The sequence below is a fragment of the Melospiza melodia genome, chromosome 1, assembly GCF_035770615.1.
Source record: "Melospiza melodia melodia isolate bMelMel2 chromosome 1, bMelMel2.pri, whole genome shotgun sequence".
Classification (NCBI taxonomy): domain Eukaryota; kingdom Metazoa; phylum Chordata; class Aves; order Passeriformes; family Passerellidae; genus Melospiza; species Melospiza melodia.
In genome coordinates, this window is record NC_086194.1 from 14,653,536 (window position 1) to 14,797,714 (window position 144,179).

The window sequence follows — 144,179 nt, forward strand, 5'->3', positions numbered from 1 at the left end:
TCCCACAAGATGAGTGCTGCCTTGTGCCACCCTCTGCCCAGGTGTGCTCACCAGCAGGGCAGGCCCTGCCCCAAAGAGTTTATTGCCAATGCCATTAACACAGAAGTTTCTTATTGACATGTTTTTGTATCATAAGGTTCATTGCTGTCTTAAGACAGCAATAAACCTATGATCCCCGTACTATTTATGGATTGGTTCATTACATTTCTTTTAAAATGCACTATAAATGTCTTAACTGCTATAAATACATCAGCATTGCTGCTTATCTTTCTTGTTAAACTGGCAGCTTTGTAACCTCAAGACACTGCAGCTGTGTAATCTTTCACATCTATCTGGCACAAGAACCATGTTTTTTTTCTCTCCCTGTTCCCATGTATGAAAAAGGTGCTTTGATATGCTGATTGTAAACAAACTACAATTGCTACTGATTGCAAATATGTTGCCTTATCCATAGAAATTCTGGGCTATGAGGATAAGGCAAGAGAGGAATTTCTATAGCCATTTGGTATTCTGATATTCAATCTAAACTAGCTGTGTAACAAAAAAAGAAGAAAAAAAGAAAAAAAGGGGAAAAAAATCTGTTTTCAGCCAGGAATCAAAATCTCAGTCATGCTGAAACTCCATTGGCAAATCTTAGTCAATGAGATGGTTCGTAAATATTCTGTTTTTAAACACTGGTGTTTCCAAAGACAAAAAGTCTAATCTACAAATCCTGTGATAATGCTGCATTTGTCATATCCAGAAAGAGAGAGAAGATAGTGGGCAACATACCCTGAATGAAGATATCTATAGTTTCTGTTACCTTTCTCAGGGATATGCTCGTGTTCTATGCTGGATTTAGGCTGCATGGCCGTGGTTATGAACAGCTGCAGTGAGACTGGTTGCAGAAGTAATAGGAGTCCATTTTTACAGCTCAGTAGCTGTTTATTTTTTCTCTTCAGAAGTTTAGTTTTCACTTAAAACAACAAAAGCAAACCTCAAATCCTTTTAGTTATAAGGAATTTTATGAGTCAGAAAAGAGCCGTTGTAACTGGGCTGAGTGAGTGAGGAGTCACTCCAAACTCCCACTGCCGTGACAGCAGCACACCCAACACTGAGTCTGGCTGCAGGACACCCACCAAGCTGGCCTGAAAAACTGCCCCTCAGAATAACCTGTGCTGCTGGCTCTGAGCTACTAATGATGCCTCAAAACCTTGAGAAGCTGCAGCCCTCTGTATCAGGCCAGCTTTCTGTCCAAGCCTAATCCCACCAGGACAGACATCAGCTGCACTGATTTTGAAGAGCAGCAGGGATGGTTACAGGGATTTGTTCCTTCAATATAATGAGGAAATATCTGGTTGGAACTGAGCATCAATACCTAGTAATTTTTATGAAGATTACCTCACTGTTTAACATTTAACTTGCATTTTAAAAAGAGAAATGTTTAAAATCCAAAGATGTGCACTTATATGATAAATACAGCTTGCACAGAGAAAGAACTAGGGATGGTTACTGACAACTGACCTCCTGAGAACTGAAGGCAGTGCTGCTTTAGGTGTGCAGAAATCCTGTCCCAGTGTGCAAGTCAAGCCTTGTGGGTGCCTTTTGAGGGGCAGTGAGGCAAAAGAGAGAAAATGGTAAAGAAAGAAGAATTTAATTCTGCAACATATTCCAGAGTTGACACTGGCTCTCACTGTCTGCTGTGTTTTGTGACTTTTCTGACTTTTCTTCTGATATGTTTTATTTTCACCACCAAAGTCAATTCTGTAGGCCACAGTGCACTTTGACACCTTTGCTGTTTTAGGAGTCCAAGCAATATGTTCTTCTTTTGTATGCTTTTAGCAAAAAAAAAAAAAAAAAAAAAAAAAAAACAAAAAAACAAAAAACAAAACAAAACAAAAACCCAAAACACCAACCAAACAAAAAACCTTTTCTACAAAATCTGTACTTCATAAGCAACAAACAATGTTGGTTTTGCTATGCTAAACTCAGGAGTTTGACTCTTTGAAGCCCCATTTTTTTCCCCCTGTAAATTGAGTAAATAGCCTCATCTTCTTGCCTTATGTTAAAAAAATTACATCCACTGATGATTTCATCCTGCTCCCTACCTTGCAGGGAGCTGGAAGAAAGCTTTGAAATGTGTCATGTGTTCATTCCGTAAGGAAGAATGTACAGGACACCTGGCTGTTTGTGGACCAAGCAGAAAAAGGGTCACTGGGCTGGGGAACACTGTGTTGATCTCCAGGAGTCAGAGGCCACCCCTGGCCCTGGCTTTTCTCCTTCACACAGGGTGGAAGAGGGAGGGAGAATGTGAGAGGGAGTAGATGATGCCTGGATCTTGTCTGGGTATGGGATTATACTGCAGACAGAATGTGACCCTGAGCTTAGGAGTGCACCTGGACACTCAAATTTGATAATAACTCCAGGGTTAATGCCCTTTCCTCTTCACACTGTGGTTTGGGTTTTATTCTTTTGGTGAAATAACCTGCCTGTGATTGCTTCAAGTTGGACCCCTGTCCCTGAGAAGGCTAATCCATATATCGATGACTCTCCACATAAAGAGTCTCTCTTGAAAAAAGAAAAAGGAGAAGTTTATTGTGGCTAACTTGGATCTTGGAATAGCAGGAGGCAATTTAATTGGAAGATGTAAGCTGCTAACTACTAATTTGCATGATTATAAGATTTTGTAATTGCCCTGCAAAAGTTAATTTGGCATAGGGTTCAGTGAAACTCAACAATGTTAGCATGATATTGATGTGTGTATGAGATTTGCTGTAGCTGTTTGATATGCTCCCCACTGAAAGACCAAAGGAGAGATTTGAGGGGGTTATTTTTAAATATATACATGCACACACACAGAGGTGAATCTCGTTGTAATGACCCCCATGGGGCCTGGATAAATGCATGTTGTATCAAGGAGTTCATTGCAGTAGGAGCTGCTAATTTGTTCTTTCAATATAATGAGGAAATATCTGGTTGGAACTGAACATCGATACCTAGTAATTTTTATGAAGATTACCTCACTGATTAACATTTAACTTGCATTTTAAAAAGAGAAATATCTAAAATCCAAAAATGTGCACTTATATGATAAATACATCTTGCACAGAGGAAAGTGAGAAAAACCACCCAATTTTTTATTTAGGTCAACCTTGTATTAGGGTTTGCTCTAATACAGCTAATTGGGGGGGAGAAGTATTTTGTTATTGGACATGCATGAAGGGGAATCTGAAGGAGGGCTTCCAAATGGCAATCCTAGTGCCATTTGACTTTGTGTGTGTGTGTGTACTATCTGCAATAATGTCTTGCAGGCTGCAGTCTATGAAAGATTTCCTGTGTGGGGTGTGGGTCCCCACCAGAGGTTCCAGGACAAGGCTGCACGAGTGAGGAGCTGGGCTGTGGAGAGGGATTAGCTCCATGCTCTGGTGCTGCAGGGTCTGGGGCTGGCGGGCAAGGTGAGTTTGTGTCACAGTCCCTGCCAGCCTCTGTGTCCCTGTGTCAGGACACAGCCAAGGCAGAACAAGGTGCTCCTGAAAAACTGAGAGAAATTCCAGATTTGCCACTTTCTTCCTTTTCCCTTCCCTGTAAGCTGGCAGCTCACAGTGGGTCACTTCACTGCCTCAGAGGACTGTCAAGGGCAGAAATAAGATGAGAGAGGAAAGGTGTAGCAGGAGTTGTGCAAAACCACCAGATTCCTTTTTTATATCTACACCAGAAGAGAACAACCTATGCTTGACTGAGTTGGTAAAGGTACACAAGCACATATCTCACTAAAAGCACAATAACGGAATTGCTGATCTTATATATTTAAGTTAGTAACATGTTGATGTGATTCAGTGGGCTGGGACCCAGTGTTACTGAAAACAAACACACATCCATATTGGTCTTAGAGGGTAAAAACTGAATTCTGAATTAGTAATTTTTTTCTCCCTCCCTTCTTGTTTTCCATCATATCTGGGGGAGAGAAATAAGGGGAAGGTTGCACGTGACGTTTGTAAATAGGATATCCAAGTTAGTTTCTGTGATGGTGGCACAGATGGGTGCTGCTCTGCAGGGCATGAAGGAGGCACTAAAGACAAAAGGACCTGGAGCACTCTGTCTGCTGTGTAGCAGCAGTGGAAGGCCCTGCCAAAAGGGTGGGTGGATCAGGATGACTGACCTGGAGAGTTACCCTTGCAACAGTTACGTATGTGTTAACAGAAAGAAGACTGGAAGGTTCAGAATAAATTACTCCTGAGAGTGAAAGCTGAGGGAAATGTATGACAAATATTTAAATATTGTATTATAGTCTCTAGACAAACTCTTTTAAGTTGAGAGCGTGGGACTGATTTTCTAATGGGATGCTGAAAGATGTGTAGATAAAGAAACAATTAGGAAGGAAATTGGAAATCTGGAGATCTGAACGTATCTCTTACTCAAATGCTTTAAAGTCATTCAGGTGTTCACAACTATTTAAATACTTCACTTGTTTTTCGTCTCTCAAACAAAGCAAAGCAGCAGTACTGTCATAAAGAGCCCAGCCCTGCTCCAGCTGAAATATGTCTGACATAGACAAAACAAATAAACCCCCCAGAAGCCCAACAATGCCATTTTGTGTGCAACATTATACCAACTGAATGAGAGGAAATGTAGGCATGCATTAGAGTGAAGTACTCTTAAAAGCTCATTTGGATGGTATGGTTTTTACCTAGAGGGGAAACTACTGTATATGCAAAACTCGGATGAATATTTACAATATCCAGGAATAGGTACTGGGAAGGGGAGGGGAGGTGGGGGGGAACATGCTGCAAATGTAATCATCTTCTGAATGGTCCAAAACCAAATTGTTCTCGCCGCTGTTGCTGAGCAACAGTCCCACTATGGGATTCAGCCTGTGCTAATGTACAGTGGGAGAGCCCAACCTGCCCAGAGAGAGAGCCTGGAGCACCAGGAGAGGCAGCAGAGGGGTCTGGCATGGCTGAGCTCCACTTTCCAGCAGCAGTGATCCCCCAAGTACATATTTTCCCCATTCTCCTGGCCTTTTTTTGGGTAATTTGCTCTCATAACAGGCTTTAAATAAATAGGGAAGCAAGACCAGTAGCAGAGTGCAGTGGTACTCTGGCTGTTGTTGTAGCAGGCTGATTTGTAGCTAGGACATTTTCTGTGAAGCAAAGTATTAGCACTTCTTCTAGGGTGTTCAAAGGTGCTGAAACTCTGGGGAAGGAAAGAGAAAAGCAAATAACAAGTCTACCAGAAAATTAATGGGATTTAAAAGCAGTGTCCCCCTGTGACTTGAGTTCTGAAGACCACATGTGCTCTCATTAGGTGGTAGCGCAGTTAAAATCCACTGCCTAAAGTACAATAATCCGCTGTATTTTGAAATTAAAATTCTCGAATACCTAATCATCTGACACAATATGACATCAGTTTTCATTTGCTTCCTTCAGAGGGTTAGTCTTTAAACAATCAATTTAGGGACAGAGAAAGGAAAAGGAAACCACAAAAAATGCATGTTCAAATAATGGTAGAGGATTTTCTGAAGTAAAAGTAAACAAAAGCCAAACCAAATCAACCAATGAAAACAAACCATAAAAGCCAACCCAAAAAGTGGTTTGTGGCTGATGAGGTGACCTGAGAGAGCTTACTGTATCAAGGTGTACAGGAAAAAGGTACACTGGAATAGAGATATTTCAAATGTGTATAGGACACACCCTGTAATATATTTCTTGGTTGATTTTCTTCTGTTGTTTATAATGCAGTGTAAAGCTGATAGTCCTCTGGATGGAGGAGTAAATCTGAGCTTGCCTTATTTTTCATAATCAAAATGTTTTTTAACACTCTATTTTAGCTATTTTTAAAGAAAACTGAATCTTTATTTTTCTAAGTAACTTTGCCACCAATTTGGTATTTGTAGTATGAAACTACCTACCTTTCAGTCTGTATCCCTAAAATTATTTCTCTATATGAAACTCTAATTGAAAATATGGTCATTTAGACTGAGTTATCAATGGACAGATTGACCCTTTACAGAAATAGGATTATGGGGAAGGAAAGAAGCAAAAGAGTAAAATGAACAGCTGCAGCCACAAAATGCCTTATTCTATATACATTTACAGTATGCATTCCATATACTGCCAGGTGGTACCTGGTAGATGTTCCTAGTGATAAACCAGCACTCTGGTTGTATCCCAGTTCCCAAACTGCCAGGGTTGTCCTGACCGTCTGTGTGGACACTTCAAAATCATCACAGCTGGATCTCACCTTAATATAGGACCAAACTGAGGGCTAAGTGTAAACAAGTATAACCTTTTACATGCTCCAGATCAAGATCTCATTCCTACTGGGAGGCAGGAAAAAAAATACAAGCCAAAATGTGTAACCTTCTATGATTCCACTTCCTTAGTCCAAGAGGAAAACTTCCTTTTACAAAATTGGAGAATAAAGTTTTCCTGCTTGTTAGACTGGCTGCCAAGCTGCTGATTTTGGGGTAGCAGTTTAATAGAGTTCTTTGCACTCATGACAGCCTAGGTGGGAAATCACAGAAGAGCACAGAGGAAATTCTCACAATATACTTCCCCCCTATTATTTCTCAGCTTATTTTGAAATTAGGAAATCATATGGAAACAGCAGGAGGATTCCCAGCCTTGCGCTATTTCCTTCCCCTGTGATCATGAAGTTTTATTGCTGCATGAGCCCTGCTGCCTACCATGTCAGAGGAGCTCAGCAAGAGGTAAGGTTTTTCTAAGTGTGGGTGGTCATGTCCATGTATTCAGCAGAAGCAATAGGGTTATTCAGCTTGAAAAAAGGCAGCTCGAGATGAAGTGTAGAAGAATAATTTTCAAAGAGAAAATAATGAAAAACTAACAAAAGCACCCAGGGAATTCATTCTTTTTCCTTTTTTTCCCCTTTTGGTAATTGCCACTGAAGAGCCTGGCACTGAAATGACATCATTAATTCAAGGTATCTCACTCATACACTTGTGGGGAAAATTGTATGAAATGAAAGGAAATTTCCCCAGGACTCAGCCTATTGCATTGGAAAGCTTTTCTGCTGGTGAAAAACAGTTACATATGGAAAGATGACCTGCTTGTTGATGCAGGAGAAGTACAAACATTTTTCAATAATTTGGGATTTAAAATTTCTAGTATTTGACTATTATTTGTAGGTGCAGATACTCACAGTCATATCCAACTTTATGAGTGTATTAACATCATTTATGTCAGAGCTCCTTTTTCAGAAGGCATGTACAAATAAGTTTCCTGGAAGACAATTTTGTCAAACCCTTAACTCTGCTTTTAAGCAAGCAGTGCATAGGGAAAAATGTTGACTATTGAATATTAGCAATGTACTGCTTGTAAATAAGCAGCAAAGGAATATTGGCACATACTGTGCAGTGGATAATGTTGAACCATAAGAAAAAATCTTTCAAGAGTTCATATAATTGGAGAAATATGATTTTTTTTCAGGGCAAATTGGTGATAACTAGCTGTTCCAGTCAGCACAGCTAATAGTCCCCATTCTTTTCAATAGGTATATCATAGAAAGTCATAATGGCAGAACCGTGTTTTTCCTTCTTTTAAATATTTGATATCCCCACAAGCAGTTCAGGTATACATGTTACAGCAGGCTATAGCACAGGAGAATGTTAGGATATAATCTCCATTCTGCACCTGCAAGTAACCTCTCTCAAGGTCATGAAGAAAGGAGCAACTCCAAATATTACAGTATACTTAACCATTTTTTTTCCTGAGACTAGTTAAGTAAAATTCAACTAGTAAAAAAGAAAACACTCCTATTTTCACACATTTATTTATTTCATTTACTTGCTCATAGTCTTGGAAAGTCGCTACAAGGAGAGACATACTTTAAAGCAGACAGCTACTATCTAGTCTAACTTCTGATCATTGACACCCTAGGTTCAGAACACATGAAAAATAGTTAATGAAAAAACAGATCTTTCAGTTTCTTCATGGAATTAAGGACAAATCTGGAAAATACTGGCATGGAAACCTACCCTATTTTTTGACAGAGCAGCATTTCTGTCACAAAACTTATACCACCAACTTAATAATTAAAGAGAAATTTCTCTCCCTTGAGCATCTGGGTACTACAAGCTTTTGTTTCAGTTTTGGTCCTCATTTCCTCCCCTCATGCTGGTTTTCAGCCTGCTGTGGAAGATGAGGGGTATTGCAGTGTTCTTGAAAGCAGAAAATATCTGCTCCTCTGATTTGAATTTACAAAGCAAAATGCTCTCCTCTTCAAGCTCTGCTCTGTGCTTTGTGTACTTTCATATGGTTAGAACAGGATTAATTTATTTTCTACACTTTCTGTTATCTCTTCTCACTCTGGGGCTGTCACATCTCTTGTTCAGACAGCCATGGGAAGGGAGAACTTATCATTACGTTTAGATGGAATTTGAGGAAATATTTTGTCAAATCAGTTGCTCTGCATCATAATTATCTTCATGATTCATGAGCTTCACATTGCTATTCCTCCATGGCCAGGTAGGGAGGGAACTCAAGAATTGTACCTATGATTTGCCCTGTTAGTCAGAAAAATTGGCTGCTAACAGAAAAGCCTAAATTGCTTCCTTTTGTAAGTGAAACATCTCACACACATCTCTGCTCCCCCTCTGAGCCCTCCAAAGCAGGATAGTGTTGTTGTTCACTACCACACCGCAAGTTTTCTCCTCCTTTAAACCAAGTTTTAGGTTAAGAATTCCCCTTTTGAGCGTTAAGACACAGGGGATGTCAGATCAGGAAAGCAGAAAGCCAGAGGAGCCACTACTCCCAGTGGCTTTTGGATGGTGGAAAATATTTGTGTGCCTCTTTTTTGGAGGCTGGGCCTGGAGCACAGGGCACCCTCTGTCCTGGTTCCAGCTTTTCAGGAGTGGCTGCAGGGCACAGCCACAGTTGTGCCTTTCTCTCCTGCAGCAGTGTCTTCACCCAGCGGAGCAGTGAGCCCACGTACATGGGATGCATACAAACTGCTTATTGTCTTTCTGTCAGGAGCATCACCAAACAGTCTCACTTTCCACAAATAAAAGCAGATCTGGATTGCAGAGCTGGCAAGAAAAACAAACAGCAACCCTGTTTTAAGTGAAAACACTGCCAGATGCCATGAGTAACACAGAGAACTAGCGGGAGACAGATACTGGGGAAGAGTAGCTTAATAGTTTTAATAGCAGTTTTCTTACCTCTGGCTGTTTATGAAAGCAGATAAGCAAAAAAGCTTTTCTCTCTCTCTTTTTTTAGAATGCCTGGTGTAATGCTTCTTTTCCTCCTATCAGCTTGATGTAGAAATCTAAATATCACTGAGCAGGCTGGGGTTTGGGCCAGTTTTAATGAGATAATACCTCATAAGGGATTGATCCCAGATACATTTAAGGGGCCTCACGGCTACTGCTGTGCAATACATTGCAGATTCTGCAGCCTAGGAAAAGAACAGAGAATTAGTGAGATGTATGAAGAAATGCAGAATAAAAACTTAGTCCCCAAGACATTTCATGCCCTGTGGACTGCAGACTCTTGTACCAGGCTTATGCAGTTGTTTATTTTTTTTTGTCTGCCAAGCATGGGTGACAAAATTTGACAGGCAGTATGCTTACTTATCTGTTTTTTGTGAAGTAATGCTTTTGCACATTTTTCTTCATTATAAGCTCTGAACAAGTGAAGTGCAACGTTCCACTTAAATAGTTTCTGCATGCAGACAGCAACATCACAAAACCAGGTTGTAGGAGAAAATAGAATGGGAAATAGAATTTTAAAAACAATATGGCAAAATCAGGGAAAAACATATTTCCTTAAGTATTATTTATCCTTTTCTAATAGTTCACTTTGTACCATGACAGCAATGGAATATATTCCATGGTATACAATTTCTTCCTGGGAATGAAAAAGTGATTGACACCTAAGTTTGAATTATTGTGAATATGTGGAAAAAATGGGATTTTACACATGGACAAAGTAAATAAGAGGTTTGAAAAGCATGTTTATATTGGGAGAATTTTAGTACAGTCCAGCTTTTAAAAGAAAAATGGTCTTCATGCAACAGGCTCTAGTTGGGAGCAAAGTGCCATTCAACAAGAAGGAACTGCTTTAACAGCTCAGTTATTGATGATGCTGAGTCAGGAGCCTGTGGATATAAAGTCTGCATTTGCTTTGTCACTGGAAGTAGGGAATCAGCCATAATAGACAACCCAAAGATTTCTGATATGCCTACACTGGAAACTATGCATTTCTGATTCTGATGAAATTTCTGTTAGCCAAGTACTGAAACCCTTCCTCACTGATAATTCCTTTCCTAGCCATGCCAGTACTGGTTGAATCCAGCTGAGCTTTTACTGACAAAAGAAGAACTGTTTTCTGCCTCACACTCTCCTTAGTCCTGGCACCTCTGGGAGGTCTGTGTCCATCCCTGCTGTGGCTGGGCACTCCAGAGCTGTTCACACACCCAAGTCTTTGTCTAACACCTCTGCAGTGGAAGCAGCATGTGGTAAGTGCATAGCAGAGAGTGCTGCCTCTAGTTTTCTGAAATTTCTGAAAATTAAAACTACTTTGTGTAAAGGATGAAAGAAACTCTGTTCTCCATGAGAAACATCTGAAGAAGAATCAAGATGTCATATTGGCAGAGGATTCTTTGGGCAGAATGGCCTTTCACGTTCATAGCACTTGGGCTGGATTATCATTATGCATTCCCACTGCCTGCCTCTATTTTCTACACACTATGACACCAGTTATTCCATTCCATTCCACCTCTATGCAGAAAAAGTTAGGCTTAGGCCTTTGTAGCCTGAAAGAAAATATTTGTATTGGGCCATTCCTGATAAATATTTTTACACAATTACCTTACCTTCCAGCTGTCAAAGTACTGTAAAATTTTCAAGAATAAAGTGACCATTAGGAGGTATTAGCCAAGAAGTAAGAACCCTAATTACTTCTTCACATAAGTAATAAATGAAAGCAGCTGAGTTTCTGAAGGCTTGTCACCTTTGCAGTCATTTCAATAGACCTTTTCCATCCTTACCTATACCAGATGAAGTGGAACAGTAATTGTAATGCACTTAGTCACATTAGTTCTATTGTTGTATTTTCTTTAAAGAAAAACTTGTTTGATCTCTCTGCAGCCTCACTCAGTGAAGAAGCACTGAGAGTGTAAGTTGTTACTGTAAAATATCCTTTGCATGTGCAATAAAAACCTGGATGTCCATATGGCCTCCAAATGGTCTATGCCCAACCAAGAAACAATTGGGTTCTGTTGTTCCTTAGATAAAAGAGTATCAAAACCAGTCTGACTTGAAGAGATAGGTCTGGTTTCTTTTACACTTAAGTGTATGCAGTTTTATGACTCAGTAGGAGAAGAGCTAGATGCCTTTTTTTTTTCTAGAGGGTGAATAATGTCCCCCCCTACTTTGGTATGACTTGATTTGTTGTATCCCTGTCTGTTATGTGTCAGTTCTGGAGAGGAAGACAGAATTCCCCCAAGCAGAGGCACTGCTGTCCTCCCAACAGACCTGCCAGAACCAGAGGGGCATTCAGAGCACGAGCTCTCACATACAGCACACGCTGCACCTTGGCTGCTTCACTGCCAATATATAAATTTTTTTTCTATGATCTGCTTCATCTGTTATCTATCAATTGCTTGCCTTGGTAAATCAGTTTTTAAAAACCATCTATATTCATGCACAATGTGTGGGTGATGTTTTTCCTTTCTTCTTTGTGTAAGTGTGGTCTATCCCCATTACAGCAAGCCTTTGGGGAATATTATAGTATTAGAATCTCCTGAAAACTGATAGTTAAGTACTTATCATCAGGAATAAGTGAATCAAACCAATTTTCTTTCATTTTTACTTTCAGAAAGATGATTTTGTAGGACAAGGCTCTTTAATTGGATGTCTCAGCCCTGTGAGATAAACACAGATTTCCTTTCTCTGCATAAAGAGAATATATCACAGAAAAGATGAGAGTACAGTAATACTGTCCATTTTATAGATATATCTTTCTAGCTCACACTGATTCTCTGCATCAGTCATGGATTTTAACACAAATGAAAGCATATTAGCCTCAGAGGGTACCAGTTAGAAGTACATGTTCCCTAATTAGCACTTTGATGTAGTTATGTCCAGGTAACATACATAGCTTTAATCATAGCAAGCATTGCCTGTGATGGTCAGCAAATCCCTAGGTCATCTTTTCATCTTACAGCAGGATGTCTCACAGATAAATGCCTAGAAAGACTTCCTTTTAATACCTGCTTACTGGCAGGTGCATTATGGGAGGCTCACCTTGATCCCTAAGATGCAGAAATTGCTTGGAACAAAGACCCAATAATAATGTAAAATCTTCTCCCAAATGCATCTATTTCTCTGATCTCTTCTGGCTTATCAGCAAGTTTTCTGACAGAAAAAGTAAAAGTGCAATTTTATTTGGAAAGTGTGATAGCAGAACAGGTCTCAATTTCTTCTGAAAGTCTGTCAAAAGCAAAAGTATTATAAATTCATCATACATTAATCATATATACCCACTGGGCAATTTGTTGCCTCTGGCTTTATCTGTCATAGGGAAAGTCACACAACCCAAATGATTCCATTTATTTCAGTATTACAACTAATCAAATACAGTCTGTGACTCCAAGGTTCGTGATACACTCAGACTGACTCAGGAGATGCTGGAAGGGAGCAAGCTGGGTCTGTACCTGAGCTGGGCAAAGGACCAGGACTCCCCATCTGTTTCCTTTTGCATTGCATAGGACACTGTAGGGTTTCTGAGTCCTTTCTGCAAGCTGTGTGAAGGCTTGATTTCATGGACTGGTCATAGTGAGGGCTGTGGATGGGCATTTGTACTGCAGGACAGATCTGGAATTATTAGCTCAGAATTGTTATCAAGTCTTGGGAAAGCAAAATTGATCACGGAGTATGAGCTAAAGGATTTGAATCCAAAATGTTTTGAAGCAAAGAAGAAACACAGGGGATACTGCAAGGCTGAATATTGTTAGCACAAATATGTTCTGACAAACAGGGTCAATAGTTTGCTTTTCACAATTCAGTTAACATTTATTTCAAGGCTGAGAGGAAGACACCACTGAAATTTCTAGCCCACTCAGACATTTGGCTCAGAAAATTCTTCTAGGACCAAAAAATAATGAAATCTGTGTAGTGGGGTCTTTTTCTTTAGCAGCAGCAGGTGAGGCAGTGGGCACGCACTGACCCTCTTTGCCCTGGGCCAGCAGTGGAGCCGAGGGAGCAGCAGCTCTGCACGCAGCTGGCAACACATGTCCAGAGTCGCCCAAATGTGATGTGTGCCAGAGGGGCCCAGAAGGTCTCGTCCAGCGACAGCAATCACCCAGAGGGGACAGTGAGGCCGGAGACTTGCCCGCGGCCGGGCACTGCGGCACTGCGGGCCGGGGCTGCGCTCGGGCACCGGCCGGGGAGGCGAGGCGGACACGGGGGCCCGGGAGGGCAACAACACCGGCAGCAGGGGCAGGAAGCGGGGACACGACTTAATGGCTGTGACAGATGAGCAGCAAGAGCACATCACACTGAGAGGAAAGGAGAAGGGGAGGGCCGGGGGCGGCCGGGACAGCGGGAGCTTCCCACAGAGCCGCGGGCAGGCCCAGCGCCGGCCCCGCGCTGCAGCGGCACCGGGCACAGCCGGAGCTCAGCAGCGGCTGCTGGGAGGAACATCACAGCCACAGGGAGGCCGCTCTCCACCTGGGACCACATCCAGCCCTCGCACAGAGATCCCTGGCCGTCCCTGTGGGCTGCCGATAGGGCGTGGACACCGTGGGGAAGAGCAGCCGCGCCAGGCTGGGACCGATCCCTGCGGGGGCTGGACCGCACACGCCAAAGCACTTCTCAAAGTGTCTGTGCTCCTGGTGCCCGTGCTGCCCCTGCTCCGGCACTGAATCCATTCCCTGGCAGACACGTCCTGCCTGCCCCCACACTGCACTGATGCCCGCGCTGCCCCTGCAGTGAATCCATTCCCTGAGCAGACACGGCCTGCCTGGCCCCACCTGCCCTGATGCCCGTGACGCCCTGCCCAGACAGTGCCACAGCTCCTTGAGCCTCCCGTCCTTTCTCCTCTCTTTCCCTTTTAGGATTGTGGGTACTGCACCAAGGACTCCTTTAATCTATCCTCAGCCATATGAACCTGGATTTCATCTCCAGTCCCTGGGTAATCAAGATATTTCAACAGCTGTCAGTTTCTGGCAGAGGCCTGTTCTACCACTTTTTTTCCCACAACATATTTTTCATAGCTAGTCAGAAATATGCAATATTTTGTCATAAAACTAGTCTCATTTACAGCATTTGAATATTTTCCCTGCTTTACAGTTACCTTTCTCTAGCTTACAGTTTTGAGATTTTTTTCCAGTTTCTCCTGTTGAGCACTTTTGCTTCTGCTGTTAGAGCTTTCTCTGCCACTAACCCCATCCACTGCACTTCTGTAATGTTTTGTAATGTGTGCCTGTTGAGTGGATATTCTCTCCTTCTGTTTATTACCAGACTCCTTGTCTTACATACTTCAAAAATTAGAAGATACACAGCTGTCTCCAAATCCTAAACTACACATTCTGAATTTTCTTGCCCCCCTTCTTTGTTTTGTCTGCCCCTTCACTTTATATCATCAGCAAGTGTAATCCACTTACTGCATCTTCTTTCTTCCAGGTCATTGATATATAAAGTGAAGAAAATTGATCCTCACACTAATCCTTGCGACTCTCTTCTAGTCACATCCTTACACATTAAACCGTTAGCATACATGGTACCTCTTGAAAAAAATATTTGAGCTAGTTTATGGCTTATTGAAATTAGATATCCCAAGAATGCTGACATTGCCAATTCAAAGAATCAGATTAGTAAGAAAGGGGGTGTATCTGAAAGCCATTGGTCTTCCCCCATGGGGCAGGAGTTGGCCAGGGGTCTCCGAACCTCCTGTGGCTGCAAGCAGCTCCTCACCAAACTCCCTGTGAGGGGAAGGGGCTGATGAAGGATATGTTCTGGGGCTGCCAGCAGCCACTGACAGACTTGCATCAGTTTGGTGAGTCCCAATGTGAGTGGCCCCATGGGCAATTTCCTCTTTAGAATGTTCTTGATCTTGTTTCGAAGCTCCCAGAGGTTTAAAGCTGTCTCCTCATCCCCGTCTCTGTGATGTGAGAGAGAAGTCTTTGTAGTTTCTAATGGAAAGCTGTCATAGGCAGAAGTTAAAAGGGGATTTCTTTTGCATCCCTTTGCTTCCCAAAGTCAGACATTTAACACAAAGAACCTGACTTTTCTACAGAAAAATCTAGTTAAACAGAATGTATGGATTCCTGTTATCTGATATTTTTATTATCCACCCAGAAAAAATCCCATCAGCAGAGTCATAAGCACAGGCTTGCTTTCATGAATTCATGCTGACTTTTCATAATTAAATCAGAATTTCCCCAAGCCTGACTCTGAGTATTATTTAAATTTTTTTCCTACTGCTGCAGTTGGACAAGCACTGCACATTTCTTGTTTCAGAGCCTTTCCAGTCACCTTTCCAGAGGAGGAAGATAGCCTGCCTAGTGCACTGGGCTGGGACTCAGGAGACCTGGATTTAAACCTAGCTAAGATGCAGGTTGCCTGTGTGAATTTAGGCAACAGACCTAACCTACTACATGCACTAATACCATGTTCTGAGCAGAGACAATAACTTCCTATCATTCAGGAGGCCACATAGGTAAATGTGAGGTGCTGAGATGCATGAAAGAAAAAAACCTATTACATTATTTTCCTGACAAGTATAGCATTTCTTTATCGAATGACCTTGGCTGAAGATGTGATTCCTCAAAGCTGGTGGATGTCTAACTGCAACAGGAATTAGACACCTGAGCAAATACTTCTGAGGCACCAGGCCCGGGTTTCCATCACCAGACTGCCTGTAGCAGTGAGTCCAGCCTTTTTAAACAGAGCTGGCTGAGGAAGAGTCACTGCTGTAGCTCCATTATATCTTTGGTGTCTTTGCAGAGATGTGCCTGTGGCTGCAGCATCTGAGCTGAGCAGGGGCCACCACACTCTGTTGGGTACATTTCTACAGCCCTTGGAGCTGGCTCCTGCTCACCAGCTTCTGGAGAAGGATGAAGCAAATGCCTTTTCCTTCCAAGCTGGAGATCCTCACTACCTTCCTGGCTGGTTTTCAGAAAGCTGCACAATGCTGTGGTAACAAAAGGACTCTGGCTGCAGAAGAAGAAAAGAAAAGAAACAAAAAAAAACCTTGTGCCTTCTCTTGTATCACATTCACTCATGCGCTCACTCCAGAGCTAGCATTCCTCTGGCAGGACATCCTGTCTCCAGTTCCTTACTACAAAAAAAAAAAAAAGCAACAAAACCACACACACACCAAAAAATCCTAGAAAAAATTAGATTCCTTCACTAGCAATTCATAACATTATTATGCTATTTTGCAGATGGGCTGGTTGAATTGAGGTTAAATTTTGACTTTTTCAGATGACACCTGAAAGTCCTCTATTCTTAGAATCATGGATTCTGTCTTGATTCTCAAACTCAAATTTTCAACATGTACAACCAGGAGAGAGTTTGCCAGACATGGGCAAGGGATTAGCATTGCTAGCACAGAATGTAATTCTGATCCTATAATGGGGAAGCAGCTGCAAACTCTGCATCCTCATCTCATATCTCAGATGCATTCAACCCTGCATGCATTGTACAGTACACAAGAAGTGTCTTTTGTTTTATTCCATTTTGATTTTAATAACACAATTTTAAACCTGCTGCAGAAAACCCAGTTTTTTTACTGAAACACATGAAGGTGTTGTTCATCAAACAAATGGGTTGAGGAATTGTTTGGGTGCTTCAGAACAAAGAATTACTCTGGCTATCATCGCAGACATTCTGAATGGAAACAATTTACCATGGAGGCCTGTGGCTTCAGGAGGAGGATAATGGTAAGTGTTAGTTTTGTTCATTTTCTGTACCAATGAAAAAATAAAGAGGCTGTAAGTGGATTCATTTGCTGTTCAATCGTGAAGTGGCAGTCAGAACAAAAGACGAGGGCAACAAAGTTCAGACTGAAACGATGAAGAGCCAGAGAAAGAAAAGCAACTTCAAAATAATCCAAATAATATTTTTTTTTTGTCTAGAAATAAAAGTAAAAGAAAAGTAAATTTATTATGCACTCAGAAGTCATAAGTGATGAAATTAATTTGTACAGTGCACTTGCATACACAGGTGCTACTGTTATGGATATACATTATAAATCTGCAGGGCACTAAAGTGATTACTCTTTCCCCCGTGTCCCTGAATGCCATATTTTTCCAGCATGCTGGATCCCATCTGGTCTCAAAGTTTTGTCATTCTTCAGACATTTCAATTTCTTGATTACCTGTCAGGTTATGACCCTCAATTGTTTTTCTTTTTTAATATCTCTAGCTGTTCACTTGGGAGATGTCCATGTGTTTCTGACATCTGCCACCCAACCCCCTCCAGGAGCCCCATGACACAGCATTAATTATTGTGTTTATTTCAACAGTATTCTCACCTCCTTTAAAGAAAAGACCCAGGCTTTCTCCCACAGCACCCATGGTGATCATAGTTCTTATATTTGTGCTCTTCCATAGTTTACCAAAACTGTCTCCAGGTTTTTCATTGTGAAAGAATGTCCTTTGAATCCAGAAGGATTGCTCTTCAAGGTCACAACTGAAGGTGTTATGTAGCAACTATGTCCATTGTACTCCTTAAATGAGTAAGCTTATTTTCAGTTCCACTGCCGACCAGGACTATATCCTGTCCCTTGATCTTCCTATGAGGAGGAATTCTTCAATTTCCATTCATTCTAAAAACAAAACCATTATTGATTGTTTTAAAAAAAATAAATGCTTTTGTTACTTGAATAATCAAATTTTAAATCTACATCCTCGTTTCCACCTTTCTTCCAATGTTCTTCTCATTTTAATGACTTCATAACATGAGAAACATGAGGAATTTCTTGCCCTGAGTAAATATGTAGCAGGTGTGAACTTTTGATCTGGACTTGTAAGCTAGTCTTTGGTCCCTTGTGATGACAAAGCATCATTCAGAATCCAGGGTTTAACCAGTTTTGTGTTGTTTTCTGTGACCAAAACCATCATAAGTACTTAGTCCTTTGTGTGGAGCCAAAGATCAAGCTGAACTTCTGTTGCTGCTGGAGCAAGGGTGGGAACCCTTCAGTGGAATTCAAACCAGGCAGAGCAAATGGAAAGGGCAAAGAAATGACTGCAGCACTCTCTTGTGTGGCAGCCAAGTCCCAGTTTCTCAACTAAATGAACCTTCCTCTCATCAAAGAGAGGATTTTTTGCCCTGCTCTGGCCTAGCTGGGTCTTAAATTCATCTTATCTTAATCTTAACAGATGGCATCATTAGCCAGTGCCTGTGTGTTATGTGGAGAACATGGTTTTTCCAGACCATGATCAGTACATGGTGATGGGATCTCTCCCTTTTAGAATCTTGTTGGGGAATGCTTAATGTTAGACTTTGAACAAGTTCCAGCAGGGCCGAAGTGACAGACTGCTTATGGTAGCCAAGGTGGAAGGGACTGTGAACACCTGCAAAACCTTTGTCTCTTAGGGAACTTTATTGGCACCAACTCAAATAAACATTACCATAATCACTTTTTTGTACTTAGATGCCCAAGTTCAGCTGAAATCACCTTTTAGATATTTAAATAATTTGGCAGGATTTGGGATGAATAGTTGTTTTATTTGTACAGCTGAAGAGTAGTGTTGCCTAACACTATGAAGATTATAATGTAAAAATACATGAGCCATAAAGCTCACTTTCACTGTGCTTGTTTCTACTTCTTTCACTGCGGTGATATTTCTCTTCTTATCCTTCACTTATGCCATTAATACATAAAATTTTATTTTCTAGTAAAATAATTTGAATCTATTCATAATCAAGGGCTTTAAAGCAGCAGATGAAAGTGAGAGATAGCAGTCAGCTTTTTAGGAAATTAAAGAATTTGCTTCATTTGCAAATGACCATGGTGCTTATAGAAGTAACCCCTGCATTAAAGGATTAGCATTACAAGCATGAGCAGGCCACAGTGCCCTGGAAGTGAACTTGGATTGCAGTAGGGTCATGTCTGAATGAGAATTAGTTTTTGCCAAAATTGTGCCCTCAGAGGATTACATGTTACCCTCAAGAGGCCAAGCCAGACAAAGATTAAATCCACACATTGGAAAAATGGTGCAGTTTGTATTGTTCAGGACATTGTGGGTTCTGGAAAAGATACAACCATTTGCGTTATTCAATCTACATTTTATTTGATAGTGTGATTGTCAGGCAGTAGTTACAAGAGTTACAGGCCTGATGAGCATTTGCTTGATGAGCAGTAGGCTTCAGACTGCATACTTTAAGTGGGGATAATTTGGAAATACTGATATTTCTTTTGACTGAAGCTTATAATAATGAAATATACAGGATACTGCTTTAGTTATCTCATTATCTTACAACCCCAAGCAACTTTTTGACATATTATATTGATTAAAGCAAGAGAAAGTTGGGCATTTCAGCATAATTTATGCAAGCTCAAACCAATAATTAGAACAGCTAATTAGCTATTGGTATCTGATTTTATATTAATCAGGAACTAAGATAACAGAAACAATACACTCAAGTCTTGTTTGGTAATAAGGAGTTTGGTTTCTCTAGCCTAGCAGTGATCATTAATTTTGCTGTGTTTTGATTTAGTGTTTGTGTTAATATATTCCAGTATGTCTGAGGATATGAAAGTAACACCTGGTGTGCTCTGTGCAAATGCTTCTCTGCTTCAGGAGAAAAGCCAAAGGGGAAATGCAGCTAAACCTAGAGCATCATTATAAACAGTCTGGTGGGGATAAATGCCTATACTTTCCAATGCTAAAAGAAAGCAAATGAAAATATGTGGTTCTGTTTGTATGTTTTGTATGTATGTAGAAAGAATGCAGGAGGTAGTGCAGAAAGAGCATTTATGCTGAGAAGGTTTGTGATGTCTATTTGTACAGTGCAAGGGGTTCTACATGCAGGTTTTTGTTTACATCTATGCTCAGTGTATGTTTGCAATTTGTTAGTGGAGGCAGTAAGCCCAATTAAAAGAAAAACCCTCTGTGCTCAGAGTTTTAATTTTGCTGATATCCCAAGACTGTCAAAGGTAGATATTCCACATAGATTTGAGCTTGCCAGCAGTGAGCTTTGCTAGACTGGAATGAAAATAAAGACATTTCACTGCCTTTTATTTCCTCAGCTTCAAAACAGTCTCTTCTTTCCCTGGGAACAATGCTCTTCTCCTTATGCAGAACTTAATCTGGTAACTCACAAGTTAGCTTATTACATGTAAAAAAGAAAAAGGCTTCAGGAATAACAGGCAGGGTCACTGATTGAGAGACACAAAAACCAGAGGTGTGTTCACACCAAGCTGAGGTGCTGGATTGCTGAATGAATGTGGAATATATTCAGTCAACTTTAGCAAAGACAGAAGCATCTACTTTTTAATTTCAGAACATAAATACATCAATGTCCTTTGAAGATAGCTTTTATTCTGTTATGCCTTTTCAAGAAAGGTTGGTAGCTGAATCAGACCCTTTATCAGATGGCATTTCCCACTGGTATAATACCTAGAGATGAAAACAAAATTAATCCAGCTCTATCGTTCACGTTATTAAACTCATCTTTAAAATGGGAAACTGGAGCCTACCTTTATGTGACAGAAAGCCAGAGAGATTTGTTCAGACCTCCCATATATCTTACATTTAATAGCATAAGATAGGCAAAACCATCTTCTTTCTTACATCCATCCACCCCGGGTGCATTTGCTTCCCACTCTTTTGTAATTTTTTATATTATTAAGCACCCTTACAAGCACTCTAGAATTATTAGCACATGGAAACTGGAGCTTATTATAGGCAGAGCATCTTATCATTAGCATAGCATCTCTGGTTCAAGGAGATGGCGTGAAGCTTCAGGAGGAATTTTCCAGCCTGTGAGGTGAGTGTAGTGGTCAGTGGAGCTGAAGGGCTAGCTACATCAGCTAATTTACACACTGCCAAATGCATTTTTGTAGCCTACTGGAACAAAATGAAAATCCTACTCTCTAACAAGCCTTCCTGAAGGCAATATGAGAAAATGATTACATGCATAATAAGCCCATGAAATCTCAAATCTCAGCTTTGGACTCTTCAGACCTGGGATTTTGACTCATGCACACTTCTGGATAAAACCTGAAAATCTAAGAAGAGTTTAGCCTATAGCAGGAATTTCTTCTACTCCTTTAGATGCTTTGTCTGCTCCCCACCTTCCTCTCATTCCCCTCCACCCCCAGTCCCTGCCTGGAAAAAAAAACTACACACACAGACACACACACACAGAGCAAAGCAGAGAAAAGCAAAGCAAAGCAAAGAAATTCAAAAGAGAAAGAATGTAGCAGTGTCTACAAAGAGCCAGGTTAAATATCTGCCTTGCCTAGTTAGCATTTCAGCAAGGGGTGGCCAATGGCTGATGGTCAGGAGAGATGAAAATGTTAGACAAAGGTGAGCAATCACCTTTTTCTTCACAGAAAGTGTGATTGGACATTGGAATGGGCTGTACAGGGAGGTGCTGGAATCACTGTCCCTGCAGGTGTTTAATGAAATACTGGACCTGGCAATCAGTGCCATGGTCTGGTTGACAAGGTGCTGTTGGGTCATAGGTTGGGCTTGGTGATCTCAGAGGTATTTTCCAACCTGATTCTCTGATTCTGTGATACAGTGACCCTTCCCTAGTACATTTCTCAACTCCCCAGCAATCTGTAGGTCAGGGCAGCCCTGAACCAAAAATTTCTTTCTTCTTGATAGGCCTTGATGTTGCCCAGTAAGCACTTTTCTAAAAACTTTTCTAAGCCCAGAAATACCTGTCACCTCTAACAGCCTGCAGCTCTGCATTCCATAGCTTAGCCATGTGCTATAAGAAGGATCCCATCTCTCTGCGCTGGTGCACTGTCAAGCTGCTTTGCACACACACTCAAAGTCAGACCCTTGATCTCCTGGGGATGTCAAGAACGCAGAGAGCCCCACTCATTCTGAAGACATCCTGTCCAAAGGACTGGGTTGGTGTGGAATTCATTGCCATCGTTGCTGCAAAAGGGTTTTTGAGACATGAAACCCCCAGCAGTTAAAAGAAGGGAACCTCATGGGGATACTCAGCTGATAAGCAGCCAGGCTACGATGGCAGATGGATAACTGTGCTACAAATTCACATGATGCAAAAGTTTATTTTGGGCACCTCTCTTTCCCAGTACCACTTACACAGGTCTTTGTAAGTCTCAGAAGGAAGGAACACATGAAAACTTGTTTGAAGTCCTCTACTCACACCTGGTTTAGTTCAAATGACTCTGATGGATGCATGTGGAGGGTAACAAGGGAGAGACAGCTGCTCCTGCAGAGTCTCCAAATGTAGTCAGCACCACAGAAACACACCTGGGGAGATTGTTGTGACTACAGAAGCAAGTAACTCATTTCTCCAAAGTCACTTCTAGCCTACACAGCCCCAGCAGAGGCTGGGACAGGAAATGCTACATTAACCCCAAGGCAATGCAGTAGTGGCATTTGGAAAGACTGTGGTTCATTTCCACAGCCACAACTTCCAAAGTTTGAATTTTAGCTGATAGGTCAGCGCCCAAGTTTTTCTGCAGCATGAACCCAAGTTCATCTCAGCTTCTGCTTCAAGATTGATGATGCTAAAGATTGCCCCTCAAGCTTATAATATGTTGGACCACCTTTTGAATTGCCTGTATCTGAAGAATTTACATTTTGTAAACACATTTCTCTTCACAGAGAACAGCAAGGCACAATTCTTCCCAAGAATATTTCTGGGTTTCACATTCTCTGAACCTCAGAGAAAGAAAAAACAATTCTTATCTTATTTGCTGTGCCCGTGTTTGTGCCAAAGTAGAATGCAATATGGATATTGTTTACCCAAAGTGATGGTGTTTTGTTTCCTTGGCCTATCAGGGCCAAGTGTGTGTGTGTGTGTGTGTGTGTGTGTGTGTGTGTGTTGGGACTGTTGGCTGACAGTCACAAGATTCTGGGCAGTGGTGTGCAGAGCTGAGTGCTTGACAGATTCAGTTTAGATGTAATGTAATATAGAGTGATATAGTATAGAATAATATAGTATAATGAAGTAATTAATTAGCCTTCTGATAAGATGGAGTCAGATGCATCATTTCTCTCCCCCTCGTTGGAAGCAAAAATATCATCGATACATTTGGCACCACATTTGGCTAACGGAGAGGAGCGGAGGAGGAGGAAAGAGCTCACTCCAGCTCTGCAGTTTCACATACCATGACACCAATGGACATTGCCTGGATCACTCAGTGGTGCCTCACAAAATGTCCAGCAACCCACAAACTTGCAAGAACTGTAATATATCAGCCCAGCTCTGAGGAAACACAGGTCTATGGTTGTAACCAGGAATTTTGTGGTCCATGTGCACTCAGCTCTGTCATCAGCTGTGAGAGACCTGGCTGCTGTGAATGTGTTGCCTTTCTTTTTTTCCTGTGGGCAAGGAAAAGCAAATAAAAGTTCTCACGAATACTTGTGGAGGATGACTACAAAGAAGGTATTCAGTGGGATTAGATGTATTTTCATTCCACTAAAATGTGTGTGCCCTTTTTTTATCTTGCAGTACTTGTTCAGTGTTGGAATCAGCCAATCAAACCACAAATTTGGCTTTATTTTTAAATTGCAACCAAAGCCATAAAGCTGAACAAGGCAGAATTACAAGTAAACCAGCCAGTTCCTCTCATCTGCTATGGACCTTTGCAGCAAGCTGTTTTACAGTACCTATTCTTCCTCATAACCATATCCTTTTTCTCCAGGGGATCATTTTAAGCTTTAGAAACTGCAGAAGCCATCCTAAAGCCATTTTTCCTGAAGGGAGTACTTAAATGGAAACGAACCCTCTTCTCATGATTTAGAGTGTGTAAAATGCTATCCTGATCCTACCAGGCTGAAAGCTGCAGTCCTCATTCTTTCCCAAAACTCTTGCATCTGCAAAGGGACCGTTGAATTCAAAAAGGCAGTACCTGAGCTCAGCAGCACGCCCATGTGTTTTGCATTGTAAGAGGGGCCTACGAAGCCATTTCCCTTGCACTTTTCAGAGAAGCCTCCCTTTTATCACAGAAAGCTTAATCTACTGGGATGAAAATTATAACCCACTGAAAATCCACTAGGAATCTTGAGACAATCCCATTTTCAGACACTGAATCCTTTCCATTATTTTTGTCTGTTTCTTCTTTTTGTTGTTGTACTGCCATGTTTCCTGGTTGCTTCCCATAAAAAAATAAATCAGGATTACTAGCATACTACAAATGAGCCTGTACTTTAAATATGTCCTTCCTGATAAGTAGTAAATATGATGAGAGAGAAAAATTGTTCCTGGGAGGTTTTCAACCTAATTTTGTAGACTTAAGATATCTGGTTGTCCTGGGAACTCTGTGCTTGCAGCTCCCATTAATTTCAGTAGCAGGTGTCTAAATATTTCTCATACCCAGAGGTTCACATATTTGTAGGAGGATGTAGATAAGGTTTGGATAAGCACATAGCAATTCTCAGGTTAAACAAAGCAGAGCTTCTTGCCTCTTGTTGTTCTCCTAATGCTACTTATTGTTGGATATTAAATATGCAGGTGATGAGAATGCACTAAGCTGATCTGGGAGCAAACCAGAGGATTGTTTTGTGTTTCCCAAAAGCACAATGCCCTTTGTGTAGATGTGGGGTACAATTTGTAAACTCTCTTTATTGTGAATATTGAAATTTCTTCACTTGGCTTCTTAAATTTTGGGAGGAAAGTAAAAGGGAACAAAGGTCATTAGCTACATCATCTGTTTTCAGAGATTTGTTCTCTTAATCTAAGCCATTTTATTGCTCCCTTCACCACTTTTTGGTCCCTGTAGGGAGGAGTATGCCCTATCCCAGGATAAACTTGGTGTGATTCAGAAGAAAGGATGCCCACAAGTCTCAAAGAGTACATGACTCATGCTTCCAAGTAGATGTCTTGCTATTAATGTAGTGTATTAGTAGCACAGTGTATTAAAGACAACTACAGTGAGAGGACAGTGGCACAAATCTTGTCTGAAAGGTCACTTTCTGCTTAGCTGGAGATACACACACACAGATAGACGCACAGACACACACAGACACAAATTTGATTAGTTTTTATCTGGTGGCTTAGACTGAGCAAATACCTGTGAAGTGACAAATCAGCCTTAGTGCCTTAGCCCCACTGCAAGGAGACATCTGTGCTATCAGGGAGCTCTGTCCCCACAGCTGCCTTTGGCCAGCTCAGAGTGCAGCCCACGGACTGCACGCCCAGGGCAAGGAAATGGTGATCAGCTGCAGCCCTGCAGTCCTTCACTCTGAGGCACTGTAATTCACCTGAGGAGCTGACAGGACAGCCTGTCTGGGGCGGTGATGAGTCCTTTTCACTTTCTGCCCAGCAGTGAAGAACATGGGAGGCTCACATCCATCTCCCCTCTGACTGGTCCAGCTCAGCCTTTGACAGGCCAGGACAAAAGGGCACCTCTTTGACATCCCTGAGAGCAAAATGTTACCACTTCATTCCTATCAGGGTTTAAATTGCAGCCTCAGAATTTGATTCATAAAGTGAACATTGAAGCCCTGCTTATATAATCCAGTGGGACTCTGGTCATGTTGTAGCCATTTATTTTGGGTATGTTAAATATCTGATAAGTCGTGCAGGTTTTTTTAAATGAAGTTTGGTTCCTTTTTATTTTGTTAAGAAATATACTGCTTAAGAAAGTGTTAAGAAGTATCATTAAAACACACTTCTTAGCAATACTGTAATTTGTAGTGTGAGAAGATGGTTTGATACATGCATAAACTTATGTACGTGTTTTTAATTGGTGCAAAAACTATTTTCCATATTTTTCTATTAAAAAAAAACCCTATTACTGTATTGCAGTTTGCCTAAGAGCAAGATATGTAGGGGCCAAATTTTGAGCCTTTTTTTTATTCTATTTTTTTTCCTGCTGATTTTTTTTCCTCTAAACTTCTTAATGGTAGTGATAGATTAATGCATTGCCAGATAGGCCATTTAGAAAGAAAAAATAGGATCATGCCGATGAGGTAAAATGCTTCAAAGAGAGACATTATTTTAATATTTGAGGTTTTGATCTGAATCTAGGCTTGTTTCTCTCTGGATTCCTCTTTTATCCATTCATTGCATGACTTGCCTTTCAACTTCATTAAGATATTCTTAAATTTGTATTAAGTAACCAGAATCAGGCATTAAGGATCATCTAATAAAGGTGTCTTTAAAGTTGGGCACTTCAGGTTTTTGCACATAAAGTCTAACACTGTCATTTTTTTCTGAACTGTATAAGATATTACTTAGTTTAAAAAGAAACACATAACATAAGCCATGCTTCTGTGACTGAAAGACATGGAAGACATTTTTGTGCTTTTAAAATTAAAAAACATTCTGATTTATTGGATTTTCATGCCCTTTAACTTCAGATGTATCTTGAATGTCAAGCTTGATTTTTTCATATTTTAGTCATGTGCATTCATTTAGTGAATGCAAATAATTTTCCTGCCTTTCTGTTTAAATTATGCCTTTTTAATAGGTGTCCTTTAGACAAGTAGTCTCTGTTAATAAGAACTAAAATTTTACAAACAGACTAGTTTTATTTTGTCATACATTTGATTGCTATGCTCCTGAATTCTTTTGAGTTGGATTTTTAATTTTTTTTTAAGTGAGGATGATGATAGAGATGACACTGGTCTTGTTTTTTTGTAATGTTCTTATGATAAAGTTGATGAACTACAAATTGAAATCAATTGTTTTTACAGCAGGTTTTGAGCTCTAGTGTTTTAACCAGTGGCCAGATCTCTTGCAGAAACTCTGTTCTATATTTCAGAGCAAAAAATTACCATCATTCCCTTCTGTGAAAAATTAGTGAGAGTGAGTGAGCTTTCAAATACCAAGCTTGTGATTTTGACACAAGATGCAAAATGGCTAAGAGATATGAAATTAAGAATAAGCTGAAAAAGAATGTTTTAATTAGCCTGAGAGGTTAGTCTGATTTCATTTTACTTTGCTGAAAATAAGTAATAGTGCTGGTATGGCTCTGCAGACAGTAGCAAGAATTGGTGATCTGAAATCCTCTTTGAAAAGGATCCTGGGATGATGCACGGCTGCTCAGCATCCCCCCAGACCTGGCTTTGCTGGCGGGGCCACTGCAGTCATATGTTGATATTAACACTAGATCAAAAATCAGACTAGTAGAACATTGTGGATTGAAAAACACCTTGTAAATGAGAAGAGCCTGAAAGTAAGGCAAGAACAATTTGGTTTTATATGGCAGATAAAGGAAAACTTTGTTTCTAAATTCGGTTGTATTTTTTCAGTTATTTCTGACCATGAAAGTATTAGTTCCTTGCTTTATACCTAGTCCTACCCCATGAGCTGGATCTTTCACAAGACTGTATCTTCTGCAATGCATATGGGCTGCTTTTTGAGCCAATATTGGCATGAGGTTCACATGGTTACTCCATTTTCTGAAAACATCAATCCCTCGCTTTGCAATGTGAGTAGTAGTTTACTATTGTCATCAAAAACAACAGAAATATAAAACTGTGTTTGAATTAAATCCCACAAGTGCATGGTTATTTGACAGCTGTTTCTGTATTTGTCTGAGGGCTGTAATTTACAAGTTAGATTAACTATCAGTATCTTCAATATATTTCAAAAATAATCTATAATAGTTGTTAAGGAAAGCAATGATAAAATCCTGGCATTAGAACCACTGACAGCATATCCATTCTTTTGCTGTACTATGTGTTACACCTCTTAGAAACACTCAGTTCTGCCCAAGGACAGTGCAGCAAAGAATTAAAATTCAAGCACTAGAGGCAGTCTCTTTCTTTCTTTCTTCCTGAATAAATGAAGGAAAACAAAGATGGAAAAATACAAAAAACAAAACAATGAATGATTTTTCCAGGACTCATACCAAATATTGCCATGCTTTGTCAATGCAGATTGAATTAATGGTTTCCTGTTTGAAAATCACAATGTGTACAAAAATGTATGGTGCAATATTCTAGTCAGACCAGAAATTAGTATTGGCTTCACTGGGATTGCAGATCATGACTCAGGATGGAAGTGGTCACAAAGTCCATGGATTAGATGTGCAAATGCATATGGGCAACTTGTTATATTTGGGGGTTATCTCACATTACATACTAAGGAAAATATGGGCTTGCTAATTTTTAGAGTTTACAACATTTATTTGCAAAATAAATGCAGTTTGCTTACGAATTTTTCCAGTAAAAGATGGGAGAAACACTTTGTCTGCAATAAGCACAAGGCACAAGGAAGCTGGTGTGAGTACCTATGACCAAGGCAGGGCAAATAGATCACTAGGCACAGTATTCTGCAAGAAGAGCAGAGTCAGCTGAAAGGGGACATTACACCAGGGCTAAATCCTTTCTCCCCACCAATATATGGGGATAACAGGAGGGAGGAGCACAGAGAGCCCTTGGGGCTGTTGTGCAGGAGGGAGATGAAAGCCACCTCCCTGCACTCTAGCTGTGGGGAAGGGGTGGGGGAAAGCTTCCCAAAGGTGAAGGTAGGATTGCTGGAGAGGGGCAGGAGGGGCAAAGCTGGCAGAGCTGTCCCTGAGGTCCCCTGTGTCTTGCCCTTGCCCTGCAACTGGGTTGCCACAGGTTTGGCAGGGAGCCCTGTGCTCCCCTCCATGACAGCACATCTATCTCCTGAGAGGCATGACCAAGACTCAGTTGTCCTGAGGCAGTGGCATTTTCCTTGAAAAACACATTTTTATTGCTTTACAAATTCATTATAACAAGGGACTCATGTTCAGACTGAAGGACACACTTATTATTGTCCTGCGGTTTTCAATTAATAAGTTCGCAGCTAACAGTTTTTAAGTACAGTGAATCATGCAAATTTCCATATCACAGCAGCTAATTTATTTGTTTGTTGGGGAATAGCAGGTGCCACATGAATCTGTTTTGAAATGAATTCCAAGAAAGGCAGATGATTGTGGTCCAAGCTGTGGGAGGAGGGAGCCGGAGGGACTGGAGGGATAATGCAGCGAAGGCTCTGTGCAGTGCAGGGTGTCTAATGTGGGCTATGAATGGGAAATGAGCAGCAGCACAGATCTTATATCCAGGGGACTGATCCTGAAGTGCAGTCCTCTCTAATGGGGTGATTTCTGGCCAGAACTAACATGACTGCATCTCCAGGTTGGAATGATAAAATCCAGGTGCTTTCTGTATATGATTGCCAATTACTTCATTCTGTCTTCCATGCACAGTTCCAGCTTTTGTTCCCCAGGCAGTTTTCACTGCTGGTTGCAAACACAAGGATCATTAAGTTACAAGCTGGATTTATTTACCGTTTGCAGCTAGATCTGAGAATAGTTGTCTGTTATACCAGATTTTAATTTCAAGTCTGTCTTATGGGTATATAAGATGTGTTCTTACCTGTTCTTGCAATTTCACACAATTATGCTTCGGACTGAGCTCTGCCTGTAAAGAGCCATAACAGAGCTCAGAGGAAGACTCAGGCAAGAAAGGCACTGCTGTGCCAGAGGTTTGCAGAGCACAGGAATGTTGTGGCTTGTGGCATTGCTGCTGTAGAGCTCAGACACGAGCACAGCACCCAGAGAGTTCTGAAGAAAATGCATCAGGCTGAACTCATGTTTAGGTGAGCTCCAAAGGGCAGGTGCAAAGGCCCTGCTCACTCAGTGTTCTCACAGATAATCTGCAGATCATGTGGATGCCCTCATGCTGAAGCTGCCACTGTGTTTTTTGAACTGCTCTATGTGGAGAAGGAAATCCAGCAGGTATTTTCATGATCTTTTCTAGATAATCAACACCTTTGGCAAGGAGTGGGCTCCAGATCCATCTCATTTTTAGGCACCCAAGGCTTTTAAGTGGGCTGTTCTCTCCTGTATCATTGGTGAAGAGAACTTCAGAGATTATCTGTCACCTCAGATGTGGTGCCTTGATTTCTGACTTATCAATGGAGGTAGGCTGGGAATCCTGATCTTCAAACTGTGAGGTGATTTGATATATGAAAAGCGAGTAGAGGTTGGTTCTACACTGGCATCACCCTTCCCAAAGGAGGCAGGTCACTGCCTCACCTTTCTGAGCCCTCTTCCAAGAAAATTTTTTTCTTTTTTTTCTTTTTTTAGATGTTTTTTTAAATCAGGCTGAGATATGGGCTAAACAAGTCTGTAAGCTGTGCACTTTGGCTGCTTTATGAGACAGAACCAGTCTTCCTCTGTGCAAATGATAGCCCCTAAATGCTTATACAATGAGGCTATATTTTAAACTATAATTTCAATGTAAAAGTGACAGGAGGCCTAAGCAGGCTATCAAAGGGACAGATTGAGTGATGTTCTTGATGTTTGAAATGAGATGAAAGAGTCACTGATATGGAGAAGCCCATTCCAGATAATGGCAGCGGAAGAGGAAATAGTTCCTGCAACACGAGAGATGAAAGAGGGAACACTTATGTAGCTGTAGGGGGAATTTGTCTGGTTGTGACTGAAGAACAAAAGATGCTGAAAAGAAATAACACTGTGAAAAGTAGCAAGGAGGAAATGATGATGAACATTTTTTAGTAGGGAAATAAACTGCTGATTAGAAATAGGCGAAAATTTAACCAGAGTGTGATAGCACTAAAAAGTTTCCTGATGCATCTCTTCATACAGGATGAAAATTCACATAAAGTCGTAAGTTTTAATTAAAAACATATTAAACTGAGTAACTCCTCTGACTGTCTTACCTGTGTGATTTTTTTCATGTTTTTCATTTTGTTTAACCATCCAGAATGGGGAAACTGCATAGTTCCTGCAATTCAAGGAACCTGACTTGAATTTGATGGTTCCTTTTACAACTCATAAAACTCATATGGATAATAAAGAGGATTTCTGACCTTCCCCATTAAGATCACCTGACTACTTTCCCCATATTCAGCCCATCTGTCTTCTTCTGGATCTTTACTTCTCTTCAATGGTGAAAAAAGCCCCTAACAGAAATGGGTAAAAAAGAAAAGAAACTATATAAACTGCAGAAGACATGAAAGTACTAAAATATTGTCTTTAGATGTGATTTATATTTTTCTGTTTGATGGACTAAAACTCAGATGTCCTGGTGTTTTTACACAGGTCAGAGTCAGAGCATCATAGCAGATAGTTTAGAATATCCCGAAAGCTAACATCAAAATGTTGGTGTTTTTTCACATTGATAGCAGCTACTGATTCACAGTGACAGAGTTGTTGTAGCCTCACTTGCATCAGGGAAGTCTTTCATTTGAAACAGAAAAGGGACCATAATTTTTCCTAACACAATTTAATGTGTTTTAAATAAAAAATAAATAAGTAGCAAATAAGATATTTGTTGTAACTTATGTGACACCTGTATACTACAATGAGTTCAAATTCTGGCCACAAACACATTAAATACATAGAGAGTTCCATCTGTAACAAAAGGTTTCAGAAACTCAATTTCTGTAAGAAAACAAATCCTGTAACTTACAGCACTCAGGTAGACCCACCAAAGTCAGTGGAGATATCTTCTTTTGTCAAGGTGGACTTTAAATCTTGGTCTGGCAATAAACAAAAATTACACACCGAAGAGCTGCTTAAATACCAACCAGCTCTCAGGGGAAAAAGAGCATGAAAAGGAGGATCAGAAAGAGAGATGGGGAATGAAACAACCAGAAGGGAGGAAAAAAAAAAAGACACACACTGGAATTGATCTAGAGGATAAATAAAGGTAAAGGGCATGTTTAATTCAGGGGAGAAGAAAATGTCAGAAAAAGAGACAGAGGGAGAATGACAGGAAGAAATAATAATGGAAAAAAAAACAATAATAGAAAAATGAAGGTGAAAAATGAAGGCTTAAAATAAGAGTGAATGCTGGCAATGCTGGAGAGGTAGAGAGAAACAATGCTAAGAGGGAAAGAGAAGAAAGGCTGGCATGAGTCCTCGGTGGCACTGTGAGGAGAGGCTTGAAAGGAGCCTCAGCTAAACAATAGAGGGATGCGAGACAGAGGCACCAGGGGGGCAGCACAGATTAAATGAGAACCAAATGTAACCATAACAAAGGCTCCGAAATGTAGGCAATGGAAGCATGTTAAGAGGGAAATGTTTTGTGTTCATGTGTGTTTTCACATACTGGGAAAGATTCTCTCTCCCCGCCATGCCCCCTCCGCCACCCAGCAACCAAAAACACCTGAGTCTCAGGAACAAAAGCCAAGACCACTCAATGTCGTTCTGGACTTCAATTACTATTTGTAGTGCTTTTTTCTGCATTCTGCTTCTCAATTTTCAAACAAGCACCTCTGTGGTTGCTGCTCCTCCTTCAAATCCATTTTAAAAAATCCCTCTTGCTGTGATGGCTGCAAAAGATGTGACAACTGGCAGACTGCTGCTCTGCTGAAACTAGTGTTTGTTGTGCTGACCAGTTTTCTACCTGTTTCCTTGTAATTTCTTGATAGTTCTCTGTACCTGCTTATTGTCTTTTCCCCTGGAAAGGAAGCATTTTAGGATGGAGCTTTCTCTGTGCTTGTGCAGGAGTCAGTGAAGAGGAATATTAGGAAAGATTCTCCCATGATTGCCATAGGTCACTTTAAAAAATTTCTGCCTTTGTCTGAGGGATTCAAAATTGGCCTTTCCTTGATTGAAAGGAGGTGTTTAGCTGCATTACTCTTTACATATACTCCACCAGAGCTCACTGAAAAGGCTCCAGACCTGAAGGGAGAGTATGGCAGCACCTAGTCAGACCCACTGGCTGTAGCTCCTCTTATCCTGCACAGCACTGGTGGCCAAGGCTCTGTGGTACAAGCTTGTTATGCCAAAGTTTCAGACTCCCTGCTCATAACTCATTGTGACAGGTGAGTGTGCACAGATCTCCAAGGTGAGGCTGTGTTGTCCCAGTCACTCACAGAATACATCTTGAGCCAAGAGAGCATGGGAATGAGAAGCCAAAATCTCAGGTTTGTTCTGTGCCTGGAGAAGCAGCAAGTTCTGTTCTCTTTGTGTCCATGCACTTGTGAAGGGTGCAGAGTGGAGGAAGGTTCCTCTGGATATGCACCAGCTTTGCCTGCAGATGGATTCAGTCCCCCAACGTCCTGTCAGCCCCAGGTGGCTGCCAGCTGTCCCACAGCACCAGCCTGCTCTGCCCTGACAGCTGCCCTGTTACGGGCTCAGGGTCTGCACCCACGTTTCTCTATCAGCCACCTCCTTCTCTGGAGCCAGGACAGCAGATACACTGGGAAGCAAATCTGTCCTGGGCAGCCCCCTGACAGGAAAGGCAGCTGCTGGCCCAGCTGGGGAATGAGTCCCTGGAGGGACCTCCTGTGAGCCACAGTCTCAGCAGCAACTCAGCACATCATTCCCCTGGATTTATGAACCTGCTTGTTACTCACTTCTCTTCTGCAAAACAGCACAGCAGCGCTACCAGTGCTACCTGCTGCTCAGACAGGTGGGCAGAGAGAGCTCCTAAAGCTACTGACAGCAGTTTGCATTTGAAGATGTCCCTTAAATATTGACTGTTCCTGGTACCTTGTGGAGATTTTGCTTTTTCAAAAATGAACTACAGCAAGAATTGAACAGGTCACTTGGGGCAAGAAAAGAAGTATGGAACAGGAACAAAATACAATTATTTACAGTTTAGCTGAGCAGTTTTCTACGCAGAGGATGATAGAAGCACAGAACAAAATGAGGAATAGTTGTTAACTTGTCAGAACAGCTTCTTGATTAGATTTTTATTTTAATATTATTTTGTACCACAACCAGGGAAAGAAAACCTCTTGAACTACCAAGTGCAACATATTGGGCAATGAGGGGAGCTGCTGCAATTACCATACAGTGCTTCAAGGAGATAGTGCCTCTCAAGGAACTTCTCAAGTGCCATCCAATGCAGGCTCAGGTTGTTAAATCTGGATCCAAGCCTTCAAACAATTCCAAAATCCCCTAAATCTATTTGTGGCTAAAAATCTCTACATTACTGGGAGATTGCAAGGATGAAGTTATGTAAGTAGATCTGAATTTTCCAAAGGTCTGAGCTGTATTTCTGTGCCAAGAAATTACATTATTGAGTTTTTAAACAAATGATCATTAATGATGATCTTAATGATCATTGACATTGTTCCTGTAGAAGAGCCAGGGAAATGTCACCTTGTGCCATTCTTGCTGCTAAGGGGTTAAACACTTTCTTGGCTAAGGCTGCTTGCTGACCTGGCTGAAAGAGGAAAAAAAGCTGTAGGTCAGTGAGTGAGATTGCCCTTCCTTTAGAACTGCCCAGGAAGATTACAATAAGTGTGTAGAGACTAAGCTAGGAATTAGAGAGTAGACAGTGCTGATTTCAGTTCTTTCATGTGCAGCCTTTGGGCTGAAATCCAGGGAGCTGTATTGGCATAAACTATTCCAGTAACAGAGGATATATTGCTGGAGCCCACCTAGCCTGGGGGCTTGAGCATCACTGTGCCTCAGACTGCTGACACTTGGACAGGGAACTGACAGGAGAAAAGATGGATTGGTCTGACTGGATAAGTAGAGTCATAACTAAATGATTGTGTTGGTTAAAAGGGGATCTAGGTAAAAAGGCATTATTAATAATCTTCAGATTTCTCTCTCTGAGACTTTCTCTTGTTCTTTGGTGAAGAGAGAAAAGGAGGTGGTGAAGGCAGCATTGAACATACATTCAGAGAAATAGTGCTGCATTTCAGTCAATGCACAGGACAGGAGGTGGTACAAGAAAGATCAAATTCAGCAAATGCATGATGTGATCTAACTGCAGGCCCTGGTTTGGAGCATTGGAAATAAACAAGAGAAGAAGGTCCCCAATCTGCTGTTTCTCTGGGTGGGTAGAAGCAGAATAAAGACAGCTTGGTTGCTGTCAACAGTAGAGATTGAAACTGATATAATTAGTGCTATATCATTTACCAACAGCCCTATTTCCTCCTCAGCATTCTGAATGTCTGGCCATGCTGGGCAGCCTGTGTCAGCCATGTTTATAGCTGAGAGCCAGCTTTTTCTTTTAAAAAGGTTTTAATAACCTGTCTGTTTGAGCCTGCAAGCACCCAGCACCCTGTGTCAGCTGGCTGGCACCTGTTCTCACAAAAGTAATAGAAGTAGTATAATTCACTGTGGAGCAGCAATTGGCTCTTGACAATGTGACCATGAATAGCATCACATCCAGCTACAGCTGTACTTGGGCTTTTGGTATTAAATAAAGAGACAAGTGACTGTGCACTGGTTCAAAATTCAAGTCACAGATGCAGACCAGTAAGGCCTGGAAGTGTCTCTACAAGAGTTCTACAAGAAACTAAATGGTGAATCTGAAAGCAATTCCTTACAGTTTTCCCAGATGAAGCAGAAGGCAGGGTGCAAAACACTAAGTAGAAATCTAATGGGAAATCTTTCTGGAGAAAACCACCTGGAGGCAGATTGATTTCAAATGTGGCCTTGAAAAATCACTCTGAGACCATAGTGGACTGCCTTTAATGCACTGAGACAAGGACCATCTCCCTTCTGTGCTGACCTGTGCTCCAGTGCAATTACCTCTCCAGCTGATTGTACAATCCTCTTCCTCACAACTGGGAGCTATTTTCATAGACCTCATTGTTTTAGACAGTTTTAGGAATGATGGTCTATTTCTAATGCAAGAGAGCCCTAACAGTGGCTTCCCTGCTAATGGACTGTAATTACAGGATTGATCCCACATCCCTGGCAACATGAACCCTTCTGTGCTTTCTAAGGCAACAACAGCATAAATCAATGACCTGCTACTACAAGCTTCAGAGGGTTCAGGGAGAACAAACCTTGGTATACACCTTGTAAGGCTTGCTAAATGGGGACAACCCACACCTGACTGGCACAATATCATTAACTTATATCCATGGGCATTTGAAGGATTGTTCTTGCACTGCACTTCATTTAACAGCTGGCAAGAAACAGATCATTTTCAAAATGGGTCTTTACACTTGAGAGTGGCCCTTTCTGTATAAGAGGCAACAGCAGGAGCTGCAGAAGACATAAAGCAGATGTTGAGCAAGATTCTTCCCTTGGGGAAGAATGATCTCTTTCTTACATGAAGATATAGCACTGGCATGTTATTGGATAGGAGCAAGGATATCACAGCATGGACATTGACTTTTCAGCCTCTCATGGATAAAGTGTCTGCAAATTCATGTTAATAAGGAGAAACACTTGTCTCTGAAGTAATAAAGAGGATGCCTTTCAGTATATTCATGAAAAAGGATAGTTACTCCATACTCTTATGAAAGTGAGATGTCTGTTATGTTGCCTTACCAAAATGAAACTTACAAAACATAATAGATCTGATTCTCCTCATCCTGTGTGTTTTGACAGGAACTGTTAAGCATGTTGCACAAAAGCCTTTGTCCTTGTCACAGCAGTTTTTCAGCTATGCCTGCCCAAATACCCCATTGATGTGAGTTTTGACCCTGACAGACTTGGCCTCCTGACTTGAATTCAGACCTGCCTCATCCCTACAGACTTGTCTGCCAATCTTGGCTCTAGGCTGAAGGCAGCTGCTGTCACTGGACCTGCTCTGCTCGTGTTGCGGGGATGCTGTGCTGGTGAGCCCAACCTGCTTTGCTGCTGTCTCAGCTCCTGCCTCACCTTTCCTTAAACAGCACTGTAAGAAAGACCCTTTGTCTGTATGATCAGTGTTTGTGTCCAGCACAGACACCTAGATTCTCTTACTCTCATTTCACTGCCAGTAATGACATGACCTAAGCAGAAACAAGGATGTCCCAAAGCAAGCTGATGTAGCATACAAATATCAGTCTGTGACAGCCTGTCCCACTGAGGTGGACCCAAGAACATCCAGTGTACCAAGAGTCTTTGTCAGATTCAATAGTTCTGAATCTCCTAGAGGACAATCTCTAATTTAACAACAGAAAAATGTTTACTTCTTATGAATCAAGAATCTGTGTACACTGTCACATCAATCAAACTGGTGAGTAAGAGCAGTAGTTCAATTAAACTCCGAGGGAAATGATCCGGTGATTTATTTGAACCTATTGCTGCAACCAGCAAGCCTCGCTGATTATTAACAGTGAGAGCAGTTTCACCAGGTTTTTTCTCTTTTTGTCACCTTATATGGTCCACATACAACAATAAAATATTGTGTAAGTGGACAGAAAAATACCACTCCTGCCATCATCATTAAGTGTACCCAGAAACTAAAAGCTTGGCTAAGAACTTTGTGTGACTTTGCACAACATGATGTCAATTGGGTCCAGACATAGCAAGAACAAACACATAAAAAAGAAGCCAGATGAAGAAGATGTGAGTCTGGGACTGAGTCTTGGTGTAAGTGTCCAGCTGGCCTTGTTATTAGCCAGATGGCAGGTTCAATATCAAGGCCCTGGAAGGGTCAACACAGCAAATCACAAGATGTGCCAACTGGACTTAGGAAAAGAGATAAAAAGGGAAAAAATTAAATAAAAAAAATTATCCCATATCTATCATGTCCATCTGCTGGGCAGTGGAACAGCCAGAAAAGGATTTCTCATAGTCTCATGTACATGTGATCCAGGGCTGGAGCAAAGTGGCAATTCCTCAGAGTACAGATTATCCCAAGATATCTAATCCTTGCACGATACAAAACAATAACTTGTTTTACAAACATGTTCAAGGCAATCTTTTTCTGCATCTGTTGGATTAAATCTCTCTTATCTTCTAGCACTTATATCCATACTCCCATTTGCCTGTTTGATTGCCTTTGTGAGGGCACATGAGGAGTGGCAAAATAAGAACTGTAGATGTGTGGAAGATGGGCATCATTTCATCTAAAGCACTTGGCACAGTCTCTTAATGCCAGTCTAGATCATCCTGCAAAATTCTACAATGACCTTCCTGAGATGTACCCTTGAATCAATTTGTTACCCAGGCTGTGCATAGAAAATCATGGTATGTGTTCTTAAAAGTAACCAAAGATTTTGGTAGGTACCTACTCCTCTAGTCCTCCTCTAAAAAGGTTTCCTTTTTCAATCTGAATTTTAGGCTGTTGTTGTCTATTTTCAAAGTACAGTGGTCAAATTTCAATGAAAAAAATCTGACAACCTAACAGACATTCTCTGGGACTCCAGATAACTGAGTAAATTGGAAATAACAACTGAAAAGGACACCACATTTTCCAGTTCTCCTTCAATATTTTCCTTTAAGCAGAAGATCTCACAAATATCTGACTAGGAGAAAGGCTGCAATGACATCCAGGACCATAAAATCATTGCGATCTTGCTGCACCTTTTGCAGGACTAACCTACAACAGCTTTTGCTTGTGGATAAATCTCAATGTGTTTTGGGCACAAAGATTTGGTTCTTAGAGCTGTGAGTCTTCAGATGGACCCTGTACAAACTAGATAGTTACACAGGATGCTGGTGTTACAGGAACACAAAGAAAAAAGAATATCTGGTGTTATATTCAAGTCATAAAGTCCATTGTGGTTATTAAAGTTACATCCAATGTTCAAAGCTGCATCAAGACTCTGAAATACTTTTTTTTTTTTTTTTTTTTAACAGTAACATTTTGGTTTATCTGTCTTGTATAGTAGCTTAGGAATTATACAGGGTAGCATATTGCAACAATTTTATTTCATGGTGAAGTACTGCCCTAGGTGACAGGATATTTGAAGTCTTTTTTGTATTCCAGGTGGAATTTTGGGGAACTGGGAACCAAGGAGGAAACAAGCTTTTAATAAATATGTCTGATCTAAATTAAAACACTGATGTGGATGCACCTGTAGCCAGTTGATACAGCACAGTTCATGTCTAACTAACTTTTCTCTAATTCCCAGGCAGGGCCACTATACCTAAGCTGTGAATTCCAGTCCATGCTGATCCCTGAGCCATGTCCACTGCTTGTCTGGAAGAGTCTGGTCCAAAGACAGGTCATGTACCTTTTTTATGGCTTTATAGTATGGGCAGTGCTGTGCCAGTGCTTGGGATGCACCCTGACCTTACTCAGTTTACTGGCAATGGGGTAAGTGGGGAGTCCCAGGAAGGGTTGTAGGGCAGGGGGAGGAAAGCCAAATTCAACCACCAGCTCCAGCAGATGTACTGCTGAAGTCTGGGTGGATGAGTGGTTTATATTTCATAGAGCTAGAGGCTGTTAATCCTGTGATAGATTAGGTCATCCTAAATTTATCATCAAGGACTACAAACAATAATTTTGGCAGAGAGCTAGAGTGTTAAGTGGAATTTTGAGTAGGAAAATAGTGGAGAACCCACAACAAATATCTTTCTTTCATCTGCTCTACCTGTGCTCCAATAGGGAAATTTTGATGAGGGCAGACTCTGAATGAGATACTTGGTACTCACTTAAAGCTGTTTTCTCATCTGCTCTGCGTAAAGAGTATGTGGTGTGCACACAGCTGGTGTGCACATGCAAGACACCCAAAGTCAAAAACCTAACAAGAAGGAGATGTGAGGAAAAACCCATCTTGTGAAAGAAACAGTGATGAACTGTGAAGTTTTAAAATACTAGTGAAGTAAATATATCATTTTTCAAGGCTCATGCAGGCATCATGGATACTGTGTCACAACTTTCCATGTTGATTTCACTATGATTTCTTGACTTTTCTGAGAATTTTTGAATTTGTCAAGGAAAGAATGAAAATGGGTGCAGTCACAGGAATTTGGTCACTTATACAGTATGCAACTGAGTTTCTCAGCAAGGAAAAGACACACAAGAGTGAATGTGCAAACTCCATAGCAAGCTGAGGTAGAGACCCGCCAAACCAGGAAAAGCTGAGAGCTGAAGCTGCGCCTCCTGAGTAGTGGAAGAGTTGCAGAGTTTTAGACAAAAGCAGAATTTCTAGTAAGTCAATCACAAACATTTCTCCCATTGCTTGACTCAGCAGGAGCAATGTTAACTTGTTTAACCCAGAAGAAATTTTCATCACTCTTAGCTTCGTACATGAAGTTGACTCAGTGCAAACCTTCAGGAGCCAGTATGTATCCTGGCAATATCTTAATGTCAAAGGCAGTAACACAGCAGCAGCCATGTAATTGAAGCCACAGCATGGCATTGAAGGAAGGTCTCCTCAAGGTGAGCAGATCTGTGCAAGTGAGACCCATGTCAGCTCTAGTGGCTATTTGTTGTCTTTATTCTTTCACCATGTTTGAGATCTTGGTTCCAAGCTAGCAGCCCGTGTCAGCAGGTAGCAAAGACACAGTTCTGCTGACATGCAATCCCCAGGGAGAAAACATGTGACAAAATTGTACTCACTGGGTAATTTCCTATTTATAGCTTGTGTTTGGGAATGGTCTTATCTGTGTTCCTTTATACACTGAGAGAGTGATTAAAGCCTCATTTTCATTTCCTTTTGTACCTTACTCTTATCATCCAGATAATTTTAGTGTCTTTAATCAACATTTGCAAAAGTAAACAATGCTATGCTAATAACTGTGTTGTGCTGTAAACATTTCCTAAGTCATGAAACATTACCACTACATAAGGAGAAATCTAAATATTAGATTGTCCCATTTTTAGGAAAAAGACTGGTAAAGTGAGTGGTCCATGATTACAATAATCTGTGTCAGACTGGGTATTCCATCCTGTCCTTTAAGCACTAGACAGTTTTTCATTTCAAGTTTTGAAGTTCTGCAAAGAATCTTTTATGTGAATGAGTCTATAGATTTAGCATGAAGAAAAAAACCTCAAAACCACAACAACTACAGCAACAAACCAACAACAACAACACCAAATCAAACCCAAAATAAAACCAAACCCAATGAACAAAATACCAAATATAAGGAAAGATTTATTGTTATCTGATAAAAGGCAACTGTTTTTGTAACAGGGAAGTGGATGACTAGAGAAAGAGATACACAAGTTACCACTCATTACCTGTTCCACAAGAAAAAAACAAAGATGATGAACAAGCTTGTTAAGAGAAATGACACCCCAACTAACCATGAAGCACTTGCTGAAACAGTTGGGATTTTAGTGCCAAACATCTTGATCTTATCACTAGCACATTACATGGCTAAATATTACAGAAGTGCATGTGAAGTATTCTCTCCAGTGACATTATTCCATAAATGGAAAAGTGTGGAATATGGAATGTGCTATAGAAGCATAAAATTTCCACCAAAATCAATGAGCCTGGATTTTGTTTTGCACTTGCATAGCGCATTCCATCTTCCCTGTGTTATTTCCTTACCAATTAGAAAAATTAAAAAGCCAAGACAGAAGATGGTAGCTGTAACATTCAACAAGCAACATAGAATCCAGGACTTGAAGAAAAAAAATGCACATTTTTCATAAGAGGATAAATTATAACAATCTTAAAGTCCTAAGAGAGTCCCATCATTGTTATTTCCTATTCTGACTTATTTTTCAAGGGTTTTTTTTTTTTTGACTCAGCTTGCCTGGAATCAGTAAACAATGGGAATATGACAGTTTCTGGCAGAGCACATGAGACATTTTATCACTATTAGAGAAACTCAAGATTGTCTGATTGAAAGGAGCAAAATATTCCCGGTCAAATTAATGTATGGACCAGACAGGAAAAACCAGCATCAAACCAGTATTTCAGACGTCATGCAATAAAGTTTTGCTATGTTCATGTACATAAGCAGCAACAGGAGGTGTCTTGAACAGACACATGACTAGGGAGAATGCTTTTTCCCAAAGCCAGATGTCCTTGCCCACCCACCTGCAGGTGAGACATCGGGGCTGGTACCAGTGCCTGGCCCCTTCCTGCTCTTGTACAAGTCTGAGCATCCCCTGGGAGCCTGCAAAGGGGAGTAGAGGGGTCAGTCATGGCCCACGCCCTTATACATTGCTTAGTATAGACACAGACAAATGTCCCCCCACTGTCACATGGATGCCACAGGCCCCACAGAGCCTCCCTGTCAGGTCTGTCCTGCTGAGCTGCTGGGGCTGCTCTGCTCAGCTCAGGCAGGTCTGGGGAGCAGCAGAGTTCACCCTCGTGTTCACATGCTGGGTGTGCTGGCAATGGGAGGGCTGAGCACATCCAGAGCAGCCCAACACAGGGGATCTGAGCTCTTCTCAGCCCCACTGAGGCCAGCTGGTAATCCAGGTAAAGCTGGGAATCAGGAAGGAAGGAGCACAGTCATACTGCTTTGTTAGTTATCATTTCATTCTTCTGATAGAACAGTCGTGGCCAAAGATTGCAGTGGCCAAGCTGGCACTTGGCATTCAGACGTATGAACCTAAGGGAGGGCAGTGTGAGTTCAAGGTTCACCTGAATTTCTGCTTATTATTCCATCATAATTCTGTCATCCATCATAAGCACTGTTCCTAACTTCTAGAGATCCTTGAAGGATATGTGGTTGCAAGGACTGATGAGATAATTATTGGTCTAAACTAAACAGTGCTTTTTGTGTGTGTGCTTCTGAAAAATACATCAGCAAAATCTGTGTGAAAATGAGGTTTCTATACATCCTGATTCTGGTCAGAATTAGAACATAGACAGTTGGGGGATATTCCAATGTTATTTAGACCTGTTGACCCACTAGATCTTTCAGAATTGTTGCTACAAGCTAAAAATTACAGCTCTTGCAGATAACCGAAGAGTGGAGGCTCCTTAGAGCAAAACAACTCCTGATTCAAAGCTCTGTTAAAACAAAACTCTCCTTGGCCTTTGTGAACTTGGAATAAACTTGAAAGAAGATCTTGAATATCATATTACTTCAAAAGTTTTTTTTTTTTTTTGCATAAACCCTGCCTAAAATGTCAATAAATGAAAAAGATCTAATAATTTTTGGGGAAACAACTGCATGATGGACTGAGAAAACATGCCACACATTGCTCCTGTTCTTTCCTACTTTGATTTGTATGACACAAAGTACTTGGTTTAATTTTTCTTTTAGCAGATAGATGCCAGCATGAACTGATATGAGGATGTCACTTTTCATAAGTAATTTTTTGCAAGCTCACTATCTAATCTTTCTGATTGGCAAGTCTAAGGAACCTGCACTGTTAATCAGTGCACCAGCATCAAATTAAAAACAGTCCTCTGTCATGCAGATGACTGGTTGGCTAAAGCAAATAAGACAGGAGTCCAAGAAGCTGCTGTGCCTTTCTCTGTGAACCGAGCAAATGCTTTCATGTCAAGTATTTCTGTGCTACAAAATCCAGGCAGAACACCCAGGGAAACCAGACAAAAAAGACAGATGTTTGGACTGACTACTCACTACAATTTGATTGACACATGGGTTGGCTTTGCATAGTTACTGAGGAAACCTTCATGTGAAGCAAGATGTTTCCCAAGAACTGCAAGGCCACCTGCAACTCCAACCCTTCCTTCCTCCTCCAAGTTAAACTGTACCACAGGGATTCCTGTACTGGAATGTTGGTATGTCTAATCCCTCTGCTTGAGTTCAGGATAATGGTATTAAATGGGTTAGAGGTTGAGCTCATGCAGCAAATGACAAGCAAGAGGTTCTTGAATTATTTCAGACAAATATTTACAGGTCAATTACCCATATTCCTCCATGCATTCTGTACCTGGCCAATAACTTACCCATTTGTGTTGTTATTGCTGGCCCAGGGGCCAGTGTGTGGGAGTTGGAATATTTTGAAAAAACTAGGCCTAAAGAGAATAAAACATTGCAGACAGCTTTCTAGCTGAGACATTCCTAAAAGACATATTCAGGGAAGTGGTAATTCAAGAATAACTGGATAGGAAATTGCCCAATCAATGTAGTTTGATGTTTACATATAATTTCACAATATACTATTATGTTAACCACTTGATTGGCATATATTTATGTTGTGGTGATTTCCAAGCACTCAGGAAATGTGGACCCAAGAAAGGGATGATTTCTCTGGGAGGTGAAATGGTTGTCAAATACAAAGAATACTGATTGCTACTCCACTTTGCTTACCCATTTCTGATGTCCTTAACAAGAGAGATGAAATGGCAAAGCTCTGTGCAGCTGACAGGTCAGAGATGAAGAACAACATTTTCTGAATCCAAGGAAGTTCAGGGCCTTTGTGTTTATACTTTAGTTTGCACTTTATACTTTAAAGTGCTTCCAAAATCTGCTGTAAAAGCTCTCAGCCCTAACCTGCTTCCCACACCACTGCAAGCAGAGCTGAGCCTGTGATGGCTCTGGGAGGACAGCACTTGTCTTTGCCTTCTGTTCAGCCTGTTCAGTCCTGCTGGCTCCTCAAAAAGGAAGGATTTTCACACCAAATAAGAAAACAAACATTTCATATTGGTCCTTGCTTATCATGGTTAGTCCTGTCCTTATAAATAACATTAATAGTTCAATAGCTTTTGTACTTTTGCCACACTACCACTTAGTCAGTTTCCATCAATCACATGCTGAAATAAATCTCTGAGAGAATCAAATTAAGTGCTCTGTGAAGAGTTTACATCACTTCCCGAGCTTGGTCCCTGAGCAAGGACTCTCCAGTGCCTTTTGAATATTTACTGCATGCTACCCACTGCACATTGCACTCCATTGCTCTTATCCAGAATCCCCAAAAAGACTTAATGAGTCTTTTAGCATGTGGGAAGGAGAGGTTTATAAATAACTACACTATCAGAAAACACCCTCAAGCACTTCCTTTTACAGTATTTACTAACAGCTTTTCTATGTTATTTTTATTATTTATCCTGAGATTAAAATCAGACTTTATTGTGTCATGTTCAATATTCTACTATTAAGATATATAGCAGATCTTGTCTCACCAACTGCCATTCACAAATTGCCTGCAAGATGCAAAGCAAAGTGACATGTGGCTCAGAAAGTCATTATGTGCTATGATAGATCCAATTGTGTCTGTCCCTAATGGATTCTTATATAAATTCTGCCCTTAAGGTTACTTCCATGAAAAAACAACATTCAAGAAGGCAGTCTCTGTCCTGGAAATGACTCCATGGACACACCTTTCAACACGTGGTGCCTCTCTTTGTTCCTGAATTCAAAGTTAGTCCTGCAGAGAAAGACTTTGCAGGATATTGTGATAATTTGGAAAAGGGAACAGTGTCTCTGGATATATTCAGAATAAATGGGTGCAAATGAGGCATTAAGCAAGGTTGTCTAGGAGAGTTGCACAAGTCTCCTTCTTGACTTTGATCACGAGCAGAGCTCATTGTTAAAGGTCCCACCCATGTGAAAAGCTATGGAACTATCCGTCATTCCAGAAGAAATCCAAAATGGATTTAAAGCAAAGTTTTGTGTTCTGAAGTCTGTTCTGTAACTCCACAGGGAACCCACACTTGATTCCTGAGGGACTGGTCCCTATGGACAGGAATCATGCTGGAGCAGCTTTTGAAGCACTGCAGCCCATGGGCAGGACTCTCCCTGGAGCAGTTTGGGAAGGGTTGTATCCTGTGGGAGCATCCCACTCAGAGCAGGGAAGAGCAGGAGGAGTAAAGGGGAGCAGAGATGAAACATAAGGAACTGACAATGCCTCCCATTCCCCATCATCCTGCTCTGCTTGGGAGGGAGAAGTGAAAGAGATAGGAAGAAAATTCAGCCTGAGGTGATGGGAGGGGGTTGAGAAGGTGGTTTACAATTCAGTCATATTTCTCATTATCCTATTCTGTTTAATTCTCTATATTTTAAACTAATTTCCCCTAAACTGAGCCTGTTGTGCCCATGATGGTAATTGGTAAATGATTTGCCTTTCCTTGTCCTGGTCCAAAATCAACCTATGAGCTTTTCCCCATAATTTCTCCCTGTCCTGTGAGAACGGGGTGATAGAGCAGCTTGATGAGCACCCAGCATCCAGCCAAAATTAACATGCCACAAAATGAATATTTCAGTTCATTTAAGAGGGAAAAAAGATCTGCTTCTGCCTAGGTTATAGTTAAAAATTCTTTCATCTCTATTCCACAATTTTCCATTAGTTCAGAAATAGGATGAACTACTATAAATTCACAGAACACTAGTTATATGCTTCTGCTATTGTAGATTATGTATTTATTTGTTGTGCAAAACTTCTAACCATTTTCAGATGAATCAATGCTTTTCCCTTCTATCACAAATAATCATAATATCAAGAAATATGAAGGCTATAAATGAAAAATCTTTCTGTTTATACATAAAGTTATTGGCTTCTCGGAAAAATCTGAGATGGCGCTAGTAGAATTGTTTACCAATAGGTCTTTTATTTGCTTTTTTTAATGTTTGTTTGGTTTGTTTGGTTTTTTGTTAGTTTTTTTTGTGGGGTTTTGTTGTTGGTTTTGTTTTATTGTTGTTGGTGGTTGGTTTTGTACCTTTTTTTTTTTTAATTCTATAAAGAAATACTTCACATTTTGAAACATTTGCCCTGGAAAGAGAAAATCTCAATGTGGAATTTTTCCGTGAATTTCTAGGAAGAACATGGATGTAGAATCTTTAGTTTTGACATAAAATTAAAAGGTTTCATGCCTTTCCACTTGGAAGCTCCCACTATATGTATCCTTATTCTTTTCAGAAAAGGACTTAATAAGTGAAAGGACTTCATTCTTCACTTTTGCAACACTTTTTCAGGGAAACAGATTAGTTTCAAAACAGGCACTTTTGCTGAAGGAATTCTTAGCTTTAAACGTTTTACACATACAAGAATTTACATTTTTTTACAAATAAGAATTTTTAAGTTTTATGTTTACTTATAATTTTGCATAATTCTACCTGATAATTGACAAAACTAATTTCTAGATTAATTTTTTGAGAGAATGTAGTGACTTCATGTGTATATCCTTGTATGTGTGATTCAAGTGGGCCTCTACAGAGTACCTTGCTGCTTCACTGACAAGTCCCTGCTTTCACATCCCTGCTTTTTCACAGCTGGGCCTGGGAAGTGTATGAAGGATGAATGGGACAGGAGGGTGGCACAGACCTTTCAAGCAAATTCAGAGACGGTGATGAAGATCTAAGAGGTAACAAATTCCTTCTGTCAAAAATATTTGTATCACAGAAGAACATGTCTTACTATTCCTCTGAAACTGAGCTAAAGCCCACTGAGCTGTCACCTCAAAATGATGGCAAGGTCCTTTTTCTCTGTCACAATAGCTCTGAAGAAGCTATTGAATTTATTATTTTTTTTTTTGTAAATAATAAACCAAATTGCAGAAGGACTATAAAACGTCATGTTGCTCTTTCCAAAAGTGTTAGCATGTTAACACTTAACAGTTAAATGCCAGTAGATTTGGTTTATTTAATTTTGTGATTAAAGTTTCTATTGATTCCCCTGAAGCACAGAATATATCAATATCTTTGGTTTCAAAGGATCATTCAGTAGTACAGAAATAGAGGGCTCAACATAGAAGCTGGTGCTTTATTTTAAATTTATGAAACTCCACAGAGAATCCCCTGAGCGTGCTGTCAGCAACACCTTTCAATTGTGGAACTCAGCCTCTGTTGTCAGACTAAGTCACTTCAGTGCCTCCTAGTTCACATGCTGCTTCTTCTTAACTGAAAAAAAAACTTGGTTAGGAGTCAGTAGGAATTAATATTATTAAATAGAAAGCTTTTAAGCCATCAAGTGTATTCCATCAGAATTTACTGCAAATCATGTATGTTTATCCTTTCTCTGCCACTGCAGTGGCAGCTTAACCAGTCTCTGTCACTGCTTGGTCATCTGCATCCAGGACATTTGGGAACGTGGAGTCTTCAGGAAGCTGTTTCAAAGCAGCTAAAGGCAATGGCTGGTAAGAAGCAGATCCTGTGAAGGTGGGGCAATGCTTTTTTGATGCCAAGGTCCCTTTTTCATCATTAGACACAGCTGCACAGTTGCAAGAAGTAGGGTCAAACAGCAGTTCTATCCCTAGAGGGGTCTGTGGGCTATCAAGGGCACAAAAGCACCCCCAGACTCTTTCTGGGAACTCTCCATCAGAAGACTACACATGTCCCATGATGTTTCATCAGAAACAAAGAATTTCCTCCCTGAGAAGAGATCTGGGTGCTCCCATGCCACCTTGAATGTGTGTAACCTGACAAACTCTTGGTTTGGTGGGCCACTCCTCCAATGGTTCAAGACTGTGACCACTCCTGCAGTGAAATAGAAGCAATCAGGCTTTGTTGAGGGATCCATGAGGAGTGAAATCTTTCCTCTCCACTATCTACTCTAATTCTTTCTTTCTCTTTCTTTTCCTTGAGTATTTTTGCTATATTTTTATACTTTTATTGAAAATAACCAAGATGATCACATACTTCTTATGCACTGAATTCAAAGTGTTTTAAAATAAATTTGCCTCATGTATACACTGGTCATTTAATGTCATTTCACTCTAATTCACCCCAAGGGATTTGTTAACAGAAATCTGTTCCCTTGCTTCAGCAAGGGCTGTAACAGCAGACTACAGCATATTGCCTGGGAGAGGACAAGAGAAATCCTTTCATTGGAGCTGTGAGGAGAGGTGGGAAGAATTATAACCTCCCTAGGTTCAGTGTGGGTGATTAAACCAAAGCCCTGGCCACTGGCAGACACTTTTTTGACTTCTATGATCTCTAGAAGGACACAAACCTGTTAGAGAGGGTGCAGAGGAGGGGCACAAAAATGATCAGAAGGAAAGGATCTCACCTATCAAGACAGGCTGAAACAATTGGGGATTTTCAGCCTGGAGAAGAGGAGAGTCTGGAGACACTTTATTTCTGCCTTTCAATACTTACAGGAGCTCATTAAAAAAAAAAGTGGAGAAAGGCTTGCAGTGATAGGACAAGGTGTAAAAGTTCTAAAGCAAAAGACGATAGCTTTAATTGAGACATAAGGAAGAAATTCTTTGCCATGAGGCTGGGTAGGCACTGGAATGGGCTACCCAGAGAAGCTGTGGATGCCCCTTTCCTGGAATATTCAATGTCAGTGTGGATGGAGCACTGAGCAATCTGTTAGTGTGAAAGGTGTCCCTGTCCATGGAAGGAGGGGGAGTGGTGGTCTTGGAACTAAATGATCTTTAAAAGTCCCTTCCAACCCAAACTATTCTATGATTCTATAAATCCATAAATATATTCAATTCATTTATGGTTGCAGAACTTCAAACAAAGCCACTCATCCAACTTACACACATGTTTTTTCCTCAGGGTTTTTGTATAGTAGCACATTTCAACAACAAACATATTGGCAGCCTTACATGGGGAAATCATTACAGCCCACTCACCCCTGAGTGCATGTGCATAATTCCTGGTGTGTCATGAGGAAAGAAGACTGTATAGGATTGGTGATTTAATAAATGACATAGGTAGAAAATGTTTTCACAGAAAATACAGCCCAAATCCCCTAGAGTACTTGAAATCTTTTTTGAGTAAACAGAGAAAGAGCCAAAGAAGGAATTGAATTCACAGAAGGAAACTCCAGATAAAAATGGAACAGAATTAACCTGAACCCATGTGCTAGTTTATTAGAGTGGGGTTTTTTTTCAGGCAGGAAGGATGTTGTCTAATAGCCTCTTTGACAAGCACCTCTCTGATCAGCTCCTGTTTCCACTTTAGAGAGAGTCTCCACATCTAAGTGGTTTGTAAAGAGTTAATCAATTATTAATAATGTCTGAATACATAATAGGCACAAGAGGCTATGCTGCAGCTGGATGTAAACATGCCAATATAAGGTGCTCGTGTTAGGGAGGGACAAAAGCAACCTGTTGGCCCATTGGACTGCTTACACCCTGAAACAGCAAAGGAATTTGCAAACCTTTGAGTGTGTTTTGTAACTAGATCCTTAGTAGAACATGCAATCCTTTTTTCTTTAATTTTTTGTCCATCCATATCTTTTAAACATTAAAATGGTAGCTCATTATAAGACAAGTTTGCTAAACCATGAGTGCAAACACAGCCAACAGAGGGAATCGTGTGTGTTTGCAGGGGGAGCCGAGCAACTGCGCCGGGAGAGCTGACAGCATGAGAAGGCTTCTCCTCAGTAAAAGAAACATGCCAGAAGAATTCAACAAACACAGATGAGCTTCATTTCTGCTACAAGGGTGGCCATTCCTTTTGACCCTACGAGCCATGTGCCCCAATCTCTCTGTGGCTGAGAGCCATGAGGCGCACACCTCGGAGAGCCGAAGGGAAAGGGACCTCCAGGAGAGTTTCGGAGGCAGGAAGCACTAACTGCCCCCCAGGGCCCTGCTGTCACAGCCCAGCCAGGGTGGTCTGCAGTGACTGCTCTGCTCTCCTCCCAGTCCCCCCTCTGTGGCAATTCCAGCCTCCTTGCCTCTGATTGCCAGGGCTCTGCCTCATGCAGCCCTGGGGCTCCCTCACACACCTGCCCGTGCCACTGCCCTGCCTGTCCCTGGCTGGACCACAGCAGGGGAGCCACATTCCCTGTGCTTGCAAGCCTTGAGCCGCTGCTATTCTGCAAGAACAAAAACAGAACGTAAATTGGACAAAAGGAAAACTGCGATTGCTTTGCTGACCTTAGCTGTTGTCTCCTGCAGTCTTTGTCAGTTTGTCCCATCTATCTATTTCTTACTGCATGTAGATTAAATGACCTCTTAGGCAGAAATTCTGCTTTCACAATGTGGTCATTGCAATTCCTAAACAAATGGATAAAAAACTAACACACATCCTTATATGTAAACAAATTTATCAAGCAGCCACATCCACCCAACTGACTAGTACCCCAATCCTCTAGTCTTAGAAAAAAAATTAAACTCCTTAGGAGTTTTTCCTGAGATGTTTTGGGATACTGTTTCTATTGTGGCTCTTAAAATAGGTTTGTTCCCTTTTCAGTTGATGTTCAAACCACTACCTACTGGTTAGTAATATTATTATTATGGTCTTAAACCAGCATGTTTTAGGTGCACAAATGCACGGTCTCTTTTTAAGCATAGGCAGAATATTTCCATCCTGCCAGGCTTATTTTCAGATATTTTAACCCCACATAAACCTCACCACTCTTCACTGGAACACCACAGAAACCCCTAACAAGCAGTCAGGGAAACATTTGTTCCTCCTTTCCACTTCCAGAATGTCAGATCATTCAGGATCTGTCATAAACGTTTCCTGGCTGACTTTGCCTTGCACATGAACTGTGTTTTGATGGGTTTTTTCCCCTTCTCTTTTCCCCCCTTTTTTTACAAGCATCATTGCATTTTGTCAGCAAGCAATTTAGGCCAATCCCACAAATAGTTTAGTTTATAGCTTATGAAATTAAATGATGTAAGGGACCACTCCAAGAAGAGTCAACTTAAACAGACAGCCAAGTCTGTAACCTCGAGGGACTTGGATTGGGTTGAGGGAAAGCACCAAGCAGTGTGGGCTCCCAAAGATTGCTGCCAGGTGGACCACAGATGTTCAGATTCAGTCCACTTGCATGGTGTTCACCTTGGGAGATGCTAATTTGCTCCTATGCATGCAGAAAATTAGCATTTTATACACAATCACCCTGCAAAGGCCTCTCTCTGGCTGTGCTTTCTGAAACCCTGAGCTTTATAGGTAGAGTGAAATGGCTGTGTACGAAGCCACAGCACTGCCTGCATCAGTCCTGAGTTTGAATTCGTTTAGTCAGCTATCTCAGAGCAAACCCACGGTGTCCCTTGCTATAGATGGAAGCTGCACATGCAGCTGTGGTCACTGTCTTGCAGCTGTTAAATGAAGAAATACCATGTGAACACTTGGTCTGGTTTCAAAAGACCTAGAAAGATTGGCCAAGAAAAATGGTACATCACGGTGCTGCTTGGCTACTTGCCAAGACAAAGAAACTTGGAGATTTCTAGGGACAAGAGGCCATGTGAAAGAAATTTTCCTCCTTTCAAAGGCACATCAAAATATACCAGAGGGGTTATTTATTTATTTATTTAGTGTGTGCTCTTGGCACAGGTTTGATTGATCATGAATGCAGTATCAGCATTAAACTCACATTACTTAGAGACCAACCCAGACAACAAAGCAAATTGGACTGTAGGTCTGAGGTGCAACATAGAAGAGAAAGACATAATTATTCATACAAAGAATAAAAAGTAGATTGATAAAAGTCCCTAAAAACCAATTAAAGATAAAAGTTTATAGGGAGGAAAGGATTATTCTGTGGTGAGAGCTCAAGAGAAAAAGCAATTGGAGCAATTTTTTTTCCTGACTCAGGCTTAGACATTGGCATGGGTATGTCCACAGGAGAAAATGGTGTGCTGTGGAGCAAAGGTTGATTCTCCCTCCACAACCTACCTCAAATCCCCAGTGCATCAATACAGACACACCACACTGCTAATGGCAAATATTAATTTGGGGATGGGCTTTCCTCACTACCTGAACTAATGCATATCATCCCCCAAGGAGATGCACCCCAATGTCCTTTCACTAGCTGCAAAAGAGTGACAATTCCAGTGCCTCATTTCTGTCAGGAACTATCACATGCATATCAGGAAACTGTCTTTAGAGTCAATTGAAAAAATCATTAGAAATGCAGAACAAAATAATAAGCCTCTCATTGCTTTTGTTTGGCTGTTAACCAGAAGGAGAGAGGGAGATGTTTAAATAGCCAGGCAAAGGGATATAGGACACCCAAAAAGAGATCAGGTCCTTTGGGGACAATTATTTTTTCTTTATTCTAAAGCATCTTCTGTAGTTTGCTGTGCAAAATGTCTGGCTTGGGCCAGCTCCTGGGCTTGTTTATGTACTGGAGACTGGAGCCAAACTCTCCTGACAGGAAATGAGGGAGACTGCAAAGAGAGTCTTTTGACAATACAATAGAAACTCATAAGTTCTGGTAACCATGCTATTTTATTGGTTTATTTTTTTAATATTGATACTATATTAAAGGTCAAAGGTACATTAGATGTTAGGAGAAATAAATATGCTGGTGAGCAGATAAATCCTATGGAACTCCCAGTAATTAACAAGGTCCATATGTATAGTTTGTTCATAAGAGAATAAACTTTTTCCTCCAATCTGAACAGACAAATCCTTTTTTTGCTAAATCCATATGCAGGGTTTATGAGCTAAAGCTCGCTGCCCTTTCTCGAGGGAAACTCCCATTGAACTTAGGGGGAGTTTCCTCTGAGTAAGACTTTGGCCTGTTGCTTTGACCACCTTTCCACTGCCCTTGAAAATTCACTTCTTCTTAAGGCACCCTAAAATTCAGTGCTGACTGGATACTGCCCTCACTTTTGTGAGCAGAGGACCTGCTGTCAGGCCCTTTTGCCTGGTTCTCAGAAACAATATTTCCATTTCTAGGAGATTTTCCTGCTCGCATTCCTCTGCATGCACAAACCCAATGGAGGAAGTCGAGCTTCCTGTGGGCGTCAGTCTGAAATAGCATCTGAGGGCTGGAAGAAGTGGTTTTATTACAGACTGAGTCCCAAACTCTAGAAATCAAGGGATTACAGTTCATTTGCAATAGAGAACTTGAGAAAGACATTTGTCCTGCTCGCAGTATGAGCCAGATAGCTCGTGACAAGAATGTCCCACAGATTTTTGGTACAAGAGAGAGGTTCAAGTAAAGCCACCAGAGCACATGGTTACCTGCGTTGCATCTCATATGAACTATGCTCAGGAATCAGGAGATTACTCTGAAGGCAAAATGCCGCTTTGAACTGAGGCAAAATGCTTATTAAAGGAGGCTGAATGTTTCATGCAGTGATCCCTCTCCCAAACATATCCTGCATTTGCATTACCTCTTTACTCTAGCAATCCTCTTTGGCTGCATCATTATCCCTTCCAAAGTGTTCCTCTCAGATGCTGAAGTACCAGGAGCAGTTGCTAGCCTCACTTGCTCCCCAGAATCCCCAGAGCACAACTGAGCAGAGCTGGTAGCCCAGCCTTCAGCTGCTGGCCCTTCAGAGCCCCCCTAACTGTTACTCTGAACTTGCCTTGGAAAAATTGATCAACAACTGAGTTTATAAAGGAATTTGAATATCAAAATCAATACGGCACCAAACATGCTAGCAAAGAATTTTAAATGATGTCATGAGCCTGGATTTTCAGGGGCAGTTAAAGGTTTCTTAAAATACCCTTGAGAGGTGTCCTGTTCTATGAAGAACTTTGAAAAGGTAAGCCCATATGTTTTGGATGACATGATTTTTCACCTAAGGAACAAATCATGGCCCTCACCTGAAGCATCAAGGGCCATGCTGAGGCTGAGTGTTAATTGTCCCCTTTGCCCCTTCCCTGTGAGCAGTTTCATCAGCAAGGCCCCTGGGAAGAGAGTTGTCAGGGTTTGGGAGGGGAAACAAGGGAGTGAGCCATGATTCCCATGTTAAGAAGTTTCTTTGAAGGTCTGCCAGCCCAGGATCTTTCACATAACATTTGTTTCCAAAAAAAAATCCAAAGGTAATAAATTACAGAGAATACAAGGTATTTTATGCTTTGTGGTGTGATGATCAAAAGATGTTATCATTCTGTTTCACATGTTTGCAGACAGTTAGCTGTTACTCTCAGTAAGTTACAGGCAGCTTTTTTTTTTTTTCCTTGAATGCTGAAACTTCATCTTGTTAAAGGCTGGTTTGCAGGTGAGTGCACAAAGGAAAGGAGAAAAGAAGAAGGAAGCCTTTCTGCCTCCTCCTTCTGCTTGTCCAGGATCATCCTCAAATTCCCCAATATGAATACAGACATTGAGGGCAACACTGGGAAATAGAAAGAGGCAAAAATGCCAGTTGCCTTTCGGATTAGTATTTACAGCACCCACTCAAGAAATTTGGATAGAATATCCCAAGGACTTAGGGTGACACAGCTCTGAGTTCTCCAGAAAACAGCAAATATTTGTGAAGTGTTTGTACAATCCATTAGTGTATAACCAGGGCAGTCCTCCTCCAAGACCAACATCCTGATAGACATTTTGGCTTGTGAATCATCATAAAAGAGGCCAAACCCTTTTCCTTAATCTGAAATCATCAGAAATTTTCAATCTACAGGATCCTTTTCCCCCTGGTTTTTATGTTGTCTCTATTTCCAGGTTCCATATGGTATCTAAAATGAAAATGTCATGAGAGGCAAGTCTGGTAGTACAGCTGAGATGGCAAAGACTGAAGGTAAATCCCAATAAAAAGGCCAGCCACATCTCAGACTGATGCCTAATCTTGATTAGATTTTTAGTATTTATTTTGAAAATTTCCACTTTGCGTCTCAGGAAATAATTCTTGCATTTCTTCCTTTAAATGGAAAAGCCACTGGATAAAATTAATCTTAAAACAACAAAAGGCCAATAGCAACAACAGCAACAAAAAAGATGCATTGGTAACACAATATCAAACAATTATTCTATTGGCACACCTTCATAATGGCTTCTTTATGCAAACTTTACAGTCTTCAGACTGTTTCCTGATTCTGTTATTTCCAGTACATTTATTTTAATAAAAGCATCTATAAACCTTTTAAACAATTCTAAAGATTAGTCCTTATTCTCATGATTTAGGATGTGCAGTTATATATACAAGCTTGCATCAGCTGCTAGTGGATGGTATAAATGGAGCATCCTCCTCCTCAAGCTACCCTGTTTGTAAGCCCTGTGTAAATACTCACTCTTTATGCTACACTTCAATACCTCTTTTTATTTCCTGCAGAAACTCTCTTTTTATGTTTTTTGGACAGATGAAGAACAAAGCGGAGAATGGGGTAAATTGCTTTAAATAAATGTGAACTGACCAGATCCGTTACTCAGATCTCGAACAGAAAATGAATTTGAATCCTTTTACATGTTTACATAAAAGAGTTTGCATTCTACTTTCTCATTGAATTGAGTCCTGTGATGAGTAATCTGTTAGTGCACCTATCTAGTGACAACCCAGCAATATTGCAACATTTCAGGAGCCTCTGTGGTTGCAGGATTTCTACTGGTTCCACTCCATATGTTCTAAATTTGCAGAAATATTTTGGACATCCAGATCTTGAGATATGGACGGAGGTAATCTGAGCTATGGGGAAAATTGGCTGGTAAATCTCACACTATGGCTTGAGTCCCATCTCTAGGTCTGAGGCTTGTTTGTCATCAAACCAGAAGAGTGATAATATCATGGTAAATACACTTCAACTTCTATCTCAGCAATTTCAGTACCATAATATTTGTATAATAGCAAAATTTACATTGCTTTCTTGTCTTCTCTAAGTCTTCAAAGCATTTGTGGGATTTATTATTATCATTATTCTGCTTTGGTATTTTATCTGTCTCCCCATCTTTCTTTGTTTTGCTGAGAATGAAAAAGTGAATCAGATGCAATAAGTTTTGTTTTTGCCTTCGAAACTTATGAGATGTGCAATCACACTCACCTTTTTCAGAAGAGAACATTGCAATATTTGGCCATATGTTAAGAGGATTCTGTGACTTGCTGAACTTTAACAGAAATGTCAGCTTCCCTAATCAAAGTATGTGTCAGAGTTGCTCTTTCAAATGCTGGAGATACCATCTCAAACACTTCATTTATGGTGTCAGAATTGTGAAAAGGATTTGCTTAAGTTTGCTAAGGCCATTAGGAATCATAACCTTAATGCTGTATTGTTGGTATTGTCCTGTTTATCTCAGTAACTTTATCTCTTAGAAAAGTGTCTAGATGACAAAGATATTTTCTCTAAGGGTTTTTAACCTGTTGTGCTGCATGTAAACTGCAGAGAAAGCTTGCAATAAAGTATATTAAAAGATGTGGTTTCTTGTACCCTTTACATAGGCATTAGTCTAATATTGCTGAAGTCTGTCACTGTGAAAGGAACTACTCTGTGAATAACTGCAAAAAAGATTGGGAAGATGTCAGAATGGAGATTTTATCGCTTTTTTCCCCTAATAAGTGAACACTGGACCTAGACCAGGGTGCCTTTGCATGATGTTGTTTGGCTCTCCTGGCCAGTCCCTGGCAGTAGGAGGCTAACAGCAGACACAGTCCAGATAAAATGCTCTGAGATGTGCTCAGGTTATAAGCTCAGGAGGTTTTTAAATGGTGAATTTAAGGGCATTGATGGTGTTTTCCCTTGAGTCTTTTCAATTTTTATTGAAATCAGTATGTGCGAAAGCTGCTCAGATCCTTAACAATTTCCTTTTGAATTTATGAGTTTGCATACTAAAAGCAGTTTTACATATATCTTCCTTTTAATTCACATGGGAAAGATATTCACTAAACACTTTATTTCTTTTTTTTTCTCATGGGAGAGAGAGCTGCTGTACTCATCTGTACTTATGTTTTTGTTAGGTCTTTTCAAAATGCAAGCTGAACATAGATTTTGCACCTTTCACTCAGGAAGAAATCCAAATGAAACATGGGTGCATTTAAACCAACCGCAGCACATAAATTGGATTTTAAGATTTTGATGGAAATGCAACCTTGTCCTTTAACAGAGAGTTTTCCCACTCATGAAAAAAATAGAACTGCAGTTTACTGAGAGCAGTTTTAAACAGAAGCATTTTCAGTCAAATCTTCACCTGTTAAAGAAGTAGGCAGGTTTCATTAAAAACAACATAAAGAAAATGTAAAATGTTTCAATACCTTGTTTTCTACACTGCTTTTCCTTTTACATGTTTGGACTGTGGATTAAAACATTTATAGAAACAAAATAAAAATAAGTCTCTCTAACAGTGATTATGTGCAGGGTTTTGAACAAACCGTAACAATTGTCAATGTTTTGCAATAGGCCAAGCCACATCAAAAGGCTGTTTCTGAAATAACATTTTAGGTATTTCATTATTAGGCCCGCTTGGCCTATAACCTGGGCAGGCTCCTGATAGAGGCAATGACCCTGCTCTGTCCATAAAGACCAAAGATCCTCCAGGGTGTTTCTGTGCAGCAGTCACTGAGGTGCATGGGTGAGCCAGCTCCTGGAAGATTACTATCCAGAATATTTACTCAGCAGAATGCAATATTGGCCAGCACAGCCAGTTTAAGGGCTCTTTGGCCACTGCAGCAGAGGTTGTGGTGTCATTGGGCTGGGTAAGTACCTGACAGGATTTGCTCCTGAGTAATCTGCTCCTGACCTTCAAAGGCGCCTTCCCACTTTAGCCAAGTCTGTGATGCTGCATTATATCTGCTCTCCTTTCCCTGGCTCTTTGAATATTTCAGTGCTTCACCTAATTTCACTAAGAATAGTAATCCAATATAGGCATGTAATACTTCCTTCTACCCTTCACAGGGCAATTCCCCCTGGCCTCCATTCTTTACTTGCTTGCAGCAAGGAGCCCCACAGACCCTGCCTCCCTTGAGGGTGGCACATCCTGGTGATGTGCTGACTAAAAGCCATTGCCCAGTCTGCCACGCTGCCCATGCCAAGCACAGGGCTGGGGCAAAAGGGGAACAGCTGGAAAAGGCCAACATTAGGCTGCTGCTGCTGCTGCTCTTTCACAATCCTTTTCCAGATAGTGTGATGAGGAATAAATTGAGACCTGGATGAATGCTCAATAGGGGGAAGGTAGAAGATACCCTCCTTCTCTCAGCGGCTTTGCCTGGCCCTCATTTCAATTGCTGAATCCATTTAAAGTTTATCTTTGTCCTGCGGTACCCGTAAGCAAGGCTGGCAATCCCCCTACTCCCACAGCCACACTTTGCTGCTCTTTTCTTGGATGTGAGCCTTTCCTGTTAAAAGGATTCCATTTAATACCCTGCAAATTATCTGGGGTGGTGCAGAGCAATTTATTTTGTAAGCCTTATGCTGTGGATTGAAATTGCTTTTCCTCATCTCGGTGCGTGGCAGCGGGGAGGGCAGTCCCCTCCCTGTGCTGAGCCACTGCTGCCACAGGCTCTGTCAGACCCTAAACCTGCTCCTGCCTCCTTCCAGGGGGCAGGGGGCTGCAAAAACAACCAGGTCTTACACACATGAGCAGGCTTTTGAAGAGGCTCAATTCTCAAATGAAAACAAGGCTTTGACTTGCTTTACACCATTGGAGGGAGAGAAAAGGTGAGACCTGTTTTCCTTACTCAGGGTTTGTGCCCACAAAGATGCCCAGGATGCAGTCCCAGACATGGGGTGAGTAATTAGAGGTCCTGGCATTGACCCCTAATTACTCACCCCATGCACAGACAAAATGAAGGCAGAACAAAACCCGCACAGGGTGATAGTGGTGTTTTATCCTTCATCCTGACTATTTTAGAAATCAAAAAATATCAGCTTTGGAGGAAAGGAATCCCCAAACTTCCTGTTTTTCCTAAAGCAAAGCTCTCTCAGAGTCATCTCAAATTAGAAAGAGGATACAAAAGAGCCGACTCATTTGTTTGATATAGTTTAGCAAAGAACTCCATTGCAAAATGCACAACTCAACATTTTCTTTATTGACTAAATTCTTGCCAACTTACAAAGAAAAGAAAGTATAAAACTATATGAAAGAACTGTCCATTCTCTCCCCTGACTGCTTCCCTACCAGCATTTATATTTTTATGAACAACCCAAAGTCCCAGCCACCCCACAGCATAGATATAATTCAGACAGACATTGAGAACCATCCAGTAGAATGCATTCCCACATTATTTAGCAGCATTTAGAAGAAAATTTAGTATGGATATGAATAAAAGAGCATCTTATAATACTTAAAATAAACTTGTTCTGACAGAAAACTTCATGCTTTATGGTTTAGGTCAATCTTTAATTTCTAGGGATTAAAGTGAATCTTTCAAAAGGATAGATTATGCTTCCACTTCTTTCCCTGGAGTATCTTCTACTGTCTTATGAAGATCTGCTCTTAGTCACTGCCAGAGGGAAGGCATTTCATTTGATGTCTTTGATTCCATAAGGTAGCGCTTACTTCTAGGTTATTTATATCCAGAAATAGGCCAGAAAGGTTAAGAATGGAAGAAATAACGTAACATAAGTGTTACTTTACTAATGGAAGATCAAGGCTTGGAGACTTTGTGGCTTTTTTCAAGGGCATTCAATGAATTTGTGGAAGACCTCTTCATTGTCTTATCCACAAGAACAACCTTATTCTTGACCAGTATTTTTGTTTTGATTGAACAGCACTCTTGATTTAATTTTTATTCAGAAAGAAAATCAGAATAAAGGATGCCTTCTCTATAGATTTCCAGAGTTAATCAAGTTTTATTTACAACTAGGATGCAGTAAAGTTGACTCATTCTTACTGATATTTTTTTCCAGAACATGACTAACCATTCGAGCCCTTGTTTAAAAATACAAAAGTGGTGGAATCTGAGATTCATGTAATGGGCACAAGAGGTACAGAGTGCTGAGGAATACAAATAAAATATATTTGTGACTAATTCATTAAAGAAACTCCTCATGGAAGATGTCGTTGATCATGATTTCCCTGTAGTGCTGTGAAAATTAGTACAGCCTGGGTAATATCTACCCTGTAAATAAAAAGAGCTCAAGAGAAATATCAGCCTTAGCTTTGCTTTTAAGAGTGCGTAAATTTAGGGGGTCTGAATAGCATAACTTGCTTTGATCCTAGGTTTTTCTCAGTGTTTCTGATTTTCATGCCTAATCTGAACATAATTCCACATTATCTGGGACAAGAGTGTCTGCCTGCAGAATCATCATAGATGGGAAATAAATTCCATGCTACTAATTTTATTTAGATAGGCATATTATCACACAAATTAATATTTTTCTTTTTTAAAGTAATATATTTAATTTTCTTTCTGCTGGCTGTCATATAATTTAAAATTCTCTCTCTTGTCTCAATTTTCTTCAGCCTGCAAAATGTAGTTAACAATTAATTTGGGAAGTCCTGAGCCTACAGCTCTTTCATAACATGACATGATAGTACAGTCCAAGTTGCACCAGGTACTCAGAATGGGATTTTTTTTTTTTATTTTAAGACCCAAGAGTAAAAATTACCCCAGAAGAAGGAATGAAAGAAGACATCTGTCTCCTTCCTTTCAATCAGAATAGTGTTTAAAGTTGGAGTTATGAAAATGTTGCAACAACTGAACTACATAATGAATGATTAATTGAAGGAGCAATAAATAGTTCTAGATGGTTAATTTTAGTTTACAATAAAGGTTATAAATTTGTATTTGAAAACAGGAAAAAAATTGCTGTATCATCTCTGAATTCCACAGCTCTCTTCACTTAGATATCCATGGTTTAGCATGGGAAAAGGGCTATTCAAACTTACCACCACACAAAACCAGATGGAGTTTGATAGAAGGAAAAACTCCAAGCTGAATTAGTTTCCAATCTTTCCAATGTTTGAGAAAGGATGATCAGTGAGCATCCACTGTGCAAAATCTGCATGTTTGTCAGTGAAACAAAGGCAAGGAAGTACATTTACAGTCCATAAATATGCATTGCACTGGACTTGAGGTTTCAGGAACAAATTAAATTCCCTTCCTGTTGTACAGAGTGGCTGCAGGTGCCATTTACTCTGCCTTGCACACTCAGGGGTTACTGAAGGGTCTGTCTGGTTTGGTTGTTCTGCCACCGTTTTACCGGGGTTAAGGGCTTGCTGGTATTTTCCAAATTATATGCAGGCTTTCTACTCAGAGATAATGAAATACCTGAAAAGTGATAGATGCAACAGCTTTTAGCTGCATACATCCTGAACTGTGGGTCAAACACATGGGTCTGCTAGAAGCTTATCCCTTCTTTCTGCTTTAAACCTTACTGGAGAATGACTTGAAGAATTCTGGGGCAAAATAAACAAATCAGACTGACAGAGTGGGAGAAAAGCAGCTTAAGAGAAGCCTGTCAGCACAACCTGCTCCCTTTTCTAACCTGGCAGCAATTCCCTCTGGGTTCCTGCCGTTCTCCTATGCATTTCCCTTCCAACCCTCATTTCCCTATGGAGCTCCTTCAGCCCATCCGATTTCGAACATCTGCTGGCACTGAACTCCTGCAACTCTCAATCTGTTTCCCCTTGGCTTCCTTCTTCCTTCCAGTTAATCTTCCTTATTTTTGTCTTGGTGAGACTTCCCTCCTTCTCCTCTCTGTCTTCCTGCTGCTATCGCGGATTTAATCTCGTCACACTCTGGGTGACACCAGACTCACTCTCCCTGCTGAGGAGACCTGAGGGTGACTCCCACCCCCTGAGGCAGCTGCTAACAGGCTGCCACCCAAGGGCCACTCTCACCATTTTCCCCCAGGCTCCCAGCATCCACAGCCTTCCCCTATGGTTCTTCTTGCACTCTTTCGACCCAAGATGAGCTGGAACAAGCTTGAAAGTGGTGTGAAACCAACACAGCAGAAAACAGCCAATGGTTCACTGCAGTTCAGTGAGTTAAACTGGCAATCTGACATAGGATGCTGGAGGAGGAGGAGGAGGAGGAGGAGGAGGAGGAGGAGGAGGAGGAGGAGGAGGAGGAGGTTTGGTTTTCTTGCCCTCTATACCTGTGGTGCATAGTGGCAGGATCATATCGTAGAGAAACCAGTGGGTGTACAGATGAGAGGGGAGGGAGGTAAAGCGAGAAAAATAAATGGGTTTGAGGGACCCAGTGAGCCTACATGATGTTAAGCCCTACCAAATCTGTTCCATCACATGGAGTATATTCCATAGGCTGGGAAATACTGAGATCTTGTACACACAGGGCCAACACATTGCCTGCAAGCATGCCTTCCCACGGGAGAGTGAGGTCGTTCCTGCTTATTCCCACACTTATGTTAAATCAGGCTGAATACAAGCCCAGGAGCATTATAGCAATCAAGGCCTTTGTCTGGAGGAATGAGGAGAGGTTTTCCCACTTTCATCTGAAGGTTGTTGAGAATAATTTTGTGCTTTGTCTCATCAAAAAGACACATAAACATAAATATCCATGTTAATCACATTATAATTCAGCCCTAAAGCAGAATAAGCTGAGACAGAGGCTAAGTGATATGCGTCTACAAAGGGAACAGCCTGAGATCAGCCCATCTCTCCACTATTTGTCAACAACAAGCATTTTAACTCCTTAGTTGGAAGAAATTCTATTAAAATCCACAAGGTCCAACGGCAGAAAAATAAAACTCAAGTTTGACTTCAAGCTCTTCCAATAACTTTCTCTAAATAGCCTCAGATAAGCAATTTCGTTCTCTAATGTAGAACAATAATGGACACTGGTACTCTGACAAGCACATCATTCTTATTCCAGCACAAACTGGAAACCTAGTGTTTGGTAAGAAAAAGTACGGCCAATAAAAATTGAAATGGAGAAAGAGGGGACTGATTTTAGAAAAACATATACAGAGTGGTATGAGAGGGCCTCAGGGAAGTCAGATGCACATCTGTCCCAGGGACAGTTTTCAGGTGTGTTGTCCTATACATTTCCTGCCCAGAAGCACAAATTTTAAGTACAAAGGTAGAATCTTTTCTTCCTCTTTCTTCAGGTTGTGAAATACTGAAGTTGGACTGAGCTGTTCCTGTTTCATGCAGTGTAAATGAGAAGAATCCAACCCTGTTAGATATCTGACCTGAAAAAAACCTGCACATTTCCAATGAAGCACTCTGCCTTATACTCTTTATATCGTGTAATATCTTGTCATACCAAGGCAACTTGTCAGTGACAATGACAAACACACAGATGTACTGTTAGTGTAAAATAGATGTACTTAATTCCCTTTCTTTCCTTGATTTTTTTGAGGAGTCTTTTGTAGTCATCTTCTTCTATTCCTGCATGTCTGCAGTTGATAAATTATTTCTGTTCTCTTTAATCCATTTTTTATTATTCTTCCAGATTTTTTTTCTGGTGTTGGTGAAAATAAATCTTCTCAAGGGCTTGGCAGTACACTTGGAAAGATTTTTTGAACAGTATGGGTGCTGCTTCTAAGAGTTAATGAATCAGAAATTAATGAAAAAGTGGTTTGAAACTTAAAAAAATCATATATTAGTGAATTCTGCTAACCAAATTGCCATGTATTGGTTTTGACATATTCCCCACCTGAGTTTCCATGCTGTCTCTTTGTTTCTATGCTAAGAGCATGAGCTGTGTCCTAATGCACCATGGTTCTGCAGTCCCATTTTTTATGGAAACAAGGATTCTGCAGTCAGCTCTCAGACTTGTACTCCTCTAAATTTTGAAGATGTTGACTGATTTTGACAGAGAGGTAGATGTCTCAAAGATAACCAAGTTCTTACAAGCTTTAATAAAACAAGTCACCAGATACAGAGAGATCTTCTAAGGAACTTGACAGAAGGAAAGGAACATTATATAAGCACATGTGGCCAGACTTCAGAGAATCTAAGCAGAAGAGAGACCATACAAAGACAGAAGAGACCTTTATTCAAATCTTCTTAAAAACCAAAGTCATGGAAACATAGAATTGTTTAGATTGCAAAAGACCTCTTAGATCACCAAGTGCAGCTGCTGAACCAGCACTGCAAAGTCCATCACTAAACCATCTGCTGAAGTGCCACACCTTAAATATCTCAAGGATAGAGACTCCACCAATTCCCTGGACAGCCTGTTTCAATGCCAGACTGACCTTAGCCCTCCTTAGCCCTTCTTTTGTGACTGATTTATTTATAGAAATATTTTTATTGTATTTTATGGCAGTAGGCAGATTTAAGTTCTAGATTGACTTTGGTGCTACTAATTTTGTCTCTGCATAACCTCATGACATCCCTGTGGCCCTCCTGAGTGACCTAACTCTTCTTCCAAAGATCATAAACTCTCCTCTTTTCCCCCTGAGTTCCAGTCGAGCTTTCTGTTCAGTCAGGCCTGCTTTCTTCCCTGCTGGCTTTTCTTTGTCCTCTAGGACTGTATCCCAAGAGACTCTGTGAACTCTGTGAACCAGGACCCTTAGCAGGACAAAGTCTGCCCTCAGAAAGTCCACAGAGCAGCTCTGCTTACTTGCCCTCCTTACTTCTCCTATGCCCAAGCCATGCTCTGACCACCACAGCACCCACCATTCCTTCCCTGCTCACAGACAGCAGGTCCAGCAGGTGCCTTCCCAAGGCTCACTCACCAGCTGCACCAGAAGTTATCTTCTGTACACTCCAGGAGCTTCTCAGACTCTTTCCTCCATGCTGCATTGTAATCCAACAGAGATGTGGTAAGCTGAAGTCTCCCATGAGATCAAGGGACAGTGGTTATGAATCTACTGTCAGCTGCTTATGGAACATTTTGTTCTGCATCTTCATCCTGGTTGGGTAGTCTGTAACAGGTTCCCACCAGGATATTCCCTGTTGGCCTTCCCTGTGACTCATAAACACTCAATTCTAGTGCCACTATCATTTAGTTCTAGGCAATCAAAACTGTCCCAAACATATACCATGTTATACCAGGGCTACCCCAGCCCCTCTCCTTCCTCGTCTGCCCCTCCTGAAGAGTTCCCGGCCAGCACTTGCAGCACTCAGTTGTGTGAGTCATCCCCCCATGTTTCTGTGATGGCAACTATGTCATAGCTTTCCTGCTGCACAATGTCAACCAACTGAGAAACACAAATCATAGCAAATCAGACTTCATTAATTCTATGGCTCACCAACATAATTGTTTTCTTGTGCCAGCTCAACACATTCTCATTTTGTTTCCTTAGATGAACTTACATCTGTAGCCAGTGTATTTTTATTACTGTTTATTCTCAAAGCAGATCCTCCTGCAGCTGGAGTTTTTTCCCAGGCTCCTGCTGGTTTCACCTCTACTGCATTTCTAAATATTTATCTTGCTTGCAATGAATCAAACTCTATCTCAATTTTAATAGAGTGGGAAGTCAACTGAATCAGCACTGTGTCCATGAATAGGACCTATGGCTACATCTTTATGAGTAAATTAAGCATGCCCAGGAACAGTTGCTGGCACTGAGGCAAACTGATGCAGAACAGCCTGAATTTGTACTATTGAATTAACTCACCCTCCAGAACAGGGTGGCTGAACACAAACTGCCTATGGAGAAGGATTTCTTCTCCATGCTGTTCCTGGGAATTGCTCGGCATTCTGTTAGATGGGGTGTTTGTACCTTTGCCAAAAACATGCCAGACATCATCCTAACAATTTCATAGTATAAATAATCAAGCTCCAGTGCCTGGGAATGTCCCCTGGCCCTGCCTAATTAACTGCATGACATGAAACTCCTTCATCCTTGTCTACGGGCAGTTTTCACATGGCCATCTCTGCTTCCAGTGTGCCAATTCATCTGCTCATATGAGCTGGGCATTATCCATAAGCTGAGTAATGAGCTAAGTCTCCCTAACATGTTCAATTTTAAAAGGGGCTACCTCAGGCCTTAAATTTAAATGAGTTCAAATTGTTTAAACCAAAACAGAGAATCTGCATGCCATATAATCATCTCATCTGAAGGCTGTAAGGATCAGGATTCCTGGTTAAAAAGGCTAAGAAAGGTGGGCAAACCAAGAAAGAAATGTAAATAAAACTGATCTCACATAGTCCTGAAGCTCCAAGTACTCAGTGGGAATCCTATTTCTCTCATAAAAGTTTCAATTTCCTGGATGTATCAGTGTAGTGATTTAAATATAAGGCCAAGAGGCTCTGAATTGTTTTACAATGTATTACACATCCTAGATTTTATTTTGTCTAAATCAGCAGGGAAACTGCTATTTTGTCTATCATCTGCTGGGAAAGTCAGTTTGGTTTGTTCTTTTCGAACCTAAGCCAAGTTCCTTCCTTCCTTCCTTCCTTCCTTCCTTCCTTCCTTCCTTCCTTCCTTCCTTCCTTCCTTCCTTCCTTCCTTCCTTCCTTCCTTCCTTCCTTCCTTCCTTCCTTCCTTCCTTCCTTCCTTCCTTCCTTCCTTCCTTCCTTCCTTCCTTCCTTCCTTCCTTCCTTCCTTCCTTCCTTCCTTCCTTCCTTCCTTCCTTCCTTCCTTCCTTCCTTCCTTCCTTCCTTCCTTCCGACACTTCCTTCCTTCCTTCCTTCCTTCCGACACTTCCTTCCTTCCGACACTTCCTTCCTTCCGACACTTCCTTCCTTCCTTCCTTCCGACACTTCCTTCCTTCCGACACTTCCTTCCTTCCTTCCTTCCTTCCTTCCTTCCTTCCTTCCTTCCTTCCTTCCTTCCTTCCTTCCTTCCTTCCTTCCTTCCTTCCTTCCTTCCTTCCTTCCTTCCTTCCTTCCTTCCTTCCTTCCTTCCTTCCTTCCTTCCTTCCTTCCTTCCTTCCTTCCTTCCTTCCTTCCTTCCTTCCTTCCTTCCTTCCTTCCTTCCTTCCTTCCTTCCTTCCTCCCTTCCTCCCTTCCTCCCTTCCTCCCTTCCTCCCTTCCTCCCTTCCTCCCTTCCTTCCTCCCTTCCCTCCCTTCCCTCCCTTACCTCCCTTACCTCCCTTCCCGCATTACAAAATATATAATAACTAAGCCATACACTCCTCTGAAAAAGCAGAGTACAGAAAAGCACCCAGCCACATGCTAATCTCAAGTGAAGAGGCTACTCATATGCTCCAAGTTATGCAAGTACTTAAGTGCTTTGTAGATCAAAGTCTGGATTTACTGATGTGTATCTGAAGATCAGAGGCTGATGCATTACTCCAGAACACCTTGGAAATAGGTCTTATGTTTGCTCCTTCTTCTCTGTTTGCATTCCTCTGAGACTTTGGTAATGAAGAGAACTATTTATTTTCTTGCTCCTAATGTTCTCAACAGGAAAGCAGAAATCCTATTTTAGTGGTACATTATTCTGTCTCAAAAGGGAGAAGAAGAGAGAATGATGGAAATTGTTTATGAATATAATGTGCTTTGGATTAAGGTATAAAGTTACTTTATTGAGGCTTGCTTTGTCAAAGTTTTTAAGGAATCTAGGGAGAAAAGGAGTGGGAATGGAAGCTCATGGCATTGCAGCACTTGTGCCTGGACCGAGGCTTCCATGCTTCCAGGCACCTTTTTTCAGGGCCTTCCTTCTCAGTAAGCAGAACCTGTGGGCTCATGAAACTCATCAAGAAAAGTCCAGCTGAGGAAAGGTGTTTTCTTTCACCTTTAATTTCATTCTTCACATAATGAGTTAATTGAAACAAAGTCTCATCTATAAAACAAAGAATTATTTCATGGTCCCTCAAGATCATATCTCTCTATGAGCAGCAGCTCACAGGAAGATGTAGAACTAGCTGATCTGTGGGAAAGATGAAAGCAAAAGAACCTGCTCCCTTAGAGCTTTGCCTCTTGGTTTCCCTCAGAACTGTGGGAAATCCCCAATGAATAAACCATGGCATCAAAATTTTCCATGAGACTTTGAGCCAGAGAAAACCTTTCTTGTAAATATTCTGACTTTTCTCTGGGAAATCCACTGGGGAATTAATGGGGATGTATGCCTGGAACACTGACTGTAGAAGAATGTCCCTATTTCTTCTCCAGCTACTCTGGGGGTGACATTCATTTCAGACCAGAATGCCTCTCTATATGGATAACAGTGATTCAACATCTCAAAAGAGCTTCATAACACTAATCTGCAAGTGATCTATTAATCTTCCTCTTCCTGCTCCTTTTCCTTCAGTGGCCACTTTCATTATACACATTAATACTCATGGGAAAAAATAATCAGTCCTTTTAAAAAGAATTAGCCTGGTCCTTTGTTCTTGGCAGATGATGGCCCTCTCTGTCCTCTAGATCTCGTGTTTAGCTTTTGACTGCTCCTTAGTACAGTGACTGTCTTTTATCAGCCTGTCATAATGTCTGCAATCCTCGATGGGCTCTGTGTGTGCACAGGTGCTGCATTTGAGATCAGGACGGTCCTGCCTTCACTGGGATGCAGCATGGCCAGATTGGAGACCCAGGGCTTCATCCTCTAAACAAGCACCCATGCTGTAGCTCTCTTGGTAAGACCTCAGTCAGTGCTGAGGTGAGCTAACAGCACAGATGCTCTTCATCCCTGGAGGGGACCATTCTTTCTTTCTGCTAAAATCCAGTTGGATTTCATGCTGAATTCGTCCCTTAAAGCTTGCAGAACAATTTTTCAATAAATGGAGGAAAAGTCCATTCCATCCTGATGCATGATGATAAAACTCAGTCTGTGAGCCAAAATCCTGAACAAGATGGAAGTCAAAAGAGCCTCAAGGAAAAAAGCTCAAGGAGAATCAATTAGCACTTTGCAGTCATCAAAACTGAACATGCACAACTGTAGCTGTTCACCACAGCTGAATCTATTCCCACATAAGCAAATACATGGGTGGTGAAAGCAAATAGCAGCATTACCCTAAGTGCCTCATAATCAGCCTTAATTATTAAGAACAACCATTATTACTGTTATTATTACTATTAGACCTGATACATGTAACACTGGCTTCAGAAAGATTTGAATTAGGCCCTGAAGTGTCTCATAGTATTATGGCATCAGCCTATAATTTCCATCTCTGTTTTCTGATTCTTTCTTTAGCTGTGCACTGCCATAGTAAAAATATAACTATAGTGGAAGAAATTTAATTTGTCAATTTCAAAGTTTTTGGAACAATCACTAAAAGAATTTTATTGTGTCAGTTTAGTTTCTTATTTCTATAGTGTTTGCAGCAACCTATATGTAAGATTCTGACAGATACAGTTTCTATAAGAGCAAAGACCTCTTCCTAACATCATTATGCTAATTTTTTGTGAGCATAGCACCTATGGGAATTTCATGTTGTCAGGGTTTTTCTAAAAGACGTGTTATGCCACTGTATAATACAGACTGTTTCTGCTGCAACACTAAACCAAGGGAGAGAACAAAATTTAATCCCACTTGCAGAGCAGTTATTCAAAACTAAATAGAGCAGTCACTTTCAGTAGAGATAAGAACAAACTAAAACTCTGGTTCAAACCAAATTCCTGGCCTTTTATTTCATTCCTTACCTTTATTTTTCATCACTACACAGGCCTGATCACAGTAAATCTGGTCATATTCTCCCCTTCTCTCTGCAGAATCTTGTGGTTTTGTTATATCAGACTTTGCCAAGAGGTATTAAATGACTTTCTGTTATGGTCTGGGAAGATCTTAATTACATGTCCTAGGTCCAATTTTCTCTGTACACAGCTGCCCACACTTGCACTGTTCCTGAAGGTAATCAAGGCTACATGCGCACTGCTCCTTCAAAAGGAATTTCAGGAGTTAACTCAGCCTCCTATTTACTATGCAAAATCTGTGATTACGATAAAAGTTTGTGGCCTTCTGGGAGCATGGTCCAGCTCTATCCTAATGGAGATTCTATGTCACAAAGTGTTTTACTGGGAATGCAAGTACTTTAATAAGAAAAGAATTGATTTTGCAACTGACACAAAATTCCAATGAATGAAAATAATGCATCGATTTCTTGTTTTTAAAATTAAAGCCATCTAGCTATTCAAAATGGAAGGTCCTGCCCTTCTTGAAATTTATCCTCATAGGCCTTGGGTGAAGCTTGAAATTTTGCTCTTACACAGCAAATGCAAGAGGAGTAGACTATTAAGATGGATGGCTTTTTAATTGTATTTATTTAAACCAGGTTAATGCTAGCTTTTTTATGAAGACAAAGAAGTGAGGGCAAGAGAGTCTTGGGAATTAGGTGGAAATAGATGCACGAAAGGAAGTAGAAGCTTGGACTCTCTACCCTGCTGCCCCAATGTACAGCAGGACTTGAAGGTTGTTTTTCGAGTTCAAGACTGAAAGTTCAGGATTTCACAAGCCTGCCTACAGCTGAGAATGCCTGGTTGGAAAAGAAAGACTCAAGGCATAAACCTGAAATTAGTCCCACTCTGTCTGTGACCTGGCTGTGCATTTGAAAGCACCAAAAAAGGAGGAGGCAGAGCACTGAGATGAGTCTTGTGAAAGATGTCTCACAATGCTGCAAATGTAGACTTCATCCCTCCAAGGTAAATTTTCCAAATTGCTCTGGTTTTAGGGATTTCATTAAGCTAATGTGTTCACACGTGTAAGGTTTGATGCTTGTGGGACTAATTCCCCAGCTGTGAAGATGTTTTCTCACCCAGAAGTATTTGTAAGGAGAAGGTGTCTCTCTTCACTGTTCATCTTTATTGTTGATGTATAACATTGCTCTTTTTTTAAGAAAGCATTTCGTTGTTGATATTATTATTCCATTTCTTATTGCTTCTTTTATTAATTTACAAAATTCACTACCTAGCATCAAATGGCTTTAATTTTTAAAAAGTATAAATTAAAAAATCCCCATAAATTAAGGCACCATTCCCAACAAGTGATGCTAATAAAATCACCACTAACTTGTCAGTAGCTGATGATTAAAAGGAGGGACAGAATGATAATCTGCCCAAAGCAATGCAGCATCAGGAGTCATTTGCACAATTTGCACTGAAGGACTCTGTTCCTTCCTGCAAATGATATCTCATTGAGTCTAACCAACAGGAAACCAACTGTTGGAAGAGGAATCTGTATTTCTGGCTCAGGAATAATGTTTTCAAGTTTGTCCTGCCTATCAGTCTTATAAGAATGCTTTCTTTTATTCCCCATGCTGGCACAATTACCTAAAGATACTTTCTTCCTGTTACCCGGCATAATCTGCACAGTGAGCACCCTGAGCCCAGTGATAAAAGTAACTAAACTGAAACCTTCCTGAGCAAAGAGTGAAGGCCAGGTTTATCCAGTGGTGTAGAGTAGCTCCACTGAGGTAGGGAACAAATAAAACCCAATCACTGGACAGCAACACCCATGCAGCCTCGGGGTATCCTGTGGTTTTTTCTGTTCCAGTGGTATTTACAGTCACTGTGCCAGCAACACAGAGAGGTTTCTTATTTTCGCTTCTGCCTATCTTTAATGTTTGATCCAATGCTCCCTAAAGCAAATGGAAAGCTTTCTGTTGGTTTCAGTAGGGCTTGGCTCTCACAGTGCTTGTGCATATCGGAATTGTTTAACCTACACTCTGCAAACCATCCACAGGCTGCTAGGATAATTTATCTAGGTCATGGCCTGCCCAAACCTCCCTCTTCCCCTGGGAAAATGTTCCCTCCCCTTCATGTGATTCCCATGATTTGGGAAGAGGGCAGCCAGGAGCAGGTAGGCTGGGTGGCTGCAGAGGAAGATGTGCCTGTCTGCCTTCCCACTTTTTCAGGATGTCTGGTTCCTACCTGTGTTATCCTGCTCTGCAATGTGTGCAAAGTCAGACAAGAAAGCAGGAGCCTATTAAAGCCATGCATGTAGCAGCAAGCACACAATAGCCCTGTGAATAGCCTCTGCTCCATAAAACAAGTTATGTTCCCCTGTCTGCTGGACCCACATGATCACAGTCATAACATCACGTACCCAGACCATAGAGACAGTGTGCTGGGTTAGTCTGCGGCCAGGGGAAGGAGGTGTGTGGCTTGTGCTGCTCCTGCTCTAACCAATTTTTCATTCTTTCATAATGTAAAATTCTCCCTGGGTTGTAGCCCAAGTCTTTGAGGAGGCAAAACCACTTGCTGAATGTCATGAAGAAAGCAAGTTGCTATGCTAAAATGCTGGCAGGAGTTCAAACCCAGCCAAAAGGTTTAGAGCAGTATGAAAACACAACACACAAAAAACATATAAGCAGCACTTTTTGTCTGCTGCAAATAGCGTGCATTGGGGCAAGATTTCTCTATCATACAATAAAATGTTTTTTAAGAAAAGAAGGAGAAAAGTGAAAGAGCATTTTCTTAAAGAGAGACCACCTGGTGCGAGCATAGCCGTGGCTGTTAGCTTTGGCAGCAGTTAAGAGAGGTCAGTGTGCAGCAGCCTGAGCTTGTTGGGAGTCTCTGCTCAGTCTAATCACGGACCAAGGACATGCATAGGGAAATTAAGGGTTTGAATGGGTTTGTGAAGATCTGACCTGTTTTGCTGTCTCTGGAGTGACTCTTTCTAACAAAGGTAAGCTGCCTAACCCTGCAAAGGGCAGTTACAGATCCCTCCAACAAATTAGGGGTATTAGCCCAGTTAAATTAATGAAGGCAATGTTAACATGCACAGACTGCTTCTGAGGCTTGGCTAACCAGCTCAAAGCGAGCTCGCGGTTTGTGCAGCTCAGACATACTTTCACAGGGCTGCGTGGGACTTCATCACTGTCACACACTGAGCACTTCTTCTGTCTTCCAGTGCTAACACTTGCTGTCTTGTGCCAACACTAGCTAGTCCCTCTATGAAAACACTTGGTTGCACATTTTGCAGCTTCTGTAAGCCATGTTCTTGGCTTAGTCTCCAGAGGCTGCAATCCTCCCTGTCTCTCTCCTGACGTGTCAACCTCCTGTTGATTTGTACTTCTCCAGTTCCCTTCAATGCCTACTTCCTGCTTCTTTATGCCAGGGACTTGAAAATATTCAGTTTCCTTCCACTTTATGCTGTTTTCTCCCTCGACTGGGGAACATGCAGGCTCCCAATACATCCTTCTGGACTCTCCCATCTCCTCTTCATGCAGTTTAGGTTACATTTGCCCCAGTTATAGTTCTCATGCCCTTTCCTACCCCATATCAGAGTTTCAGTTTGACCCCAGTTCCCCTTCTTATCTTCTTGTTTGCTGGCATAGTTTTGTTCACATTTTAGGTGAAATGATACCTAAATCAAGCCTTGAAGTCTTGCACTTTTTACAAAAGTGACCATTTATTTGGCCATAATTTGCTGAGAAATTTAGCTTTTTCAAATGAGTTATCTTTTTTGAGCAGAAGTGTGATTCTAACCTGAGAGATACCAGCCAGTCCCAGGGGTTTGTCAGGGTGGGCAGCACCACAAACTGACTCCTGAGGACAGCAGTCACCTGAATGCTGAATGAGAGCATTCCTGGATGTGCAGCTATAGGTTTTGTACCCCCAGAAAACACAAATTCCTTTCTGCAGCTCACCTCGTTTTGCTCTTGTTGGCAAAAAGAGCCCTGGTTCTCTCCCCTTCTTGTCCTGCTCCTGTGGAGTGTCTTGAAGGCACATCTCAAAGTTTTAGTGGTGCTTTAATGGAAATGAGATAACCAGCCCGTGTAATGGGCAGTTTCCTGGCAGATTCTCTTTCCCTAAATGTACTATCTGAGTTTAATGAGTTGAAACTCACAACTATAATTAGCAAAATGCTTAAGATACTACTCTCTGAACTTAATTGAATTTAATTTACAGTCTGAACAAATACATTTACATGTTGGAACAAATGTTTGCCTTTATTTTAAAGTGTTCATCTCTTCTTATCTTCCAGACCTTAGTGAGGCAAAAGTTCACTCATTAAGCTTTGTGGTACTAGGACATCTGACTTTAGTTGGCTTGAATACTGAATTTGTGAAACTTGATCCCTGAATATATCATAAAAGGATTTAAGCACTTCTAATGGAAAAGTTATCAGCTTTTAAATGTATGTGCTTAAGCCTTAAAGGAATGCTGTGTAGTATTAGTACAGCAACCTGCAAATTCACCATTAAAAAAAAAAAAGTACTTAACAGTAATTAAGATGTGGACAGTGTTTTTTGCTGGATTTGAAAATTAATTTCTTTAATTTTTATTTGTTTACGACTAATTTCTAAGCATTTTGCTATGGAAGGCTCTGTTGCTCTAAATTCTGTCCATTTTACTCTGTCACTATGGGATTCCATTGAGAGAATTTTTAAAGTGATATCTATACAAGAGACAGGCCAGTTTGTTTTCCTACGGAATTTCCTAATATTGCAGTTAGCCAAGAACAGCATGCTTTACAGATCCAAGCACCTTGAGCATGAATTCTTTGCCAACCAGTAACTAAGGGCAGAAATCAGTATGAGGAGAGGTAAATAAATGTCCCTTCTGTTCTGGACTTGGAGAGTGAATTCAGCAGCAGTTGGGGACTTTTGCTGAAGCAACCAGAAGCCAACTATTCATCAGCATATGAAGTGTTGGAAAGCTATAGATGGCAATATCCTGCAGTAGCAGGTGCAGGGGCTGGAGTTAGGCTAAGTAGAAGAAGATGGAAGGGGTGAGAAAAACATCAGCTTGTGAGCAGCAGAACAGCTCACAGTGCAGGGCAGAGGAGAAGCTGGCACTGAATGGGCTCTCTGCTGCCCTCCCCATGCTCCTGTATCGATATTTTAGAAAGAGATTGGTCTTGGGAAAACAAATCAGAGAAAACTGAGTGCAAAAGTAAGATATCCGTGTGGTCACAGGTGTGCAAAGGCAGCTACAAGACAAGTTTTACTCTCAGGAATTCCAATCTCATCCTGCTTTGGCAAACAACAGAAAATCGTGACCTAAGCTGAACAGTGAAGTCTATATTCTGACTGACTTTTTCTCTTACCAAAGCAATAAAGGGAGTCCTATAGCTTCTCCTTACAGTAAACAGGCTACAAGACAACAAATATCACTGGGCCTTATTTCATACTGTCTCTCAGTCTTAGGAGCTAGAAAAGAGTCTCTGTCCTCTTCCTGAGTGTCATGGGTAAAAATATCAATGTGCAAGTTCATGATTTCAAATTTGATAGTGGTCAGAATTGCCAAATGCAATTAATGCATTAAACTGTCAAACCAGACACTCTACCTAGTGTTTGCCTCTGGTAGTCTTAGGAGAAGTAAAATTTATTGTGGTTTAAAGGAATATCTCCAAGAGTTTCCATGCTAAAACATGACTTGAGACATGCTGGGTGCCCCTGGACTGTCCAGGCTGGGGGCAGCTAGCACAGCACCTACTGTGGCAGCAGCACAGGGATGACCCTGAGTGGATTCTGATCAGTAAAACACTAGAGCCAATTTAAAATTTCACCCAGATATGTCAGCAGGACCTGCCGCAACCTAAATTTTTACCTGAGTATACACCTGGACCAAGCCCCACCAGCAGTTTAAGCTGCAACATCCAGGCCCAAAGGAAAGCAGATTTTGCCTGTTCTGGGTGAAGGTGCTGTGGTTCCTTTTGGTGTGTATGAAGTCTGTTTGTTTGTATCACTCCCTGGCCCATTATTAAATTGCCTCTTTTGATCATTACACTTATATGAAAACCAAGTGGGGAGCAGCCCACAAACTCTGGTTCCGTGGTTCACACAAGCTCATGTTGTAAATGCTGTTGAGTTTTATTACATTAACCATTACCCTCAGCACATACAAAAGGGCTCATTTTAATTTGACAGCTCTTTCCAAAGAGGTGTGCATGGGAAAAGGCCTGCACTGTGTGGGGCTGCTGTGATGTTGCCCCTTTGGGAAGCCGTGTGTCCCGTGGGCCTTTGTGCAGCTGCTCCCTGCCCGCGCTGGCCTGGCTGGGTGGGAGCCCCGTGTCCCATCCTGCAGCCGTGGTGGGCTCAGGGGAGCCTGCTCTGGGCTTTGTGCAGCTCCTTAGGACAGCCAGGTCCTGCCTGCTCACATGGCTTCCTCTGCCTCCTCTTGGTTCAAACCCAGGAGCCTGTTTGCAAGTTTTCCAGGCTTCCCAGCCCAGCAGAAGTGTAGGGGAGGCCCCTGGCCCAGTGTGTCTGGTCACAAACATGCTCAGCAGCCCGGGATGCCCAGGGAGTGATTGGAGTGCAAGGAGGAAGGATAGAAACCTCATGCCTTCTTTTCTCTCACACCCACACACCCACTCCTGCATAAGGACGAAGCTCTGATCCCATGCCTGTGGCTACCCTGCTTCCTCTTGGATCACACCACCCACAAAGTAAGCAGGCTTTAAAACTTGGCATTAAGAAAAACAGAAGTAGATTTTCCTGCTGTTAAATTAATCTGCCAAGGCAAACCCATCCCTTATAACATGAAACTTTAACAAGCTCTTGCATTGAGATGCCCTAATTTGAACAAGGAAAAGTTTGCAGGGAACTGGGAGCTGAATTTTCACTCAGAGATAAGGCTATATACCTCTCTGCCTGCAAGCCCACGGGTATTTAAAAAAACCCACAAAACAAAACAGAATGTCTTTACATATTTAAATAAATTAAAATGAACCTGCTCTAGATGAAACATTCAACTCAATTCCTTAACTGAGTTTCTAAAGGGTGAGCTCCACTACAAAAGAAACTTATTAAAGAATAATGAAGACTGTCAAAAACCATATGCTTAAAAGCTAGTAAATAACAAAGTAAGGCTTTTAGTCATCTTGACTGGACAAGGTGAGGTCAAAAAGAAACAACAACACATCCAGCACCATGGCAATGGGCTTTTCATGCTTCTCATCTTCAGCAATTCCTTTTTCAGAAAGAAGTCTTTCTTTCCTTCAGTCAGACATTCTCTCCTGTTAATCACTGTCTTTAGCCTGACCCTCTGAAATAGAAATTCTCTTTTATGGAATATTTTACTTGAAGCGGTGTGTTTCTTTTCCTTTTTGTTTTTTTTTTTTTTTTTTTTTTTTTGGCTGAAGGTATGTTTACCTCCCTTGGAAGCACAAGCAACTGAATGAAAGAATAACATATTCTAAGCCATTGTTGAATTGCTTTTTCAAACAACTTTGTGTTGGATGGATCCTGGGGCTGTCATTTGCTTGACATTCATTTATACTGAATCAGTTAATAAGTCAGATGTTCTGTCATGTTAAGCATTTTTTCTTTGTTTATTTTCCCTGCATTAATATCCATATTGCAATTGTACACAATGCCCTGAGCAAAATTTAATTCACTGGCACTGATTTACAACTGTAGAACATGTTCTGATGGGGATAGCTGTTGAAAAAAAAAATTTTTAAAAGCATATGCAAGCATAAAGAACGATCAGTTGACATCTAGTTTTTGCTGTGTGGGAACCAAGTAGTTGTTAATTACTTTATTTTTGTTGTTGTTGTTGTTTCCTCTTTTGTTCTTTATAAGTAGGCAAATGTTCAGTGATGATCAGGTGCTGGTTTATTTTAAATACTGTTTGACAGCCTCAGGGTTAACAGAAATCTCACTGCAAAATGTTCATAAACTCACCATGACAAGAGCAGAGGCTTGGAGTACTGTGCTCAGTCATGTAAGAATGAGTCTGAAATTGAACTTAGAAGCCAATAATATCTGAACAATCAACACTGCCTATGTTACACTTTTTTAAGTAAAGGAAATCAGTCTCCAATGTGACCTTGATGTGTAAACAAGAGGTAATTAATAAAGGCATTGGTGCAATTTCATGGAACATGAACTTTCTCCTCCAAAATCTTAGCACTGAAAATCAAAGCTTATTTTAGTATTTATGAAGTCCAAAGCATTAAAAAAAAATAAAAAAACCAAACAAACAAATATAAAAATACCCAAACAAACCAACAACAGCTATAAAATCCTGAAGTCTGGAGTTACAGAAGCAGAATTTGATGGCTAGAGGACACTGGAGGAAGTATAAGGTAACAGAAGAAATGCTAATTCTTGACCCTGGGAATAATATAATAATGTGGTTCTGTAACTTGTACCTTCAGTTTCAATTCTTCTTTTTTTCCAGTTCTTTTACTACAGCCAACCAAGTAACAGAACCATTTTATCTTTACATTAGTATCCTATGTCTAAACTAGGAAACAGAATGTATCAGTTGCAATGAGAGGCTATTATAAAGCTACAAAGTTTTGTTTCAGTCTCATTCTGACACTGCTCAAGATTTTTTGGATAAGCCTCATGCATAATTTAAAAAAAAGAATATTTAACACAGGCCATCTGTAATTTCTGTGTCAGTAGTGAGGCACATAATTGTTTTGAAAATATACATCATTCATTATATATGAATAATTATATAACATAAAATTGACATTGCACAACTCATTTCAACCAGTTTTGCCCCTAATGGTACATAAGGTATCTATTTCCAAGACATAAAGTATATTTTAAAATAACCAAGTGCATTTATTAAATGCTGTATAAAGCTGATGTATTGTTGCAGACTTACAGTGTCAGAAGATCAGAAGTGTTTTAACTTTGCTTTCCAATTGTCTTACCCTAAAAGGGAAGGAAGGAAGGAAGGAAGGAAGGAAGGAAGGAAGGAAGGAAGGAAGGAAGGAAGGAAGGAAGGAAGGAAGGAAGGAAGGAAGGAAGGAAGGAAGGAAGGAAGGAAGGAAGGAAGGAAGGAAGGAAGGAAGGAAGGAAGGAAGGCACATGGACAAAACTTAATTTTCACTCATTCATTTCACTCATGCCATCAATGTCAAATTAGGATTCCTAAGTTTTATTGTACATCATTATCTCTTCCTGCAAATTTAAGTCCTAGAACTAATTGCTAAGCCTCACATGTAACACTGACAGGCAAGTGCAGTGATCTGTAGCATCTACTTAGTTCATGTTATTTGAAATTCAAACTATACTTGTGAAGCAGGACACCCATTTGAAGGTCTCATGAATACTTTAATCTCCTTTCTTTTGATAGTCTAGTGGTAGCTACCTTGCCTGCTATAATATTATTTGTCTCAAGGTGTTGCACTGAAATGCTACTGGAAATTTATTTATATTTTCTTTGGTTTTGACCAAGATAACTTCTATTTCTAATAGGATTTGTACACTTACCATTGGACATGATCAAGATCTGGAAGTCCACCTTTAATGTGTTTTTGAGATCCTGGTTGTTTTTCTTTTCAAGTCAGAAAAACATCAAATGTTCCACATACGGAATTTCAAAGCAATTGTACTAAGTGAAAAATTAGAATTTTACTTTCTTTTCATATTCTTTGATTGTATTTACTTAGTTTATGGTATCATGGTGTGGTATATCAAAATTTCTTAGCATAGCATTGTAAAAATTAGTATGAGCTGTACTTATATTCATAATGCTTCAGCATCTTTTCCAGATTAGAATCTCTTGTTTATCATATAGTGAAATGGCTGACAACAAGCCAGTTTCATGTATAGAACAAGTCAAATATTATACAAGTTAGGGGATTAGTAATATTTCCAATATCCATTGCTACATATTTTAATATTTATAAAAGTACTGTTACTCTAATTTATCCCCTCAATAACTCATGTGCTACATTAGACTGTGTGTTGTAATGAAATTTAAAGTGCCAAATGGCTTCACTACAATACACATGGATGACACTGTGTCCCTGAAAAGGTGACACATTTCAGTTAGAACCAATTAATGGATATTTATAGATATTTTTAAAATTATGTGAAATTAAGTCACAGAATCACAGAATTGTTAGGACTTCTCCATGATTTTTCAAAGATAATGGTAATGAAGAGTAGCAGAGCAACAACATCTGCCGGCCCCCTCAGTAGCTGTGGGTGCATCCCATCAAGGCCCATGGATTTAGGGGTGTGTACTCTGCCTATCTAATCCAACCCAACCCTCTGTAACCAGGGCCAAGTCCTCCTTTTTCAGCCTTCTCTTACCTCTTTTGCTCTGTTTTTGTCTGATGTACCATAATTCTACACTGCTGTTGCAAAATTTTATTACAGCCTTAATATTTTATTTACAGCATTTTTTGTTACAATTTTGTGCAAAACTGTAAAGAATTTTTTTAAAACAAACGAGGAAAAATGTATAGGATTCCTACTAAGCTGACAGGGAAGTTTGTATGTCCATAGAATGGCAGTAGCTGTCAAATTTGTACTTTGTCATTCACTTAGTTTATATGTCTGCACAAGAGACTGGATGATCTTGGCCTTTTCAATATATATCACAGCTTATGATCAGCACTAAAAAGAAGCAATAAAAGGGAAATCACAGTTGGTCAAACTCTGGATCAGCTGTATCTAAGCACTCAGATTTAGCTCAGCAATAAGAACCAGCCATCCATTGAGGAAGAGCCTTCCTAGAATCTCAGCCCAAAATGGAAAGAAACAGCAGGTGATTCTGAAACTCTGAAATGTTTTAGGGCTTAGGTTTTCTGGCCAATTGCAGGAGGTCAGTGTGACAGTGGGCTGTGAGCAGGGCTATTCCCATGCTATTTATGAATGCAGGTAGAGGAAAAAGCATTTTCATGCAAGGCTCCCACCTGAGTTTTGCAAACACAAAAACAACACTCCAACTCAATTCCAAATATGAGCCTGATGTGTCTGCACAGATAATACAGACCACAGTACCAGAAAAACACATTATCTGTAACTTGAAAATAAAAACCATCACTTTCTATGCAGTGTCTCAGTGTTCATTTGTTATTTCTTTCTTTTACTGCACTGCTGTAGATAATTTCTCTTGTTCTGTCTCACATTGTTCTTGGTTAGTGGCACTTGCCTGAAATTAGTTTCTAATTGGGATAAATGAACTGCATGTATTCATGGGGCCTGGGCAGTTGTTTTTGGCTTCCAGCAAAAAGCAGTGAACAAGCAAATCCTGGTGGCTGCTGACAGCTGTTTCACATAGGCTCCTGTTATCAGGGCAAACACATGTAAACGATATGAATAAATAACATGCAAATGTTTATAAATTGAGTGAATTTAACTTTATCAGATTATCCTCCAGCTAGTTTTAGACTGAATTTAGTGGCACTAAATCCTTTAGCAAGTATCACAGGGTAATGTTTCTTATCAACACAGTGAGAGCGTGGTTCCTTTTTTTTTTTAAACTTTCCACTTGATACTCATGGTGCAAGAATATCTAGTTCAAGACAAAGCAAGGTCAGCAAGCAGTTTGTAACACGCCTCCTGGGTGTGTACTCACAGGAGCACTTCACCATCCCATCCTGCCAAAAACCCACCAAACCAATACATACAGAAGTATGTTCTTACTTTCTAGCCAAAATCATTGCTGGGTTTGGCTTTCAAATGTTGGCACCCACAAAATGCTGAACAAAGAAAGATTTAATGTGAACTGTAAATCATACTGGATGGGAAACAGTTGCTCAATTTACCTGAATATCAAGAATGGTTTGGGAAACTGGGGACAGAATCCTCCATTCGTCTTTCCTTTACTTTTAAGTTAGAAATTCACTGCAAAGGAAAGATTCATACAGGGTAAGTTGTCTCAGGCCCCTGTGCTCCAAACAGAAATCACTGCAAGAAGCAACCAAACATATTAGGAAACAATCCAAGTCTAAGCTAATATTCTCAGTGCATTTACCACTGAAGTATGGTGAACACTTATCTTTCTATGGGTCATACACAACTCTGTCAATTTACTGTAAAATTGCTTAACATCACTGCAATGAATTTGCAGATTATACAGAATTCTTTTTAGACCTGACATTTACACTGTGACACCTTCAACTGAGTTCTGCATTGGTAATGTACAGTGTTGTGGCATAGTGATGTCTCGTTTAACCAGTTTACTTCACAATTTCCACTTTCTGCTTCTGCTGGGATCTGTTCTTGTCCCTGTTTTATTTATGAAAAATTGCTGCTCGCCCTTTAATATGTTAAATTGTCATTTTATTGCTTCTGCTAAATATGTTTTTATCCATAATCCTATAGTGGTTAAATTTATCTGTACATTTAATGTCATTGATTCAATTACACTCTGAATGAATATTGCATATTGAATGTTACTCTTCTTTTTTGTGGAATATACATGGGAGCTAACTAATAGGATTTTGATGTAAATCAAGAGCTAAGATATTAAAAATGTGTAAATATCTTTACCTCCAAAAGTCCTTGGTGATTTCACTAAAGATGTAGTTCTTGTAGCAGAATTGACTTACCGTGAGATTCAAAGGTGAATCCAAAACATACCTACATTTAAATTCAAATAAAACTTCATTGAGTCCTTAGTATAAAAATATTGCATGGCCACTTGATTATTTTCTTAATAAAGGTTTTGGATTCTGATAATTGGTAGTTATTATAGTAGCTGCTTCCACTGCATATTAAAAATGTTTCGTCTCTAGCTAACATTTCCAGGGCTTTGGTCTTATTGGAACTTCATCCTCTAAATTTAAGAATTCACTATAAGATAGCCTCTTCCTTTTAGATAAAACTACCTCTTAATTTTTTACTTGACCAACCAAATAGAGTGTTCTTTCTGGATTTGAAATCAATTCAGCAGAATATATGTCCACATACTGTCTTGCCTATGACCTGGAGTGGGTTTATTCTCTGCCTCCTATGAAATCTGGAGAACTGCAGATACTTTACTCCTTTCTTTCTCAATTTTCTCTCTTTCCACTTTAACAGAATTCTGATTACACCTGCTTTCAGAATGAGATGTTCTTTTGAGAACATCTTTCTTTCTTCCTTCTAAGAGGACTTTTTTATTGCCAGAAGTACAGTTTGATGCTTAAATGGCCTTGGGAGTTAATCATTTCTTCCCTACTAGGCCTTAGATTTGGAACAAAGTAATTCTGAGAAAAATATCTGGCAGCTGAAATTATTTTATTTCTTTTTCTGGCATATTGTCAAGGTACATTTACCTGTGTTAAAAGCACCAAATGAAACCCTTATAAAAATAAAATCTGTCAGAGTAAAGTTTCTTTCTTGCTGTTCCACTTCCTAAGCATTATGCACAGTTTTATGTTCATTTATGTGCTCAGAGATTAAAGAAAATGTTTGTAGTGTTCACTCCTGAAAGAAAGATTATAAATAAATGATTCCTCTCAGAATAATCTGTATTTGACAATTTTTGCTCAGGACATTTTGGTAGATATCAAGAAAATCAGATTCTGAGAGAAGACAAGCATATCCTCCAACATGTTATTAGATAAAAAAAATCAGATTATTGTTTTCATTGAAGGAACTCATTTGTGGGCCACTCAGGCACAGATATTCTCATGGCACCACAGTGCATAGATGAGGAGGAGATAAGTGTTCCTTTCCTGCAGAGGCAGTTTGGTGCCCAAATCCTGTTGGCACAGCCCTTGTGCCTGAAGCCCTGAGCCTGCAATGCAAGCAACAGTGGATCCTGTCTGGTGCTTCTGCAGTCATTGAGAATAACATTTCCCAGCAAAAGTCTGGAAAAACAAATACTCCTGAAAAGTATATGTGTGATGCTAGCCATTTTGTAGTCACAATGCCATCATAGAGACACCAGAACTTTGGGTTACACTGTCACAAATATCAATGATCAAATATCAAAAATCAACTTCCACACGCCCCAAAGTAGAGATTTCACTCCAGCTAAAAAGCAGCATGTAACAGAGGCAGCAGATGTTTAATGGCTGCACCATTGACAATGTGTTTAACTGTTATTAATATTTATAATTCAGTAATGATAACCATGGCTCCAAAGTGCACTAAATGCACTCTCATTATTGCTTTAAGTTAAACCTTTGTCTCACTTAATTGGCTATGTGTCCCACTCCTATGAAACCCATATGGCAAGGCCAGGAAATAATAATATTTTTATCCTGGAAAAAATCAGTGACTGCTCTTGAGTGACTGTTTGGTCTCCAGACAATTACTGAACTGGTTTAGCCATGGTCATGTTAAACACCCATCCTTCAGCCTCAAGGAAAGAAATAATTAAACTGCATTTAGTGAGATTCCTAGAAACAACAAGACTTGATCCAAAGCTGCTACCTATGGCCTCAGAGGCTTACTGGTTATAACTGCAGGGACATAAAGCTGGCATGGCAAGTTTTGGACAGGTACTTCAGCAGAAAATGTGAATATAAAGCCATTGAATTGAGAGACGGTGTCATGGGTGTGGTCAAATAAAATGAAGGAAATATTGTTTTGTTATAGAAATTGGTAGAAAGAAAAACTGGGGAACTTCTTATCAGGAGAGTGGCAGTTTATAGCTGGAGAGCTCCAGGAAAGATCCTGTGGTCTTTCAGAATGAAGATGGACCAAAGAACCCATCCAAGCCCTTTTCCTTCTCTTTGTCCTTGAAACAGAAATCCAGGCTGCTGGCATTTGGCTAAGGGGTCACCCCAAAAGGGTTAACAGCCATACAACTTTGATCTTATAAAATGCTTTTAACTGATAGCCTAAAAATAATCAACAGATCATGACAGCAGTACTGTACTTCATACTTGTGTGTAAGAGTTTTTTAAAATGTTTGTATATTTAGTCAGTCTCCAAGCCTTCCTTTCATATAATTAAAGAAAATGTTTTTACTCTCACACAAGATTGGATCTGACCAAAGCAAAAGAGAACCCAAACATTGGATGAGGGATTGAAGTAGCAGACTGCAGTTTTGCTTATATCTGTGTTACATACACAACATTCAGTTATATTTAGCAGGGACAGACCCTCTCACTCACCTCCTGGAGATCTCAAGAGAGGAGACTGAACTTTCTGAAGTTATCCATTGCAGTTTCCTTTTCCAGCCAAAACATCCTCCTGGCCACTGGGTCACAGCACGAAGTACATTGACATTCTGTATCTAAACCATGAGGAATTGTTAGATAACTAACCATTGCTTGCTTTTCTTTGAATTTTCTCCTTCAAAACAAATACTGGTAGCATTAATAGTCAGTCAGTTATTAAATCTCCCTGTTCCAGAGTGTATTCATAAATATGTGACAACTTCATATCAAAAGACAGAAGAAATGATCAGTAATTCAGACAATATTCATATTTTAATTAAAAATAAACAAAACATTAAGAACAAAACATAAGAAGTCAAGAAGAAACCAAGGATTTTTAAAAAATGTTAAAACAGGTTGTTAGTTGAAAATGTTTCATGAAGCTCCTAAAATCTGGAACTGTTTTCTTCTGCCTCATCAAATCTCAATACAAAACACATTCCCTGTCCCTGCTCATTTCCTCTATTCCATTTTGGTATATACCAAGAAGTCACATCCTGTTATTGGTTGAAAAGTGCCATGTGCTAGGTTCATACAGTCTTACTTTAACAATATATTTAGATTGTTGGTGGAAAATAGTAGTAGAATGACATCTACACATTCAGAAATGCAGATAAATGCACTTTTGTCATTATGTTCAACATTTCTTTACCCATGGACATCCTGATTTTGAATGCTATGATAATAAAATGGGAAGCATAATTGCTGGTATTTCTGACAGGTATTACTCATAGTTTCAGGATCTTCTTGAAGCTGCCAGGTATTCAGGGAAATGTTTAAGTCCTAAACATTACATTAATTCTGTATTTCTGATATGAAATTTCAGATGATCCAATGTTTGTTATACCCTATTTGCTATTCATCATTTGCTATTCATTATAGATGTATTTATAAGTCTCAGTTACCTAATCAGGAAGTGCAGACAATAGTATGTGATTTGGTTGACCAGTCAAACACTTCAAATACTGAATAGATGAAACTATTTGAGAACAAAAAAATAGGCTGAAATCTGTTCATATAAAACTGTTCAGTGAGTACTTACAAATAACAAATGTGTTTGTAGAAATCAGGACTGTTTCCAGAATGATTCATGAACTGCAAAACGGCCAAATTAGCAACAAACACTATTTGCAATGGATAATTTAATTGGTTTAGCAGAATCATTGACAAGAAAATTGAGCAGAATCTGTGATTCTCTTCTCCAGAAACGTTGAGTAGCATTTTCTTTCTTTGCTTCACCATGAAAGCTGACTGGAGAACATACTCTCTTCAAACTGTTGTCTTCCATTTCTTAAGTTTCCAGGTATTTTTCAGTCACGATAATTGGCAGTAAACTGAGCATGTGTTTAACCTGAAACCCCATGCCCGTGTAAGTACCAAAATAAAATAATCAACCAGTTTTAAAGTTTCGCTTTAGAACCTGGCTTAACTACTTTTGGACATCCCCAGAAAGACTGGGGTTGACACATGAGTGTCAGGAGTAGATCCTTCCCACTTTCCATGTTTGCAGTTACCTGTGAGAGCCACAAGCAGAGCAGAAGCTGAGTCTGCCCCTGTCTGTTCAGGCAGTGAGAGCAATGCTACAGCCATGGTCTGGTGGGGTGACTGATGGCTGAGCTGAACGGCATAGTCACAAACTCATATACAGATTTGGCAACACTGTTTGAATAATATTCTAGCACAGGGAGCAAGATTGACATCTCCTACTTTTTACCATGTCAGGGACTATTCTACTTAATCATCTAGGTTCCCAGAATTAAAAGAGGGAAAATTAATCTCTATTAAGTCACCTGGAACAACAGAGATGACTGACAGTGGTAGGAGACCAGATGATGAGCCTTTGGAAAGACACACGAAAGGGAATCAACTGGATGATGTTAGAAATGCCCAGTATCCTGTGGGTCCCCTGAAGGCCTCTCCAGAAAGCTGTGGGTCTGTCCTAGGTCCTTTACTACAACTGCACTGGTGTCCAGCATATTCTGAGTTGCATAAAATCAAACTAGATATCATTATATGGGCAAATGAATTGGTGTTTTATGTGACAAAGGAAGCATTTTACCAATGTTATTGAATAACTCCTCTTAAATGTCTCCTCTTGCCTGTGTTTTGGTGAGAGGCTCAATAGCTTGATCTAGATTTCCTTTATTTTTTTTTTTTTAATCTGTAACATGTCTAAGAAATGCTGGAGACTGTACTTAGCTCTTACATATTACAACAAATAACCCATAATAATAAGGAAGGATAACTCAGTTTCAGAGTATGGGATGGTGGAATTTCTTCCTTTGCTTTAATAACATTTGCATTGTTGCCTCTACATTTGTGCACCACAAAGCCCAGAATAGAGGTTGGCAGGGAAGTCAGAAGAAAATGCAATTGCAGCCTGTACAAGATCTGTGAATGAAATGTGTGGTCTCACCCTGGTTCCCAGCTTGCTCCATGCTCTTTGGAATGTAGGAAAAACAGTGGGATTCTACCTGTCTTCCACTGACCACAGCTTGTGGGGCATGCAAGTCATGGGAAATTATTCTCACTTATCTCTCAGTTTATTTCTCATTCCTCCTCTCTCACTTATTTTTCTACATGTATTTAGTGTTTCTTGTTTTTCCTTACCAGCTCCTTTTGACAAGCTACAATGCAATCAGCAGCAAAGCAGCCATGGAAAGCAGGAAAAAGTGTCACAATGAGCTGATTGATCAAATATTTCTCAATTCATTCATATACTGTGTACAGTATCTACTTCAATTTCCTCATCAACTGCTCCATCATCACTTTAATACATGGCATCAAGCTGCAAAAGCTGTATTAATTGTCCTGCTTCTTAAACTATGGAAATGGTTTCTTCTGCTACTCACATTTTGGATACACATGATTATAAGAAAAATCTGCTGTAGGTTTCAAAATTATCTCTTTAATGTGTATAACTATGTTTGTTAAGTAACAAACCCGTGAAAATAGAAGGCAACAGAATTAAGTACATCAGGACAATACTGAAAAATTGTTCATTTTAACTTACAGCACGTGTCACAAGGAAATCTCAGCTTGAAATTCACATTTACATTTGCTTAATTACTTTAATCCTAGGACATTTTAATCTTCAGTCCTGGAAATGGGAATATTTAAGGTAAGTTAGCTCACCTACCTCACTGCTTATTTTGTTGTTTTGGGTTTTGTTTAATATATCTGAAGCCTATATCTGGCCATGGAACTATCTTTTTTCCTCTCTTTTTTTTTCTTTTTCCTAACAGGAACATGTTGCTGTTTTACAAGCCTTAAAGGAATTTTTTTTTTTAGATTAATTAAAAAAGGCTTACCAGGCTTGTAGTAGAAAAAAAACAGATGGGATGACTCTGTAAGTAGAGTCATTCATTTACATCAGAGCTTGAAATGAGTGTGGCTGCTCAAGTGCGTCAAGCTGCACAAGGAAAGCAGAGTTTGGACAGCAACAGAGACTATTGCAGCTAATGAAATGTTAATGCCAGGAATGACCTCAGGTTACCAGATCTGGCAAGATGCTTTTACCCACCTCGAGTTGAAAAGTGTCACAAAGGAAAGCCTACATGTTCACTGGAGAAACTCTTTAAAATAGAAGCATCAGAACGTCTGTGAGTCACAGAGCTCTGCAGAATGCAAAGAGGTCACAGCGTGGTCATCCCCTTAAGGAAATCTGAGTAATATAAAAATTTTCTGCCCTCTGACTTAACAGCATGGGTGGCTGAGCTATTTTACCACTCAGGAAGTCTTGAACAGCAAAAATGCTGATCAGAGGACAAAAGCTGCAGTACTGTTTTCCTTCCCCATTCAGTTTCTTTCACGTTTATTTTGATATTGAGGGGTTTAAGTTGCATGAAGTTATATGGCTGATTATTTTTTCCGTAGTGTTCTGGAAAAAAAATCTTATATGACTTGAAAAGAAGAAAAGATTTTTTGCCTTTTTTTTTTGTTAAAAAAGAAAAAAAAGAGTGTATAGGAAGTAGCAGAAGGTAAATTAAATTTTAGAGAAAGAAAAGAAAATAAAAAATGTTATAGCTCAGCCATATGTAGGAAGACATGAGTGCTCACACATATGCATTCTTTGTCAGTATAAAAATAATACCTAAATATATGCAAACAGATCAACTCACACAGACATTCCTATAGTCATACAGGAGTATTAGCACAGGCATACATTTGTGCATTCCTTGTTAATCATATGACATGACATGTGACATACACTATATCATATACATTGATCTACCTAGAAATCTTTTAGTCTAGCATCATTGGTTTTTAATAATTTTCACAGTTAATTCCTGCCAGAATATGGTGTTTGTGAGAATAATACAGAGAGAGTCTTACTGGCTAGTTGGAGGTGGTGTATCCCCTAAAAGCACACATACTTGCCTTCCATTAGAATGCTTTTCAGCTCATCCCAAACTTATCCACAAACTTTTTGAAGAATGAAATTTTTCATAGAGATGTTTAAGAATGAACTAAAAATCTTAGAAATAATAAAATTATTAAGAACTCTTCAACAAAACACAACTCTTAACACCTATTTATCTTCTGGCTCCTGTTCACACATTCATACATGGTAAAGTGGAAAAACCTGCTGAACTCGTTTCTTGGTTAGGCTTGTTCCCATGTACCCCTACAGGTTATATCTTGCCATTCAGATAAGATTTTTGGGATAAGGACTATCTCTTGACTCCATATTTGTATGACTACCAGCAGAGTGACTACTGCAAAACACAACAAAAAGGAATCTTGCTACTCAGAAGGCCATAGTTAGATGAGTGCAATACCATCTGTTCTGACTTAGGCCAACACTCCATCCTGCTGAGTATCTTCTGTCCATCAGTATCCACAGGTAAAAATCCAAGGGAAAACCAAGAATATGTAGTCCTTTGCATATTCAGACTGCTAACATTTTCAGCTCAGGGATTCCTTATCTCCAGAGGGCAATTCTTGCAAGTATTTGTCCAGGCTGCCCGTTGATACCATGTAAAGTTTTTGCACAATGTCCTCCAGCAAGCTCTCCCACAGGTCCATCACTCATCATATGGGGAACCATCCTCTTTAGTTAGTTCTGAACCTGCCCCTTATGTCTCAACATGAGGGCCTCAGTTCTCATTTTTGGCTAAGAAAATGCACCAAAAATCTTCATGTCACCCATAACTATATCGAGCTCTACCAAACCATCCCTAAGTTTCTTTTCAAGGCTGAGGATCTCCAGCCTATGAAACTGCTGTTCATGTAGAAAACATTTCTGAAAAAAAGGAAACATCCTTGTTGCCCTTTTGTGGACCTTTTAAATCCTAATACACCCCAGAGAGCATTTTATAAGTAGAGCTGGGACTGCTGTTCCTTATATGCATCACTTTACATATATCTACATTGCATTTCATCTATCATTTTACTGCCCAGTCACTCAGTCTTTGAAATACTTCACAGTCTGCCCTTGTCCTACAGGTCTGAATAACTTTGTGCCATCAGCATATTTTCTTATTTTATTGCCTACTTTCTTTTTCAGGTAATTTTTTGACATTTTTCTCTGAGGCAGTGCTGGTTTAACCAGCTGGTACCTGCTGCACACCCTCAGCAGAGCTGGAATAGCTGCCCATGACCTGGGCTGAGGTGACACAGTGACCTGGATCAGGAACATGACCTGCAGGTTTTTATGCTGGACTATTTCTAAATGGGAAGGCAGGAATATGGCAGTTTATTCTTCCACTTCCCCAGTGTTCAGGTGAATGAACAATCTTAGCCTATTTAAAGCTTTTCCCTATTTCAAATATCAACCTTAAATGCAACACTCAACCCATAAATTTTCATGGCCACTGTACATAGTGTTCCAGATTATGAATAAGACAAAGCATAGGGAAAAGAAGAACAAGTAAATGTATCCTACTTAGATTAATCACTGTCAGAAGAGATTCCAGTTTAAAAAAAAGAAGAAGAAGAAAAATAGTAGGCTACTAACCAAACTCTGTAGAAATGTTAACCAAGAAATCTCATGGATAAAAGAAATGTGGATTAAAATTAGTATGGTTGGAGCATATCTCTAAACATTGGGCATCCTAATGTAGACACCAAAGCTCTTAATTCAAATCACCCTTCAGCCAAAAAAGATGGTTATTTTTAGGAAACAATTCACAAAATATCATTCACATACCTACATTAGAAAGAATTTCAGTGACTGTATTGATAATACCACCACTAACTATAAAGAATTTTGGAAAATTAATTCAGAAGTAAACATCTTCTGCTGTTTAGGACCCCACCTTCAGTCTGTCCACCTTGTTCATGTCTAGAAATAGTTAAATAATGTATAAAATGATAGCCCATTCATTGGAACTAAAATTTGGTTTAAACCTTTGGACAATTTCTCAGGATGATTTCCCGGGTCATCTCTCTCATACTAGGTCAGTCAAGACAGACATCATGAATAATATGTGCAATTTTTCTTCATTTATCACACTTGTCCTCTGCTCAGACCTTCTAGCATGAGCCTCAAGTTAAAAAAAAATGTACTTTCAAATGGCTACAGCAATCTCAGTGGTAGCTGTTTACCCACAACTATTTGAGCAGTATTTGAAAACAATGACCAAAATTGTTTAGTAACAGAGAAAAAAATATAGCCTGTTTTCTTTGGGTTTTTCCATTTCTTTCCCTTGATCAAAATCAAGAAGTAAAAAAATTTAGAAATTTATGAGCTACTGAAAACAAACGTCCAGGATAGAAAACATTATACAAAATTAATTATAGTGATCATTGTTGCCATGATTTTGATTTACAGCACATACCTCTGCTTGTAGTAAGAAAGGCATAAAACAGAATATGGAATTAGTTGGAGAGCAAAACTTTTTCTCTGTGTTTTACTGAGTGCCAGATTTCTAAAAATTCCCTGGCTGTGATGAGTTTCCTCCTGCACTGCAATCACATTATGGGTAGCTTTATTTCTAAATGTGAAAGGCATTAGATAGTGTGGCCAAATACAAGGTTAGCTGACCTTCCTTAAGGCAAGCAAAGGAATCAGACTAGGATGCTGAAAAGTGGGATAACCTTAAAGCTGGGGGACATCTGGTTGCCCTGTACAAGATGGAATCAAGCAGCTGCTAAAGTGTCACAGGAATGCTCCACAGAGGCACACAGGAATTATCATTCCAGATCAAGCTAATGGTACCAGTACCAGATGCTCCAGAGGAAGACATAAAACTTCCATAATAGGCAATTATGCAACAACATGTTCAGAAGGGAAGTTTCTCCTTTAAGTCTCAGCCATTTAGTGTATGATTTATATCCTGAAGAATGTGGATTGATTTATGTCCTGGAGAAACCACAGTTATCCTAATAATTCATAAAATGGCTAATCCTTTTTATTTTTAAATATCAACAGCTTTTTTCTACATGTTGTAGCTGTGTAGTATTAGGAAACAAATATGAAGAAATGCTGAAACCAACTGAAACTCAAGGAATAATGTAGCAGGAAAATGCAATGATGTAAATTAGAATATGGCCAAAAGGCCAGGAATAATCTTAAAAAAATACAATACACATGTTTTCTCTTTAACCACTTGACAGCAGTAAGAATGGCAGATGTATAGCTAACAAAGCACAGGTTGGAGCATTCGGGTGAGGCTGTGGGAATGAGCAGTGCCAGTTCCCTGGATGAGACACTCTTCCTTCCCTCCCTGTGCCAGAGCTGCCAACAGCCTGCCACAAGAGAGGAGAAGCACTGTGACAGTGGTCACAAAGGTGCTCTCCTTTGTGCTCTCCAACCCCATTGCCTTTGCCACTAAACATAAACCAGATTCTGTGACTCCGTGATTAAAATACACCCTTAACTCTCATTCTTCTCAGAAATTGTATACTCTCATCACATGGCACATGCTCTGGTATTATTTTTGGTCAGCTTTAGTCCAAATTGTGACCAGGCCATTGAGCTGCTTCTGAGAGCTGTTAAATGAAAGACCAAGGCAGTAGAGTTGTGTTGGTGAGACAGCTCCTCTGAGGAGAGCATTAAACACCCATTGGTCAGGGCTGCTGCAGTAGACTGAGCAATTTTTTTTCTCCCTCTGAGTGTCAGCATGTATTCTAAACTATTTATGTTAAGAAAATGCATGCCAGGATCTGAATGTTTGCTAGGGGTATGACAGGACAGGCACACATGCTACAGCTGTGTACATCCTGCTGCTGCCAGAGACTGTATTTCATTCTGAACTACCTTAAAAAAGTAGTTTAAGTTTTATGGCAGCCCACAAAGTGCACCAGCATATAAACACATTCTCATCTGAAAGAGGAGTCTTGATCCATGCTACCACTGTTGAGTCAGTAAAAAATAGTGAAGGTATAAATGGGAAATATCCATTTAAACATAAGCAGACTGAATAGCTAAGTCACCCAATTATTTCTTAGATTATAAAACTGTGAGGAACCACTGTGCTAATCTAACTCAGTCTTTCTAAAAGACATCCTGTCCTGAGTTACAGATTTCCAGAGATAGTTTTGCTGTAATCCTTGTTAAATTGTTCCAGAGGTTAATCATCCTCTTCATAAAACTAATGCCTCTAAATTGGAATTTTTCCAGCTTCAGCATCCATCTACCACATTTTGTTATGTCTTTGTCTGTTGAACTGAAGAACCCCTAATTATCAAATGTATTTTCTCCATGGAGATACTTATAAACTGTGATTATGTCATCTGTTAACCTTTCCTTTGATAAACTAAACAGATTGAACTCATTGAATTTGCAATCCTTGTTTTCTTGTCCTCTAACCATTCCTGTACTTCTCCTCCAGACTGCTCACCTCCCCTCCCAAGTTTGCAGGCAGCTACATAAGATGGTGAACCCCAGAACTGAGCATATCAATGTTGTCACAACCACACAAAATACAAAGATATAACGGCCCAACTTCTCCTCAGTAGTCCAAGCATCACAAAACCATATTTGTTCAGTTAAGATGCCCTGTTTATATTTGGAGACCTAACAGTTAGTCAGTTCTAATAAACTCAATGTGTTCTGTGTTGATTTTTAGTCATTAGAGTTTCTTAAAGAAATGCTTGCTGGGTACTCAAATGAATGCCTAACATAAATCCATGTATATTATATCAATGTTATTTACCTTTATTAACCCAGTTTGTAATCCCACCAGAGAGAGACATCTGGCTGGTTTGACAAGAACTATTTTCATAAACTCATGTTGATTGACATTTAATATATTATGCTCTATTGGAAGTTGCAATATCCCAAATGTTATCATTTCATAAGGAATTATTCTATCAGCTGTTGAAAGATGAAGTTCCATCCCTGTGGAAATTCTGTGGGTCATTTTGCATTAACTTGATTCTAACTTATATTAAACCTCTCTCAGCCTTTTGTCATACACTATAATGCAACCACCCCTGCAAAGGAGCTGCCTCACACAAGTGCAAAGAGTGGGATAAGAGTGCCAACGCTTCACAACAAATTAAACTAATCAGGTAGTCAAATCTGAGCCTTAAGCTTCCAGAAAATCAATCTTCTCATGCAAGAAAAGCTCATTGATCCACAGCCTATGCAACAGTGTTTGTTTTAAAAATACATTAAATAAATTATGATAACGTAGATCTGTATATAAAAGGATGCATTAAACCCAAAACACTTGGATTTACGTAAAGCCTATGTCCCAATGCTAGTACTTTACCAGTAGATATGGAAAATTCCCATTATTTATTATAAAACACTTTACTTCCAAAACTTCATAAGGGCAGCAGAAATTATAATCAATATTGAGGAGCTGAACTGCAATGGACAGAAGTGTAATAACATGAAATGTAGTCAAAATATTTAAAGCTCAGATTGAATAGGTTTGGACAGAAATGGGTAGTGGATTCTAGGGCAAAACTTCAACCTTAAAATCAAATTCAAAATAAATTGATGCAAAATTACTATATAGGTTTTCCTGGCATTCTACAATCCTAAGATTAGGTCAATAAGACCATTGCACTTTAGATCACTGTAGTCCCTAGTCATTAATTTATGCTACGTATAAATTATTTATACATATATATTGCTATGTACTATTACTATGTACTAGACTTTATTACTAGGTAGCCAAAGCAATGGTTTTGTAAGTAATGGATAATCCTGTAAGTTCTACCTAAAACAACATGGCCCGCTTAACTGGAATTTTTTAACAGTAAAACATGAGTTCCACACCCTTTCTCCTTGATCCCCAGGTCTGGGCACACATTCTCCCATTCCTGTGCTGATTTCTCTCCAAAAGCTAGGCAAAGACCTGCTTGTATAATGGGTTCTTTTAGAAATCATCTGGAGAAGGAAATGCTATTATTCCTCACCCCTGTTTTACAGAACTTCCAGGGGCTGCAGCAGTCATCTAGAGACTAGCATTCTGAGTTCAACTCCCTTCTCTGTCTAATTAATTTAAACCCTTTATTCTAACTACCTAAGGCACTATATTCGTTAAGAAGGGCTTTAGAGGTTTGTGAAGTGTTGTTTTTGTTCCCTCATACTGGAGTTCTTCCATTTTATGTGACCCACTTAAACAACAAAATGAAAAAGAACAATCTGGCTCTAAATCCCAGGGTTTAAATTGCTCAGGAGAATGTGTAAGAGTAAAACATTAAAATAAATAGAAGAGTTCCCTAGATCAACCTCTTTTACTTGGTACTTGCTTTCTGTCTTTCTCAGTGAATGTTTAAGTTGCTCATATAAAGCAGAGGAGCTTTGGGATGGGAGAATGAGGGTGTCCACTCCTTCCCTTCAGGTTAGGGGTGAAGACACATTCCAGGAGACAGGAGATCCAGTTGACAGAGGGAGAAGCTGAACTTCTCTCCTGGACTGGTGTCCTGATGAAAAAAGTCACTAGCTGTATTCCCATTCTCCATTTTTATTATTCCTAGCAGCAGATCAGCTGCTAAGTTTTCTCTAGAAGACACTGATGGGAGAATCCATGTGAGTTATGGCAAGATTTAGGCCAGGGACAGGTTTTGAACTGTTTTGCAAGTCTGCCTATAGTGGGAATTCAAGAGAACCAAGGAGGTTTTTTCTCACCAATTTTGAAATTACTAGCATGCAACATGTTTAATGTAAGTTGTCTAGGATTGCTCTGTAATGTCCTGAAGAAATGTGTTCTGTGAGAGAGCAAGTCACCACAGCTATCATATAAACACCTTCCAAACACACCTGGTTTGCTCCAGTGACAGTAGAAGGGCAATGAACAACCCACTCAGATTGGTGCCTCATTTTTAATGGTTCTGTAAAGGCAAAATGAATCCCACTCTTGAAATCACAGATACACTTCAGGTTTAAGGAACAACTACTGAAAGATTTGTGGAGCTAATTAGTAGATCTAAGTACCTGCAATGACCAATCCCATCTAACACTCCTGGTTATGCCCAATCTGTTGTGGCTGGACTGAAGCAAAATAAAGTCTTGCTCTTTTCTTTTCCACAGAAATTCAAAATCTTCCCTTTAGAATTCACCTTGCAACTCCAGCAAGATAAATAAAGTGCTGCTCCTCTTTTCTGTCACACATGCCTTCCCTGTACTTTTCCCTTTGACCCTACCAGTATAATCCCAAAAAAATGTTCTTTTCAGGGCCTAATTCCACGGATGAACTGTGCTTATTTGTGCCAGATATAATGTACTTTACTAAGCTCCAATTTATTATCAATATCTTTGACCCAAAGCTGACCTGAAGGTATAAGATAAGGTCCAAGACTACCTGGCTAGAACCAATCAAAATTTCTTTGTATTGAAGATAGCCATGTATTAACTGAATTTTCTGAATCCTTGTGTTATCTCAGTGATCATCAGAAGTGTATGTGCTCTGACTGCTGGCCACAGACTGGTAAATTGATTCCTTTCCTGGCTTGCAACAAGTGACCATAGAGAGTGACTGCACAGATGAGAGATATCTGGAATGTCAATTATCCAGATCTCCTACATTCTGAGACAACCCAAGATTCATTTTTTTTTTTCTGGGAGAGGGGAATAAAGCTGAAATGAACATTTTTGATTTTGCTTAAATTTAATTTTTATTTAATAAATTGTTCTGAAAAAACATTCACAAATAATGTCTATTTCTTTAGTTCAGGAAATTATTTTGCTTTTCTCTAAAAATTATACAGTGCAGCCATGGTAGTCAAAAGGTACAATCTGGAGCAAAAAAAGACTCATGCACATATTTCACTATGTTGTAGAGGTGTGTCCTGAGATGGCAAAAAAATATCTGAGTTGTCTACAGCAGCAATTGCTCTCAATAGTATCAAGACTGTCCAGTAAGTACCATACATGCATGGCCAGAGCTAAGGATAAAGAGAAGTAAATAGGTTGGGATCAGGTGCTGGAAAAGCTTAAAAATTCTGAGGAGACCCTATTGCAGCCTTCCTGTGCATAAAAAAGGGGCTTATAAGAAGGCTGGAGAGGGACTTTGCACAAGGCCATGCAGACATAAAACAAGGAGGAATGACTTTAAGCTGAAAGGGAGTCAGTTTAAATTAAATATTAGAAAGAAATTCTTTACTATGAGGGCGGTGAGAAACTTGAATATGTTGACCAGAGAGCATGGGGACTCCCCATCCCTGGAAGTGTTCAAGACAAGGCTGGATGGGACTGAGTAGTGGAAGCTGTCTCTGCCTATGGCGGGGGGGGGAACTAGATGACATTTAAATTCACTTTTGTGTTTCTAAGGATCCTTTCCTATAATGATACACATTAGATTGTTGCACCTGGATTAATGACATTAACAAGTCTGACAGCTAACCCCAAATTGCCATGTAGCATAGACTTGACTGCAAATCACAGATTTCCTGAACCAAGCACTTTCAAGAACTTTCTCTGCAAATAATCCAGGAGCCTAGCTTGATGCCCATCAACATTACATTATGTTATAACTAAAAAAAATAAAATGCAGAGCTTAAAATTAAATGTACAATGAACCAATTCAGCTGTCATTGTCTGGTTCTGATAAAATCAGGTGCAGCACATAGGAAATGCTTCATCTTTCTTCCACTCCTTTCTTCAATTCTAAGGGAAAGTCACGCTTTCCCATATACAGAAAAAAAGAAGGTAACTCATTTTTGAACTAAAACAAATATTTTCTTAAACTAACTCTTATTTTCCCAAATATTTTACAGGAGCAGACTTTACTGAAGAAGTTTAGTCAGCTGTGCAGATTGACTTTTGAAGTGTAAAATAAACCTTTACTTAACAGATGTCAAGAATATGACTTTGTGAGATAATCATGGGTTTTGTAATAAGTTGGTGGTAGTTCTTTCTATGTGGAATGAATGAAGTTTGGGTGCCAACTCTTAAAAAAATGACAACACGATTATTAACAATTGACTGGAATCAGAAAAGAAAAATTCACAACAAAACTGACTGTACTTTTTTGTGTGTGTTTGGAAGGCACAAATTGCTCACTAAATGGCTGGAAGTGCAGCTGTCTTTAATAGGTGTACTGTTCCTTCATTTGGGAGCAGCAATGGAACTGCAATCAAGTGTCCAGGAAGAAAACCTTTGGCCTAGTCTTGAGACATCAGCCAAAGCTGACCTTTTCCTTAGGCCAATCTTCCTCTACAGGACCTGGATCTCCTGATTGTCTGCTAATTTGATGGGAGTTCCAAGTCCTGACTCATCCCCCACGCAGTCAAACCAGTTCAGTGCCCCAGCAGTTCACACAACTTCTGTGTCTGGGGACAGAAAGGGGGATCTTCTCCATAACTTATGGCTTTTACCACCATCCCAGAACACAGGGCTGCTCTGCTGTCAGCACAGGGAACAGCATGGGAAGGACATTAACACGCACTCTAAATATTTCCCACCAAGACAAGCCTTTGCTGTGCTAAACATCAGCAGTGAAGGCTTGGAAAAGTTGACGCACCTGAGATGAGCGGCACTAAATTTCCCTGCTGGCTGAACCCATTGGTATTTGGCACAGATTCCAGCAAACTTTCCCACCCTCCAAAAATATCCCTGTGGACTGTCATGGTGCCGCCTGGTTGGCTGTGATTGTTCTGTACTGCCAGACACAGTACATAATCTTGAGCTGGAAGCAGAAATGTGGGCTTATTGCAGGATTTGGAGAAAAGTTGAGGGACGCTTTTATCTCTGGTGGCCTGACGCTGAACTTGCTTGATGACAATCGGGAGCTGCTCTAAGCAGACCTGAGAGTGGGAGTTTTGATGGAGGCTGGGTCCCCGTTTGAAAGGAGTACTAAAAGGACATGTGTACTGGCTCTCTTCTCACTTGCTGGCCTTGTGCCTGCGAGCCAGACCTGCTTCTATATATATCAAAACTTTTGAAGTCCCTTGGGAACAGCGATCCCTTGCCAGTGAAACCATGTGTTGCTCATCCCCCTGTCAGTGCTGTACTGCCAGCTCCCAGCCCTGCCAGCTGACACACTGCTGAGGCCAGCAGTGGAGAGGGTGGCCAGCCATCCCCACCTGCCTCTTGGGTCACCCAGGGACCAGCACTCGTCACCTCTCATGCTTTTTCATTAGTGTCCTTCAGACAGGTCCTTCCAGTACTGCTGTTACTCCAGGTCACCTCTATTTTTGTCCATTTTTATTTGAGATCATCCTTCCTGCCATTTCCTCACTGTTTTGTGAGGAAAATAATATATTTTCTTTCCCCTCATCGTCTCCTTATTCCAATTTTCTCTGTTGTTTCTCAGATTCCACTTCCAAACTTCAGGTTCCTAACCCTCTGCAGCCAGTTTTATAACTTACCTGCACACATTATCTTTTCTTCTATCCCATCAATACATGCTTTACAGTCCTCTCCACTCTGTTGCTCCAGATTTCCCAGTCTATTTTATTCCTGGATATTCTGCACAGGAATGAGGAGGGCAGAGGCAAGGTAGAATCACCCAAAGCCTTTGTACATTAGTACAAATGCCATTGTAAGGGTGAGGTTTGAGAGGCCAGCTTTTAAAAAAGTAACCATGAATATACAGACCAAAGGTTATTTCCAAGCAACTCCTTTCCTCCCTCCCCGAGTTACTGTTTTTTGTTTCTCACAGAGCCTAATAAGAAAAAAGAAAATACTTTACTCTGTGGAGGGAATTAATGCAGCAGGCCTGCAGTGGCTCTTCTGGAGCCCTCCACATCTACAGTGAAAATCCATGTAAGTCCCCTGTAAATACACACCCTCAGCATTTCTGCTAAATGCGTGCTATTTACACAATAGCCCATTACAACAGCCCATCTGTCAACCCTCTTTCATGGCCACAGGTGGAAAATGAAAAATTCTTTTGAACAGAGCACTGAGGGTCTTTGGAGGAAAGCTTGTTTGCTGCTGTATAGCCAGGCCTCCCACAGAGCCAAGATCTGCAACCTTCTGGGGCTCCCAGCCGTGGCTGGCCTTTCGTCAAACAGTGCCCAGGGCAAGCCAGAATTTCATGCCTTTCCAAGACGCTAATTGATTGGGGATAAACATTAACCTAGAATTTCAGTGGTGCACTCTACTCCTAAGCATGCTGGGCAGCCAACCAGCTAACCCACGCCTCAGGCTAACCCTACTTCAAGGGTCTTTGTAGAAGACCCAGAAGGTCATGGAAGTTTCATTCATTTTATGGTGCAGACAACTACAAAGCATCTAAACGTTTTTATTTTTAAGAGCTTCCTTTCAATTCAGAAAATTATTGTGAAACTATGGTGAAGAGAAGCAGGGCATGTGCCAAGCTCTGGAGATAGACTCCCTGGTTCACAGATCAGAGCAATGAAGCAGCACCTTAGCCCAGACTGCAAACTGAAATCAAGCAATTATTTAGATCACATATGCACTTACAGTGACAGATAATCTACCCGTTCCCTGAACTCTGAGAGACATCTTGCCCTTCCAAAAATGTCGTCACAGGTTCTCAGCAGATCTGGCAAAGAGTAAGTGCAGTTTAAATACCACTGGCTGCAGTCCAACTCGGAGTGTATAAGCCCTGGGCTCTCACCCCATCCGACAGTGTGGGAATAAAGTTTCTTAGAGGCAGCTAGAAATCAAAGAAAGAATGACAGAGATTTTTGTGACACTCCAAAACTATTTGCTGAGAGCTGTCAGGTTACTAGTCTCCCTATTTTGTTTCCATAATGATTCAAATACTCAATTAAAAAAGGAAAAACCCATACTGACACACAACACAGGATTAAAAAAATTCAGCAGCAGGAGACTGTCTTTAAAGCCAGGTTGCTCCTCGTTGTGGCCATATGGATTGCAGCCATATCTATTGTATTATTTTTCAAATTTTTTTCTTTTCTCATTCTACTCCTAGAATCACAGAATGACTAAGGTTGGAAAAGACCTCCAAGATCACTGATTCCAAATATTAAGCTAGCACCATGGTATTCACCAATAAACCATAACCCCAGGTGCCACACCCATATGCCTTTTAAACACCTTCAAGGAGAGTCATCCCACCATTTCTCTGGGCAGTCTGTTCCAGTGCCTGACCAACATTTCAAACAATATTTATTTGCTAATATCCAACCTAAATCTTCCTGGCACAATTTGAGGTCATTGTCTCTTGTCCTGTCACTTATTACCTGCGAGAAGAGACAAAGTCCCACTTAACTACTACCTCTTTTCAAGTCGTAGTAGAATTTCAGGTAGAATCTCCTCAGGTAGATGTAGAATCATCTAAAAGTTTGTTCATACCTCTGTATCATCCTTACTCATCCCTGGTTTTTTTCCTTTTTTTTTTTTTTCTTAATATGAAATTATTCTTTCTGAGTCTTCTACCTCAGTTTCATCCTGTTACAACATGAAACCAGTCACACTGAAAGTAAACTTTTGAACTTGAAGTGTTTGAGTTAGGTTGAAATTAGGTAAAACCATCTGTACACCAAAGGTGGAAAGAAGAAATGCTGAAAGAAGAAATAGGAAGAAAAGACATGGAGATAGTGGTGCAGATAAACCTTTCATTCTCTGCAGCATCCCCAGCTGAGGTCACCTCCACACCTGCCAGTGCAATACTACACCTTTGGCTGCTGCCCAAATCCTCTGTAAGCAAAAGAACCCTGATACTGACATCCTTGCTTAGGTGCTAGAGAAGAACTACATTTACTTAGCACAGTATCCTAATAAAATAACTCTGCCCCTTAGCATGGCTAATTACCAAAGACACAACATTACCCTGAAAACAGATGAGAGAGCAGCTTAGGAATATCTATAGTGTTCTCTATGGTTCAATATAGATATGCCAAATTCAAGCTACTGTTCAGTACAATCCTTCCTGTGAATGCTACTCCCACAAATGTCAGTCAGAATCATATTTCTGAAAAAAAGCACCCAATGACAGCAACTGTGAAGTGTTTGGGAGTCTGCTGCCTTCCAACTTTTAAGAGTTTTATGTACTTAAGATGTATAGCTGTCAAAAATAGAAGTTTTTCCATTATTCTTTGTCCTCTCTATCCTTTATCTCACAACTAGGCATATTTGTTCCTACTGATAGTTAAGTTTTCTGCCTAGGGTGTGTAAATACAAAATACTAGGAAGGGTTACATTGACCATTGAAATTTGATTAAAATCTGCAATCCTATAATATTCATTTTCATCAACCTAATTGCACCATCATAGTCCTAAGTGGCTTGTCAATTGTCCATTTTGAACTCCAGGAGTGTTGAGATCTGAGCAGCTGGAGAGAAAATCTGCCCCAGTAATACCTTTTAGGGGAAATAACATCAGATTCATTTGCTTATCCCATTGCGCTTTTTTTTTTTTTCCCTCTCTAACATCTTTAAGATTAATAGTTATAGCTCATGGAAAATATGCCCTGGCTATTTCATGTGATCTTGACTATGGATCATTCTAACTATACACATAATTTTGCCTGGGTGCTGGTCAGAGCAGGCTGATGACCTGCAGTACAGAATGCTGCAATTCTTTTATTTTGGGTCTGCCTGCCTTATTTGTAGCTGATGGCTAAATTTCTCTCTTTTCCAATTGCTGAAATAGCCTTGAAATGGGAACTGCCTGTAATTGATGCAGTGATGTCTACCAGCATTTGCAGAATCCAAGTGACAAGCTCCAAACATTAACCACATCTTCTGGAGTAGCATGTCCAGTTCTGTTTATCCCTGTTCCAAAAAAGACACATTAAACTTGGTGCAGGCCAGGAAAATTGCACCCAGTTTTGCATGGAGAATGGGTTTCATTTTAGAAGAGACTGAGAACAAGACAAAGTGAGAAGAAGGAGATGGACTTAAACTCCCCTTAGGATACATTAGTCAGATCACAGCACTCCACTTCCATACCACAGCTGGGTCACATCTGTCCTATTCAGAGCATGGCAAGGTTGTTTTATTTGTATTAACACACAGATGCACGTGGCTCATTTAGCCTAAGAAAGCAAAGGTGTGTTAACATCACCGTTTGGATTCAGATTGATTTAGAAGCAGATCTCCTGATCACAAAATGGTTATAGAAGACCTCTTCACCTCACAAAATGCTTTTAGAAGGCATCAGATGGATTCCTTTCAGATTAAATCAGTCTAGAACATGTGACAAAAGCTCATCTGGTGAGCTCCTGCCACTAATGGAACCTCGATGGGAGATTCCTCATGTAGCAAAGGGGTGGGGCAGGCACAGATCTCTTCTCTCTAATGATCAGTGACAGGACCCATGGGAATAGCATGAACATGCATCAGGAGGTTTACCTTAGATATTAGAAATAAGAGACCCCTTGCTGAGCCTTACTGCCCAGCAAGATTGCTCCAAAGACTCCTTGTTAAAAATTAGCTCAAGCATTTTCACAATATTATAAGTTAATAAGAGTGATTGCCTTGAAGATATTAAAGAGAGCCATTAAAATCATAAAGTTATGGATCATCTTTCTAGCCAGACCAAAAAAGGATAAGGAGTTCAAAAGATTTTAAATTTATTGAAAGGAATGCACAATCTGACTGCTTGTGTTCATCAGGGGATGGAGAGGTCTTTGTAGATTTTACAAACTGATTCCCAGGGGGCCATATCCTTTGTGACTTGTCAAAAGATACATCAGCTCTGGCACTTCTGTAACCACTCAAGTGCACACAGTCTAGCTGCTATCTACACTTAGCAAGAAAATTAGTGTTAGAGCCTGGGACTCTCAGCCATAACAGATCTTTACTTCTCCCAGGTACATGCCCTGGGCTGTGCAAAAGAGAAGGACACCTGCTGCTGTTACAAGTACCTGTCAGAGACCCACTCAGAAGAAACCTGCTCTTGAATTTCCTAAGGCTAAAGAGGCAGAAATTTGATTCTGGCCTTTCACTGTTTCCCTTAAAAACTTTGTTAGATTAAACTTGCTATATAGGGAATTTTGATGAAAGAATAAGTGCGCAGATGTGCCTGAACAGTCAGTTCCTCAGCAGCAATGGAAAAATCTCTGAGGTATGCAGAAGACACGCGGTTTTGTGATTAGTGAGCAGGACAGAGAGGTCAGGAACTCTGGGCTTCTCATCTCTCTCACTGTCTTCCTCTGTGTCCTTGGGAATGTCACTTAAACTTCTGTGCCTCTGAACCCACATGTCTGAAATGGAGATCATGAAACCTATCTACTCATTATGATCTGATCATATTTGTAAAGTCACCTCACATCCTCAAATAGTAGGATTTTATGGGTCCTAAGAACCATTAGTGTGGGCTGAAAGATATGCAAAGTAAATAGCTAGAGTTGCACTATAGGAGTTATTTAAGGAAAGAGTGGGTGTAAGCCTAATATAAGTCATGTTCAAGAAACACACTTTCTTTGTTTCATCTTTCATTTCCCTCTTGGCATTCAAAATATTTAGAAATGAATAATTTTTAACATTTGTGGTGGGTTTTTTCTGTGCCTGAGTATGCAGTAGTTCATGAAACAAGTAGTTCTTGGACAAGTTTTAAATAAGCAAAGTAAAAATCCACAAACTTTGGAAAATTAAGCACAAATTAATATATCCTTTAAGGGTTTTTTTTTTTTTTATATTTACTTACTGGCTGTACTCGTGATGAAATTAAAATAATGTGACAACTTGTTTTCCAAGAAATGAGGAACTCCAAAAAAATATCAGTATGATTGTTACTTAATTCTGTACAGTTTTTAAAATGGTGTTTTTTAGAATGACCTTCTTAAAGTAAATGACACTAAAGCATGTATCAAGAACAATCTTAGAGAATTACATCAAGCACCATGTGCTGGTTCTGCCTGCTGTGTCTGCCCATCTCTTTTAGTGCCACAGCTGTTTAGTGCTTCTTCATAATCAGAATGTCTCTCCAATTCCAACAAGAAGCACTGAATCAAGTATCATATTCAGAATTATCTTAAAAGTGTAGCAGCACTCACTAAACCCTTTTCTCTGCTACCTGGGTTTATTACACATGTATGAAGGTGAAAGGTTGGCTCGAGGTCAAATGGTGGTTGTTCAGGTCATGCCCAACCTGGAGTGGATATAGAGACTGAAGATCTGAGACTGAAATCAAGATGTTGCTGGTTCCAGGACCAGCATTTACAGGCCTGCAAAAAACTCCAGGTAAATTTTAGTATCATAGATATATGACAAGTACAAGGAATGATATGAGGAGAATGTCCCCCTGCACGCACTGGCGTGGCCTCACCTTTGAGCAGGCCATGCCAGTTTTGAGCACCAAAACATAACAAAGATTTAAAGCTATTAGAGACCATCAGAACAGAGCTACAATGATGGTGAAGGGCCTTGAGGGGCAGCCATATGAGGAGCAGCTGAGGTCACCAAGGCAGACCAAGTCAGATGCCTGGCCCTCACCTGGACACAGTGACATTGACCACAACACTCTGGCTGTGTCCATCCAACAATTCCTTATCCACCAAATCATCCACACTTCATATCCTCGTTTCTCCCATTTGGAGATAAGGATAGGTGTGGGACCGAGTCAAAAACATTAGAGGTATTAAAAAGGCCTTATTTTTTAACCTAAGTTGTTCTACTACTCATATTTAAAAGGATATTGGGACTTCTTAGTGGCAGCACTCACTTGTGTCACTGCAAAAAATGCAGCCTATGTCTGCAGGAGAAGAAAAGCATTGTTTTTATAAATGTATAGTTTATGTGACTGTATGACTACAAGATGCATCTTTTTATTTGTATTTTTATTGCATGGTTCATAACTGCAGGGAAAATCAGCAATGAGATCATATCAATTAAATGACTTGACACCAGCTTACCATTTTAATGTGATTTTCATAAGGGCTTTGCTTTTTTCTTGAAGTGAATTGGAAGGGAAATAGACTTCTTTCACATTTTTTAAATCAAAGGAGGTCTCAGTTGTACTAGCCTAGTAGAAATTTCATATGCAAGACAAAGTCAATTATGCGTTTCAGATGTCCTTGTGGAAACTCAGCTAATTCTTTACAGCACCTGATTTTGATCCAGAAAACATGCTCCTTCTGGTTTGAATTCAACCCAAAGCTAAACCACAGGGAAAGCTGAGGTCCAGAACTTGGAATAAAATACCACTAAAAGGGCACAAGTGCCATTGTTGAGGAATTTCTTTTACAAGTCACATTTGGTTACATCTCAGTAAAATGCCAGATCAAACGCCTGCCAGTTACTGTGCAAGTTAGATTCGAAACAGCATTTTGGTTACTTTGATGTAGGGTCAAACAAGGACAACTTAGGGAAGATTGTGGAGGGCAGGCAAGGGTCACACACTGAGAGCAAACCCCACACACTCAGTTCCCAAAATGAACACAGCAAACAGACCCCTTTCAACTACACAGCTCTCCAAAGACAGCCCTCTGTTCTGTGAGCCAGGTGCTGGGCAGGCCCATCTGGACAGACAAACCTCCCATCATCTCTGCTCAGGACAGAGGTGGGACCTGTCACAAGGAAGGCTGAATTTCACAGCTGAACCCTGCACCACAGCATGTGGCTGGCCACTCACAAGAGCTGAAGCTCTGTTACTCCTTCACTGGGGCAGGAAATCCTGCAGAGCTCTGTCTTAAGAGTCCTGGTCTCATGAATGTGTATGCACTGGGCACTGAGAAGTGCCCAAAGTAAGGCAGCCCAGCTGAAACAGAGTCATGGGAAATATCCATGGAGAAGTAATATTTTTTCAGAAAAAGGGGAAACTCTGTACTTCCCTCCTTGCCATGAGGGTATGAAATGGATGGGGCTACCTCTGGCACAGTCACAGCTCAAGATATCCCTTGAGCAGCCTTCTCTGGCTCCCAATGTCTATTCCTTCATTTTACAGAGACATTTGATATTGTTGTTGTCCATGCCAATGTATTTTCCTCATTTTGTTCGTGATATTTGTGAAATTGCCTCACAGGATTTTAGTGTATTTAGTCAGGACTTATGAATGGGCTCTAAAGCAGAAAACCTGCTGCTGAATATCTATGCTCAGTCACACTTTGATAACCAGCCACTTAGAAGGTTAAAATATAACTTCTGTGACATGGTTTTCCTCTCACTTTACAACAAAAAGAGTTTGCAGACAGGGCAGTATCACAACAGAGCCCTTCTTCCTGTTTGTCTGTCCTATGCCTTCATAAATCTCTGCTTGTGGCATCATAATCTGTTGCTGTGGGAATCCTGCTGGTATCACAAACAGGGGATTACAACCTCAAAGTAGGAGCAAACAGAAAAAAGAGATTGGTTCCGTGAGAAACAAAACATCCTCAGGGAAGATGAATAGATCATTCTCCCAGACCTTTCAAGATGCTTACCCATGTCCTGGAAACCTGAGACTGGATTCCAGATTGCTGTGTCTTAGTAACCTCATCTTCAGTGTCAAGAATTTAACTGAGGACTTCCTTCATATCTACCCCATCCCTGTAACACCCCCCAGCCCACAAAAACAAGCAAACAAACAAGCAAAGAAAAACAACAAAAAACACGCCAAAACCCAAACAAACAAAAATCCCCCAAAGGTCAGATAGGGATGCAAAGCTTTTTAGAACAAATTCTTAGGCAAAACCCAGAAAAATATATTTTTTGTAATGAATGTAAAAACATGTTCCTACCAGACAAGGTAAACTAGCCAGAATCCACATGTATAAAATGAGTTTATACAAAGGAAGTCCAATTCAACCCCTATCATCTGCCTTTTTTTTTTTTTTTTTTTTTTCATCTTTGATGAATGCATGACAAGGTTTTTCCTGGCCAAATTACTGTTGACACCTATGTGAAGGGTCCCTTATGGGAATTGCTGCAGGGCATTTACATCTGAGGAGTTTGGGGACCCAGTGGGTCACAGGCAGGTGTCAGTGGTACCACACAGTCACAGCTGCTTCAGTAAGAGGGAGGAGAGGAGCGCCTCAAGATGCTTGGTGTGTTCATGCTGTGGCTGACTGAGACCCCTGAGAGTCACTGCAGCTTTGGAGTTGATGCCAGGGCTCACAGGAGTACTGCAGCTAGTAAAGGAGAAAGCTTTTGATGCTACTCTTCATAATTTCCACACAGGGCTCTTCCAATATTTATCCTTTATTGCTAATCTATTCGAATAGAATTTGAAGGAAATGCAAGATCAGTAAAGGCATATGCAAATATAACTTTTTTCTTGTAGGTCATTGCCATAGAAACTATTGCTACAGGATCTAGAGAGACATGGCCAGATCATAAGGCCACAGAAATGAGGGTCTCAGCCTCTTGGGTCCAGTAACATTAATTCTTGTGAAGCTTTACTCCATTTTTTAGGCAAATAATTTATGTTTTCCCCTTAATTTTCTACCTGCTATATGGGAATAGAAATTGCAATTTATCTCACTGGAGTGAGAGGTTTTCAATGAGGTTTGTCTCTTGTAGACTCAGGCCTGTGGAGTCCTTGCATGCCCACAGCCTAAGGACCTTTCCCAGCTTGTGTCTTACAGCAATAACCAAGTGTCATCCAGCAGATCCTGACTCCTCACCAAGTGATGGAACTGAGTAAAGTCCACAAACCCTGTGTCCTATCCTACATCTTGTGCAGTGCCTCTGCACCAGGGCAGCACGTGGGGACAGCAGGAAGGTCCCTGGGATTGCTCTTGCAGCCCTCCAGGCACAGAAAGCCTGTTTAGTAAAATTTAAAAATTATTCCTTCAAATAAACCACTCTAGCTGAGGATGTTGTGTGTCAGTGAACAACCTTTGACCACACTGTAGCCTAAAGCAGTCTTTGCCCCCATGCTTCCTGCCTTATGTTCTTGAAGAATCTCTTGTGCTGGCAGTAGCAATTGCAGAGCCTCCCAACACAGAGAACTGATCTCTCTTTTCCCTGTAAATTTTTCAGACAAATCAGCTTATTCATATGGTTGGTGATATGACAGCTAGTCCTGAGGGGAGGGACTGTGTGGTCAGAGCACAGGGGAAGAGCTGAACTGCCGCATTTGGCAGAAGCCCACATTCAGACTGGGCTGAACTGTTGAGGGAATGGTTCCCTCACTGACCCTTTGTCACCATTCCCTTGCTTTCTTTTACTGTAAGCCTCATTCCTCTGGGTGGGTATTGAAGGACTCCACTTTATTTTATTACAGTTCCTTCCCAAATTTTCCTGGGCAGGTGAACATCCAGGTAGTGTGGAAGCCTGTATTAGATTTTGAGAGAGCACTGGAGTGGAGGGTACTTGGGAAGGCTGAAATAGTTGTTGAAAGCTATTTGCTGGCTGGTTTCTAGGAGACAGCATGACTCATTGCATCTTTCCTTGTAGTCTGTGCCTCTCAACCATTTATCAAGTAACACACTTGATCAAGACTGATAAAAAATCTTTAAGAAAAATTATAGAGAGCTGCAGTATAGAATGGGAACATTTAAGTGTGGAAATAAAATGATTGCTGAAGATAAGGTCTGTTCTACTAGCAGTGAAGAATGTAGGCTCACATTCAACCCAAGGGATTTATTGGTGGAACTCCCACTAGTGCAAGTGGGATGCATGCATAAATCCCTTTGTATCTTGACAATTTTCCCCTAACTATACTTTGACCAAACTTCACAGTCAGCAGTCTTTCTGTGTTTGGGGGCGCGTGTGTGTTAAAATTGTTATTGCCATTATTTCATTCAGCACTGCCTAAACATATCAAAGCTAGAAAAGATTCTTAATTTTTGTTGAAAAGCATAATTTACACCATTTATATGAACAATAAATAACAGTTGTTGCAATAATAACAGTAATGGTCCAGAACGTGATTTTAGAATCACAAAAAAAAAGCAAATGCGGTGCAATAATCATAAATAAGTAATAGCTGGCAATTAACACATTGCATTTCAAGCTCTGAAAGGAAAAATGACACTAGGGTGATAAGGCTGTTTTCTGCAGCTCATTTAGAGTAAAGGTGTAAATGGCATACATGACATTTCATCACTGAATGTGCCCAGAGATTAGAATGCAGGAAGGAAGGCAGAGCCATCATATGTAGGTTACACAGAAAAGTTCACCTACTGCTTATTTGGTTTTATAAAAACAGTCCTCTGAATGCCTGTTCTGACAAGCAGAAATATGTTGTCAAACATTTGATTCATCAAATGTTATCTAAACTATACAAGAAAAGTATTCTAAACTCTGGCAAAGCCCAGGAAGCAGAAAATGAAGTAGAAAAGAACAAGTTTGCTGTACATCCAGGAAACAAATCAATAACAATGACCACTGAAAATTCCTTTTTATGAAAATACAGGGCTTCCATTTTGAGGTTGATGATGTAAAAGGCTCTATTCATGTTGAAGTTTAAAACACAAAGCTGAAGAAATCAGACGACGATTTTCCACAGTGTGTACCTGCTTTAGAACTGTAAACCAAGTTTTACATGGTTTAGATGCCTATTAAAGACATGTTCAGGATAGAGATGCTGGAAGTCATGGACGTGAACCAGAGTGCAATTTCAGAACAAATAGATCTTCTGGACCCAGGTGGAATCCTTGAGGTTTGTATGAACAAAAAATAAAGCCCAAAGCTGTGGCTGTGGATAACGCCGCTGGCAGCCTGCTGCACCTCGAGTGCACGGGCAGCTGCTCTGTTTGTGCACCAGGGCCTGACACTGGGGTGCTGCTAAACAAACTGGAACTGGAGACAGCTTCCTCCTGACCACGGGCTCCTCTGTGCTGCAGACAGGCAGCTGGCTCAGGAAAGGAGCAGCCACCCACGCAGGGCAGCCTGGCAGAGAGCTGAGAGCACCAGCAGCCCGGTCCAGCCCAGGCCATCCGCACTTGGACCTGTCACCAGTGACTCATGGCGAAGCCTGGCATTCTTCCCCAAATGTGTTTTTTATTTGCTAGAAAGGCTGGAGAGTCAAATGTTTCGTCCAGCTCAAAACTTTCAATTTTTTTTAATAAGTAGAATTTCTACATGCACAAGAGCACACTAAAGTGTCTTCGAAATATATATTCCATTAACCAGAAAAATCAGTATTCTGATTAACTACACAGCCTTGCCTCCTAAGTGCCTCTGCCATTTTACTGGGAAGACTACATTTGCCTCACATATTTCAAGTTTGAATTACTTAAAAATAATACATAATCCTTTTTTTATGGCAGTACCTTAGAGTCCTGTGCATCTCTATCAAGACTATTATTTGCTACAGAAAAAAAATACATGGAAGTGGGGAAAAAAAATGCTGGCACCCAAGTGATCTGTTCTCCACCAGCATGTGGGAGAAACAGGTTCTCTTCCAACCCTCTTGTTCCCCAGGCTGTCATGGGCACCGAGTGCTGCAGAGATAGCAGCAGCAGCTTCTCCAGCTGATTAACCAGAGACAGTGACAGACTTTAGCAGGAGTGCTACCCAGCACTCCAGAGCCAAAGGAATAGTTGCCTCAAAATAGAAGCAGATGGATCTGCGCAAAACGATGGGACTTTGGAATTCAAAAATGTGTGTTAGTGGTGAGGGAAGGAGGGAATTGTGTATCTCATTCTAAAAGGAATATGTACACTCTGTCTCCTACTATCTTTTCCAGCAAGAAGATAAAGAGGTCAGGCTGTACTGAAATACAATGGGCTGAAATACAGTGGTAAACCATGATTTTAAAATAAGCTGAAATCTTTACTAGTAACAATAGAAGATATTTACAAAAATACTATGTATAGATAATTTATACAGGGCTAATTATACTGGTAATAATTATAAGCATTAACAAACTTGTTTTTTGTTTTTTTTTCATATATTGGACAAGTCAAGTGAACTATGTGGAAAGCAGAGAAATGTCCTATTTTACAAATAAGGTCCAAATATGGAGCTGAATTTGAAATTTGTCATTGGGATTTCCTGAGTCTGAAAGACATTTGCTGGTGTAAGGATCAAACTCAAAAGTCAGTAGGCCTGAGTCTCCAGCGGTTTTTTAGGGTAACTTCTTGGACCTCATTGAAATTACTCTAGATCTGTACTCTGATAAGTGAAAATAGAATTATCCTCAAAGGATAGCTTCCTGTCATATTGATCTGATTCCAATACAGCAAATCTGCATCCTAAGTGCATGTTGCAGGGCTCCAGGATTGCTTTATACTCCTCTGAGAGGAAGTCACTCCACTATATCACAGATGTGCCATAGTGTCCTCCAAAACACTGAAAATTACACTTACTGTAAGATTCAGCTCATCTTTGGCTACAGACTTCTAAAGATTCAGTCTGTATTAGAAAATGGCATGGGATTGAACCCATTCTCCAATCTCTGCGCTTCACTCTGGGCTTTTTTCGCAGCCACATGATTAAACTCTCCTAGCCCGTAAAGCAGCCTGACCGCATTTAACACGCTCATTGAGGATGTGTCAGGCCCATGCTGAGCCCCAAACTGTGTGTGGGCACTGTCTGGGAGAGTGCTGGGCTGCTGCTGACGCTGCTCACAACCTGACCATATGGATGGTCACGCACTGGTGCACAGGGCTGTGCAATTGCCTGGCTCAGTTTAGTAGTGTAAAAATGATCTTAAGTGTCTAAGGCTATCTACTGCCTCTTGAATGCCCTTCTCAGAAAAACTGATACCTAGAGATGCCCGTTTCTCCTCATTGAGTTTGGAAAAAATCTAAAGTGACTCATTCAGATCTAGGTTTTGACTTTCTCACGCCTAAAGTGAAGTGTCTGCTAACCAGAGTGTTTCAGGGACACCACGTATGTTAATCAACGAAGAAAGAAAAAGGGTTAGATTTCTTACTGCATGTGCCTAGATTTAGTATCTGGTTAAGCTGAACCTCCAAGTAAAGAAATAAAGAGTGAAAATAAGGCAGTCTCTGACACACATAGATCGATGCAGAAGCAAGCACTCACTGAGACAGGCCAGCTGCTGACACCATGATTTTCTCCTGTCTGCTCTGTAAGCAGTACAAACAGTAATAGACATTGTATCATTTTAAATTGCCTCATCGAATGTAATGCTGATTTTAGACTGTTTTGAACCTCCTAGCTACCAAGGAGCAGAGAATATTTACTCTCATCTTAAAAGATTTTACCTGGGGAGACAGAGCAAACAGCAGTCAATACCATTAGGGTGAGCAAGACCCTACTGCACTCCCAGCAATTCTTCAGGGCACAGACCCTGCAGAGTCCTGGGGGATCTCAGACTAAAGTGGAAAAGCAGAGTAATGGGCATGTCAGCACAGCATGATTCATCATCAGTCAAGTTAAAGTTTGGGGGACATACGGACACTTACCCTAACAAAAGGAGAGTAAGCTCCCACTTACTGCCCTTGTTACCTAATGCTTGACATGGCCTCAGTGCTCAGTTAGATTTGGCAAAGACCCTGAGAGAGATGCTGATATCCAAGGTTGCAGTTGCTGAATCTTTGAGTGTCCCTTGATGCATCTGATTAAAGCAAATGATCGATACTAAACTTTGAGAAAAAACTAGTGTGGGGATGTTATGGATGACAGCCCATGAATAAATAACTCTGATAATGGCATTTGTCTTACTATAAAGCTCATCCATAATTTAGCAAGAATAATGCCCATTAAAGAACACCTAGAATGATCATTGACAAAATAAAGAGTTAATTGGTTTCTATCTTCTGGGAACTCTCATAATAAGCTCAGTATGGAAAACTGGCTACGAACTCTATATAGCAATTATAAAAGTATCTACTCTCCAGGTTACCTCCTCCTCATTTAATCTTTCTGCAGCACTTTTTGGACATCTGCTTTTGATATGTGCTCTCTAAGCTGGAAAGGAAAAATGGTGAGAGAGTACTATCTTTTTTTCACAAAAATAAGGAAGAATTTGACCCAATCACCACTGAAGTCATCAGAAACTGATTTGGGTCCCAAAGTAAATATCGTGGGAACCTTAAAGTAAATACTGCTCCTTATTAAGCCAATAAGTGTTGCTGTATGCTAAATTTAGAGGAAGAAATAACCCAGTTATGTCAGAGGAGTTATGTACTTTAATAAAATGTAGCTTGAATATTCATACCGTACAGTCATGTAATGCCTATAAAATGTTTCCTGCCCCACTACCACAAAAACAGTTTGCAGATGTCTTTTAATCTAGAAAGACTGTCTGTCTAAGGCAAGGGGAGAATGCCAATACCAGAGCCCTGCTCCTCCAAATACAAGTGGTTTGTATTTTCACATAAGGATTGCGCATATGCACTGGCACATCTGTTCACTACGCAGTCCCACAGCCTGGAATGGATAACTCTGACTTTGGGGATTAATGTCAGCCTCACTTGAATAACAAACATTTGTACTCCAACAGTCTGTGCAGCACTCAGACAGGATACTCATTTCTGGATGTTGTGTCAAAAAGCAAAGTGCCATCCCATCCTGCCCTCACTGGGCGATCACCTGTTTCTATTTAATGTCTTCTGTTTAACAAGTCTAATATGATGGTGATGGAGCCAGAGTGTTTCAGAAGCATCCTGGAACAATACTCCATGTGGAAAATTATGGTGTCCTGTAGTGCTCCACATCTACCCCAACTATATTAAACACTACATAAAACAATCTGAATTCCAGACGTTCTCTTTAGATATTGTAAGTATGCTATGCCAGTATTTATGAGATCAAAAACATGCCAAGGTTTTAAATCCATCATTCTGAATAGAAACTTTGTGTTTCACACAAGACTGAGCTCTCAGGCTATTGCTCCCCTCCCCTCCACACGCCACAGCCTCAACTTTGAATGTAACCAAAAATGTCACCACTGTCACTTCTCTTGAATAAAAAGAAGAAAAGCAGGAGGGTTTATCACAGTGTACTCTGGCTATCCACTTTTAGAGACCAAGCAGGTCAGGTTTTGACATCCAGTGACTCCCTACAATTCATCTGATGCCTCTGCACCCAGTCCTGCCTCTTCTGACTCTTGGCTGTGTGGGTCAGCATCAGAGAACAGCCATTGCTAATTGGAATTTGATAATAATCAGGGCTGTAACAGAAATGGTTTCACAGGCCTGAAGGGAGAGGCAAGGGAGATGTGTCAGAAGGCAGGGAGGCAGCCAGCTCCCCTCAGCCCACTGGCAGCAAGGTTTTCCAACATCTTCAGCCACACACAGGATTTGCACCACAAGCCCCTTGCATTGTCATCCCTTACACTGCTGAGATTTCTCTCTCCCCTTCCCAGCCATTTCAGTCTCTTTTGGATGCTGAAGTCTGTAAGAGTGCAAAGAGCAGGGGGCTGAGGTACCAGGACAGATGGATGGAGCTAAAGAGGAGTCAGGGCCAAGGGTGAAAGCTGCTTGTCCTTGATAGAAAAATGTTCCCATGTTCCATGGTTCCCTGTCCCACCAGACAGAGGTAGCCCAGGACAGGAAACCACCTGGCACAATGTGAGGGGAATCATCACAAAGCAGCTGCCTAACACACACACACACACACACACACACTCACACACACACACACACACACTCACACTCACACACACACTCTCACACTCACACGCACACACACACACAAAGGGAGCTGTTCTGGGGAGAAATTATTTAGATTGGAGTTCCTTGAGCTCAGAGAGTTTCACCTTAGGCCAAGAGGCTGTGCCATCTGGGCAGTTTTGTGGTGGTTTTTCTTCTCCCCAGGGGCAGATGTGGGTTTCCTGGAATAATATGTGTGCACTTCCATGTGCTAAATTGCACTTTTCTCCTGTGGCTGTCCAGAGTGAATTGTGGAGGGCTGAAGCATGCTAATGTGGAGAGCTTACATTGTATGTACCACATGAGCCATTCCAGTGAGATTTTACTCTCCAAGGATAGCAGCCCAACTTAATGAACACTGTTACTTTCTATTATTTCCTGTTAGAGAAAGTGGAGAGAGATGATTCACTAAGGAAATCTGCATAATTAGAGTCCATCATTTCCTACAGATGGGAACATCACAGGCAGAGCAGAACACTTCCCCCCATCCTTTTAGCAATTCTTCTCAAGTAGCTGCTAGCTTCTCCACCACTGGGAAGGGAGAAGGAAGAGTTAATGCTGAAGAAATCTTCACCAGGAGAACTGCTTCTCCCTTGCTGCAACAGTTACTCCTCCCCAGTTTTCTAACTCCACATCTTTTCTGCTCAGGAAATGTGCAGTTCAGTTTCATTTTCTCTTATGAATGGCTTCGTGTTGATTTATAAATCACAAACTAACCACAAACTGAATTTTGGTCTGGCAGTTTAGGAACATTATATTGGTGTGCTGAGGCCTGGTCCTTGCCAGGACCTGCCCAATGCCATGGGAATGGCACAGACTTCCATCAGATCAGTCCTTGAAGAAGAGCACTCTTTAATCCCTGCTTTGGGCAGCTTCATATTCTGCTCTGCCTCTGTCCCAGCAGACAGGATGACCCTGTGTGAGGTTTGCATGTGAGCGATTATTCAGCCAGTGATCACCAAGCGTGGGGAACAGGGAGGGAAAGGGAGTGTTGAATAGTTCAAAATGGTGAGAAGTGTGGAATCACAATTTATATATATTTTTATTACCTTACAAGAAGTTAGTGGCACACATTTCTTAACACTAAAACAATTTCTAGATAGTCTTGTAGTGAGGTAAAATCCACTGCTACCAACAATGGTAGATCCCACTCTACCCCACTACCCCCGGTTCAGGGCTAGCTGTGGCACAGGTTTGATAGCCCTCCTCCCTTCATGCTGGTTCAATTCACTACTTCGGCAGGAAATTAATTCAAAGAGGGTGAGGAAAGGATGGGCCAGGACAAGGAGAGATTTCTGTTGGCTCAGTGAGTTAAAGCAGTCCAGGGACACATCTGGAAAAGGGCAGAGCAAGCATGAAGGAGAAAGCTGGGCCATAGGACTAGGAACAAGGTAGGGGAAGAAATCAATGGGGAGGTCAGGATTTCAACAGCAGCCAATTCTTTTACAGTCTAGATTGCTCTTAGAACAGCACTCTTTGTATCAGCATGACAGTACAAAATACCAGTCTAGGACAGCCCTAAGTTAGGTACCATCAAAGTGGGTTTGCTTTTAAAAGCTTTACTTCAATGGAAAAATCACCTATAAGCAAAGGCTGGTGGGGGCAGACATAAAATGTGCTAATCAGGCCTGAGTTTACCTTCATTCAGAAGCTCTGAGCAGCTGAGCAACATCAGAGCTGGAATGTCATGCTTGAGGATGTCTACTGACCTCTTCTACCTTCACAACTTTTCCAAGGTTTTTTTTCAGTTGGGTGTTTGCATTGGGTGTCTTATTCTTATTCTGCCTTTCTTATTCTTATTCTGGAAACTGACAGGAGAGGCTTGGAACCTGGATTGCTTGATATCTTTAATAGAGTTTTTTAGTTTTTGATGCTCTTTAAAAAGAAATTTTATGACAAGTGAACAACATATAACTCTTCAAAAGAAAATCCTCAGAATATTACACTTTATGTAGCATTGCTCAAATTAGGATATCAAACAGATTTTCTAAATCGTGTTCTTGTGATGACAGATTATCATAATCTCAATTTTCTGCTAAACACGTGCACTGTATATTTTTCAGTTTGCTCTTCTTTTTTTGTCTGTTCTGTTATCTAATATATTAAATTATCTTATCTCCAATGTTAATCCACCTTTCTTAGTAGCTCAATAGAACAATCATTTTTCACAGCTCTGAACTCAAGTCCAGCAAAAGTGGGAAGTTTCACGGATCATGTGAGAAAGCCTTTCCTTGTAGGATTCTAAGAATTAATCAGTCTGGATAGGTTTTGTATACAGTCATAAGCACCTCATTTTTTTTGTGCTAAGCCTTCAAAAGGTAGAAATTAGCCCCTCTGCCTTCCACCTTTTAAAATGAGGATAATTACCCTCAGCTCCACTGTAGCTGGAAATTTTAAAGTCACATATAAAACCTGTGTTGCATCTAAAGACAGATTGAAATGTTTTGTGCTTTTCTTTTCTTCCAGTACAGTTAATACTCTTACCGCTTTGTAGATCAATAGTAGCTTTTCCTAAACAATAGCAAAATCATAAACCAAGGGGTCCTTTGGCAATATTAAAACAGCCATTTTTGTGATGTGACCAGTTTCTTGTGTTCATCAGCACACCTCTGTGGGGAGGAGCAGATTGTGAGCAGGGCTAACAAATGGCAGCCTGCCACTCACAGAGACCACAGGCCTCACTGATTTGCCCAAAAAAAGCAACTGCCTGAAGTTTCTTATCTCTTCTAAAGTTTCACACTAAATCGAAGACCTCGACAAGAACTTCCTGTCCCCTTGTAAAAACGTTTCTCCTAAAAACTGCTGGAAACTTGTGACCTTCAAAGGTGAGATCTGAATATCAGCTCTCCCCTTGTGCCACTTTGCAATACAAAGGAACCTCTGAGCTTTAATTGTCAGACAAAAGACTCTCTTTTAGCCTACACAGTCCCTTTAATTAGGGTCTGCATGTGTATACATCAGTGACCTTTAATGGCAGGCCATTAGCACCTTTAAACATTACACCCTGATTGGTTTAGAGTCTGTGTGCAGAGAATGTTTTCGGTATTAAAAGTCTCTTTAATCTAAGGGAAAGGATAACAAGATCCATTTCTTGGAAACAAAAGTCTGCAGAATTTTGTACCTGCTTGTTCTACACTGAAGACACCTTGTCACTGAAAATTCCTCCCCAGGTGTGGTCTCGCTTGGAATTTAAAGTCCCTTAGTGTTGACAAAATGAAACCAGTAAAGAGTGGTAAACAGCAGGAAAGGAGTGTAAAGCGTAGAGGAGCATTATACATCTGGCCACAGAGCTGTTTATGACTGGATTAACAGAGCTCAGCTCAACCTCTGTGACTGGCTCTCTCCCCTGGGGCTCCATCGCAGTCCTTGGGGCTGGATTCCTCCTCCAGCCCTTAGCCCGGGGTTACCACCACCAGTCTTTGGGGTGCTGCAGCCTGAACTAAGCAAAGGAAATAATTTGGAGGTGGAAGGGGGAAGGAAACGAAAAACTGTTGGACCAAATTAATTCATTGATCTGCTTTGTGGCAAGACCTCACCAACCACGGAGCCCGCAGAAGCAGGAGGAGTGCTTTGTGGTTCAGCAGAAGGAAGCACTGCTGCAGGGTGCTGCCACACCGCTGCTGCCAAGCGTTTAACTGGGGCTTTCATGTGTTGTTTTGCAAGGTGAAGTAGACAAAACATTGAAATTATCAGCTTAGTTATATAAAAAAACTGCGTAGAACAAAACCTAGTCAAAACCTTAAATTTTAACCTCAGTTCTCTGCCCAGGTCTCCTGATTGAGGATTTCCCTCATCTGCAGCTTTCCTATAAGAAGCCCCCTCTTCCCTAGGAAGCATTATGCTTCATGATCCTGGTGATCATGTCTGTCATAGTGATGTTTTTCAGGCCTTCAACTACGAAATTGTTTATGGTCCGTTTAAAAGAAAGTAATCTGAAACAATAAAAGGTGTGAATTAGTTCTACAAAGCCATAGTAGCAAACTACTTCTCAGTTGTATCAGGAACAAATTTACCACTTTAAAATCTAGTACTTTCTATTGTGCTTATACATGGTCCCCTTCTAATCACCTCATGATTTTCATCATAACTTCTCCACTCCTTTGCACCCTTCAGGACAGGCCTACTTAGTCAACTTCTGGTCTCTAACACTCCAATGCCTCAGAGACTGTCATTTTCTACTTCATATTCTGGCACAGAAGCACATTTTCCACCTCCACACACATTCCAGTGATGGGGACTCTGTGATCCCACCTATATCTTTACCTCCTGATCACTGTGGATCTCTAATCTATCCCTTCATGGCACCTCTAAAGATTTTCAAACTCACTTCTTTGCTAGGAGGAAAGCAAAGGCCTAGCAGGCCTTAAAATGTGGAATTTGCTAAACCTATTGGACTCCAGGGAAATGCCAGAAGTCCTTGGGCAAGGACTTAGATGAGTTCTGAGGTGGGTAAGAGACTTTAATCATCATTTCACTGTTGAGGGTGCCACCACCACTTTCAAAGAGCATGCTGGCACAGATTGCAAAGGCCTAATCTCAAATAACGTTTTGCTGCAGATTCTGCACCTGACTTGGGTAAAACTGGGAAAAACAGTCTGTGTGAATCCTCAGGAGGTAGGACTTTGCCAGCCAGCAGTCATTTTTGCATCCTGATCCTGCACAACCAGTAGATGCTCCTTCCTGCCAATACACTAACAGCTGGAATCACTTAGATTATTGCTGTCGGATGTGAGAAAATGTTCCTTTACCTTCCTTTGGCTTCTTATTTTCTTTTCCACTGGTCTTCTCCTCACATAGAAGCTGTTGGCCAAATCTGCATACAAAACTCTCTTCCCTTCTCCCAGACTTGTTATTTGGCTTAGGCAGACACCCAAGTCCCTTCAGACTTCAAAGTTTTCAGCATTCATGCCAAGAACCATCCATGTTTTGTGCACTCCTTCTCCTCTCAACCTCCCCCTGACTTCTCCGGGCTGTAAAACTCCAAAACTGAGTTTTCAATTATCCAGAGTCCAAGTGTTTATCATAGCAATACCCACCAGGGTTCCTGGACGAGTCATGGCGATGAGACGGAGCATTCCATGAGCACTGGAGAAAGCAAACATAGGCCCTCTCTTTGAGAGAATGCCCATGTGATGCTGACCCTTCCCCTGCCAAAGCCCAAAATAACTTGTTTAGGAGAGTAAAAACACAGTTAGTCATCACTCCCTGCAGATAAGCACTTGTAATCTGACAGTGCTGGGTCATGTTTGCTGGGGAGATAAGTTGGAGGCTGAGGCACAGGAAGTGCTTTGGCCAAACAATGTTTGTGGGGATGCCTGGCCTGTCCCCAGTTCCTGAATTAGCAACATTCCTTTTCCAGCTCTGCAAGAGGTCTGGTGGCACCAGTCTAACCAAAGCAGAAAATCTTTGCAAAATGATCCTTTTGCCACGCTGACCTGAAGCATGGCATTTATAAGGGGAATTATCTGTGGTCCTGTGCAACCAATCTCCTGCATGATTCTAGTGCAGTCAGCCTGCCCACACCACCCCCGTTAAAGATCCGTGACCACTTGGAAACTCTTCTGTTTTTCTCTCATGAAAGAGCATCGTTCACAAAGCAGTGTGCATCCCACACTGTGAAATGTCAGGGGCCTCAGGGTGCCTCTCCAGAACAACAGCTCTTATGGCAGAAAAGAGCTCCCAGACATCAAGCCTCCAAATAAGAAATATTTGTGAGCATGAAGAAAAGGAGATGGTTGGGAGATGAACAACTTTTTGCTCATTTCACTCAGCATCTACAGAAATCATCTGATGAAGGGGGTTTCCATGCAACGGCCTGTTCATTTGTGGCAGACCAACCAAATGTACTTGGGTTGCTGGCAAACAAAGGAGTTCACCTGCAGCAGCCACAAATTTCACATGGGGAAAGGTCAATAATTAAAAATTAATTGAGTAACAAGGGAGTTAGAATAGCAAAAGACATCCACAATCATTAACTATGTGTGCCAAGATCTTTATAATTTATTGCCTGTTTTTTTGACAGGCAAAGCTACTTTTTTAAATTATGACTGCTCACATTTTGTAATTGAAAGCATTGTGGCTTTCAAAAAGTTTATGCCAGCCAGTCTGTGGGGCTTCAGCATCAAGTCCATTCATGAAGGAGCTCTTCTTAACTGCGATGCTCATCAACAATGTCAGGGACTGTAAGGGAAATTTCTCTGCTAAATGCAAGTGTGACTGTTACCAGGTCATCCCTGGTATCTGGTATCTGGCTAGTGTATCTAGTTTTATGGGAGCCTGGGGTGAGCAGTATGGATGCAGATGTCTGCTCTGTGGATAACTAAGATTAAGGAGATGACTCTGAATGTGTTCATTTGCAGTGCAATCTCTTCCAGCAAATCCACCTTTATTTTCTGTATCCTGAGCAGACCAGAGAGAATATCAATGCGAGCCATCTTCATTAGGTGTCTGTTTACCTTCACATCTTCGGGCAGGTTGCTATCATCCTTCCAGAAAAGGATGCAAATGGTAAATTGAATGTTTCAGAAATCTCCAGCTTGGCCCCTTAATCTTGGAGATTTCTGGTTAGACATCTTCAAATACCCCATAAACACTTAGGAAAATATCCCATACCGCAGTGAAACAGATAAAGCATAATTCATGGGAATTGTTCCTTCAGCTTGAACAGATTTTTGTTCACATCCAATGCTTTCAAATGGAATTGCAGTTGGACAGCTGTCCATTTCCATGACATTTTCTATTCTGGGACGAAACAGGAAAGGATCTTAGATATTTGATTTAGTGGATAAGTACTGCTTTGACTAATTTGGCTATTTGAACTCAACAGATGCAAATATGGACAATTTAGAAAGCACCTGCTGTCTCCAGGGATATTTGTGAAAATGAGGTGCTGTCTCTCTTGAGGCTTATCTTGGCAAACAAAACCCAGTAAACCTAAACCCAGCATTGCAAAACATCTCTTTCTATTTTACATGTCTTTTTTTTTTTGGTGGTGATGGTTGGTTTGGGGTTTTTTTTAATCTATGAGAGCAAATATATCCTAATTAAGTTAAATAAATTGAAAGGGGTAAAGAGAGAGAAAAGAAGAGAAGAATATTTCAAACAAGCTATTTTTGGTTTTGCTTTCACAAAACTCTTTTTCTTTCTTTGTTTATATGGCTGGGCTCAGATTCAGCTAAAACAGCTGATTCCAATAATGAAGTACTGGCAGCATTCAGACCTGCTTTCCCCCTTGAATCTAAGAGAAAAACAGAAAAGAGTGTGCAAACTTTTCCAAGTGGACCTGGAGGGGCTCACTTTCTGGAATTTGAATGTCTGGCAGAAGAACTCATGCTAATTATAACATCTCTATGCTCTCAGCTTCCCAAACCCTTTCCTGGTCTTTTCCCAGAGCAGGAAAAAAGAATGTGTGAGACTTCTGTTGCCAGTGAATGGCAAAATCAAGAGCCCCATTTCTTCCCTTTCTCCAGCTGAACCCACACCTGCCTTGGACAGGTCCTTCCATAACAGATGTCAATTGTATGTGTCATCCTTGGAGCTTCGAATTGCTAAAATGTGAGACCACAGCAAATTGAAAGCCTGTGTCTTGCTAAGACAATTTGTCAGTTCTCATTTGTAGCAAGCTGTGCAGCGACACCACTGCTAGTTAAAGGATCGGTATGACTTTCATTTCAGGTTACCTGTTCTTTTTGAGGGCCTCTAGGCCTTCTCTCTTGTGGGATATAGAATTCCTTTTTGCAACAAGCCAGGATCTGCCTTGGAAAGCTGGGCCCATAATGGAGTGCTTGAGAATGCATGCAAGGATGACTCAGTTACCTGCTCCTTATTAAGGATTCTGTCTTTCCCAATGGCTTCCCAATCCCAGCTGGAAATCCACTGTACATTTTCAGACTAAACCCTTCCTTTACATAGGCAGACAGATTATGAGCAAATAGCTACATGTTTTTGGCTCCTTAAATATTCTCCATTACAATGCATTAATGAAGACATGATTTTTCAGTCTGGCCACACCAGCACATGGGTTCATTGTGAGAGGAGCATGAGGAATCCTGCTGTAGATGTGTTTTGGGAAAGCTGGGTACAACAGCAACACAATATGATCTGGGGAACAGATCAACATCCCCCCAGGGACTCTGGTTGGGTCTGGGACTGAGATGTCCTGAGGAAGAATTTCTCAGCTGGCCCTACTTCCTGTTCCAAATGTATCTGCAGCACATCCTCCAGTGCAATCCCTTGGATGTCACAATGCACATGGATGCCAAGAGAGTCTCCAAATGCCCAGCCAGGGATGCTTTTTATAGTTCTTTCTGTACAGCAGAATAGGAGATGCCATAATTTGACCCCTAATGCTTCTCCTGTAAAAAAGTCTATTGTTCAAGCAGGAATTGTAAAGTGCTTAAAATGGTTGGGGTTTTTGTATTAATATTTTAATATAAATTATGCTTTTTATCAAGAGCTAGTAGTTTATTTTTCATGTTATTTCACCTGTAAACATTTTTTTCTGTCCATTTATTCCTGAAGCTTCATTTCTTTTTCATGTTTTCGTATGTGTAATGGCTTACTTATACATTTAATCAAAAAGCATGGAAAATTATTATGCAGCAAATAACATTTCACCCACCATCACAGAGAAGAAATAGAGAAATCCAATAAAATGGTATTATCTTCTGAGCCCTATAATGTCCATACATTCTTGTATGCATTCTTCACCTTTATCATTATTCCTACCTTCTGATACTTGTTTGTAATTTTTGTCCTGGACTTCTAATACATTATTCAAACAATGAGTATCTCCTAATTTCCACTATCTTCTCTGATAACCTTGAGCTTCTTTTTATCTCAAAAACCAAGCAAATGAGCCTGTTTTATTTTTATATGTTGTTTGCTGAGCCCCAGCTAAGCTTTGGGTTTGAAATACTCAGACTTAGTGGAACCATAGGTTTGAATACAAGCAAGTTAATCTTTCCAACACACAAACCTGAAGTGGAGCACCATTCCTCAACGAATAAATTCTTCCTCAAAATCACACCCAAAAATGCCAGGCTTTGAACGGACATCTTAAAATCAGGCTTTCTTAGAGGTTGCCTTGTAGAGGATGAGTAAGGTCTGAACACAGTGCCCCTCATGAACCATAAATTTCCACTCATGAGCTCCTGTTTTATGGAGCTCAGAAGAAAAAATATGCATCTGCACAGATTTCTGCTGCAGCAGTACAGCACACAGAGAGAAAGTAGTTTCAAGGGACAAATGAAGCCAGTTAGTATCTTATAAATCCAGACCAACACAATAAACTCCACCCAAAAATCAATAAGCAATCTATGTAAATCACAGGGCACCCAAAATATAATAATGTCAACATTTCTCCAGTGAATACCTGGAGTCCTTTTCTCTGTTCTAGCAAAATTATTCCAACAGGTTTAAGAAGCAGATTTTACATAGATCATTTTAGTGTGGGTTTGCACCTATGCATGAAGATTGTACTTGTTCACATGCAAAGGTAAAAAAAGCTTTTCCAGCTGCTACTATGACAATCATGAAATAATTTAGAATTGAATCAGTCTATTCACTGGTAAACCAAAAGAACAAATTGCTGAAAAACACCTGCAGTCCAACAGAAATATATATTCCTCATAATAATCCCATTTTTTAAATCTGGGTTGGGCATAGTGACAGGATGCCAAACTGGCTACGATAGGACTGGCTCTAGACCATTGCTATACTAAGAAATCCTCAAGAAAGACCAAAGAAAAAACAAACAAATTTTATTTGAAAAAAAAAAAAAAAAGTAATGCAACTTTTCAAATAAGGCAAATTAAGTAACCAAGGACAAATGAATAGAATTGCTGTTTGTACATAATCTTTCTCATCATCCACTACATCCTTGCTTCCAGGAAACTTCTTTACTGTGGAGTAGAAACAAACTCTTCCCTGTACACTTTGGGTCCTAGATGAGTTATTTTCCGCACCTCTGAGATGTGGCTGGGTTCTCCCAGCACTGGGCTTCTGGAACATCTCCCTGTTCCTTTGCCAGGTTCATCCTGCACTCCCTTCATCACTTTGTGTCCAAACATGCTCAGAGGCCTGATGAGGAAGAGCCACCTCCCCTTCCCTCAAGCCCCACATCTCCCAACAACTCTCTTAAGGGAACATAAGCATGGTTGGGAAGATACCAGCAGAACAAGCACCATCCAACACAAGGCTCAATTAAGTTTCAAATAACCACATGGCAACACCAGCCAGACCCAGGAACAAAAATTGAACTGGAGAGAAGAGAAAAGATAAAAGCTGACGTGTGTCTGTTCAACAAAGGCAGCTAACCAGGACTTCACACCAGCACCTTTAAAAGCTTGTTTTCAAGCTGAGCAAGGGAAACAGAGCATGATAAACTCTTGCCCGACAGTTCTCAGAGGAGAGAAAGCAGCTGCTGAGGCTACTCACAAGGATTTTCTCTGGGTAAAGAATAAGAGCAGAGCAGAGCACACCACTCAGGTTTATAGACATTTTGACAGTACCCTACGAGTAGCCAAGGGTATATGTGGAACTGCTCTGACTTCATCCCTCAGTGGAAGGAAAGTCATTTGCCAGCCCAATAAAGTCAGCCTTCACATTATGACCTGACAAGCTTTGATTACATATATATGTATATATTGCATTTGTATATGTGAGAGTATACAGAGATAAAACCTGTAATTTTTCTCTCACTGTGACCTTGCCAATAAGCTTTATATCCGTACAAGCTTCACCAGCCATATCACTGCTGCTACTGACCTGGGCTCTTGAAATAACTACTTCATTTACACAGGACCTAGGGTATCCTGCTAGGATTTAATAGCTGTGAAACTCATGGTTTCAGCCTCCAAGTCATGACCCAAATGTCACCAATCTCTTCCCTACTACACAGAGCATGACAAGAAAAAAAAATGAGACAGAAGTATTGTAGCATTTCTGCTGGGGAAATATTACACTAAGTCCACAGTGGCAAAGTCCATCTGAAAGCAGTCTGACTTTTCTGTCAAGTACCTCATGTCAATCATGGACTAGAGCCAGGTAAGATTTTCCTACTAGATATCTGCAACCTAAAGCAACTGCGGGATTTGGTAAATCCTTTGGGAAATAAATTTCTTCTTTGGTTCCAATGTTGTGAAGGGTGTTAGAACTTTTACCATTTCTTTGCTGCAGTAAGGAGACCTCTGCTTGACAATCCTCCTGCTTTCTGGGCCTCTGGAACTGCTCTGGATGATCCCAATCAATGGGATCTCCAAGGGAAATGCCACATTGGGGGTTATCTTGGAGCCAACTCTGGGTAAAAACCCATCAATAAAGTGCCGATAGAAGGAGAAATTACGTTCCTCAGGGTCCAAGCAAGACTTTCATCTGCTGGAAAAAGCCATCAAATCAGGAGCCCAATGCTAACAATAGAGCACTGACCACATTTCTGATTACCAGCCCAATCAGTGTCCAAACCTGATCTCAGGTCAAACGGCTCAATAATTCTTGAGGCTCCAAACAGCCCCTAACTCCCCAGAAAGCCCTGTGCACTGGAACAGAACACTCCCCAGCTCACCTCCCCTTTCTCCTATGCCTCCCCCTCTGCAGAGACTGAAAGAATCCCCAGCCACCTGTCAGGCTGTGCTTCTCCTCCTGCACTCTTGGCATCTTGCTTTTTATTCCCTACCTGTCACACGCAGGCAGCAGGGCTGGCCACCCAGCACCTTCTGCTGTGAGTCATCCCTCTGAAAAATACTGCAGAAAGTCCTCAATCCTGCCAATCATTTTAAAGAGCCCTTCAATAGTTTTCACAGTGGGTGGTATTTTTTTTAAGAGCCATGATTTTTTTTGTCAGTTGCTAATCTGGAAAGAAGGTCAAAACCTCTGTGAATATATACACTGTTGAAAGTTCTATTGCTGGTGTATGTTTAAGTTATCATAAAGACCTGGGAGAGGGGAAAGTGTCTCAATTTCTAATTGCAAAAGCAAAAATCTTCAGAAGGGGAGCAGCAGAGAAGATCAAGGAATTTGGCAGTGTATATATTCTGGAAACAAACGATTTTCATTTCTTTCAAGGTTGAATAAAAATGAAATATTAAAGGAGAGAAAAAATCTTTTACAATAACTTTTGAGGCTTTACCTCATCCTATTGTTTCAGTAATCAAATACTTTACCAAGCAAAAAGAGATTTTAATTTGCTATTTTAAAAATTCCTCAGCTGGAAATAGTCTAATCTCTAAAGGAAAGAGTGCCAGATGCATAGGACAAGAACAGTAAAAGCTCTAACCCAGCAGTCTTCCTCTTATCTTTACTGATAAGAGGAAATGAATGAGTCAGCAGATCAGAGAGGGAGAAATGGAGTGTGTCGCTCCAGCAGCTCTAAAACATGTGAACCCAAGAAAATGTCTGAGTTATCAAGCAAACTTTTAATGTTAATAAAGAATTTCATTGGAAGTCAATGGAAGGATTTCAAGTTTGACAGCATAATAAGCCAGAGTTTCTTTGTACCCATCATTATTTTGGACCTTGGTTCAGTAATACCTAATTCTTACAAAGTATTTTTCATCATTTAATCAGAGACTGCTTTACCAAGGAGTTCAGTATTCTTCTGTTGCTAAATTGAAGCAAAAACTAGTCTAAAAAAGAAGTGAATCTATTGATAAGACATTACAAGAGCTCCAGTCAGTGTCATGTGATCTAAACTAAAAGAAAACACACAAACGAGTTTCCATATTTGCCTTTGATTGATTAGATTGTGCTGTTCTTGCAATGATAAGCATGTTAACTAAGATTGTAACATTTCTTAAATGGCAGGAAACTGTCAAAGACTCTAAGAAGTCTTTGACTAAATTAATTTAGTATTGAGGGAATGTTTAAAAAGAAAAACATTGGGGGAAAGAAATTACCAAAACAAGTTTAAAGTAAAATTCTAAAGCTTCAGAAATTTTTAGATAAATATTTCATGTGCTAAAGGTCAATCTGTTTCTTTTAGCCATCAGTCTGATTGAAAAGCTGCAAATCCCACAAATTCTAAGATTTCAAATACTAGTTGCTGTCACACAATCTGGAATGTTCTCAAAATACAAGTCTGTTTAAAAGTACTTTGGTGTTTTCACTTGTGATCATAGATGTATGTGTTATTTTTAAAATTTTTTCCATTTTGGATTAAAGATATCCACTAAACCACTCCAAACCTGATAGGAGATTTTAATTTTTAACCTCCCTTCTATTTATTTAACTTTGCATGGGTAGAAGCTACTTAACATATTTCTGATGACCTGTATATCATAGGTACCTATAGTGAACTCAAATAAGGAGTTTTACCGTTTTCCCTACAGTCAATAACTTCAGAGATTCTTGTTGGTTGACCAACTGCAATAGTCTAAGTATCTTACAATTTTTCATTCCATGGTTTATATGGAAGAAAAAAATACAGAAAATAAAAAATAGTAATGCAAACTGAAAAGGTGAGTTCATGAGGCATGCAGAAATTTTAGCTTGTTTTACCAAGCCTGTGAGAAGGTGAAATTAGACCCCAGTAGTTTTCATTTTGCTGTGGACTGGTTGGAGAAGTATGCCACTCATTATTAGAGCATGTGAACCGCTGGGTTTGAGGAGCCCTGACATTCTGTGCACATAAGAGGAGACATCTCAGACACTCTTGTTACAAAACCAAGACTCAGAGATGTAGGGTGAAACTCTCCTGCCCTGCAAAGGTCTACCAAGCAAAAACCACCAGCTTTTCCAGGACAGATTTCTTCAAATGCTTGTAGGAGAATCTGTTACCTACAAAAATGAAAGCATTCTTGTCTCAGCTTGTTCCTACATTTGCCTGAGATCTGGCAGTGATCATGGTATTATGTATGGTGATTGCATTGACACTGTGCTCTCTGAGCAAGGGCTCCTGTCTAGTTTCACTGGAATCACACTGAGCAGATACATTTCCTTTACCTAATGAAAATATATAGCCCCCCAGATCCATGGTGCCCACCAGGAAGCAAGGGTGGCTGTCACTGGGAGAGGACACTGTCCCCACTCCCCCTGCTCCTTCCTGAGCTGCATTTGCTTGACTTTCACAGGCAAAGTCAAACCTGGAAAGTGTGGACTCATTAACAGATTACTCTCAAATTCTTAGGCTGAAAGTCTAATAAACACGTCTGGAGAACCATTTTAAAACAGCAGCTCCTGGACATGCCATTGCCAGTAGCTAATTCTCATTCAAATGAAACAACTTGAATGAGACTCTGGGCTGCTTTATTAGGAGTAAAATCACTCAGGCGTGGCTTTCAGCTTTGGTCCAAAATGAGCTTTCTCTCACCGAATGGCTTCCTTTAGCAGGGTAAACAGTGACCACCTGCTATTCTCTGAGCTGCAACCAAAGCACAAGGAGCACTTTTTTATTTTAACTAGCTTGCAGCCTGAGTTGCATATCCCCATGGATATTAATCAGCAAATTTAGAGCTGTAGTGCTATCAAAAAATGTAACATTTTAAATTTATTTTCATAAAGTACTGGGTCAAAGTGAATGTTAATCTTTAACGGGATGAAAATATGTCATTTCCTTGTGGGAATTAAAAAGTAGACATAATCTATAACTGACTTATAAAGTAGACAATAAGGCAGTCAGCTTTATCCAGGAATAAAATATTTGGCATTTTAGAGGAGTATTTTCTATGAATTATTCAAAACAGAGATAGAACTATGCCTCGGCTGTGAAATTATTTCCTGGCATTTGTCAAAGCTCTTTTCCACTAATTAACTAAATATCTTCAATCAGTGATTTCTGTGTTTATTTATTAAATAGGCCACAATACATTGCAAACCACATTGCCAAGTTGTCTTTTATTTTAAAGAAATAATATTTAGAAACTGAATTCCCAATTAGAATGCAAGCCTTTGAATTTCAGGGTGCCATTCAGGTGTTAGTAGAAATTACTTATCTCAATGTTTATATCTTAATCTCCTGATACCTCTGGTGAGAGTCCCACTTTGGAATTCAGTATATTGTCTCTTAGATAATTTCTCTATTTAAAAACATGAAAATTGTTTACAAAATATGATCCATAATTACCTTAAACTGCTGTTTGATTGGTCATGGCTTTTCCATAGTTTGGTATTCTAAAGTGAAATAGGCAGGAAAGTTTAAGAGTATCTCTATTTCCTATAAAGAAAGAGAACATAAGTTCTGACACGCACTGGGAAGAATCTTTTTAACTTTAATTGTGTTATGCAAATATAAAACTGGAGTGGTAGCACCAGTTACTTTCCCTATTTTTAATTATGGTTTAGGTGTAATGATTGTTTCAGGGTTTGCTAGTGAGCTGAAATGTTTATGAATTGTTACTTATTAATATAATGCTTCAAAAGTTAAAAATGCTGCACAAAAATACACACTTCTGCACAGAAATCACTATGTCTCTTTTGACAAATAATGGCCACTTTCTGTGTGAAGACAAAGCTACTGTTCAACAAGGCACAATGCCACTACACAGCAGAGTAATAAACTGAGGACCCAACTGTCCCTCTTACAACAAACCTGCTTTCATACCCTTTTTGTTCTGCCTGTTTGCTACCATCTAAATAAGGTTCAGCTTCAGATGCTCACAGGCCACCACTGCTTGGGACTTCTGGTTGAACTGAGGCTGGAGAATATGATTTTTTTTGTCAGAGCAGTAACATTAACCACATTCTCCAGACTCACTTTGTTTGCGTACATGGATGAGGAAGTGAATGGAGGTGTTGGGGAGCTGTGGTGGGCCTGGAGAGGGGCTGGGGCTGCAGGGCTCCCCAGGGGTGGGCAGGGAGAACCAGCCCAGGAGAAGGGGACAGGACAGGCTCAGTTGGGACGGGGATGGCCAAGGCTGGGTGGGACATCAGCCCTGAGAGCTCCCTGGGGCAGGAGGCCGGGAGGGCACAGCCGTGCCAGGCCTGGAGACAGCAGCCCATGGGTGGGGCAGGACAGGCTGAGATAGGGCCAGGGGAGATGGGAAGGCCTGTGGGTGCCCTCAGGGCCCCGATAATACAAAAGCTTGCTTATTACAGGGAAAAATCAAAACCAAAACTGATTTTAAAGTGTTTGTGTTGTTATTTGTCTTTAGAACAAATATTTCTAGGTGGAACACCAGCAGAAAGGAGACAGGGGAGTGATGGTCCTAACTAGCCAAGGGCCAATTGAGACAACAAGGAGCATTTCCAAACATCCCGTTTCAGAGGTGGGACACACGCTCAGGGGCTGGCTGGCTTCAGTCAGAATTTGGAAAAACACTTTGGAAAACAGATTTAGAGCATTAGTGCACACAAGAAAGCATGCATCCCCAAGACAAGGAATGATTGCGCAGGCAGAATTTTTTTAAACCAAACCTCTCAGTTCAGTGAGTACATTTCTATAATTTTGTGGTATTATTAACTAACGATTGACATCACTTCTGCTATGCCCTTTTTCTTTAAATAAGCACCTTTGAATTTTGTCATCTGAAGTGTTCCTGATAGTTTTAATTGCTTTTTTAAAAAATATGTAATTTGGCCAACTTAAAGAGAAACATTTTTTCCACAAATTTTATTTGCTCAATCTTCTTTTTACCTTTTTTACTGTCATTTAATATTGGGTCGATGCATTCAGAGAACTCCTCACAATTATTATGTCTCATAAAAATATGTTTATAACCCTTGACAGTGTACCTGGAGCAAAACTTTCCTTTTTTGTGCACACTTCCCTGCTTTTACTGACATTAAATTTAATTTTTCATGGCTGTGACATCCTTTTGTAACTCTTCAGAATCAACTTCAAGACAGACTATGCCAAAGATGTCTGTGTGCTGAAGAGACTTAACAGTGATTGACAACAGATTCATCCTCATTTTCAGTTCCAGACTATGTTGAACTTAGATATGTCCCAGTACTGATCTTAAGAAGATTTTGCAAATTTTTGGGTACATAAACCTTCTCCATTTCTCCATTGCATAAACATGTCATTTGTTTCTAACCTTCTTTGATCACCCATTAATCCATAAGAAAAATTCCTCTGTTATCCCAGGAGTGCTTAGTTTCTTTAAAAGAGATAATGTCAAATGCCTTTTGAAAATCCACATACATTGTATCCTTTGGATCAGTCATATATATCTGTTCATTTATTCTTTTCTCAACTGTAATAAAACTATGACTTTCACCAAAAAGCCTATTCCCAAATGTGTCATATTCATCAAAAAGCCTATTCCCAAATATGTCATATTCCTCACTGCATTACTATATTTATTCATTATCAGGTAATTTAATTTCAATGGTTTTGTGGAAATCAGGTTTACTGATTCATATTTCCCAGAATCATGAGTGAAGCTTTACTTTAAAGCTTGATGACATGTTTCTTATGTTCTTTTCTCTGACAATAAGACAGATATAAACAATAATCTTGTGTTAATTAGCAGCTCAAGAATTTTATATTTACCTGTTTTAAGAAGTCTAGAAACAGTGTCACTAAGTTTTAGTGTTTGGTACTCTTAAGTATGTTAACTTATTTTAAAACTCTTTCATTGACAGATCAGTCTGAAACATTTCCTCAGGCTCATTCCCTTTATAGAATGATTGTGATATAGGAATGATCCAGTCAGCCTGTCTGCAATCACTACATGTTAGAAAATTATTTTTTCTTAGCAATATCTTGGAACTAGGCTAGCTTTCTTTTTCTGGTAGGTTTGAATAAGAAACAGTTTCTCTTCACTAAAGATTAGTTTCTCCAAAATTTTGACATGTTTTTTTGTGATTCTGGTTTTAACTTGTCAAGGATTATGGTCCTTTCTAACCTTCTTTCCTGGACATCTTTATCACATTTTGATTTTTAGACTTAGTCCAGAATTTGCCCATATACTTGCACTTTCTTGTTTTTCCTTCACTCTAGTTTTCTCCTTTCTTTTAAAATTAATTTTTAAAATATTTCCTTCAGTTGTCTTTTTAAAAAGATTTCTACTTTACCTAAAAATTTAGGAGATGGGAGAGAACTCTTTCTCTTTTGCATATAAAATATGAATATAGAAAATTTCTTCAAGAGAAGAGATCCTTTTATCTGAGCAGAGATCACACCATCAACAGGTTTATTCTCTATGTCTTCAGGTATGAATGGAGTACCTTTAAATAATGTTTTAATACACTTATGAAAATGAAATAACAGCAGGCAGCCTTAAAATCTTACTAACAAAACTCAAATCTCTGAAATGAAATTTAAGAGTCAAGCCATTTCTAATGTCACTTGATTGATAAGCTTTAAGAGGGGAATCTTACTTATTCCTAGTTTGCCCATTCACCCAAGACTACTAAAATAATCAGGTTTATATGGCTTTCTGTATAATTTACAGTCTGCTCACATGTGATAAAACTGAAGAATTGTTATAGCTAACAGATAAAATGGTTTCTTAGATTAATAGATTCCCTATATCTCTGACAATATTTAGCAGCCAGCATGTAATATACTGCTCTTTAATTACCATCTACAAAGGAGAATTTTTTTCAATTTCATATTATTAAGGTTAATATTCATATAATTTTTAGGGATGAAAACTTCAAAAGGTTGAACAATCTTGTTTTTCAGGAAGCATAAGATTACCTGAGTCTGTCCCAGTATTTTTCTGGTTCTTCTACTATTCTATTCTATTCTATTCTATTCTATTCTATTCTATTCTATTCTATTCTATTCTATTCTATTCTATTCTATTCTATTCTATTCTATTCTATTCTATTCTATTCTACTATTCTCTTCTGTCACACATATCTCTTAAGGAAGATTGTCTTTGAGCACTAGTCTTTGTCGTATTTTTCTATATATTTTTGACTTTGTCATTGACCTTGCAACCAGCTGTGTCTATTGGTGGAATTGTAAATTCAATAAGCATTTTGGCTGACTCATGTAGGGTATTTCAGACCTTTCCTACTCTCTTCAAAGGCTTCTTTTATACCTTAACCTCATATGTCTTCAGACAACCCCCCCAGAGCTTCTCATTTTTGTCCCACTGTACTGTCCATGTGACAGTAAGAGATGCAGCAAAGTCTGATTTACAATACTAAACCTGTATAATTTTTCCCTAGATCACTGTGCATATAACATTGGACACCAGCAGACAGACAAGAGCTGATTCCCTTCATGGCTGAGGCTCTTCCACAGAAGGATCAAATGTCAATGGAAAAGTCTGGGTGGGAGGGTAAGTCAGTTGTGGAAGGTGGAGTCAGAAAATTACTCTTACCAGGGCAGTTATAAGAGCACAAGGTTAAAATTTCTACTTTAACTTACACTTGTGTTTTTTCCAAACTAATCTGTCACTTGCTAATTAATGCTAAGAAATAATAATGAGCAACATTATGGAGTGCCACCACTTAGGATAATGCTAGTATCCCATACTACCCATCTATAAAAAAATTCCCTCTGAGCCAGAGGTCCTTAGCCTTTTGTGCAGCAAAATACAACATTTACCACTCTGACAGCCCAAGGGTTGTGTTGAATTTGCATACACATCTAAATCTATTTACATACATAAGTTGTCTTACAAATCCACTGTAAAACCCAATACTTGTTATTAAGACTTAACTGAAAAAGTAGGTAAAGGCTGTATTTAATGACAAAAGAAAAAAGACGAAGTTATGTGTTATAAATCTTATGCAATGTTCTTTCACAGAATATTTTATTTACAAATTAATTCTGTCCATTCCAAGAATGATTTCATAAGGAACATACATAAATCCATTCCAGAGCAAATAATTTATGGCTTAAAACGGACTAAATGTACCTGGCATGTTAGTAGAGGCTGATGGATTTTCAACACTATTCATCAATTCTAAACAAAGTTCTTCTTTAAATGAACATTCTTTCCAGGAAAATACAACAAACAAATAAACAAAGAAAACCAAACAAAGACATGAAAATAGATACAACTTGTCTTTTTAAATTTTTTTCTTTCCTTTTTCCTCTCTCTTATTTTCTTCCTTCTGTTTCATTCTCACTCCTTGATTTGAAAGAGCTTTTACACTGTTGTTGCAATTTCAGCATGAGAACATGTTGACATTCCTGGGTAACCACAAGAATAGTGAGAAGAGAAAAGAGCATCTCAGAAAAGCCAGGCTCATTACAGCAGCCTGCAGTGAGAGCTGGCAGGAACAGGCCCTGGGAGCTGCACGTGAGCTGCTCTTCTGATCACAGCTTTTCTCCTGTGAAAAAGAGACAGGCCACTTTCCAGAAAGATGCCCACAACCCAGATTTGAACCAGAGCACAGGCTGCAAACAGCAGGTCCAAAGACATGTGCACTGATGGCCTATGAGCTTTGTGATGGAAATGTAACACAGTGCCCCCCAAAACTCACCACTTCATACTTTTGGTGATCCCTTAACAAAGGTGGATGTACTGACCTCCTAAGTGAATCATGGTATTGCTTTGAAGAAGGTTGATTATTCCTGATGGTCAGTGACTGGTGCTTGAATACAGAATAGATTTTCCTGTCAGATAAACTTCTTTCCAAAAGATTTCAGGTGGATCACTCAGACTGTTCCCAAAAAATAGGGGTGTGACTTTTCCCAGTGGATCAGTTTCTCTTAGCCTTTTCCTCTGATTTTCTCTTGGGAATAGACAGTCAAAAATGCAGTGTCTTCAAGTTTCATGCTCTTAATACCCCTTTGCTTTGCTTTACATCCAATTTTAAGATTTAGATGTATGTCTATTTTCATGTAGGTAAATGTATCCATAGAGTGGCAGCATGTTATATTTGTACAGTCCTGCAAAGATGCTTATAAAAACTGGACTGTTTTCTCTGTCTCAGCCTATGAATTTAGTCATGGTGTTTATTGTCTTTAGCTGATAAATGGCCTCTTCCATAAATATTGCTTTCATATACAACAAGAATCCAAGTCTTACCTGTAACATTGACATTGTCACAGAGAGGAGAGATATTTCACTTTTAGCAAGCAAAAAAAATAGTGATTTTGTTGGTGTGACTAATTAAATTTTTGCTACATTTATGCTGCACTGAGGTATCATGATTTGGAGATAATTGCTGGAGCCAGTCAGTTTTATTTAATATTCTTCAAACACAGTCAAGAGCATCCAGAGTTTGAGACTGGCATTTATTTTGTTTTGTGTAGGTAAAAATCCAGGCAAGGTAAATTCTCTTCTCATATCAGTGTAAATCTGGAGTAATTCCACTGAAAGTAAAGTGAGTCAGATTTGTGCAAGTGCAGTAAAGGTAAATTCAGACCTCATAATTTCTTCATTGCTATACTCAATGCCATGAACTTAGAAAAGATAGGTCTCTGGTTTTTTTAGTGATAACTGACAGCACCTTCAACAAACATGCACCCCCATAAACATTTTCATAAGGCTGAATTTTTGTTCTAAAATGTTTCACCATTGTAAGAGCCACAAAGAATATGCTTTTTTCTTTATTTTTTCTTTCTTATTTTTTTTACAATTCCTCAAAAATTTTGTTAGTGTTTTTAAACTTTTTAAATCTTTATTTTGGCAGATAAAGGAACTTTTTTCCAGCTAGAAATTTTGCTCAACTAGAATTTGAGGACTGTGCACATGATTATGTTAGAAACAAGATTTCCCATGATCATATTAGATCATATTAAACCATATTAGATCATATAATTTGCACATTATCATATTAGAAACAAGATTTACCCAACAATCAAATCAGAGCAGCAACAGAGCAACAGCTTGTGTGGAGATCAAGAGGACAGTAAATGCTTAGAGAGAGTGCAGACAGCACTGCACCTCTCACAAACACACTGTATGGTTGTGGGAGCACATGAGTGTAAACCACACAGATCAGCTGCTGCCAGGGCCTGCTGGGCTTGTGAACTTCATCCTGTCTGAGAAAAAATAGAAAAGAATATGCCAGCGAGTCCTTACCTGCATTAATGCCTTCATTAAAGAAGCAAAGCAATGGCCTCTCATTGGAAACTGATCCTGTTATCCTCTCTAGTGCAAAGCACAGGCAGTTCCCATCAGGATCTTTTGCATCAAAATTGTCAGAGAGTGGAGCATGTGATGTGGGAGACTTTGTTCAGTGTCTTTCTCAGATGGAGATTATCCAGACTCCTGTTTTGCATCTCCCAGACATGTGTCCTAACCATAGAAATAGAAATAGAAATGAGGAACCTCTGAGCTCCTTAATGCATCTCCCAGCTATGCTGAGCTGCATTAAAGCAAGCCCACATCTGTCTCCATGCGCAGCAACTACTGCCATGAGACTGCAGCACGGTTTGACAAGATGCCCAGATTTTAGGATTTAGATTTACAAATGCCTTCTCAGGTTTTCTGTGCTTCCAAGGGACCTAGGGGACTGATTCCCACAGGTCCTTGGATATCACTAAGCATCCAGTTCCCTGCTCCAGCTGATGAGACTGCTTATGTGCATGTGTCAGTCTTGTATGTCTGTACAACTTACCCTCTTCTGGAGAGTGAGATGGGGTCTGGTATTGAATATGCATCAGGGACACATGGATCTGAGCCCATGGCAACCTTCACAGGAGTCCTGTGGAGCAGACAGAGAGGCTGTCAGGCTGACACAGCCGAGTGCCTTGCATATTATTATCTGCTTCTTCCAGTCTCCAGCTGACTCTTACTGACTTTGCCACTGGGGTTTAAATTTGTGACCACCTTACACTTCAAATCTTATTTATGCAGTCAGTTTAGTAAAATGGTATTAAAATAACACCACTGCACCTCACATTTTCACCATTCCTTCATGTCTCTAGTAGTTTAACCAGGGTCAGTAGCATTTTTAAATGACTTGCAGCAAATGTGTTAAGTACTTAAACAATAGGCTCCATCAGTTCCAGAAAAGCTGTTTTATTCTACTAAGTCAATTATCAGTAGTTTCAAAAGTCCCTAAATAAGTAGTTGTCTGACAGATCATAATAGCTCCTTCTGTTACTCTATGCCAATTCATATACTGCTGCAGAATAATTTGCTTTACTCTTTTGTTTAGGATTTGAAAAACAATCATGTTGAAAGGAAGCAGAAGAAATATTATAATAATGGAATAACAAAACAAAAGCAATTTGAGGAAAAATAAACTTCCTGCTCTCAATACTGCTGTGCTCTTTTAGCAATGGATTTACCAAATCTCTCAGTTCTCTGGCAATAGCTTTAACATGCCAAGGTTCCACTGGCTGAAATCATCTGCCCCGTACTGCCATCAGATTGGTATTCATGGCCAACCCCTTTCACAACTGATGCTGAGCCTTGGGGAAACCACCTGGTTGTCTGTGCTCTAAGGGGAAAATCTCGCTTCTTGAACATCTTTTATGCCAAAAGCATGCAGGCTGGAGGTAACCCTGCCCAAAAAAATATAGGGGGAAAAACAAAAGGTTGTGGCTTTATTAATGGGCTCCCATCAGCTGTGCTGTATCCTTTCATTTTCCATAATTGCTTTGGAGATTGAGCTTTGCTGAGTGTTCCCAGAGGCTGGTTTTTAACTGCAATGTGCAAGTGGCCAGGGTGCTTGGTTGGCCAGGATTAGCTTGTAGGTTCTCCACTCAAAGGGAGAAAGCAATACTGCAAGACACTTGTGATCTGCTGTGGCTATCCAAAGCACTCAGCACACACATGAAGGAAACCCTTCATGATCCAAGACACAGCTTGGATAATGTCTGCAAAGCTGTGGGATCCCCATGGATACCATGGGATATGGACATGCCATATTCCATCTCTGAGATAGCAGCAACTGGAGCTGGCAGCAGATGCAGGATCAAGGCCAAGGGAAGGTAATGCTGAGCAGTGCTGAGGCTGCAGCAGTGTGCTCTTTGTAGCCCATAGCAGCAGTAACCTCAATATAGCCTCTGAAGCATTTTCATGCAGTGTCCCAGATACAGGAAATTTCACCAACAATGAATTGAGGTGCTCATTACATCCTTAGCCAAGGCCAGATTTTAGGTTGGGAAGAAGCCACTGATTCCTACCTATAGCAAGAAGACATAGAGGAGTGGAGTGTTTTGCCTTCCATTGAGTACATGGAACAAATGTGTAACAGGAACTCAGTCATTTAATGAACAGAGACATACTCTGGTTTGGCTCCTGATCTGAATCATCCATCCTTTTCAGCCACCATTATTCTACTCCTGCATGTCTGCTATTGGAGCTACTGCACCTACAGCCAGTATTGTGTGGACACTCACACTGTGAAAAACCAATGTCCATGAAGGAGAGAATGGAGTGCTCAATTTTGTTTGAATAATGGGAGAGAGTCTACTGGGGCATACTCCTATGAGGTTTCTCTCTTGAGGCTTCAGAGGACACAGCCTCCTTCAATGTTGAACTCTGGGTCGCATGTTGCCCTCTTTCTTTCCCACTGGCTGAGGTTCTAGGAAGGCACAGCCTTCCTGAACTGCCACATATTCCCCCCTTGACCATATCATTTTGTCCCAAGGCTCAGAAGTTCAGGCTGTCTGGGTTTTGTGGATCCACCAGAAGTTCTGATTGTCTGGGCTCTGCAAAAGGCTTTGCATGGACCCATTTGTCTATTACCTTGAAGTTCAAGCTGTAGCCACACTGATTTGAGTTCTGTAACAAACATGTGGGGTTTGAGGTGGGCAGAGCATTAAGACCCATTTCAAAGCCATTAACACCCATTTCTTCTGAAGACCCTCACCCATCAGTTTTTTGTAAAGACATTCTGAAAATGTTGAGTTAGGACAATATCCAGGGAAAATGTTGTGTTAGGACAATATCCGTTTGGTTGTGGATCACCACGCTTCCAAATACTGTTTTTATGGATTTCCAGTTTTACTCTACGAGCACCTGCTAACCCCATAAATTTAGCAGATGTGTAGAAACTACTATAAAGGAAATTATAAAATAAACTGACATGGGCATGTGGAGACCCCTTCCCGAGCAGAAATCCATTTTCTGTGGAATAGTAAAATAAAATAGTTTACCACAAATCTTCAAAGAATAGTTTAAGCTGGCTTTATCTGTGCTTGTGGCTGAGCAGAGAAAAGCAGACAAAAATTTGACCTGGTGGTTTTGTTTAGCTTATACTTCATATGCAGTTCACCATTTGCCTTCATTGTTCACATTATCAAATGAGTCTTTCCCTCTCCAAGCATGACATGTATTCCTACTGTCCAAAGTTTGGTTAATATCCATACATAAATCCAAATATTTGTAGCATCTTTCAGGTCAATTTGGGGAGAAGTTCTTGAAAATCCATAAGTTGTTCTTATGGGTTTGCATTCTTTGTCCCTCTTTCTGTGTGTATTGTGATAGGGGGCAATGGAGGGAAATAATGTCTTCTTCATTAGAATTCAAAGACAAAGTTTCTTTGATGCTTTGCTTATTATTTTTATAAATAGTCATAAAATAGTGCATTCTTTATCCATAATTTAACAGATCACTATGTTTACTTCCCTGTACATTTTTTTTCCCCTGCAAACTGCAGATAAGGAGTCACTCATATGTGGCATAAAGCTCTTTCTTAAAAAAATTAGTCATGGTGACTAATAGTTGGTATCTTTCAAAATTGTGGCTATTCAGCTACTACATTATAGAGATGCAGAATCAAAATTCATAAGAAATATCAAAAGCCTTTTGTCAGACTCAGAAAACCAAAGGAGTATGAAGTTGTATTATCTCAGGGACAGTGAGATGAGAAACAGTGGCATACCCAAATGAGAAATTAAAAAGGTTTAGCCAACAGTACTCAATGAACATTGCTTCACTGAGGCAAAATTATCTGAAATATTTCAGAACATTTCCTAAGGTTACCTATCAGGGCAAAAAAAGAAGAGGATATTATCTATTATTAGTGTTGGGCTTTTAAATACATTTGACCACAGGCCATTGAAGCAGAAGATAATGTGTTTTTTAGTATGAACATGTTTTCCATGCATAATAAGTAGTGATCAAAAATGCATAAAAAAGGAGTAGCCCAATGATAGGAGACTATTTGTGGGTTTTCTTACAGTAATGGGAAATGGACTTTGATTACTTCTCAGAATTTGTATCAAAGAAGACTATTTTTATCTACTTGGCTGTTGTAGTCCAAGTAACTTCTGTGTGGGAGGCTGTGCTAATGATCTGCATGTACATCTCAAAGCATTGCTCTTTGGAAGAACAAATCAAATTTGAAGATATCTGAGGCATTTTTAATTTCTTCTCTTTTGAGTGGACTTTCCAGCCACACATAGTTGTATGTAGTCCATGAGAACTCTTCCTCACTGGCAACTAAATAGGCTATCAGGCTAGACGCTCGCTTATTTTTCTGACAAGACTGAAAGCATGCATTTTTTTTCTAAGACAAAATATGTTCCCTGAAAAAATATTTGAACCACTAGCAGGACACCCAAAGACTTTCTACATTTTCTGAAAGCTTTACTTTTCAATCATTTGGATGCCTTTCATGGAAAGGTGTTGAAGTTCTCAGTTATGTCTCATGAAACTACTCTTGTGTCAGAGTAAATAACAAAATAAAATAAAACAAACAAACATACACACACACACAAAAAAAAGCACCAACAAAATTAAAAGAAACCACAGACTTGTATCTTCAGTGCCCCACTGGAAACCCTCTGAGGCATGATCCTTAGTGATCCCTGGATTTCCCTGCCTGGAACCTATTTGTACTTACCACACCAGCTCTCTCTGCTCTGTGCACAGCCCTCTGGGTCCACCTCATTTTTAAATTTTGCTCACTTCTTCACCTATTGATCCCTCACTAACATCACTATTTCTAAATCTGCTTCCAGGACTTAATCTCTCAATCACATTTTCCCCATCATCCCTCCACCTTTCTTTTTTTCAGGGTACTTGTATGACTCCTATTTTCCAGTGTTCTCATTCTCCCCAGCTGTTGCAAGGCCCTTCCTTCTTAGGCCTGTAGACATCTTTCAGCTCCTCATTTGGTTTGCTATTTTAAAAGCAAAAGCCCTCATCTCTCTGTATCATCATTTGTTTCTCGTGCTTGTCTCTCCCTCCACATGCTGCTCTGCATACATGGTCTGGGCAGCTGCAGAAAACATGAAATGGCCATTCACTTCCTTGCCCAGGGGCAGGATTTACTAGATGCTGAACCTCAGAAAGCTCAATTCTCTCAAGGTAGTTCAAGAAATGGGGCAGATTCTCAAAAATAGGCTTTATGGGCCAGACAACAGGAGAGCAGTGTTCAGGCAGGCAGTATGGGAGGAATGCAGGAGCAGCATCTCCTGCAGCTGGGTCCTGGCAGAGCCAAACAGGGATTGCACTCTCCTGATTCCCAACTCAGTGGCCCTCAGAGCAGAGGAGGTGCAGATTTCTCTGCTTTAGTCATTAGCAATGTTTATGAAGCTGTATTGTAGCCCTCCAGAAAGTGTAACACCAAGAGCCCTGGCTTTTTTTCCTAGGTCAGTAAAACTTCCTGCATTCCCCTGGCTGTCACTGCTGTAAATACCCCTGTCTGACCCAAAGCATGATACTTCTGTATGCAAAGCTGTGTTTTAGAGTTCCTGTGGATGAAAGTCTCTCAGCTGAAGTCTATTATCTGCATGGCCATGTCATCTGCTTGCAAGTATACCAGGCAGGACAGAGAAAAATATGACCCTAAACTAATGTTCAAATTTAGATTAATACTTCCCCCAGCTCTATTTCCATTAGTGCTAATACAGGAATGCATAGATCGTAAATTGTCCTTTCAGGCTCTGACAATTCTAAATTTAGTGCCAATGTTAATTAAGCAAGAGAAAATTAGGCAATGCAACAGATTTGGGGAGCAGGCAGTGGAAGGGGAGAGATAGGTCAGCAGTTTGACAGCTTCGGGAGGTAGTAATTTAGTGAACAAACAATCATGAAGATAAACCTGAATATTTCAGTGCTTTTAATAATTTGTAGCATTTAAGGACAGCAGATTATTTTTTAATTATCTGGATTCCACATAACAAGAGAATAATCTTGATTTACCCTTCTCCTGGCCTTTTCTGTGTTGACAGAAAGAGTTCATTTGTTACTCTGACATACGTGCTAATTACTGGGCCCATATGTACACCCAGCACGTTTTACTGACTACTGTGTGAGGGAGATTTTGAAGGGTTAATAAATGTCAAAAAATCCTATGTAAACATCTTCTTCTCGTTTCTTTCATACAATATAGTAGTCTGTTTAATAAACCCCAAATCAGTATAAGGTCACAATGTGTTTGGCTTTAAAAGTGAAGTTATGGTAAGTAATTACAAAGGGTCCACTGTGTTCCTTATTTAGTTGCATATTACACAGAACTGAATGGGATGATTAATAATCATGTTCTACAGTGAAAGAATGTAATTTATAAAGGTTTATGTAAATACAGCATCAGAATTAGTTGTTCATTTACCATTGCCCTGTTAGCACGTATGAGAATTCTAGCATTTTTAGAAAGCAACAAAGCCAAGATCCTCACAGGAGTTCTGTGCTTAAATACCTTGGAGAATGTGGGCCCAAGGTACTAAAATAGCTTAGTATTATTGAATGTTTAGTTAAAATTAGACAGAATACTGGCATGTGTAGTAATGTTTGCTAAGAAGTCTGGGTTATACTGAGCTATGTTGGCAGTGGAAGAAGACTGGAGAGAATGAAAAGCTTTTACAAGATCATTGAACTAAAAAAGAGCAAAATAAATAAAATTAATCATCAGTACAGAGTAAATTGCATTTGTTAAATGAACATAACTCAGAATCCAGGACAGGATGTTCTTTTAATTAATTCATTACTGTCAAAATTTTGATTTAAATAGTGTTGCCTTTTTTTTTTAATCAGCATGATCTGTGAGAAACCTGGAAAATAATGACTTCTCTCCAGCATTGTCCATAGCCCATGGTGCACTGCCATGACAGCAGGGAGGGGGTACTTACCTGTAGTAAGCACCAGCAGGCACAAACTGACCATCAACACAATCAGCAATAACTCTGCTTCATCATGTCACTAATGGCAATCTAGGTCATCAGTTCAGAGCACAACAA

At 40.3% G+C, this 144,179-nt stretch overlaps 1 long non-coding RNA gene across 1 annotated transcript; it reads right to left on the reverse strand.

Moving 5' to 3' along the window:
• Window positions 1–17,114: 17,114 nt before the first annotated feature.
• On the reverse strand, window positions 17,115–120,200 carry LOC134429313 (uncharacterized). The gene is made up of 4 exons (XR_010030573.1): window positions 119,998–120,200; window positions 84,495–84,616; window positions 81,210–81,288; window positions 17,115–17,768 (listed from the first exon to the last, which is right to left on the reverse strand). It is a non-coding gene; the product is annotated as an uncharacterized LOC134429313 (long non-coding RNA).
• Window positions 120,201–144,179: the final 23,979 nt, after the last annotated feature.